Genomic DNA, 144179 nt, shown 5'->3' on the forward strand with positions numbered 1-144179 from the left:
TCCACCCACATAAGTGATAATTTCTCAGGGACAGATTAAGAGACATGCTGAGACCATAAACTATGTCAAGTTTAAGAGACCTCATTGCTTTACCAAAAATGGTACATCTACATGGCACAGTACCGGCATACAAAGAGATGATTTCAGTTTTAGTCTATTTTTACATTTGTCCCAATTTTTAGATAACGTCTTAGGTCTTTGTTCGTCACAATATTTTTTTCAACCAAATCCAACTGCATAATGGACAAAGTAACCCAGTCTGTTCAATTTCCCTTACATTTTTTGTTTGATCTTCTGTAAATCAATAAGACAGTGCAGTAAGGCAAACTGCTTCCTAATACCTTTTTATATTTGGAACTGCCAGACCTCTTCTATTCCATGTTTGTTCCATTACTAGTTGATCTAATCTGAGTCATGGGACTTGTTATCCAAAACAGCAATGATGTCGCAGCTCTGGGTTGGGAAATTCCTGGAGATTGGTGGGCAGAGCCTATGGAGGGAGCTCAAGAGGGTATAATGCCATAGAGTTTATGCTTCAAGGTAGCTTTTTTGCTCCAGAGGAACTAATCTCTGTCATCTGGAGATCAGTTGTAATTCCAGAAGATCTCCAGGTCCCACCTGGGAATTGGCAAACCGAAGTACAGAATACAGTTATATGCTCACTCTCAAGCAGTGTAAGATATCAATTGCTGAAACCAAAGGACCAATTCTACCCATAATAATTGCCTGTGCTGTAGGGATGCCAACCTCCAGGTAATAGCGGGTGATCTCCTGCTATTACAACTAATCTCCAGCCAATAGAGATCAGTTCGCCTGGAGAAAAATGGCCGCTTTGGCCATTGGACTCTAGGGCATTGAAGTCCCTCCCCTCCCCGAACCCCGCCCTCCTCAGGCTCCGCCCCAAAAACCTCCCGCCGGTAGGGACCTGGCAACCCTACTGTGCTGTCAGCTCAACGCAGCGTGTGCTTCTCTGCCCTGGTTCCACATGGTTCAGTGATGTTGAGAAGTGGCGAAAAAATGACACAACATCATACCTCAGGTAAATAAAAGTGCATTACTGAGAGCAGGGCAGACCATTTTCAGTAGCTCTTCCCCCTTACCAAAGGCTGGGTGAACCCTTAACTTCAGAATACACCAAGGAGACATTCTGAGAGCAAAATAAATTCATCTTGACTCTAGCATTCACACAGTATAAAGTTCCCCATTTCCTGGGCTTGGTGGGAAATTCCCTGTCCCCATCCCCAATCCTCAAGAAATTGAGGAGCAGGGGGGGAAATTGCCTCCATAGTCACATTCTAGGAATTTCCCCTAGTATCTATGGTCTTTACCGTACAGATTTAGCGTTGCCAACCTCCAGGTAGGGCCTGAAGATCACCCAGAATTACAACTGAACTCCAGACAAGAGATCAGTTTCCTGGAGAAAACAGCTGTTTTGAATAGGGTTGCCAGGTCCCCCCTCTCCACAGGCGGGAGGCTTTTGGGGCGGAGCCTGAGGAGGGCGGGGTTTGGGGAGGGACTTCAATGCCATAGAGTCCAATTGCCAAAGCGGCCATTTTCTCCAGGTGAACTGATCTCTATCGGCTGGAGATCAGTTGTAATAGCAGGAAATCTCCAGCTACTACCTGGAGGTTGGCAACCCTAATTTTGAAGCATATGGCATTATTCCCTGCTGAAGTCCCTTCCTTTCCCAAACCCTACTCTTCCCAGAATCCATCCCCAAATCTCCCAGCACAGTAGCATATGAGGCAGGGGTATCAGCTGAGTTTTGCATTTCTTGCCTCTTTTATGCTTTTTAACTTCAACTGTGCTAATGTAGAATTTTGTACTTTAAAAAAAAATGGACAGGATTTATATCACCAGGCCCCCATTCCGCCTGCAAGATGCTGCCTTGCCCTTGTATTTCTTTGCACTTTCTCACAGCCCCTCATTTAAATTAATTAAACTGCATTTCCTGTGGCTATTAATCACTCAGTATTTGTTAATCTAATTACTACTGTATTGATCAATGGGCGGAATAATGATTTGAATAACTGGAATTAAAATTAAGCTATCCAATTATTAATAATAAGGATGCTTACTAAGGGGGAGTGAAATGGAAAGACTTGATTAATTCTTCTAAGCCATCTCGGTGTGTTAACGGGAAAAGGCTGTTTCTCAGTGGCGTGTGCTGTGCCTGATTCGGTCTTTGACTGAAAAAGCAAACAGGCCAGTTTTCCTCTTTGTCACAGCAGCCCCTGACCTCATCCGCTGAGGAGATCGGGTTGCCAACCCCCAGATAGTGCCTGGAGACCTCCCAGAATTACTGTTGCTCTCCAAACTACAGAGACCCGTTCCCCTGGAGAAAATGTCAGCTTTGGAGGGTGAACTGTGGCATTATATCCCGCTGAGGTCCCTCCCCACCAAACCCTGCCTTCCCTAGGGTCTAAACCCAAATCTCCAGAAATTTCCTAGCCCAGAGTTGGCAACACCTTTGGACAAGATGTGCCGCTACAAACACTCAAGAATTGACTTGGTGGACCAGATACTTATGGGATATTCACAAGCAGGACATGAGGGCAACAGCCGCCACCCTCACCCCCAGTTTTGGCCCTCAGTCACTATCACAGGCAAAGTTATACCATTCTGAGGCCATTGAAGTAAATGACCTTAGAGGGATCTAACTCTGGTTAGGATGGCATCAGAAGTATGCAGAAAGGCATGGATAGATACTTCCTCCATGAGTTTTTCTTTTTTTAATTCCCTCTTCTTAATTACCTTTGCCACACACACACACCCTTTCCTCACATTTCTCTCTGTCCACAAAAGGCACTGAATTGTTGGGAAAACATCTACATTTTTAATATAGATTAATGCTAAATGTGTCCGTTTTAGCTCAATTGTCATAACAGCAGGGTTTCCATAGTTGCACTAAATGCCGTTACTTTAACCCTTTTCATTCAGACAGCGCACAAGGAGAGATCTTTCTGGCACACATGGTGAGCATTTTGTAAGAATAGGGCAAAGCACATCATTTTCAGCTTCATGATGAGATGGAAGTGTGAGCTCTCAACAAATCTGGGGGTCCAGCTGCACATACGAAACATGGAAAATGGGTGCATTGACCTAGTTACACACAAAAGCAATTGGACATATCAGTAGGATCATGGGTAGTGTGATATCCCCTTTGTGTATGTTTAGAGTGTCAAAATTGTAGTGACTTAAAAGAGCTTTTGGTACGGAACCAAGTTGTCTGGGTCACGCTGGGACCGTGAACTTCTGTACCAGAATCCAGACCTGAGGAGTGTGCTTTCCAAGGCAAGGTCCTGATCACAGTTGATTGAGGTTGGCTGTGGATTGGAGAATGAGGTGCAGCAGGCTAACAAGGCAAGAATACAAGGTGTCTGGTATCCTAGTAGTAGGGTTGCCAGCCAAGCACTGGCAACTGGTGGGATGTTGTGGGGGGGCATGTAAATAGGAATTGCACCAGTGCCACAATGTCCCTTGCAGCATGAACCCAGAAGTGAAACCATTGCTTCAGCAAGATGCTGTAGGATTTCCCCAAAATTCTATTTTTTTAACATAGGGGATTCCTAGAGTAGCACACCAAGGATAAGTGCCAAGTTCTACATCTGGGTAATAAAAATGAGGGGCGTGCATACTGGATGAGAGAAACACTTCTGGGTAGCACTGTGTGTGAACAAGATCTTGGGGTATGGGTGGACTGTAAGTTAAATATGAGCAGCCAGAGTGATGATGCAGCGACAAAAAAAAAGCTAATGCAATCTTGGGGTGCATCAACAGAGGTGTAACACCTAAACTGCGAGATGTCGTAGTTCCACTGTACACAGCATTGGACAGGCCACACCTGGAGTATTGTGTGCAGTTCTGGAGGCCTCACTTCAAGAAGGACAGAATCGAGTGGGTTCAGAGGAGAGTGACGAAGATGATCAGGGGCCTGCAGACCAAGCCCTATGAGGAAAGGCTGAGGGAGTTGGGAATGTTTAGTCTGGAGAAGAGGAGATTGCTGTCTTTAAGTATTTGAAGGGAGGGCAGGGAGGGCAGGGAGCTGTTCCTATTGGTAGCAGAGGATAGGACTTGCAATAATGGGTTTAAATACCGGCTCAATATTAGGGATTTCTTTTTTTTACAGTAAGTGTTGTCAGACAGTGGAATCAGCTGCCTAGGGTGGTGGTGAGCTCCCCCTCACTGTCAGTCTTTAAGCAGAGGCTGGACAAACACTTGTCAGGGATGCTCTAGGCTGATCCTGCATTAAGCAAGATTGCCTGTCTGGCCCCTTACAACTCTATGATTCTGTTTCTATGAATGTGACGACTTCACTGCTGGGTTAGCACCGGAAGTGCCATTGTGGCATCAGTGTGGTGCTTATTTCCCATCTCCACCACTACCACTCTACCGAGCAGCAGCAAACAACCAGGGTTGCAGAGTGGGAGACCTGGCTACCTTCCCTGGTAGCATGAGGCTCCATACTGCCTTTTGTGACACTAGAGCAGTTATGCCCTACATGGTATCCTCCAGTGTGTTTCATGATGTCCACTTCCTCCTTCCCGAAAGGGTCTCTTCCCCAAAGCAAACAGTCTCAGCTTCCCTCCACCTCAGTGGAGTAGGAGGTGCTTCAGAAGAGTCCAGGAGGCATCAGCTTTTCATCATCAGGGAGTACCTATTCAGAAATAGCTGCCCCTCCATCATAGGATAATGCTGGGCTTGGAACTTGCCAAGACTTTGTGATTGGTCCCAGCTCCCTTGGCAGCCCTTTTGTGGTTGGCTGCACCTCCCATGACATCCATTTTGTGGTGGTATCAACTAGCTATTCTCAAAATTCCAGAAGTACCCATAGGCTTAACAAAGTTGGGAGACCTCACTAGGGGGGTTATTTGATGCCATATACGATATTATTTGCACCCTTTCCCCCAAGCGTTGTTCTTTTACGCATGGCTGTTTCTCTCGCTGTCACCCTTCCGATGACTTCAGGTATTTGTTTGGATTATGCATGCCATTTCTGACCATCAGAGGTCGCCTCACTCTCCCCCTGCGTTTGCCCGCGTTTTGCCCGCATTTTCAGGGACCTATTTTATCTCAAATTTCAAAACACGGGAAAAATGCAGGGAGAAAGCGAGGTGACCTTGGACAGTCAGAAATGGTATGCATAATCCAGTCAAAGTCTCGAAGTCATCGAAGGGGTGACGGCGAGTGAAACAGCCATGCATTAAAGACCTTTGACACACTGCAATAGTCATTGTGGTCCGTTAACAAATGAGATTCTGTAAGACTCCCTTTGGGACTTTATGAATTGGAAATTCTATTGCAACACTCCAAAATCCTTTTTAGCTTTATGTTCATCCCTGCATTGTCATCCTGGACCAATAATGCTCTGATTAATATTCAGAGTCTGATTATTAGGCAACAGGGAACAGCTTTCCGATTTCAAGGGAAAGGCATAGCAATATGGCTAGAGTTTATAGATTCATATGTTGTAGCACATTCATATTTGATTATGTTTTCTCTGTTGGGAATATTAAAAGATTATTATGCTCCCATTGTTCTCACTTTCTTCATAAAACCTGCACGTGATGCAGGATGCATTGCTCTGGAAATGATGTCAGGTTTTGCACAAACAGAGGAAGCCATTGTGACTCTCTGCAAAAATTCATTCCTTGAGCAGTAGGGTTGCCAGGTCCCTCTTCGCCATCAATGGGAGGTTTTTTGGGGGCGGAGCCCGAGGAGGGCGAGGTTTGGGGAGGGGAGGGACTTCAATGCCAAAGAGTCCAATTGCCAAAATGGCCATTTTCTCCAGGTGAGTGATAAAGTTTATTGTCTGCAGCCGAAGGCCATCACAATCCACCATATACAAAACATTAAAATAACATGTGTGTGTGTGTGTGTGTAAAGTGCCGTCAAGTTGCAGCCGACTTATGGCGACCCCTTTTTGGGGTTTTCATGGCAAGAGACTAACAGAGGTGGTTTGCCAGTGCCTTCCTCTGCACAGCAACCCTGGTATTCCTTGGTGGTCTCCCATCCAAATACTAACCAGGGCTGACCCTGCTGAGCTTCTGAGATCTGACGAGATCAGGCTAGCCTGGGCCATCCAGGTCAGGGCAAAATAACATAAAATATCATAAAATAACATTAAAATAACTTTAAAACAGTCTGACCCACAAGAAACTAGTATTTAAATATGTTACATTCCCTGATTAGAAACAGCTTTAACTCGGATTTTCTTAGCTGCTAAAGCAAAGAGCTACACTTTGTAGGTAACTTCAGGATTGGCATCTGATAGGAGAAAGAGCAGCTTCTCTGAATCTGGAGAAAGATTTAGGCCCTTTAGAATCGCTCCAAGGAATTTAAGGCTGGGATCTTTGTAAAGAGGACAAAATAAGGTGTAATGAGTTAGGTCCTCTGGAGCAGCTCCACAAATACATAGGTGAGAGGCCCATGGTGTTCGGGAGTAACGTCCCGCTATCCAAGCCGTTGGCATGGTTTGAAACCGGAGGGAGGTAAAAGCTATTCTGAGGTTATGGAAGGGGATACTGACCAGGTATGAAGCTCTGACATGATCCCTTTTAAACTGTTTAAACCATGGTGAGAATTTGGACTGGGAGATTGATTGCCTGTCTGATGCAGGTGAACTGATCATTTGCAACTGGGTAGGCTTCTCCAATTCACTTGTGACTGAATGTTTGCTAGAGTGCAATAAAAGTACACTGGAATTGAATGGTGAGTGGATGCAGCCTCTGATTCTAGAAGAGGCATGGCTAGCTGTGAAAGGCATTATTTCAGCCAGCAGAGAGGACTTACCCCTTCCCTCCACAGCAGATCAGCTCATGGCTAAGCCCCTCAATCTGCTGAGAGCCAATGGCATTTGAAGTGCAGCCTTTCCCAGCAGCTGTTCGGTTGCCCCACTCCATTGCGCACTGATGCAACATGTCCCTTTCCTACCAAAAAAACCCATCAGTGGAGCAGTAAGCAACGACTCCACCCAAGACATGATTTCTTGGACATTTCTGAGATGTGGCCTAAGAACAAAGCTGATGAAAACTCTGCCTTAGAAGGAGATAAAATTAACAATGTCGCACAAAGGCAATTTTTAGTGCCGCATCAAAGGACAGGCCTTGCTCGCAATGGAAGGGAGAAAGAGAAGAAAAAGAATTGAATCTCAGTGCTCTCTCATGCCTGACAGCGTCAAAAGAGAAGGCCTTTATCTGCCTTGAGAGAAAAATGGTGCCCTACTGCCATTAGAGAAAAGGACCATTTTTCTTGGAGCACAATATTTCAAGGAAATCAGCGGTCCCTTAATTATCCCTCGGCATTCTCTCAATAAACGTGTGTCGCTAAAGGGAAAGAAAAGCCCGACAAAAAGGTTACTAGAGAATCATTTTTGTCAGTCATAGTTATTTCTGATAATAGTCCAAAGTTCAACGACATTCATATTGCCGCTCCTGCTTCAATTGATTTTGTTAAAGTTCACCCCAACACTTCAAACCTTGCTGTTTCCACAATTGCCTCTCTGGGACCTTCCCGGGGGGTTCTTGGCATTCTGGACATGTAGGGACAGAGAAGGCAGCTAAGACATAACGACCCATGGCAGACAAAGCGTTGGTTTCCAGATTACCGAGTAAATACCTAGCAGTAATTACAACTTTAAATTCAAAGGGGTGATCTATAGTAGTAATATTACATGTATAGGCAAGAGGGGAGCTCTCGGCCATCAGGGAATGGAGCGTTGGCAGAAGAATTAGATTAGTGGTGAAATGAAGGCAAGGCAGTGGAAATGAAAAATGAACAGCTCCTCAACCAGTGGTGCATGGCTGACTCAACCTGCTGGCACGTCATACCGGGATGTGTCGTTGCCCCATCCAGCTCCCACTTACTAAGTGAAAGATAGAGTTCATCTCCAGTCCTAGCGAGCTGCCGTGACATCCAAATGGACTTCATCATCATAAAAAAATTAATACGTTCCAGTGAGTGCCAGAAGAATATCAAGCTACTGGCAAAAATCCTTCAGGTCCTCAGCAAGAAGACTCCAAGTGCAAGTCACACAGCAAAATGTATTGCTGTGTTCACAAATCACATTTTTGCATGCCCTTTGATACCACGGAGCTTGAACTAGGAGCCTTGTGACCCTCTAAAGACACCCCTCATGCCCCTGGTTGGAAGAGGGCCATGAGGTTGGCAACCCTATGTCCAAGGGATGTCCAGCAGAGCTTCAATCTGTGTGCAACACATCACCCATCTACAAACACACACACAACTTTTGTCAGAGTAATTGTTTCTATTTTATTTATTATTTAATTCATTTGTTTCCTACCTTTCTCCCCAGTGGGGACCCAAAGTGCCTTAACATCATTCTCCTCTCCTCCATTTTAGCCTCACAACAACCCTGCGAGGCGGGTTAGGCTGACAGAGTGACTGGCCCAAGGTGAGCTTCCATCACAGAAGTGGGAAATCAAACCCAAGTCTCTCAGATGCTAGTCCGACACTCCTAACCACTACACCACACTGGCTCTCAGTGGTTCAGAGAGTTGGCTTTCTCTTTTCGACGTACTTTCAATAAATACACTGCTGTATTTTTCCCTCTCCAATAATTAGACAGTTATTTGTAACTAAGATTAAGTGGCCTTCTGGAGCCTGGTGTGAATGGGGTGGCCTACAGGGAATTGTCAATACAAATCACTGCTGGTCGCTCCATCACACTCATGCTCTGTCAAGACTGATCACCCTCCTGGCCTGAAGGTTCTTCCGCCAGGTTCATGAAACCAAATCCCACCTGATAGGGTAGAAACAGGAGTTTACTCATTTAATTCTCTGAATAAAGCTATCAAGTTGGATGCAAACCCCCCGAAGCAATTTATCCCTCCCCCTCCAATCCCCATGGCCCTACTACATTTGAATCAAGGTGTGACGCCCACAGTTTGTTTGGAAAAGAAACAAATAACATCTCCGTTGTGAGAAGGAGACCCCACATTTTAATGTTTTAATAGCATATCTCTTCCAGATTTTGTTTTACTGTCCCAGCTATATCTGAGTTTAGGCAATTCCTCCATTTTTGCTCTTCTACTATAGAACGTGATGAGTTAGTGAGGCCAAAAAAAACAAATACTGGACACTGGAGAAAAGACCAGTCCCCAAAGTACAGTAGTTGGACATCCGTCCATTCAGATAGACAAGGATGCTATCAGGGTTTGAGGGAAAGCATACTATCTTGTTGGGGGAGTCCTCTCTATGCAGAATGTGTGTGTGTTTGACTAAATAGGTTGTTTTTTTTAGGGTGGTTCAAATGGCTGGTTGGTATTTTAATGGGTGGTGAGACATAGTGAGTGTCTATTTTTCTTTGTGCATGGGGGGACTACACATTACACAGAAATACCACTGAAAACAGCATACCTGGGCAATTGCTTTCCTCTTCCCCTTGCAACACAGCATGGGATTTGCTGTGCATTTGACACTCACACAACACAATCACGTTCTAGTATACTGTTTCCAAATTCCCTTTGCCAAAGATGATCAGAAATTAAAGACCCAGTATTTTGTCGCCATCCCCAAAATAGCATACTCCAATGCATAAATACCAAGGCTGGCTAAAGGTAAATGGGGGTTTCATTTTCATCTACTTTTTAAAGCAATTTTTAAATGTTAAAAAATATACGTATCACTAGCATCCTAGAACAGTGGTGATTTTCACACACATTGTTTTTTTCAATGATTTTCTTTCTTTAAAACTAGATTTGTTTTCTCTTTGTCTGCTATGAGACGTTGGTTTTCCATGTTATATTTGTTTCTTATTCCATTGGTTACAACCAAAAACACTTCCAAATGTAATTCCCCCTCCCCATCAAAATTTACATAAAATTATCATGACCTGTACCCCTCACTCAAGGGATCCTCCTTGCCAAATGCCAGGCAGATAGGAGAAATGGTCCCTGTAGGTAATTAACATTCTTACTTGGTAGGGTTGCCAGCTCCTGGTTGGGAAATACCTGGAGATTTTTGAGGTGGAGACTGAGAAGGGCTGGGTTTGGGGAGGGGAGGGACTTCAATGCCATAGAGTCCAATTGCCAAAGCAGCCATTTTCTCCAGGTGAACTGATCTCTGTCACCTGGAGATCAGTTGAAATAGCAGATCTCCAGCTAGTACCTGGAGGCTGGCAACCCTATTACTTAGAGAACAGGCCCAGAGGTAAGACAACATTGGTGTATGAGTTTTTCTCCTTCTGGGGAATCCCTGAGCGGGATAAGAGAGAAGGTCTATTTTTAAACAATAATGGAGCCTGCAGAAGGTGAAAGCTAACCCCCCCCCCATACCTCTCTCTTTTGCTTTAACGGCAAATGTCTGTGGCGTGACAGTTAAATTCCCAAAGATGCAAAAGCTTTGAAGAGCTGCCTTTCCCCTCTTGGCCTATGAATTACTCTTCTTGCTTTTCAACAGTTCTGCTACAAAACCATGAAGACCAACAGCTCCTTGATGGCTGTACATCACTCCCAGAACAGGCACGAGGCAGACATGAAGGCCCGAAGACAGGAAAGGAAAACAGATCCCAGCAACCGTGTGTCACTTTTCAGCCACAATACACAATGCCAACCCCCCCCCCAAAAAAACCAATGAGTCCCCAGTGGCCACATGTCACTTTCCTGTGCTAGAAGGAGCTGAAAGAGACTGAGAACACATTTCTCAGCTATAAAATCACTTGCTCCCCAAACAAATGGAATTCCCATGCTCAAGGTTGGGATACCTTTGAATATTGGGTGCTAGGGACAAGCCACAGAATAGTGATCCCCAGTAATTAGGGTTGCCAACCTCCAGGTGCTATTACAACTGATCTCTAGCCAACAGAGATCAATTCACCTGGAGAAAATGGCCACTTCGGCGATTGGACTCTATGGCATTGAAGTCCCTCCCCTCTCCAAACCTTGCCCTCCTAAGGCCCCAACCCACAAACCTCCCACCAGTGGTGAAGAGGGACATGGCAACCCTACCAGCAATAACACTTCTGGATGTCGTGCTGTTTGTGGATATATTTCCTGGCGCCACTTCCTTCTTCTCCACTGCCTGCCTTCCAGTTCAAATCAGAGAATTTCTTAAATTGATTTTGGAATTGGCACATGCACCGTTTGCTGCAATGGAATATTCAAGTTACAAATGCATATAAGCTCATGAGCACACCAGTTACAACCCCATGGAACTTTTTCTTTGCATTATAACAAGGTCCCTTCTGTGATGTAATCAATGTATTTCTGTGTTTATGCACACAGGGGTAGGAAGATGCAAACTACAGATGTGCAGTGGTGGAAAGGAAACAACAAATTCAGCAATACCACTCGGCAAATTCAAGATTGGTTAATTTTTGCAACCAAAATCCAGAGAAAAATTCAGGGGGGGGGGGGTAAGATTTCTTACATATCCCCACACACAACTTTCCTTACAGAAAGGTCGTCTCTGACACAGGACCCAAGGGGACCATTGGCTGTTTTGTAGCAGCTCCTCCTAAATGTAGGAGAGCCGGATGTTTCCAACAAGGTGCATCTAGTGAGCAGACACACCACTTCTGCCTTGGTGGAAGCAATGAACAGCAGATGTGCCTTACTGCTCCTTTTTGCTTTTAACAAAGAAACAGCTGGCATGAAGACAGTCAAGTTTCTAGGACACAAAAACGATTAGTCTACTTAAAAAAAGGATTTAGTTCATCAATTCCATGCCATTTATTAACAGGTACAGCTTATAGGCTTTTAGACAATATGAAGTTATACAAAATGCAAAATTACATAAAATACAGGATTTAAACAAAAACCAAACCCCAAGCTAAACATCCCTGTGAGTAGCAAGCACTGCAGAAGATAAAGATAGAATTCAACGAGATCTGAGGACACTGGAAAAGTGGGCAGATGTGAATAAGATGCAATTCAACAAGGACAAGTGCAGCGTTCTACATCTGGGTAACAAAACTGAGAAGCACACATACTGGATGGGGGATACACTTCTGAGTGACACTGTGTGTGAACATGATCTAGGGGTACAGGTGGACTGTAAGCTGAATATTAGCAGTCAGTGTGATGCAGCAGCAAAAAAAAGGCATAACATCCCAATTGCAAGTTGTCATAGTCCTGCTGTACACTGCACTGGTCAGGCCAGACCTAGAGTACTGTGTTCAGTTCTGGAGGCCCCACTTTTAAAAGGATGTGGACAGAATGGAGTGGGTGCAGAGGAGAGCAACAACGATGATCAGGGGCCTGGAGACCAAGCCCTACAAGGAAAGTCCGAGCCACTTGGAAATGTTTATTCAGGAAAAGAGGTTGGAGGGGGGGGATTTGATTGCTCCCTTTACATATTTGAAAGGCTGTCACTTAGAGGAGGGCAGAAAGCTGTTCCTGTTAGCAGCAGAGAATAGGACTTGCAATAATGGGTATAAATTACAGGTGGAACGGTACCAGCTGGATATTGGGGGGGGGGGGGAATTTACCGTGAGAGTAGTTCAGCAGTGGATTCCGCTGCCTAGGAAAGTGGTGAGCTCCTCCTCTCTGGCAGTCTTCAAGCAGCGGCTGGACAACACTTGTCAGGGATGCTCTAGGCTGATTCTGCATTGAGCAGGGAGTTGGACTAGATAGCCTGTACTGCCCCTTCCAACTCTATGGCCATTTATGGCCTTTTATGCATGGCTGTTTCCTCGTGGTCACCCCTACTCACTGCTTCAGGGCTTTGCTTTGACTATGCATGCCTTTTCTGATTGTCAGAGGTCGCCTTGCTCTCCTCGCAGCTTTCCACACATTTTGCCCATGTTTACTGGATGCTACTAAGGGCAGGTCATAACTATCTCAAACCCTTAAGGCCACCGGTGACATCTCTGTCATGAGGGCCCGCTGAGGAAGAAATCACTGGCTTAAGGCCCAATCAACACTGCTTTCACAATTTCCTTCAGGCATGCCATGGATATTTCTGTCTTTTCTACTGCATTTTCCAGCATTTGCACCTTTTAGAGTTTTATAGGGGTGGAGGTGGTGGAAAGGTTTCAGTTGTAAAACAAGCAGCAGCCCTCTAGCTGCCATCCTGACAGTGATTTGCTCACATCTGCTGTTTTCAAAAAGGCTGCTGTATGTAAGTGAGCCTTTTTTCCCCCAGTCAGCAAAACACAGACCAGGGTAATAATATAAGATGAGTGACTGGGGCAAGAGGGTTTATAACTGCAAGCATTGGCAGAAAACCTGGTTTGGACCAGAGGCTCTCCGTTCACCTGCCTTCATGTTTTTTTAAGTGCTTTCATAACCATGAGGATAGAAATTCAAAAAGTACTTTCAAAAACTGAAGTCAAGGCTCTCAGGGACACCAATGTAGCCAGATCTGTGGATGCTTCCTCTACACTAACCATTCTGTCTGGAATTTTCATGGTTCATTCTTTACTTTTTAATGGAAATTCGAAACATTTTTGGCAGTTCATTGCATGCCAGTGTTTTCCGTAGGGTTGCCAGGTCCCTCTTCGCCACCGGCGGGAGATTTTTGGGGCGGAGCCTGAGGAGGGCGGGGTTTGGGGAGGGGAGGGGCTTCAGTGCCATAGAGTACAATTGCCAAAGCAGCCATTTTTCTCCAGGTGATCTGATCTCTATCGGCTGGAGATCAGTTGAATTAGCAGGAAATCTCCTGCTACTACCTGGCAGTTGGCAAACCTAGTTTTCCATGTTGTCCTTCCCATTTTCTTTTCAAATCTAATTTGTGGCCATTTTTAAAACATAAAATGCAACTGTGGACAGTCCAAAGCATTACTGAGGTTTCTCAAAGCTATTGCCCCTTTAAATTTTCCTCCATTCATTGTGCTTCCCACTTAATTATTTCCTGTTCTGCCATACATCTACCCACAGTATTCATGTATCAATTCTCAGGTCTTGTTGAGAGATAACAGAATTAAGAGCAGTGTTTCGTTTTGCAGGCAAAGCCTCTCTTTTTCCCCCTTGATTTTATACTGTGACTATGAAATGACAATAATAAACAGTCAAATTTAAACAATGAAAAGTGGCCTTGCCCACAACATGAAAAGCAGTACACTCTGCCTGTCTGTTTACGTCTTTCTCCCTCCCCCAAACACAGACACACTCCCATCTACTCATGCACGAAATGATAATTTACAATTGATTGATGAATTCCACGCTTAGTAAATAACAGGAAATAATGTGCAAAAAGGAAACAAAAGGAAAATATCAGGGAGAAGTGGAACCTTACAGGAATTATTACCAGATAAACCGATAGTAAGATATGCCCAGTCATTTTTAAGGGGAATATAATGCTATATGAAATGCTTGTGTGGCACCCCAGTTTCAAATCTGCTTTGAGCCGGTTGCGGAAGAGTAATCATTCAGAAGCACTGAACAACCCCCACGTGGATAATCCCAAAATCAATAGCTATCCATTGTTCAATTTATTTATTTAGATGTTTAAACCATCCTTTTCTCCCCTACGGGGACTCAAAGTGGCTGACAGCATCATTCTCCTTTTCTCTATTTTAGGAAAAGGTTAGGCTGGAAGACAGTGACGGGCCCAAGGTCACCCAACAAGCTCCCAAGGCAGAGCAGGAATTTAAATGTAGGAATTCTAATCCAGCACTCTTTTTCTTTTTGCCATCAAGTCACATCTGATTTATGGCAACCGCTGGTGGGGTTTCCAAGGCAAGAGACATTCAGAGGTGGTATCCCGTTGCCTGGTTCCGCATCACGACCCTGGTATTCCTTGGAGGTCTCCCATCCAAATACTTTCCAGGGGCGACCCAGCTTAGCTTCTGAGATCCAATGAGATCAGGCTAGCCTGGGCTATCCAGGTCAGGGCCTGGCACTCTTACCAGTATATATAGCTTTAAAAACACACACTAGCAATACTACTATGTGTGTGTAAAGTGCCATCAAGTAGCAGCCGACTTATGGCAACCCCTTTTGGGGTTTTCATGGCAAGAGACTAACAGAGGTGGTTTGCCAGTGCCTTCCCCTGCACAGCAACCCTGGACTTCCTTGGTGGTCTCCCATCCAAATACTAACCAGGGCTGACCCTGCTTAGCTTCTGAGATCTGACAAGATCAGGCTAGCCTGGGCCATCCAGGTCAGGGCTAGCAATACTACTACCCTGGTATAAAATACCACCAAATGGGGTCAATCCAGCTGTGAGCACCAGAAAGCAAGAGGCAACAGGAAATAGCCAAGCCGGGCCCAGAACCATTTCTAGGAACTTAAGGAATTAATCACAAACCTCAAAGACTGAGTTACCCAAAGAAGCTTTTTCAGAGGACCCTGCAAAATCTGCCTGCCGCTCAGCAAGGAAGCATCCCTGCCTATAGAATCAAGGGCCTAAGCTGACAGAAATGTTATCTTCAATAATTCAAAGAGTGAGAGGAAAATCTTGTTGTTGTAAGGGATCCCCCGAGCTGTAAGCAGCACTGAGAGCAAAGCTGGGAGATAACAAGGAATGAAAAGCAAATGGAGCACAAAAGTAGCACATAAATATCAATAGAGAAATGAATGGAGAGGAACTCAAATTTTAAAAAAGTAAAGAGGAAAGAGGGAGCCATCATTAGTGGCTGTGACTCTTTATAGCACCTCCATCGAGGCAGAGGCTGTATGTGAGTCTTCAAGTAAACAAGCGACAAAAGGGGTGTATGAAGCCCACGTTCCCAGTTTTGTTAATGCAACACAGTTCCCAGTACAGCCAAAACATCACCAAGCTTTAAGGAACGATATCCCGAGGGAGTCTGGTATATTAAAACCTTTCAGCCAAACCTTCCCTGGCCAGCTGGCCCAGTTTTGGTTCTCCAGTTTTGTTTTCTGACAGAACTCCACATACACTCCACTTTCTTTATCCATGAGTAGTTGCTAGCTTTTTCCCCCTACTGAGGCAAAAAGGAGGGAAAGGGACGTGGGATTTGGTTCCGGGAAACAGTGAGGGTGCAGTTAACAGATGTTCCCACAAAAGAGGACTGATGATTTACTTCATTATCTCAGCCTTTGGAAGGGCTTTCTGGATCTATATAAACCCATTTGTGGGAGCTATTTTGTTTACCTGGAGTTGCACTTGTTAGGCAGGGACTGCACCTGAGGCTAAACAAACTGGGATGCACAGGGCTGGGAATAGAGAAAGAGACTCTGGCCATTTATACGGGGTCAATTTTGAAGCTCGCTCAAAGCTCTTTCTTTAAATGCGACCTTTAAAATGACTATTCACGGTCCCGATGCAAAAGGAGAAATTCCACCACCACCCCCAGTTGTCTGCTCCTTGTTGGCATAACCATTAGCAATCGCCGGTTGCATAGCTAACACGCAGCTGTGACTTGGCATGTTTCCTTGAGGGGATTCTTTGAGGCGGCGGCAGAGCAAACACGAAAGGTCGTGTTAAAGGGGCTCTTAAGGAATGCGACGCAGGTATGCGCCGGCTTCGCAGTCACTTCCTGAAGGATGGTTCACGGTGAAAAACTAATATATATATATATATATATATATATATATATATATATATGCAGGGCACTTCAGCCTGGGATGCGCTGCTAATTACCAAACATAAATGGCCTCTGGGTTCCCTCCCTGTAACAGGCAGAACAACCGAGGCAAACATTTTGTTTGTATTTGCTGGCATTCAGGTAGGCAAGGCTACACAGACTAGGGGGATAGAGGGAGGGAGAGGTCCAGGCTCCCTTGTCCTTGTGACAGGCAGGCACTGCCTGCTGGCATGGCCATAACTGAGGGTGGGGGCGAGAAGGGCAGCCACCGCCCCGGTGGCATGCAGAGAAGGTGGCAAAACTGCCTCTCCAACCCAGCCCGCTCCCCCTGTAGAAGAGGCAGTTCTGCCGCAACAGAGATCAGGTCACCTGGAGAAAACGGCCATTTTGAAAGGTGGACTCTTTGGTATTATACCCCACTGAAGTCCCTCCCCTCCCCATACCCCACCCTCCTCAGGCTCCACCCCCCAAATCTCCAGGTATTTCCCAACCCGGAGCTGGCAACCCTATTAAAAATCATCTTGCCGCTTCCTGCTTGGGGATTCTGGGAGGGAACAAATCTTTCACGCACAAGTCCAAATTGAGTTGAAAACAAAGAAGTCACTGATGGAAATTTGTTTCTTAGTGGAACCATCTGGGGAGGGAGAATATATTTCAAAAATCAGAACAGTGTAAATCATTATACAAAAGAAAATGAATGCAAATATTGAAGAATGAAACAAACTGAAATGACCTATATAACATTTCTGTGCAAAATTCCCTAGGATTTTCATTGCAGCCCTATTGGAAACAGTCTTGGAAAGCGCATTAGCCTAAACTTTTACTGGCTGCTCTCCTACTTTGCGGCTAAGAAAAAGAAGTCTCAATTTTCCTGGAACCCCTCCCCTCCCACTTTATCCCTTTTCTCTTCTCCATCCTCCTAAACACAATCTGTTTGTTTTTTCACATCGCTTGTCCAAGAGACGCCTCTCCAGGATGCTAATAAATTCCAAGCTTGCTCAGGCACTGTTTATTCCCTGATTCCTGCCCCCACTCCCCATCTATCCCTTTAAAGTCAAGCTAAAGTGTGTATTACATGATAGCTTGGGAACCAGCTAGACCTCTTGGTGTGGAAGACACAGACTGAACATCTTAGAAACCCGGATGGCTGCCAAAACATATTTTAAGACATCAAAAGGAATAAAGGGAACAGGAAAACGGCTGAAAATAACCACCAGCATCAAACCAACACTCTGCAAATCTTATCGGTGCAAAAGGGAAAGTGACTTCTGTTACCAAGAAAAGTTCCCATCAGGTATAGTATGGTGGAATATACACACATACATACACTTTTCTCCCCAATGGGACCAAGTGAGCATTCATGGCAGAATGGAGGTTAGAACCTGGGTCTCCCGGATCCTAGTCCAACACTCTAACCACTACTCTGTCTTGGCAATCCAAGAACAGTTCCATCTTCGCCTAAGTGGCAAGTTGCTCAGCCAAACTAGGAACTCTACAGGACCTAGGGTTGCCAGCCCTGGGTTGGGAAATATCTGGAGATTTTGGGGGAGGAGCCTGAGGAGGACGGGGTTTGGAGAAGGGAGAGACTTCAGTGCCATAGTGTCCAATTGCCAAAGTGGCCATTTTCTCCAGGGGAACTGATCTCTTTTTCCTGGAGATCAGTTGTAATAGTGGGAGATCTCCAGCCACTACCTGGAAACTGGCAACCCTAAACAGGACCAGATGAAACCCTCTTGGCCCCTTGGGTCAGCTGATTCCAGAGGGCATTGATAGCTGTGATCCTTTACTCTGGCCCTGCAGTGCAGCCCAGAACAGGCCAAGGACTCCCTCTTCTAGAAAGCTGCCACATTCATGCAATAAATAAGGGGCCTGGGTCCTAGAGTCCCCCAACTTTGGCCAGTGGGACCTTACAACTAGCATTTGCCTTTTTAGGCACTTGAAGTAATTCTAGTCTTTTTATAATCACTTTTTTTAATGCCGAGAGAAAGAGAGCACAGCAGGGTAAGCCCTGGGAAGGAACAGGCTTTCTCTCTCCGCTCTTATGTTATCCATTAATGTTTAAAAATAGTTCCATTCACCATCTGCTTTAGACATGAATACTGTAATAAAGACACACGGATGTCCCTCCCCCCATCATCTCTAGTTTAGCCTTTAGATGACTCAACCAATAATATTGCCTGTGCATCTGTCTGTCTCTCTGAGTGTGTTACTGGCGGCAGCGCGACAGCATGCATAATTCAGAAAAAGCAGAAATGTCTGGCAATCAAGAGGATGGGCATGCAGGCAGAACATTTGCCTGTCCTCCTGCCTTAGGGTGGGGGAGTATTGCCTGGCATTTGCCTCTTTCCCTTCGCCAGTCTGCTGCACTCCCTATGCTGTAAGAAGTGCGGTCAACATGTTTGCCCTTATTTCTGGCAGCTGCAACAGCAGAGAGAACAACTCAACTCAAGGACAACTCAAGGAAACAGGGGCCATTGCTTCTATAAAACAAGGCCCCACCCTCAGACATTAGGGTTGCCAGGTCCCTGTTCACCACCGATGGGAGGTTTTTGGGGCGGAGCCTGAGGAGGGTGGAGTTTGGGGAGGGACTTCAATGTCATAGAGTCCTATTGCCAAAGCTGCCATTTTCTCCAGGTGAACTGATCTCTATAAGCTGGAGATCAGTTATAATAGCAAGAGATCTCCAGCCACCACCTGGAGGCTGGCAACCCTATCAGACATGGGGCCATCATCGTAACTGGGGTGGGGTATACCTAGGGTTGCCAGACCCCTCTTTGCCACCGGCGGGAGGTTTTTAAGGCAGAGCCTGAGGAGAGCGGGGTTTGGGGAGGGGAGGGACTTTGATGCCATAGAGTCCAATTGCCACAGCGGCAATTGCCAAAGCGGATCTCCAGCCACCACCTGGAGGTTGGCAATCCTAGGTACATCACATAAAAACACACCTATTAAGAATTTGCTCTTTGGTGACAACAACTATGGAATTCTACTGATTGGTAGAAGAAGTCCATATCAGTTATAGATTTCTTTTGCTGGCTACACCTCCAATTGTTTGCGTCTGTCCAGCCGCCATCCAAGAAGATTAGGTATAAAGCCCAGCCAGCAGCAGCAAATGGCCACCAAGCAGCAGGGCTAACCTTTGACCTCGAATTCATCCACACCAATTCTAAAAATCTTTCTCTTTAATTATAGAAATGGCTAGAGAAGACCTCCTGTCCTGACATCATGGTCCGTACTTCAGCAGTGCTGTGCTCTTCTGCTTGGAAGCATTTTGATGGAACTTGCACAGGAGATAAGAGTTGCCAACCTCTAGACATCTCCCAGAATTACAGCTGATCCCCACACTACAGAGATCAGTTTCCCTGGAGGAAATGGCTGCTTTAGAGGGTGGACTCTATAGCGTCAGAATCCACTGAGGTCCTTCTTAGGGTTGCCAACCTCCAGGTACTAGCTGGAGATCTCCTGCTATTACAACTCATCTCCAGCCGATAGAGATCAGTTCACCTGGAGAAAATGGCCACTTTGGCAATTGGACTCTATGGCATCGGAGTCCCTCCCCTCCTCAAACCCCGCCCTCCTCAGGCTCCACCCCAAAACTTCCCATCGGTGGCAACCCTAGTCCTTCTCCCCAAACACCACCCCCAAATCTCCAGGAATTTCCCAATCTGGAGTGGGCAACTCTAGCCAAGAGACTACCTGAGGGATTGCACCTCTTCATCTGTGTGCAAAGTGCTGTCAAGCCACAGCTGACTTGTAGCAACCCCAGGAAGCGGCTTTCAAAGCAAGTGAGAAGTAGAGGTGGTTTGCCATTGCCTTCCTCTGCAGTCTTCTTTGGAAGTTTTCCCTCCAAACACTGACCCTGCTTAGCTTCCAAGATCTGACAACATTGGGCTATACCAGGCTGCCTTCCCTCCCTCCCCCTTCATCTATCCAATTGATTTTGTAAAGCTTCCATTTTGATCCATATCAGCGATAGTGGCCTCATTGCTGACCCTCAGACCTGACATGTCCAGCAAATTACTCGTACATGCGAAAAAGAAATTCAATCAATATACATGCTTCTTGGCAGACAGTCTAATATGTTTACCAGTCCTTTTGCTTCCAAGCACACCCGTAACTTTGTGCCAAACTGAGTGTGAGATATAAGCATTGTAGAATGGAAAGGTTAATATCTTTCTAAAAACCCGCTAATGTTCGGTACTCAAATTAAAATGAAATCAGCAGATTAAAAGGCCCACATTTCAGCATCTGGCGGTATCCCCAGTATTAAAAGTCATGAATCATCAAGCAAATTATTTCTAAAGGAGGAATTGGTGAACGTGTAATTAGATTTAATCTTGCCTAATAAGAACCAAAAATACTTTCAAGGGCTACGCAAGTGTTTTTGGACGAACTGTTTGCATAAAAGCAGGCAGTGGTTTTTAGCTAAGATTAGGTGCAAAATCACACTGATGGTCCGGGCAGATTGGGACACTAAAACTGCCAGGGAAGAAGGTGAATGGTCCCTGCAGCACTGTCAGCGTCAGAGGGGCTACTTGGCTCAGACCAAGGCAGTGGGGACAACAAGACAGAAACCATAGCAGTGCCTCTGAGACTCAGTTTGGCTTTCTTCTTACTGCCGGCAACTCACCAGGAAGCAATCCACCCCCAGTACCATTTATATAGTGTCAGGCAACGCGGTTCTATGGTCCCATTATGTCAGCCCCTGCTAATGCAGTTGGTGTATCATTCTGAACAATCCTAGCCGTAAAGTCAAATGCAAATCAGTGCCAGTAGGAACAAGATATAACATACCTACACCAACAGACACACCATGGGATCCATGGCAACTCTGTCATCACCCAATAACCGTGTTGCAACACTTGCCACATTAACTAAGCATCAAGCAACTCATGGCAAAGTTCAAATGACTCCAAGATGCCACTGCACCCATCACATACACAAGGCACAAGTGAGCAGCTGCAAAGATACCATAGTCACCCTCTCCCTTTGTAGACCACCATAGTCCAACAAGCAGAAGCCAGCAGGTACCCCCACTGGCTATCTGCTTCAGGGTTCCCTGTAAAATTAAAATACTTGTTTTATTCCTCTGGCAGTGGTTGCAGAGGCAGCCTGTAAACAACCGCAGTTCGATCCAGCAAATAAGTGTAAGCTGTTTTAGCTGCAGCACCCAGCCAGTTTCATTCCACTGTGGCTATTAAATATGCATGGAGAATTGGTGGGTTCCCCAGAAGAAGGGCTTGAGTCGCCCTAGAGGAGTTTAGGCTCTCATCAGAGTGGTCCCAGCAACAGAGCTGCATCAGTGCAGCAGCTCCATGGGCAGAAGAGATTTCTACAAGGGAGAGAGACAAGAAGACCCAGGTTCAACTCCCCACTCGGCTATAAAGTTCATTGAGTGACTGTAGGAGAGTCAATATCTCGCAGCCTAACCTATTGTACAAAGTTGTTGCCAGGATAACATTTTTCCTCTGAATTGCTTTAATTGTTGCTTGTCTTGACTGCTGCTAAATTGTATTAATTATTTGTATTGATCGACTGCTGTTTTAATGTGCATTTATGCTGCTATTTCTTTTAATGGATTGATCTTATTGGATTTAATGCATTACATTTTATGACTTGTTTTGTTGTAATCCACTTTGGGCATTTTGGAGAGAAGCAACTAACCAATACTTTAAATAAATTAAATAGAAGTGTACGTGGGTGACTCTTCCCAGCTGTTTCTTCTGAGAGCCCAGGAACAGGTGAGTCTTGCATGGTAAGGCCCATCTTCCTGACTGAACTATAGTTTCCCAGAGGGATGGTTGCCTGCAAGCTCTGTGTACAGACCTTCTTGCCACTGTGCCATGGTGTTGACTGAGTGCTGTAACTAAAATGGTAGCAGTCAGAATGAGGTCTGCCTTCTTGTACTCTACGAAGTGCCACGCAAGTAGATGTACCACATAAATACCTGTACTTTTATGAAGCACAGAATCAGAGAGAACAATTAGATGACACTGTAAACCATTTACTAAGATCAAGTGGAAAGGAAAGCCATACCTAGTGGTCAGCGGCAGCGCTGAATGATGGGCCAAAAGGTTTTGGAGATTTCAGGACAAAGTATTTCATAGAATCATAGAGTTGGAAGGTATCACCAGGGTCATCTAGTCCAACCCCCTGCACAATGCAGGAAATTCACAACTACCTCCCCCCCCACACACACACACAGTGACCCCTACCCCATGCCCAGAAGAGGGCCAAGGTGCCCTCCCTCTCATGATCTGCCTAAGGTCATAGAATCAGCATTGCTGACAGATGGCCATCTAGCCTCTTCTTAAAAACCTCCAGGGAAGAAGAGCTTACCACCTCCCAAGGAAGCCTGTTCCTCTGAGGAACCACTCTAACTGTTAGAAAATTCTTTCTAATGTCTAGATAGAAACTCTTTTGATTTAATTTCAGCCCGTTGGTTCTGGTCCGGCCTTCTGGAGCAACTGAAAACAACTCGGCACCATCCTCTATATGATAGCCCTTCAAGTACTTGAAGATGGTTATCATATCACTTCTCAGTCTTCTCCTCTTCAGACTAAACATACCCAGCTCTTTCAACCTTTCCTCATAGACTTGGTCTCCAGACCCCTCACTATCTTTGTTGTCCTCCTCTGGACACATTCCAGCTTGTCTACATCTTTCTTAAATTTCAAGTGATATTCTTCCAAATATCTGAGGAAATTTAAAATAATAATCATTTTAGAGCAGATCCAGGGTCAGGCCTGAGTATAGCTGATATTATGATTCAAACATTATTTTATTCCCTTTAACCACAAACTTTAATAGATGTAATCCTAATTATTCAAATGATGTTCAAGCAGCCATTATATGGGTAATGTGATTTCCAATTACTCTAAGCCCATTCATTCTTTTATTTGGCGAGAGATTAAGCTAAAATAAAGTTCCTTTTAAAGGTCAGACCTACTTGTCTTACAGTAAATGTTAAAAGGTCAAGTTCTATCCACACCTTCCTAGCTTCTGGTAACCCCTCAGAATGAGTGTAATTTAGACCCTTAGCTTCCAGAATGTGGGCAAAGGTTAATGTCCTTCTTTCTGGACCATAATACTGACTTTGGGATCTTCTCAACCACTAGGGTTGCCAACCTCCAGGTACTACCTGGCGATCTCCTGCTATTACAAGTGATCTCCAGCCGATAGAGACCAGTTCACCTGGAGAAAATGGCCACTTTGGCAACTGGACTCTATGGCATTGAAGCCCCTCTCCTCCCCAAACTCTGCCCTCCTCAGGCTCCGTCCCAAAAACCTCCTGCCAGTGGCGAAGAAGGACCTGCTAACCCTATCAACCACTGTTGGGAAAAGCAATCTTGTCTCTACACTTCTTAGCTTTCTATAGTAAACTGTTATAAGATGGTAGCTGCTGTTCAACAATTTGTTCTGCAAGAAATTGCCTTCTTGTGTGGCACCAATTCCCTACTCTCATCCCCTCTAGGACCACTGGATGGAGGTAGGAACCACAGATAGTTCTGCCCAGGACACAGGCCAGCGTCTTCCATGTCCTGGAAGTCAGGTGATCCAGGGAATCCAATCCAAATGCAACTGCCAGCTACGTAGCTTCAAGATCTGCAGCACTCCCTTACTGGACTTCATTGCTGGACAAAACCTAAGCCACAGGCCAGCCACAGGTGCTGGCTGCCTATTTATTCACTGGGGGGTGGGGGGGGTGGCTGAAACTTGCCAGCACTTGAAAAACTCTGCTCATTATGCATTTTAGGATAAATGATGAATGGAACAGGCCCCCACTATCATGCTCAGACCACCTCCAGACATGTAATTCTGCTTTTTTACTGTGCCAAAAGCACAGAGCCTCCTTGCTCAGAATACGGCCTCTTCAGTGAGCTGCAGCAATTAAAATTACAGTCATGAGCAACACATTGCCTGCAGCTATAGGGCGGCTGTGTTATCCGGGATATTGATATATAGAAATGCATCATCTGAAACATGCCCCAAACACACACAGTCTCTCTGTCTCTCCAGCTTTGAGTTATTCGGCAAGAAGAAGTGCTCCCTTCTAGCAAAGGTCATCCTATTAGATCTTCCCTCCCCTCCACCCCCGCCTGCAGACACAGCCAGAAAGAGATACTATATGGGATTGTATTTTTCCACCCCCCTATGACAGCATTTACTATATATGAACAAAAGAAGTATGTTTTGCTGGGTGGAATGAAGACCCGCAATAACACAAGGTACTCTAACAGCGTTCCCACTTAAAAGGATCTCAAGATGTGAATAAAGGGAAAGAAAATAAACCAACCAATGTTGCTTATCTGCAGATTTTCTCTGCAGTCTTGAAGGAACAGGGAGAAGGGGGGGGGAGATTGCTTGGGCATCCTAGTTTGAAAACTCTGAATTAGCTTTCATGATATTCAAGAACTGAAAAAGTTCGTCCACTTTCCTAGCCTCATGCAATGATTTTTATCTCCAAGCAACGAGCTGCCCAGGAAGGCTGCAAAGTTGAAAGAAATGCCCCACAGTGCCGAGAGAGGCTCTTGTTCTTTCAACGGCAGGTGGAGAGAGATCAAATTACACGATAAGGGGGCAATCAAACCTAATTGAGCAACCAAGCAGTTTTCTTTTAAAGCTCCCCAAAATGATGGCTTCTGAAGAGACAGAGAGAGATTCCCCCTGAGTGGGCCATTAGAGGAGACGTCGCGCCAAGAAACAAACCGCGGGAATTTCTTTTTCCTCCGACACAACTGCCGTGATTGGTCCTGGAGATTTCAGGGGGGTGCCAAATTTGGGGAGGGAGAGCAGAAAGTGCTGAAGCATTTGAAACTCTCCGATTTCATGGTTTCTGAGCGTAATGGTACTTCACACACCAAGCGTTCTCAAAAGAGGCACACACAGAAATGACACAATGGTATCGACGGTGGTTAAGGCTGGAATCAGAGGAGAGATTCTGTTGAGGTGGTATGATCATTATTATGTAAGCATAAGGTTACACACAAGGCCAGAGAGAAGAGTTCCAACAGCAACCACTTTATTCAGCTAACAGGGATGAGAGAACATGCTAACTGCAAAACACCCCAACTTATATACAGTTCCCAACCACCCGGAGCCATCCCCCCTAGTCCGTGGATGGTCGGCCAAAGTCCACAGTCCAAAAGGAAAAACAGATGATGGAGCCTGGAGCAGGGCCTCAAGCTCAACACAGTTCAGCACAGCTGAGTTCAACAGTTCAATAGTTCGATAGTTCAACATAGTCCTTGCACCAACTAAATACATTACAATCATCACCCATGCTGCAGGCCCCCGTCTGGCTATTGTGCTTCAAAAACCTGCAAGACCTGTTGAGCCATTGACAACAGCAGGACAAAGAAGCAAGCAAGCACATAATGCAAAGTGATAGTGGTGACCACATCACTTTACATCCCAATGAACAATGATGGCGGCATCACATCACCTTATATCACAACGGCCAGTGACGGCAGCATTATACCATACTTTGATCACAATGGACAATGATGGTGGCATCACATCACTTTATATCACGATGAACAATGATGGTAGCATGACAGCACCTTAGATCACAATGAGCATCAAAGGCCAAACCACAACCCCGCAAAAGCTGCTTGGCCAGAGTTGCTAGTAGAATGACGATATCCATCACAAAGAATGAGGTCTGTATCGTTCCACTTTCAAATTCCTTTAAACAAACAAACAAAAAACTTTCATCCATCTCCCACAATTTCTGGTTGAAGTGAGGTATGGATCTTCCCAAACCACAGCTGTTCCAGAGAACTGGGCTGGATGGCAATGATATCATATGACATCATGAAGAGCAGTGGTTTGGAGCAGTGGACTCTGATCTGGAGAACCGGGTTTGATTCCCGACTCCTACACTTGAGCGGCGGACTCTAATCTGGTGAACTGGGTTGGTTTCCCCACTCCTACACATGGATCCAGCTGGGTGACCTTGAGCTAGTCACACTCTCTCAGCCCAACCGTCCTCACAGGGTGTCTGTTGTGGGGAGGCGAAGGGAAGGTGACTGTAAGCTGGTTTGAGTCTCCCTTAAGTGGTAGAGAAAGTCGGCATTTAAAAACCAACTCTTCTTCCTCTTCCTCCTCCTCCTCCTCGCAATGGCTTAACTGCATTGTGCGAACAAACTGAAGGTGTATGCACAAAGCCCATTACCCATCCTGGGTCTAGCTCTCAGTGCACTGTAAAAACTGGGTAGAATTTCTCCTGTTTATTTATTTTATTTTTTTAGAATTTATAACCCGTCCTCATCCCCAGCGAACCAGGCTCAGGGCTGCTGTTAAGGCCCACATAGGTGGCTGTGCCTAATGGCAATGGGAATATGGGAGCTGAAAGCGCTTAGGTCTGGCAGTTAGTGGGTTCTATTATTGGCAGCAATGTCCGCCTGGCAGCTAGAAAGCATTAGGCATAGGCAGAAAAACTATTCATTTTTGGTTCATTTCAGTTTTAGTTGGAGCCATTTCCTGGGACTAGATGCCACCCTGAAGGATTTTCTGTCCCGATCGCTGCCTTCCTCACTGCCCTAGGAGACTTCCAGTAGGAACTGAGGTTCAAGACGATAGAATCTGGGCTTTGGTATAAACTCACCTAAGACTGGATCTGTAACTAACTGAGGGTTGAGGCATAATCACATCACCTTAGCTGACAGCTACTGTTTCTTTACAAAAAAAAACCTGAACAAGAGTGAAGTTTATTTGGAAGAAAAAACACTCTGCCTGAGGTGAATATAAACAATGTACATGTGTGTGTGTGTTAAGTGCCGTCAAGTCGCTTCCGACTCATGGCGACCCTATGAATGAAAGTCCTCCAAAATGTCCTATCTTTGACAGCCTTGCTCAGATCTTGCAAATTGAAGGCTGTGGCTTCCTTTATTGAGTCCGTCCATCTCTTGTTGGGTCTTCCTCTTTTCCTGCTGCCCTCAACTTTTCCTAGCATGACTGTCTTTTCCAGTGACTCTTGTCGTCTCATGACGTGTACATAGAGAAATGTATTAAAATGATACATGACCAGAAAAGGGGGGGGGGAACACATTATACACAATCCACAATTCCCTGTTGTAATTCTGTATCTCTCTCTGATTCAGGACAGATCCAATCCCAGGCCTCTGTCCTTCCCACTCCCCTGTTATGCTAACCCGTTTCCAAACTTTCCAGTTGCCAAGCTGTCAGGTCCCAAAATCTAACTCCCAGCTGTCAAAACTCACGCTCCCAAGTCCACAGCTTGTATTGGCTGCTTCAGAGCATCACTCTCATTGCCTCCTGTGTTATCTGGGCCATTTTCACTGCTCCGTATTCCTTTCCTTTGTTTTCTTTATTACCCATCCAGTACCCATTCTCCATATGATAGACTTTGCCATGGAGAATGGGCAGAGGGGTTTTTAGCCTTTCTCCTGCCGGCCACTTTCCCTCTGAAACCTCCCCTTAGCTGCCTTTACTCCTGCTAGTGTTCTAAGTCTTTGCAAACATGGAGAGGGAGAGAAGCTGCTTCTCCTCTCCACTTCTTCACTTCTTCTTTGCCGAGTTGCTTGTCATGGTGGACTGAAATACGGCTAAGTGTGGCCCTCATTCTACTTCGCCACCGAAAGGCCTGAGGTGTGTGCTCCAGAGATGCTCACCGCTCTCATACCACTTTGGGACTGATGTGGTGACATAAAGAAAGATGCTAGGAGTAGAAGGGGTTTCTGGGGAGGCATGGCTGGTATCTGGGGATTTAAGCATGAAGACAGCAAGCACAGTCCTTCAAGGATCTTCTTCCTCACTAGGGTTGCCAGGTCCCTCTTCTCCACTGGTGGGAGGTTTTTGGGGTGGAGCCTGAGGAGGGCAGAGTTTGGGGAGGGGAGGGACTTCAATGCCATAGAGTCCAATTGCCAACGGCCATTTTCTCCAGGTGAACAACTGATCTCTGTTAGCTGGAGATCAGTTGTAATAGGAGGAGATTTCCAGCTAGTATCTGGAGGTTGGCAACTGTATTCCTCGCCCTCTATGGAGGTCTCTGCAGGAGACAATTCCTGAGAGGCTGGTAGCTGAGATGGTCAAAAGAGAAGATCTCCACCTGTCTTGAGGTGTTCCCTGTCTCAGGAGTAGGGTTGCTAGATTTTGGGGGTGGAGCCTGAGGAGGTCAGGGTTTGGGGAGGAACTTCAATGGGGTGTGATGTCATATAATTCCAAAGTGGCCATTTTCTCCAGGGGAACTGATCTCTGTCCATTGTAATCTCAGGAGATCTCCAGCCACCACCTGGAGGTTGGAAACCTTTATAGGGGGTCTTTCTTCAATGCAGAAGTTTCCTGGTTCCAGTCCATTACCAGGAGATAGCATTTCTGCTTGCCAAGGAGGTTGTCTTGTGGAAAGGATCTGACATTTCTGAGCAGGGCTGTGTGGCTGGAATGCAGATAGGGCAGTATTTCTCCCGCAAAGGCCTCCCGAGTCTCTCTGCGCTGAGCTTTCCTCCTGCTGCAGCAAACAGCCGTGGTGGATTATCATTTACACACCTCTTGCCAGATGCAGAGAAGGCCGCTTTGTTCTGCTCCAGACAGATTTTTCCCCCCACCAGGTATTTTCTGTAAAGTTTAAGAAATGATATCGCATCTCAATTGCCGAGCAAAATGGTTTCCCTTTCTGTTGCGGGCCCCGTGGGAATATTCCATTTAAAAGGCCTGACTGTCGATAGCGTGTTAAAGCTGTCACTCATCCTCGCCTGGCATATTCGTCTCCATTATGGGAAATAACCTACATTTATAGGGTGCCTTTCATCTCAAAGGCTCCCAACATGCTACGCAGACTGCCTATAATAAAATAATAATTGCACAGCTTTGATGCCTCCGTGGGTGGATCTCCAAGCACTTCCGACAAATATTAATGAATGAAGAGAGCTAAGACTACATGGAAGAAAGTATTATCTGCAGGAGGCCACCTGGGAGTCTGCCGAGCAGGAAAAGCTTCTTGACACTAATCTACCCTCGTATAACAACCACAACATTATTTACTTCACATATTTATTTCCATCATTTGTATACCATCCATCTATCCAAGAAGTCTTATATACTGTCAGACCACCATCTGACTAGGTACTGTCAAATCTGTAGGGTTACCAAGTGCCAGGTGGTGGCGGGCAAACCCCCACCAATCCCCCTGGCTGCCCGCTGACCAGCTGAGGGTCGACGGGCAATGCATGCACATGCGCCTGCCCACGGAGCCACGTCACTTCCGGTTTACACCCGGAAGTGCCGCATCACAAGGGGCTGTTTACCACTCAAATGAGTGGTAAACGGCCCCTTGCGATGCGTTTACACCTGGAAGGGCCGCATCACAAGGGGGCTTTTACCACTCAAACTCCCAGTTTGAGTGGTAAAAGCCCCCTCGCAATGCAGCATTTCTGGGTGTAAACCGGAAGTGATGCGATCGCGTCAGTGCAGCTGTGCGTGCGGGGTATCTTGTTCACCTCCGCCCCAAAAACCTCCCGCCAGAGGAGGGGAGGGACCTGGTAAGCCTACAAATCTGACAGGCTGCATCTCTCCAAAACCACAAAAATTAATATGTGGTTCAAAACATTGCAAGGTTCAATGATTTCCCATATATTGGATTTAGAATAACAAAGAATTTTAGGGATCTTTTCACCCATTCAGATATTGGTCATATATTTATACAACCAGAACCTACTATAGGCCATTTTAAATGTTGAATATGCACTGTTTGTCCTCTCTTTATTGAAACTTGGTATTTTCTACATCCACAAGATCAACAGAAGTTTCCTTCATATCATTTTTCAAACTGATATTCAGAAATAGGGTTGCCAGCTCTGGGTTGAGAAATACTTAGAGATCCAAGTAGCTTACTATATGATGATAGGAATAATCCCATTAGAACTCTTATAGTAGAACATCATATCAGGACCGATGTTATTGAAGCATCCTTGGTTCCACATTTTGTAGAAAAATGACATGGCTATATAGATTTTAAATTTTTTTGTGATTGAGATTTTACACATGCACCCATATAATAAAGTTTATCACAATATTGTATTATTGCATAAGGGGGCGGAATGGATATTCAGACTTAAATCCTATATGCCATATGGTTTTAACTCCTACTTCGATCTTAACTTGCTTCATGTGAATACATTTTATAAAATGTAAAGTATACGACATATCTGTGTCAAGTTGTTTGATTTTAAAATTGTGATCTGCATTATGTGTTTTGGATTTCTCATTCGGTGGTTGTGCTTCCGATAGCTATTGATATTGGGTGACATGTTTAAATCTTATAATTTCAAGTGTGTGTATTTTTTCAAAGGGAGTAACGTATAAATAACAAGAAAACCTTGCTGAACCAGCTATACTAGGAAGAATGTTCCTTGGAATAACCAAGGTCTTTGCATGGTGGTGGTGAAAAGTGCCGTCAAGTCATAGTCGACTTATGGCGACCCCATGGGGTTTTCAAGGCAAGAAACGTTCGGAGGTCATTTTTTTGCCATTGCCTTCCTCTGCAAGGGCTGAGAGAGTTCAGAGAGAACTGTAACTGGCCCAAAGTCACCCAGCAGGCTTCACGTGGAGGAATGGAGAATAGAACCCGGTTCTCCAGATTAGAGTCTGCCTCTCTTAACTACTATACCATGCTGGCTCTCAAGGTCTTTCAGGAGTCTCTAAAAGGGAAACATTTGTCTGTTACAAATCTCCCATTTAACAGATTTTTTTAGCCTTTTTTAAAAGGGATTTCAGTCACAGTTTTTTACCTATGTTTATTGAAATAAGCAGTGGCGCCTTCTTCAATAGAAATATGGACAGGTGAGGTTTTACTTTTTTAAAAGGTATAAGGACCACACCCTCTATTTTTGCAGGTTTAATAGAAAGGGAACTTTTATGAAGAGTAATCTGCAGGGAGATATGGATGATAAAATAGGAGTAAATACTTACAGTAGCCACATAATTCTGTGCAGCTGCTCCAAATTGAGGCTTCTCTCCATAGTAATGTTTTCAACATGCTTTTTGTAATGAGTAATTAGTGTTAATGCCTCTCATTGTCATTTACACAGAAAATTTATTGACCTTAATCTCTGAATGAATCTGAAGAAGAAATCTATCTCAAAACAGAATGCATAGCGGATTTTTGTAATAATTATACAAGCTATGCGGATTCCTCATTTATGTTGATGAACTGTATTTGAGGGGTTTTTTTGTCATTGCTGGTGTGTAATAAGATATAACCGTTGTGTAATAACATAACCTATTGCACAAAGTATGCTGAAAGAGCACTTTGTATTTCTGTTATATTGAACTGGAGCATTGGTCCATCCATCTCAATATGGTCCACTCTACCTGACGGCAGCTCTCCATAATCTCAAGTACAAAAAGGTCTTTCCCAACATCTACTCCCTGAGAGCCTTTAACCGATGGTCGAAGTAAAGGAAGAGTGGGATAAAAATGAACTAGATAGATGAGTTCTGGAGCTTCCCTTCACTACTATGGCAGATTGGCATATCTCATCACTGGTCAGGCCAGTGAAAACGCCAGAGCACATTCTAAGAGGGCTTGTAGAATATCTCCTGACCTCCTCTGGGCTACCAGTACAAGATATTTTGCGGACCGTTGTGGCAAAGGTTATTTGTAGCCTCCTCTTCCACCCAGGAGTGGTGGAGACTGAAGCTTTGCTAGGCAACCATTTCATCAGCAATTCAATGCCTATGTGATCTCCAGTTATGACACCCTTTCAAAGTAATGACTTTACAAATCCAGCTTCTCTAATGAATAGAACGACCTTTATAGGCTCACGCTGCAGGAAAAATATCTTCATGGCATTCCTTAACCTGGATATTTTGACTTGGCCATCCCAATTTTTTCCACTTGGATTCTTATTTTCTCCAACCCTACCACTCTTCTCCTGCAATAAGTTTGCCACCTTCAGGTTGGGAAATACCTGGAGATTGTAGGGCAGGAGCCTGAGGAGGGCAGGGTTTGGGGAGGGGAGCAACCTCATTGGGTATAATGCCATAGAGTTTACCTTCCAAAGGGGCCATTTTCTCCAGGAGATCAGTAATAATCCCAAGAGATCTCCAGCTACCACCTGGAGGTTGGCAACCTTAACCTGCAGCCTTCTTCTCCATGCTTTCATTCCCTCATCCTTGATCTCTTCACTCCCATTGCTTGTATGCCTCCCCACCCTTTAGCCAGGTGCTCATTCATTTCTTAGTGATCTTTATCTTTGTCAAGTGGGAAAAGGGGGGAGAAAAATAGTTTTGGATTTGCACATCAAAAGGAAGCCATGTACGCTATTGGGAAATTAATAAGAATTAAGGACCTTTCAAAAGGCATGCAGGCCAAGCATCAGAAGAGAACCAATTAAAAAATATTCATGACTAGGAATTACCCTGTGTGATCTTTGGGTCTATGACTGAAAGGAATTTTCTGCCACAAATCTTCTTTTTCGGTTTCAAAAAGTGGAGTCCTTCAAAATGTTACACAGAAAACACTCCTTCCTGAGCGAGGAAATATCGTCTGATAAAGCAAATAATACAAAATAATCTCAAGCATTGGAATATGACTGACAAATTAGGAAAACAATTTGTTTAGACACCATAAAAGCAGAAGCATAAAGGATTTGGTGATAATGGCTTCCGGGAGGAAAATGTGTCATTTCCCCCTCAAAAATGTTCTTTGTTTAAATACTATGAATATGAGTAGGGGGTGTTTTTGACAACCCAACACAGGAAAAATTGAGCTTAGATACATATTTTTTTCTTTCTTTTCCCTCGCCCATTAGTTTCTTATTTGCTCTTTCTCCCCCCAGCCGCCTTTCTTTCAGAGAAGCTGAGCTGGTTATTAAAGTTGCATTTCACCAGCTCTCACTGTTCTGAGCATCTGGGGAAAACCTTTGACAGTATCTCTGCCAACCGTCTTGAGGTTAAAAGAAGAGGGGTGGAAGATAAAGTAATTAGCAGCATGGAGTGTTTTAGGGTTGCTGGCTGCCTTCCATTCCCAATGGTGTCTATGACTCACTGCAGTATCTTAAACAAGTCATGCTGAGCTGTTCTTTTACATCGTTTCCCCCCAGAAATGTAACCGGATTTGCTGGACAACTTGAGGCTACTAGTAAAAATGGCTACTAGTCATGATGCATACCTATTCTCTCCAGGATCAGAGGATCAGAGGAGCATGCTTAATACATTGGGTGCTGCAGAACACAGGCAGGATAATGCTGCTGCAGTCGTCTTGTTTGTGGGCTTCCTAGAGGCATCTAGTTGGCCACTGTGTGAACATACTGCTGGACTTGATGGGCCTTGGTCTGATTCAGCATGGCTATTCTTATGTTCTTAAGTTCTTTGGTTCCCTCGAATCTGGAGAATGTACTACTGAGACTGGGCAGCAACAAGGAACCTTTCTATTTGTCCTTGGTTGTCTAAATATGGCTGGTCTGTGAAGATCCACCAAGGTGGATCCTTCTACTCTACTGAGCAAAGTTTATTTGTTTATTTAAATGTTTATGCCCTACCTTTCCTTTTGCTCAGGTCTGAAGCCTTCCTCCAAACTAAGGAGCCTTCCTACAAATTAAGTAGCTCTTCCATTGGAGGAACAACCACTTAAGTTGAAGGCTTCTTGGAGAATGGTTGGGTCCACCCACTGACTATCATCATACTACTTAATCTGGTTTAAATTCTGAAAGGGGGAAGACAAACTGGAACTCTCTACTAAAACCATTTTAATTTCTCATTGTCGCCCATTTCCGTTCACTTAGTTTTGGTACTGGCATTGACAGTTTCTTTTATGCTTATATTTATATGCCATTTATACACAACTGACATACAAATAACGCAGTAAAATGCACACATTTTTATGGGGAGAAAATATTGCAAGCGAAACAGGAAACTGTGGAAATCAAAAGCCACAGGTTTATTTCTCACAAGGCAGATGCAAAATTGAAATGTGGGTCTTCTAATCCCCCCCGACACAGAAAGGGGGGGGGGAGAAAAAGGCATAAGACTCCAACTTTCCTTCTTCACCTACTTCTGTCACCTGTCATGTTTTCCGGTTCCATTTTGGGTAAAATCCATCTGAACTCAGGTTTGTTTTTTAAAGTTACTTATAAATTATTATTAACACCCCCTAAATTCTAACTATTAGCTTGGAGAAGTTGTTCCACAAAATTAGTGGGTTGTTCTTTTTAAAAAACAAAACATCTAAGCATTTTCTGCAAACCTAGGAGTTCCCAGGTTTATTGTAGCTGCGGCTAACCCACATTGTAGATATGGGTGACCATGATGTGTAGATTTGCGTAGCTGCAGGAGAGCCAGCCATTGGCTATTAGATATAGGATACAACTAATATAGGTTTGTGGTATAGCTGTAACCTGAGTGCAACAAACAAGGTTGCCACAATTTATCATTAGTCCCGCTTTGTACCTTTAACAGCAGCTTCACAAGCATAAATTAGGCATATGGGATTGGCATGTCCAAACTCCAGCCTAGTCTATTTTAACTACTTGACAGTTCCCAAATACCTACGAGCCTTTATATTGGCTCGCCTTAATTCAGTCCCAACGGCCAAACATTTTGGCCGATTTGGGAGGATTCCATTTGCAGATAGACTTTGTAGCTGTGACTCGGGCCAGGGAGCCTTGACACCTTGCTCCATCGTCTATTGGACAAACTATGTTTGTCTCTCCCTTTCTAAAGGATCTATTTAGCATTCCAGCCCATTGTAAACATTTGGCTGGAAGCGATCATAATATCACGCTGGCAGTTGCCAAGTTTTGTCCCCATGTAATCAAGTCTAGAAAGAGCCCCGTGGCGCAGAGTGGTAAGCTGCAGTACTGCAGTCCAAGCTCTGCTCACAACCTGAGTTCGATCCCGCCGGAAGTCGGTTTCAGGTAGCCAGCTCAAGGTGGACTCAGCCTTCCACCCTTCCGAGGTCAGTAAAATGAGTACCCAGCTTGCTGGGGGTAAAGGGAAAATGACTGGGGGAGGCACTGGCAAACCACCCCGCAAACAAAGTCTGCCTAGTAAACGTCGGGATGTGACATCACCCCATGGGTCAGGAATGACCTGGTGCTTGCACAGGGGACCTTTACCTTTACCTTTTTAATCAAATCTAACAGATAGATCTGAGATAGATCTGAGCAACCCAATGCCCTAGTTGTCATAGGCTTATCTATTGTTATTTTTAATGTTTCTCTTTGTTGTTGTTGTTCGGTTGTTAGAACTGTTTGTGCTCAAGACTGTTGTCATAAGAGCAGCAGAGAATAAAAGAAAGGCAGGCATCAATTAGGCATAGGAAGCCTTCACACCAGTCCAAGGAGACTTTGTGTGAGACAGGCTGCCATTAAAGGACCAGGATCGGAAATTCTGCAAGAGATGGACAGACCTTTTTTTTTTCTTTCAGAAATTGCTCTGGGCATCAACCCCAACCCTCTCATCTCATTGATGAGCAAACAGGAGAAGGCTCCTGCCTCCCCTTCACCGCTGAGCAGCCACCGTCCTAGCAAATCTAGCATGGAAGTAACGTTTTCAGGTCAGGAGGGCTTGTGCTCTTGCACTGATCAAGGCAGAGAGGAACAGAGAAATATGGAGGGCAGAAAACAAATATTACAGAGTTCTGGGAAACTCTGCCAAATGTTACAGCACTTGCAGGGAGGGAAAAAACTATGCATGAGTAATTGCATATTCAGGATCTACAGAGTTAACTTAGCCATTGTATTTTTTCGCTCAAGTTACAACATTGAAAGGTTAGAGGAAAAACCGTGAAAGGTCAGAAAATCGATCTATCAAAGCATCCGAAAAGACATCCAGAATGAGTCAGCATAGATCTCAAGGTCTTGTGATCTGGCAGCTGGGAGAGAAGAAAGGACTGTGTTGAATTTACTGGACGCCCACCTCCCCCGGTACTCTCCAAGGTCCTGATAGGCAGTAGACTAGAATCCACTTTCAAGATGAACCATGATATGCTGGGGCGGGGGGGTGGGGAGAGAGACAGGAACATCCACTGTATGATCATATTTCCATTGAGGTGAAATATTGGCACCTTTACTAACTGAGTCCTGGTCCTTTCCCTTTCTTCTCCAAGATACAATCTTTCTCACTATATCCTGCCTAAAATACCTCAATCAATAACTCCCAAGGTGTGCACACATGCGCTAAAAATGTTCACCTACCAATGAGCATGGTTTCCTCCTCTGGCCTTATTGGGCCAATCAATTAGCGGAGAGAGCAAATAATTATGCTGAACCTGGTTGTCTCCTTCAGCAGCAAGTACCCTGACTGAGAGAGAACAGCCAATCTTTGAGTTTTATATCAAGCAGTGGCACAGGATAGGCTCTGGTATCACCTGACTCCCTGGGTCAGGTGAATTTTCAGCCATTGTGTACAGATTCCACCTTGATATGCTGACAGTGGCCCCCTTCTAACTGGCAGCTCTGGCAGGTCAGGGAACAGGTACCTGACCCGCCAGCTTCCTGGATTCATCCTAGTGGTAACTGTTGAGAGGCCCAGCATGTTGTGAAATTTTTGTTCTCCTTCTCTACCAACAAAACACTTCTCTATCAGGAACTAGACTATGAGGTGCAGGAAAGAGAACAAGAGAGACGGAGGGGAAAACCTGATCTTGTTAAGCAAGCTCCATTGTGTTTTAGCCCGTTTCTCTCCTTTAATGATGCTGCCCCAGTACATTGTGGGAACCTGGTCCTACTACATGAAACGGACTGCAGGATCTGAACATAAAAGAATCACCATCCAAGGCTGCCTGGTTGGAGTGTGTCTTTGAGACACTGGGAGCTATAATCAGCAAGAGATGCTGATGGCTAATGGGAAAGCTATGAAACCAGAGGGACTTTTGACCCTGCAATTCTTCCCCGCCTGTTTCTTTGGCTGCATTTTTGCTAGTCTCTACTGTGATTGGCTGGGCTAGAGGAGGTTGCAAGGGGGGGAGGGCTTAGCAAACCTATGTTTTATTCAGAGATAGCTCAGAATGTATGAAAATGCTACAAAGCACTGACCAATCAGCTGCTTTGGCCAGGGCCCCTGGCTTTTGGGGTGTGGAGTGGATTCCTGTAAGTTCTTTATGACAGAGACCTCTCTTTTTCCGCCTGTTGCTCCATAAACCACCCTGTGCATTGATGGCTCTGTATCACTTCTGAATATTCCAACACATACTAGCACGGCCAAGAGATAGAACTCTGGGCACAGCTAGGCAGATGTGGGCCAATTTGGCTCTCGGTAGCTCCCTTTGATCTTTGTGGGCCAAAATACTAGTTTGCTGGAATGTTGCCTCATAACCATGGTTGAGCAATTCACAGCAACAACAAAATGAATACAAATCAGGCTAAAACTCAACAATAGTCAAAACACTAGATTAGATTTAAAAGCCTGCACTCATAATTATCACTTAGTTCATTGGAGAATAAAGAATGTATCCACTTGATGCCTGCCACTTAACAGATTCGGTAGCTGGCAGAGCTCCATAAGCAAGATGCCAACACAGAAAAGGCCCTGATTCTTATGGCCACTCATCTCACTTCAGAAGGTGGAGACACACAAAGGAGGGCTGTGAGGAGGCTCTTAATATCCAGAGATGTTTACACGCAAGAAGGTAGCTCTTCATGTAGACTGGTCACAGACCGTTTAAGGCATCAAAAATAAGCGTGTGTACCTTCAATTGTGCTTAGAAACAAATTGGAAGCCAGTTAAATTCTTTCCAAACTGGTGTGGCATGGTCCTATGTCATTTTACCAGTTAGAAATCCTACGGCTGCTTGCTACAGAAGTTGGAGTCTCAAGTCTTCGAAAGCAACTCCATGTAAAACACATTGTAGTAATCCAGCTATGGACAATTGTGACTGGATCCTACTTTTCAAGCAAAGAATGCAGCTGGCCAGCCAACCAAAGTCGCTTCAAGGTATTATGCATTGCGGACGAGCCCTGAAAGTCCGTCTGAAGAGGGCAGACAGTTAGCGCCCCTGGCTCCATTCACTTGGGGGGAGTGCAACCCCATCTAAGACAGGCTGGCTCTTCATTCCTTGCTTACCTCTATTACCAACCTATAGCTCCTCTCATCTGGAGTGAGCTTCAGTTTATTGCCCCTCCCGTCCACCCCATTACAAATTTCGTATACGTGTTCAGAGCATCTGCTGCCTCGCTTGAGTTTCTTGGATCAATGGGAAAGAAACAGGTTAAGTAGAGGAGATGTCTCATCATTTCCAAAACCATGTAGCTTCACTAGCAATCAAATAAAGAGCGCTGGTCTAGGTGAACCAGTGGGGTCAGACTCCTCCTGCTGCATCTGAAGACATGGGTAACATGTCTGGGCCGCAAGGTACATTAGGTACCAAAACGCCATTCCCAGTTCCAGTAATGATAGATGTTGTGGCAAACTCATAGGCCATTTTTGCAAGGTAGTTAGCAGCACGTACCAGGCTGAATTGCCCTGCATAATTTTTTTTTTTAATTTTTCACGCTGAACCGTCATTCCGGAAGTGACTGCGAAGCCAGCTCATACCTGCTTTGTATTACTAAAGAACCCATTTAACACGACCTTTGGTGTTTGCCGCGAAGAATCCCCCTGAAGGAACCATGCAAAATAACAGCGGCGGGTTAGCTATGCACATGCTAATGGCTTTGCAAACAGGAACAAAGGAGCAGGCAAGTGGGGGGTGGAATTTCTCTTTTTGCATCGGGACAATGAATACGCATTTTTAAAGTCACATTTTAAAAAAGAGCTTCGAGTGAGCATCAAAATTGACCATGCATAAATGCCATAGTCTTTGATGCTGTGCTAATGGTATTCTGTGTGTCTGAGCATGGATTACACTGCCCTCTAGAGGTGATTTGTGTAGAAAAGCAGTCCCCCGCCGGCACCAAAACACGACAATTCAAATTAGCACTTGATTTTTTTTAAAAAAAAATTAAAACAGAGGACACAGACCAACCAGAATTAAGCACTTCTGAGTCCTATTTAGTTCACTGAAAGATAATTTAGTGTTTATTCACTCTTCCTTTGAAGACAGTGGAGTTTCAACAGGGGCTTTAGTGGATCTTGCCCAAGATTAATTTTAAATATATATTTGAACATTACATTTCACGATGAATCATTTAGGAAAGAGAAAAATAGGTTTTTAACCCCCCTTTTCTCTACCTTAAGTAGTCTCAAACCAGTTTACAATCACCTTCCCTTCCCCTCCCTACAACAGACACCTTGTGAAGTAGGTGGGGCTGAGAGAGTTCGGAGAGAACTGTGACTAGCCTAAGGTCACCCAGCAGGTTTCATGTGGAAGAGTAGGGAATCAAACCTGGTTCGTTGCTGCTCTTAACCACTACACCATGCTGGCTCTCAACTTATCAATAAAACTTACAGATAAACCACACAACAAGAATAGATCATGTTTTTATATCAATCGACAGACAGATAGATAACTGTGAGGGATATCCATTTTGACTATGGACTAACTCCTTTTTACATAATTGGCACATCAAAGCATTTCCTTTTGAAGTCATTGATTTTCTGCCTCTTGCTCTTAACTCTATCTCTTAGCTCATGGATACAATATCACCCATGATATCTAAATAGAACCACAATGTCCAGAAGCAGTATATCTCTGAATCCCAGGTGCTAAGCAGAAACATATTATTGCCTCCCCCTTCCTGCTCCGCTTATCTGTTCCTAAAGACCTCTGGTTGGTTATTGCTCTATACAGAACCACGGGCCTAAAGGGGCCCTTGGTGTAATACAGAAAAGCATTTTTTAGCTTCCTGTTGAGCTAAAATGCTCACAGGGCTTGTTTGCCACATGGAGGCGAGGGGCAAAAGCAGCCAGACCGAGCACAACTGCCAGAGATAGAAAAGTCACCGCTTGGTATTGATGCGAATGATTGTCAAGCAGGACGGCTCCTGCATCCCCGTGTCATTGTTCGCACGCTCTGCCCATCTTAGGCTACAGAGATTTAAACAAGATATTTTTGGGCTGCGCAGATGCTGATTCTATCACTCAGATCTTTAAAGCTTATCAAAGACTACTCTCTTCCCTGACATTTGGAGCCCTGTATATTCTTAAGCACCGAGATCCTCTTATGTAGAATAAACACAAAAAGGCCTCTCTTCCCAGCTTTCCCGCTAAAACCAAAGATGATTATAAGCTAAAGCCCCAGCATATGGCTTTGATGGCATCCTTGTAAAAGTTGTAGTTTGGGTTTAGGCAGATTAATCCACCCACCCCCTACACAGTGCACCTTTTGCCGTGCCAGCTTCACCACGGCGTCTGCAAGGAGCATACAGGCCCTCCAGGGCTCAGACTTGGTTCCAGGGCATCGGGTAGTAGCTCCTCGCCAGTACCCAAGGGGGCGCTGTGTGCTGCAGTTTCATGGGCATGCAGAAAATTCAGAACTGGCCACAGAATTCAGATTCATGAAAGTCTCAGGTCTCAAAAGCCTCAAAGAAATGCCTGAGATTGTATAGATGACATCGGTTGAAATCTCTGCTCAACAGGATGGCTAAATAAGACTTCCAAGGTTCAGGATATATATTTTTTTTAATTGCAAGGGAATTTATATACCCTGCCTTTCGCCCAACATTGTCAGGACCCAAAGCAAGTAACAACAACAATTACTATATAGAAATAATCATTTATTCAAATAATTAATCCACACTCTTAAACAGATATGAATAGTCCACATATAACACTTCCAAGGTGCCCCATAAACTCTCAGAAGGCTTCAAGGATGAATGCCTCTCTCACCCCTACTAGGAGGCTTTTCCACAGCTCCTGGGCAGCAACAGAACTCTCAAGTATTCCCCCCCCCTTTCAAATCGCAGACCCACAGGACCCGGATTTGGGTTGAGGCCATGGCATAAAAGGAGGGAAGGCTATGGCATAAGGTTGCCAACCTCCAGGTAATCATGAGCAAAAAACAATATTATGAAATATGCTACTGTATTAAATCACATAACAATGGAACAATAGAACCAAAAAGGGTAACCCAACACCTACAAGAAAGATATATACAAAATATATACACAAGACTGGGAACAGAGGTCCCCTTTGTTCAGAACCTGATGGGATCAGTCCGTGATATATAGCGCAATGTCCTCAATAAACATCCCAAAAGCCAAACAATATCGCTGTGCCGTTGATGCGCTGTTGTGCTATTCCATTGCACTGTCCTTCCAGAATTTGTCCCCCAGGTTCAGAAACAAGAAAAAGATCGGTACATGTCATCTAGATCGTTTTTAAACACGTTTCGCTGTGGGCTTCATCAGCCGCAATGCGACGAGTTCAATGACCCATAATAGGTAAGTACAACTTCGCAAGTTCTCCAACACAAATCTCAGACTCCAATTGCCAAAGCTGCCATTTTCTCCAGGTGAACTGATCTCTATCGGCTGGTGATCAGTTGTAATAGCAGGAGATCTCCAGCTAGTACCTGGAGGTTGGCAACCCTATCAGTTCACCTGGAGAAAATGGCCACTTTGGAAATTGGACTCTATGGCATTGAAGTCCCTCCCCTCCCCAAACCACGCCTCCTCCGGCTCCACCCCAAAAACCTCCCACTGGTGGCGAAGAGGGACCTGGCAACCCTACCCTACTGCCAGGGGGTCCTGAGAATGAGCCCTACAACCTGAGCCTTAAGTCCAAAACCAGTAACCTGGCAAACTTGGCTGATTGCTCTCAAAAGGAGGGGTGGGCCAGAAAAATAGGGGGTGGGAGGAGAAAGCCCATGGGAAGCATAGAGGAGTGGGCAAATGGCTAGGAGTTGCAAAGACCGGGAGGAGCAATATTCCCCTCTCGGGGCTGCAGGCGTCCAATCTCTGCTTCCAGCTGTACACACTGGGAACTCTGTTTCTGCCTTGCGTTCCTGCCCTCCCCTGCTGCCCCCCCTCCAAACTACAGAGCAAGGGCAAGCTGCTCACCCAGTGACATCTGTGACTCCCAGTAATCAAGCTTTCCTGTGTGCACAGTGAGGAAGGTTTGCCGAACGCATCTCTTGTGCTACTGCTTGAATATTCATCGGCAAATATTCGCTGGCTTATTATGCATTCTGTAATTGTAGCTAATGAAAGCAACGAACTTGAACTCTGAACCAAATTGAGCTTAACCCAAGGACATGGTACACATTGCAGGCAATTCTGTGATTCTTCAACTTTTTATTTTAAGGAAAGCAGCCACAGGAGGCTGAAACAGGAGACAGAAGCTGCTTTTAACTCTTTCCCCTTATATAAGGTTGCCAGGTCCCTCTTTGCCACCGGTGGGAGGCTTTTGGGGCGGAGCCTGAGGAGGGCGGGGTTTGGGGAGGGAGGGACTTCACTGCCATAGAGTCCAATTGCCAAAGCGGCCATTTTCTCCAGGTGAACTGATCTCTATCTCTATTGTCATAGCAGATCTCCTGTTAGTACCTGGAGGTTGGCAACCCTATCCTCATTCTGTATCTTTTTCCTCATGCAGAGTATGAGCTTGTGGGGGTCTGATTCTGAGCAACAAAATGGCAGGAAAGGAACAAGCTAAGAAGCTCTTTCCTCTCCACACTAGTGTTCTACTCCCAGTTTTGGCCTCCCAGGATTGCTTTTCATTTTTAAAAAGTCAGGAAAAAGCATCAAGGAACTAATGGGCTGTAGTCTGGTCTTCTTTGAAGTTTGGAAGAGTGTTCTGAAATTGATTCAAGTTCTTTGAAAAGAACAAGAAGTCCAATGGAGAGATCTTCTGACTTTGAAAACCAAAGCCATTTCCATCTGGATAAGGGTTGCCAACCTGGAGTTGGGAAATTCTGGGAGATTTGGGAATGAATCATGGGGAGGGAGGGAGGGGTGGGACCTCAGCAAGGTGTAATTCCGTAGAGTCCACCATCCAAAGCAGCCATTTTCTCCAGGGGAACTGATCGAAATAGTCTGGAGATCAATTGTAATGCCAGGAGATTTCCAGGCCCCACCTGGAATTTGGCAGTCCTAATTCTAAAATATTCCCTTTTTTGTCATTGGGAAGAGAATTGCAAAAGTATCAAAGACCAGCAATGGGAAGGTGGTTTCTTTTGTTTAATGTGCATGTATTTTACTGAATTACTATTTGGAATTAAGATAACATAAAGCCCTAGTCCTGTAGGACCTTAAAGACTAACAACATTTACACTAGCATAATCTTTGGTGAGGCAAAGCTCACTTCATCACATATACTGTACATCCATTAGGATGGTGCCTTTATATTCACAATGGTATGGGACAAGGTGTGGGAGGGACAAGAGACAAAGAGAGGACAGTTTAAAATACAATGAAATAAAAATGGTAATCAGTTCATTCAGAGTTAGGCTGACCATGCCTACCATTTTGAACGGGACAGTCCCGTTTTGGTCACATTTCCGGGCTGTCCTATCTTTTTCATTAAAATGTCCATTTTGTCCCGTTTTGAATAAGCCAAGCCAGTTTTGTTGCCGCCCCCTCCCCACGTAGCTTTATTTTACACTCCGAAGGAAAAGGCACAACTTTCCAGCTTTGGGTCAATCAACACATACCCACCCGCACAGCCCACTGAAGATAATGGGAGCCTGGCCTGCCAATCACCTTGCATGAGCTCCTTTGAAATACATTACAACACACAAAGAGTTGCAAAGAAAATGTGGAATGGATTTTCCAGTAAGGTCTCTCAACCCAGATACACTACTCTGGGACTGGAATGTCAGCCCCCAGAGTGGAAGGACAGCCCTTGGGATGAGCAGCAGTGTTCAGGGACTGGATTACCAGCCCCCAGGGGTGGAATGACAGCCCCCGGGACTAGCAGAAGTGTTCTGGGACTGGAATGACAGCCCCAGGGGTGCAATGATGGCCCTTCTATACGCTTGACAATTCTTTCTTTAATAATGCTTTCCATCAATTTATCTGGAACAGACGTTAAGCTAACTAGCCTGTAATTTCCTGGGTCCCCCCTGGAACCTTTTTTTATAAATGGGTGTTACATTGGCCATTCTCCAGTCCTCTGGTACAGAAGACGGTGAAAGGGAGACAGGAAAGAGGTCTATAAAATTATGCATGGTATGGAGAGAGTGGACAGGGAGAAGCTTTTCTCTCTCTTTCCCATAATACTAGAATGTGGGGGCATCTGCTGAAGCTGGAGAGTAAGATATTCAAGACAGATAAAAGGAAGTATTTTTTCACACAACGCATAGTTAAATTGTGGAACTCCCTGCCCCAGGATGTGGTAATGGCTGCCAACTTGGAAGGTTTTAAGAGGGGAGTGGACATGTTCACGAAGTAGAGGGGTATTCATGGCTTCTAGTTGAAATGGATACTAGTCATGATGCATACCTATTCTCTCCAGGATCAGAGGAGCATGCCTATTATCTTAGGTGCTGTGGAACACAGGCAGGATGGTGCTGCTGCTGTCTTCTTGTTTGGGGGCTTCCTGGGGGCACCTGGTTGGCCACTGTGTGAACAGACTGCTGGACTTGATGGGCCCTGGTCTGATCCAGCAGGGCTTTTCTTATATTCCTATGTCTTCTTTCCAAGCTAAACAGTCCTAAGCGTTTTAACCGCTTCTCATAGGGCAGTTGCTCTGGTCCCCTGATCATTTTGGTTGCTCTTTTCTGCATGAAGCTCTGCAATATCCTTTCTTAGGTGTGGTGACCAGAACTATACACACGATTCCAAGTGTAGTCTCAACATAGATTTGTACAAGGGCAGTATGGTATCAGCAGTGCATTAATATTTTTCATGTTGCTGTACAATTATACAAAATTATTACAATTAAATATTTTTATTTAGTAGTGTGGATATTTCCTATATTTTCCTATTGCGCATTATTTTTTCTGAATATGGCATTCATGTACTCTTGTTACTATTGATGTATAGTTGGAACATATTGAGAAACCATGGCCCCAGGAGTATAAAAATATTTTTTATTTAAGCTCTTGGTTTGAGAAATGTAGTGATTAGCTAAAACAACTAAAATATAGTGGAATGTTGTATGTACTATAAAATAACAGACAATAAGGCAGAAGATGTCATAATGTTCCGTGTGATAGACTATTTTATTAAGAGCCGTTATAATTAAATTCTTTTTTCAGCTGATCAAATTTTAGACATTATTTTAACTATTTATGAATTTTTTAATGTAAGCTGGTCTTTGATCATAATAAATAAAATGCTGATGATAAAATAACAGTATTATTTTTAAATTTCTCAATGTGATTTTAGCCAGTCCCCTTCTACATCTACCTAAAGTTTTGTATGGGTTCTGTCACTGACGAAGCTCAATATGTTTGTGTAATGAAACTTTTTAATATCATATTGCTTTTTCATGATTACAGAATATTACATAACCCCTGTCCTGTTTTTGGCACCCCAATGTCCCATTTTTGTCTCAAGGAAATATGGTCAGCCTATTCAGAGTGGCTAAAGGTCACCCCCAATTGTTGTTAGACAGGCAAAGTAGGATTGACACAAAATCAAATGCAGATACAACAGAAAGTTACAGAAGAATATGCAAGGTAGTAGTACTGACCTGGATGGCCCAGGCTAGCCTGATCTTGTCAGATCTCAGAAGCTAAGCAGGGTCAGCCCTGGTTAGTATTTGGATGGGAGACCACCAAGGAAGTCCAGGGTTGCTATACAGAGGAAGGCACTAACAAACCACCTCTCTTAGTCTCTTGCCTTGAAAACCCCATAAGGAGTCACCATAAGTCGGCTGCGACTTGATGGCACTTTACACACACACACACAGTAGTACCTAAAGTGAGCGAGGCCCCGTTAAATAAGAGTTGGCTATGCACCCAAAGGACTGCTTCCCACATTATAATTTTAGATGTACTCCTGAGACCTTTTAAGTTAACACCTAGCTTTCAAAGTAACTTTGTTATTTCTTTTTCTGAAACGCACTTGTTAAGATATGGTAATTATTGACTTATTCTCTTTTAAAAGAGGGATTTCTCTTCATAGAAAAAAAATCAATGCACCTTTTTGAAATGGAAGCCTTTGCAGTTATTTTATATTACACACTGAGGCGGGGGGGGGGGGGGCTCTAGCAGGAGCACAGGAAAGTTTGGGAAGACCTTGCTTGCCTCTGAGCATCTACAGAGTGAAATGCTGAAATTCTGCAGGACCTCCCTTCCTGCCCCTCCTCTCTTCAAATTTCTTTTTGATCATAACAGAATCGATAAGAAACAGACTCCAAAATCTTAAAAAAGAGGGAAAGAAATGGATAGCTGGATTTCAGGGTAAAGAAGAATTAAGAGAATTTCTTTTGACAATGCTAATTCAAAGTGGTGGCAGCTCACTTGGCAGGACATGGAAAAGAGTCCAACTGCTGCCACTGAGCACATCTGAAAGGGGAAGAGAACCTGGTACCCTTACCAGAGGGCATCAGGAAGAGGGAGTGGCACTTGTAGACATCCCCCAGCAAGAGCACCACCTCCATTTCCTCATTTAATACCGCTCAGGTGGGGAAGCTGCAAGCCTCCCAACTAGGATTGCCAGCTTTAGGTTGGGAGATACCTTGGGGGTACAGCCTGAGGAGGGTGGGGTTTGGGGAGGGCAGAGACTTCAATGCCATAGAGTCCAATTGCCAAAGCGGCCCTTTTCTCCAGGGGAACTGATCTCTGTCACCTGGAGATCGGTTGTAATAGCGGGAGATCTCCAGCCACCACCTGGAGGTTGGCAACCTTACTCCCGACAACTCACCACCTAAAATCATAACTGCAACAAAAACACAGGTCTATTAGCAAGGAACTAACTGCCGCTCTTCCGCATCTCTAAGGCCTCTAGGAATATGGTAGAGGGTGGCTACCTTTTGCTTCCTATCTGCATCCTTTTTTTTATCCCACTCTCTTTAAGAAGCTTGCTTATACAGCTCCCCGTTCCTTGTTTATCCTCACAACAACATCTCTGTGAGGTAGATTAGGCTGAATGAGAGGGGATTCTGATGTTGAAAATCCAAAGTGGCAGTGCTTTTGGATCCGGGGGGGCTGATATTGTGTCTGTGGTGTGTCTCCCCCCACACACAGGCACTCAAGTGCAACCTCTCTATGTTTCTAGCCCCTCTGAGGAGTTCCTCCTCTCTCAGCCACCTGTGGGACTCAGTCCTTTGGTCACTCAGCTGACATCTTGGCAATGATGGATAAGAGTCCCCTCTAGAAAGACGATGCGCTGTGCACAGAGAGGAACTCTCCGATCCTGAAATGAGGAGGAAATGGCTATCGAATTCAAAGCCAAGGGTGCCCCCTGCTGGGTACCAAACCCTGGAATTGTTCTTGTTTTAAAAAAGGGCGATTCAGAGGGGATAGAGCTAGTGTTTCATTTGAAAAGCAAAAAAGGCAGGCCCAAATTCAAGTCAAATATGCTCATGCGTAGGGTTGCCAGGTTCCTCTTCGCCACCGGCGGGAGATTTTTCAGGCAGAGCCTGAGGAGGGTAGGGTTTGGGGAGGGAAGGGACTTCAATGCCACTGAGTCCAGTTGCCAAAGCGGCCATTTCCTTCAGGTGAACCGATCTCTATCGGCTGGGGATCAGTTGTAATAGCAGGAGATCTCCAGCTAGTACCTGGAGGTTGGCAACCCTACTCATGTGTCATTCTGACACTAACTATGGCTGCTACCTTTTTTTTTTCCGGCCCTGCTCCCGCAACTTCCTGACACATCAATAGGAAGCAGAACAGTGCCAGAAAAGCGGCTTCCAGTTTCTGTCACCTAGGTAGGGAGATAAGAAAAACCATGCTGGATCAGACCAAGGCCCATCAAGTCCAGCAGTCATGTGTAGGGTTGCCAGGTCCCTCTTCGCCACTGGAGGGAGGTTTTTGGGATGGAGCCTGAGGAGGGCGGGGTTTGGGGAGGGACTTCAATGCCATAGAGTCCAATTGCCAAAGCGGCCATTTTCTCCAGGTGAACTCATCTGTCGGCTGGAGATCGGTTGTAATAGTGGGAGATCTCCAGCCCAGTACCTGGAGGTTGGCAACCCTAGAGGGGAGGGAACTCAGCAGGGATGTGATGCCACAGAGTCCACCTGCCAGAGCTGCCTTTGCCTCCAGAGGAACTGACCTCCTTAGTCTAGAGATCAGTGGTAATCCTGACAGGACTCCAGGCCTCACTTGGAGGTTAGTAACCCTAATTGCAGCCTCAGCCTTCTGCCTTGGAGCTCTGCCCTTCTAGGGTGGCCATCTTTATTTCTGGATCTGCTCCCTTTTCCTTACTGACAGCCCGATTCAGCAAGGCAAGTAGCAGGTAAGGATCCTTCCGGCATGGAGGCAAAAGTTTCACTTGCTTTCTTTCTGCATATCGGGTTGCTTTTAATAGAACCAGAGCACGACTGGGAGAAAAGATGTCGAAAGTCTGCGGAGGGCAGGGTTTGGGGAGGAGAGGGACTTCAATGCCATAGAGTCCAGTTGCCAAAGCAGCCGTTTTCTCCAGGGGAACGAATCTCTATCAGCTGGAGATCAGTTGTAATAGCAAGAGATCTCCAGCTAGTACCTGGAGGTTGGAGCAACCCAAAACAGCACTATAAAGCAAATAAGTGAAATTTATAAAGTGCAAAGTGAATAAATATATACAGCATATACAAAGGGAGTACAAACAGATACAAAATTTACACTAACAATCCAATAAATATGACTTATCAAGAGGATGCCAAAGATCCTAATTCAACAGGTAAGTTCAAGTATTCTACCAATTAAGGTATCATTTGATATTAGAATTTTTTGAGTCTTTCAAATTCTTTTTAGGTTACAGCTATTGGAACAAAGCCACAGGAAAAAGATGTCAGACGTGTCAGACATCTTTTTCCTGTGGCTTTGTTCCAATAACTGTAACCTAAAAAGAATTTGAAAGACTCAAAAAATTCTAATATCAAATGATACCTTAATTGGTAGAATACTTGAACTTACCTGTTGAATTAGGATCTTTGGCATCCTCTTGATAAGTCATATTTATTGGATTGTTAGTGTAAATTTTGTATCTGTTTGTACTCCCTTTGTATATGCTGTATATATTTATTCACTTTGCACTTTATAAATTTCACTTATTTGCTTTATAGTGTTATAGTACTGTTTTGGGTTGCTCCAATTATCCTTACAGCACTGAGCCTTCTTTTTTTGTGGAGTACCTGGAGGTTGGCAACCCTACCAACAAGCCAGAAGGCGGCAGCAAACAAGGAGAAAATGATTTGAAGCTTCTGGTTTGGGGCAGTATCCATTCCGATACTTACACTAATGCCAGGACTCAGGCTTGGACAGGACTCGCTCCGTTATGGCTTTTCCTTTACTAGTTTTGTAGATGGCTCCGCAGGTGCCGCTTGGCCACGAGGAGCGGCCCCTGCCAGAATCCCCTCTTCTACACAGGCGTTCCAGTCCTCGGGCCACCTTCAGAAGGCTTAGCGGCCCGCCTGCCAAGGCACCATGTGTGCTCGCGACAAAGCCAGGCAGCAAAAGTGTGGAGCTGCAGCCCAAGCAGGAAAAGCCACCAAAATCATGCTGGGGTCGGGCATCCTCCGAAGAGACACCAAATCCCTTCATTGGGTAGCCTGCCATGAGCTCAGGGAGTCTTGGCTCTGAACAGCAATGGGCTCCCTCGGCTGACGCGACTACAATCTTTCGCTAACCGCTCTAATTCAATTATCAGCTCTTCCGATATTCCTGTGCTGCTCCGAACTGTGATGGGGAATTTGTAGCTGGCCCCAAACTGGATTTGCTTTTCCATTACAGCGGCTGCGTTCTTATCATAGCGAGGGGCCTGGCGCATTAGCATTCTCCACATCGAGGGGGATGTGCTAAAGCAGTATTAAAGTCTTTTCCCTCCTTCCTCATCAATCCACCAAAAAAAATAAACAGTCATCCCCCTTTAGCAGCAGAGAATGCCTTTTCCACCTTCACATGGCTAATAGGATGTTGTGTGAGGGGCTAGTTGATCTGAGGAACTGTCAAGCTCTCTTCCAGTTCTATGCAAAGAAGTAATGGGGAGATTTCCAATCTATTTTCTGACACCAGGTAATGCTTCAGTTTGTTGCACAAACAGCAGAAAGAGGCAGTCAGTTTTTCAAGTCCTTCCTCTCACTCATCCTTCCTTCTTTATGCGGCGAAAAACTATTAAGGGCATTTTCTGAAGGCGCTTTTTAGGTGGCAGCACCTGGAACTGGTAGACATAGCAGCAAGGGAGAGACAGCCACCATGTTCCTTTGGGACTCCCTGCAGTGGCATTCAGCTGTTTTAGTTTTTTAAGGTAGTTATACCCCGCTTTTCTCCCCACTAGAGACCCAAAATGACTTACAGCTTCTTTCCCTCTTCCTCTATCTTATCCTCACAACAACCCTGTGAAGTAGGTTTGGCTGAAAAGGAACGATTGGCCCAAGCTCACCCAGCAAGCTTTCATGGCAGAGTGATAGGGTTGCCAACCTCCAGGCGTTAGCTGGAGATCTCCTGCTATTACAACTGATCTCCAGCCGATAGAGATCCGTTCCCCTGGAGAAAACGACTGCTTTGGCAACTGGACTCTATGGCATTGAAGTCCCTCTCTGCCCCAAACCCTGCCCTCCGCAGGCTCCAACCCCCAAAAACCTCCCATTGGTGGCGAAGAGGGACCTGGCAACCGTACAGAGTGAGGATTTGAACCTGGGTCCTAGTCTGACACTCCCAACACAACACCATGCTGGCTTTTTAAAAGTTTTGTCATTGCTTTTCATTGCTTCCTGTGTAACCGATTTGCTACCATTCACTTGTTCATCTGGTCAACAGCCCTGCGGCCATTAACATTCCCAGTCTACGGGTGGGGAACAGAGATGGAGAGAAAAGGAAGGACTTGCTGAAGGCTGCTTTAACGGGAAGAGACTTCAGCCTGCTGTTCCAGGGCACAGAACTCGAAGAAATGACGTATTGCTTGGCCAGCCTGCAGGTGACCAGGTTTGACCCCGACGTCCCCCACTGAGCTGCCTTTAATGGCATCCACAATGAGCCACTCAACAACGACGGCTGCCCCACATGTCTCATGGCGCAGTCACTGTGGTCCATCAGCAGAACTCTGAAAGCTGGGAAAGGTGAAAAGGGCAGCTATCGCCCCACAAAGCAGGACTGGCCATCAATATGGCCACTGGCCACTTTTTCAGAAAGGGCCTTGCTCCTGTGCCTTCAGCAGCAGCAGGATACACCAAAATGTACCTGGCGAAGACTTTCTCTACTAGGAACGCTTCCTGCTGCAATCCTGAATAATTTCCTGAATAATGCACAAGTTTTGCTGGAAAAGCAAGGGTTCCACCTGGTGGTCGATGTTGCTAATAGCGTCCCTTCATTATTGAGTAGCCAAGTGGTGCAGTGGTTAAGAGTGGTGGTTTGGAGCGATGGACTAATCTGGAGGAGCAGGTTTGATTCCCCACTCCTCCACATGAGCGGCGGACGCTAATCTGGTGAACCGGGTTGGTTTTCCCTCTCCTCCGCATGAAGCCAGCCGGATGACCTTGGACTAGTCACACCACCTACCTCACAGGGTGTCTGTTGTGGGGAGGGGAAGGGGAGGTGATTGTAAGCCGGTTTGATTCTTCCTTAAGTGGTAGAGAAAGTCGGCATGTAAAAACCAACTCTTCTTCAAGTCTTAGAAGCCGCAGAAGAATTCCTGAAGAGCATCAGAAACAGCTTCCCCCTTTCACGTGAGTGTGGTTCTGTCCCTCAGCCAACCCTCAGAGCTTGATAGCTGCACCACCCCAATACCCGACCTTGTTGTTTCCACTGAGATGGGTGAACACTTCTCAGCTTACTATGTACAAGCTCTCTTGGGCAGAAGAAGCTTTGTATGTTTTGTGAACAGTCACCCCTGGCTCCTCATTTGGTACATGGGGGTTCTTGGTTAGGGCTCCTGGCAGCATCCAGGTGCCCCCCAAAAAAATTCAACTCAGGGGCCCTCCTCACACCACCCAGACCCAATCCAAACATTGTGTGAGATCAAATGACATGACTTGCCCAGCTCTGCCCCCCGCCCTCCAGAATGTCCAGGGTTCCTGGAAGTGATGTCCCCCTAAGTCCCCTCTTCCTTAACAGTCCTGTTCATGCTCCCTGGGGCCAGAAGCTTGATTTCACCCCACACCACCATTAATTCACTTGTCGTATCCCTCCTTCAAGACACTCAGGGTGCCATACATGGAAGAGGTGCATTTCCTCCCTCACAACAACCCTGCAAGGGAGGTTAACCTGAGGAGGAGTGACAGGCAAAAGCAAACCCACAACGAGTTTCATGGGCTGAGCAAGGATTCAAACCCAGTTCTCCTCCATTTCACAGCAACCCTTTGAGTTAGGCTAGCTTGAGAGAGAGAATGCGTGGCCAAAGGTCACCCAGTAAGCTTCATGGCCAAGAAAGGGTGTGGACCTAGGTCTACTCAGTCCTAATCCAGTACTCTAACCACTATACCAGACAGCAGTTGGCTTTCCTAAACTGAATCAAGACCAAGCTAGTCAAAACAAGCTACAGAAAGCAATACCCTACCCATGAACTCTAAGCTCCAAAGTGAGCTCATGAGTTCCACCCCCAACTCCCTCCCTACCCATTGATTACTAATATCTTCATGATGGATTTTAATGACTGTGAATTCCTGAGGGAATGAACTTTGGCTAAAAAGGTAGTATACATTTAAGAGAGGCACAGCAATGTTCCCATTTTACAGATAGGAGGACTAACCATGCATTCCTAAGGAGAGTTACTCCAGTCTAAGCCCATTCCTCCCCCTGAATCCAGGAGCCAGAGATGAAGGCCCAAACACTCCACGGAGGAATCCTGGCTCCCATTAAGCCCTGCCTTTGGGTCTCCCTCCTCCATATGGATTGATTGATCAACACAAACAGACTCATCGGGGAAGCTCCCAATTTCAAACAGTGCTGTTTTTTAAAAAGGGCTCAGTTAGCTAGTAAGATGCTATCAAAGCCATGAAGCATTACATTCAGCAGGATGATAACAACATGAGATTATTCTCTGGCAGAATCAGAAAGTTAAAGAAAGAAAAACAGTTTAACACAGTACCGCTCAGCTTTCATTATCCGTCAGCATGTGACAACAGCCGTCAAAACATGCTGGAAGTTGGAAGAGAAGCACTGCAAACAACAATCTTGTCTAGAAAGAACAACGCTTGCTTAAAAATGCTTTTCTAGGTTGCAGGACTGATGTTGATGTATTGATTTTACTTCCGGGGATTTTCAACACAGCAAGAAGACTGGAGGTGAACCGAAGACTAGTGTGGTGGAGTGGCAAAATTTTAAACTGGGGAGACCTGGGTTCCAATCCCCACTGAAGTCCCTGGGTGACCCTGAGGCAAGCAATTCCCTTTCGACCTCACCTACCTTGCGGGTGCGCTATGAAGATAAAACAAAGTGCATATGCCCCTCCTGAGTTCCTTCAAGGAAGACTGAGATTTTAAAAATGGTGACCAGAGACCCTAGACCAGCTGACTGCTTGATGCAAGATCTTGCATGAATTAAAATCACGTACAGATACAGATCAACCCTCCTACACCTCCTTCTGATTAGTGCACATTAAAAACAGGGAGGCAGCGGACAGAGGACTTCTGCCCCAAAGAAGCAAGGTCAGTAGCTGGTCTGAACTGGGAGATATTAATTTCCAACCCAACTGAACCTGCATGGACAACTTGGGACAGCTCCATGCTTGGTGCCTCAGATGCAACTGACCCCTTGGGGGAGGGGCCGTGGCTCAGTGGTAGAGCATCTGCTTGGCATGCAGAAGGTCCCAGGTTCAATCCCCAGCATCTCCACTTAAAGGGAGTAGGCAAGTAGGAGATGAGAAAAACCTCTGCCTGAGCCCCTGGAGAGCCACTGCCAGTCTGAGTAGACAATTCTGACTTTGATGGACCAAGGATCTGATTCAGTATAAGGCAGTTTCATCTATTCATCCATGTGTCTGAGAGGCCTCTCTGGTGCTCCCCACTCCTGAGGGGAGGAATCCATACCAGCCATCAGAAAGACCTCCAAGGCAGTCCATTTGAAGAGAGAATTCAGCCAATTCTGGTTTCTGGTGGTGGTTGCAGTTCTATACATCAGAATGGTGGGAGGGGACTTATCTTTGTGATGTTATGTTGGTTCCTCTGTGGGGGACTGGGTTTTCATTGCTAATTGCATATTTATAGTATGTTTGCATGTCTTTGCTTTGTTGTTACCTGCTCTGAACAACCGGAATACAAATGTTCAAAAAGAAATAAATAAAAGACTGCAGCCAGCTCCAACAGTACTGATGTCCTCATTATCACCTTGGCTATGAAGTCCAGTTTTTTCAACAAGTGGTTCAACATCTCTAGCTGTTTAAGGCCCAGGAAAGGGGCCACATGAATCCTGGCATAGACATTATTATGCATGTTTAGTGATAGGGAACTGGGGGCAGAGGGAATACAATTACATAGAATTCCATTCCGGTGCAGAATTTTGCAAAGCCAACCTAAGCAGAATTACACTCTTCTTAGCAAGCTGACTTCAGTGGACTTAGCTAGGTGTAACTCTGCTTAGGATTGCACTGTTAAATCTATTTTAAGAGCTGAGTGCAAACAGCCTTGTTTCTAATTGAATCCTTCACTCGAGGGAAATAAGATACCACGGGCACAAGACGAAATCAGGCACTTTCTTTGCCATTTAAAAGATTTTAAAATTTTTATTTCTTTCTGCTTTTAAAGACCAAAAAAAAAAAAAAAACGGCTTGTGTGGTTTTCCCCAGTCCCAGAACACAGTTTCACCAGTCTTATTAAGCACCATTTTAAAAAAGTGTTATTGCCTGTTGCCTCTGCAAAAACTAGAAACAACATTAAAATAAGTGAAAAAATATTAAAGGCAGAGTTAGGTGTGATTGTTAGGACAATAAGACGGTGGGAATCCCAACTCAAAGTGAGCTTTCCCTTTCACCAAGTTCCAGAAAAGTGTGCAGAGAAAGCAGCAGCTTGGATCACAGGGGGTGGAAATCATCACAGAACTCCTCGAGAGGAGCAGCAGCAACCATTTCTTGCAAGGCAGATCCGCCTTTTCTCCTCCCACCCAGCACAAGGTCGGGTTTCTCCACGGGGAGAACTGCTGAGCCCCAACTCCCACACAGTCACTTCTTGACAGAGGCCAGATAGGCGAACCAGAAGAGGGCCACCAGGTTTCCAAACAGCACTCGGAACTGGTGGGAGAAGAAAACCGAGAACAGAAAAAGGAAAAAACTCAGCTTGTTGCCAAAGTAGTCGATTTCAGGATTATTCCAAATCAACTGCCCCAACTGGTTCAAGCAGGGATGGAGGCCCAGGAGACTCTGGCTGGCTTTTGGGGAGGGGCCGTGGTTCAGTGGTAGAGCCTCTGCTTGGCATGCAGAAGGTCCCACGTTCAATCCCCAGCATCTCCAGTTAAAGGGGCTAGGCAAGGAGGTGATGTGAAAGACCTCTACCTTGAGACCCTCGAGAGCCACTGCCGGTCTGAGTAGACAATACTGACTTTGATGGACCAAGTGTCTGATGCAGTATGAGGCAGCTTCATGTGTTCATGTGTCATAGGAAGGGCCTAGGTTCAAGTCTCCACATGGCTACAACACACCTTTGGCAAATGGTTAGGCCCCATTGGCAATTTATGCATGGGAGGTTTTACCTTGGATTTTTCACTCTTTAGATCACTGGTTCCCAATCGGGGGTCCGTGGACCCCCAGGGGTCCGCGAGAACTAAATTAAGGTCCGCGAAACAAAGTTATAAACCCATAATAAATTAATATTTTCAATTAAAAGTTCTCTATTATTCTAAGTTTAATGTTTAACTAACAGTTATGATTAAAGTTTATTTTCAAATTCTCGGAATTTTTATTTTGAACCTTGGGGTCCCTGCACCGAACAAAAAAGTCCTAGTGGTCCCTGGTCAAAAAAAGGTTGGGAACCACTGCTTTAGATGCACATTTTCCCCATCTAAATTCTCAAAACTCAACAATAAGCCCCCATCTAGAGTTTTGAGAATTCAGATGGGGGAAATGTGCATCTAGAGAGTGGCAAATCCAAGGCAAAACCTCCCATGCACAAATGGCTGAACCATTCACGTACATCAAAGGATCATAGGAAGAACACAGATGAAGACTGGATATCATGGGGGGGGGGGGTTAATAACCAGAACTTGTACACATAGATTTTCCTTAAAAAGACGGGCTAACTCACCTGGTATTTTTTCGATTAGGAAAAATAGAGACTCTGGCATGTATCTTCCAAGGCAGTTCTTCTGAGGGAATGATATTTTTGTTTGCAGAAGAGGCAACAGCAATTCCCTCCTACTGCAGACCCCCCACTTTGCTCCCTACACAGTTCCTGGGGGTCTACTGACCACCAGAAACAAAATTTCAAGGATGGGGGGACTCAGTGGGCTGCAGCAGAAGGGAAAGCAGGAAAGCCCCATCCTGCAAGGTCCGGAGATGGCTGAATACACTTCATGGAAGGGGTGCAGTAATGGGAATTGTGATAGAAGTCTATACAATTTTGAACAGAGTGGACAGATGGCATCTTCTCCTCTCTTTCTTCCTCTCTCAAAAGATCAGAACTCACGTTAACCACACACACAAAAATTTCAGGCTGACCAAATGAAGGATTTCTTCCACAACACAAGGAGCACAGAATATGTCAACGGTGGATAGTTGAGAAGACTTTCACTTCTTGAAGGAGGGGCCCATCAACAGCTCTTAACCATGAAACTGAAATGGAACCTTCGTGTACAGAGGCAGTATACCCCTGAACTGCAGACGCTGACAAGCTATGATAGGGGAAGGGGCTGTTGCATTAGTGATCTGATTCTGAGCACCCAGAGGTCGCCTCTGCTGGAAACAGAATGCTGGACAACAGATATTTGGTCTGATTCAGAAGAGCTTCTGATACTGTAACCTTGGGGTGACTGGGAAAAAAACTATCATGACTTTACAGTCAGAGGAGATCCCCTTGAGCAAACCAGCAGGCCTTGGCCAAGCTGCAGCTCCCCCAGGTTCTGTAGTCCTGTCTTCAAAAGCAGAAATGAGAGGGCTGACTGAAAGGCCAAATTTACACATGCAGTTGGCCAGGGAGCTGCTTCCGTGCCACACCGCTAGAAAGCATGTGAGAATTAAACATGCCGCATGGGGAAACAAGACTTTCCAGCCTGATCTGCACGCTGCAAAGGGGGAGGAAAAGAACGGCACTCACCTGCACAGGAACATATTTGACGTTAATAAACTGGATCGGCGTCCACATTTTCCAGTTCATTTTCAGCGCCGGCCAATAACCAGAATTTATCCTCTTCGTGAAAGCTGATGTGTCTTTCCCCTAAAAAACAAGCATGGCAGCAGCTGACCACACCAAGCTTCCCTCTCCCACTCCTGGAGCCCATTAAGAAGATATCAGAACCTCCCCACAATTTTGCCTCATTTTTTTCTTTTTCAGCACTCGGGCTCCAGCACTGTTTCCTTGCATAACTACTTCCAGAAGGGGGCTTGGCACCTGAACACTCAGCTCACAAACCAGCCTAGTCTACAAGCGCTGTTAAGAGTGCCACTTTCGGCAAATCTCTGCCACCTCCAGCTTGAAAACTAAAGGGGTGGGTACCAGATTACGTTCTGAGGATTCCAGTTGCTGACCCCCCTAAATTAAAGCGGCCATGACAAGGCATACGGATTTTGTACTGGCATTCGAAATCCATACATTCCAATACAGAATGTCTGGGAACCTAGAATTTTGTTGGGTACAAGGAATGGGGAGGCGGGTGGGGAAATCAACTCCAACTTTCTATTTATCTATCACCCAGTCAGTACAGCAAGCCCCCACTTAATTCTAACACCCTAGGAGCTCTCTAATATTGCTTTGCATGGCTCAGACACAGTACTTTTCAGTGGAATTAGCATGTGTGCTCATTGAGGGCTGATCCAAAATGTTTGTCACTCGGTTCCTCAACACCTAGACATAATTCACAAACACCAGCCTATCAACACTCAATGCCAGCAACTTCAGGAAATGTGGGAGCCGGCCATGGAAAAATCAATCACCGAAGAAAGCACTTTTCTTTTATGAAATTGCCTGGCATGATCACAAATACATTACTCTCAGCAGAGCCTGTTCGCAGGCTCAGGAGCGATCACTGAGAGCCAGCGTGGTGTAGTGGTTAAGAGTGGTGGTTTGGAGCGGTGGACTCTGATCTGGAGAACCAGGTTTGATTCCACACTCCTCCACATGAGCGGTGGAGGCTAATCTGGGGAACTGGATTTGTTTCCCCACTCCTACACATGAAGCCAGCTGGGTGACCTTGGGCTAGTCACAGATCTCTCAGCCCCACCTACCTCCCAGGGTGTCTGTTGTGGGGAAGGGAAGGTGATTGTAAGCCAGTTTGAGTCTTCCTTAAGTGGTGGAGAAAGTCGGCATATAAAAACCAACTCTTCTTCTGAGTAGCATGCAGGCACACATTATGAATCAGCCCTCAGAGAGCACACATGATAATTTCACTGAAAAGTACTGTGTCAGGGCCATGCAAAGCAATACTAAAGAGCTCCTAGGGTGTTGGAATCAAGTGGGGGCTTGCATGTGTGAACTATGGGCATCAAGGGATGAATCTGAGCATGTGAACCAGCCCTATCGCCACAAGCTAAAGACCAGGACTTACCTCCAGCAGGTTCATGACAAAGAAAAAGAGCAAAAGGAAGGCTGGGGCAACAACGACCCTATCCAGCAAGAGTCTCTTGACCGTGGAAAAAGGCACATCGGGCGGAAACAGCTGGTCCAAGTACAGGTAGAAGTAGTGACTCAATGGTCCTGTAAACAAGAACCTGGCAAACCAAGGACAGAAAAGGCTGCACATTTTTTCATACTGACCTAGTAGCAAATTGACAAGTTGTAAAGACTCAACTTAGGCCTGGCTGCTGGTGTAACAGAAACACCTACATGTTCCCTGACAGCTATTGGCTGAGCTGCCATGATGTCATGAAATATTTGCCAACATTCTGGCAGCTCAGAGTTAAATGGCCAGGAATGGAGTGTCAGCAGTGCAGATTCTGCGAGGGAAGTGAGAGATCAGTTCAGGTGTGTACGGGGGGATTCACCAGAGAGCCAGAGGCACAGAAGGAACAGCATTCTACTGGCTTGGAAGAGGGAACAGAGGCACCCACAGCAGGTTAAGAGGACAAGGGCTGGAAAGGTGTGAGAGACGATCCACAGGTGGAGAGGCTGAAGAAAAGGCTACAGAATAGGAAGCACGCTGGCAGAACTGGTAAATTACAAATCAGAGATGGGATGAAGGAGGCCACAGCCTGGCGGAACTGCTCAAAACAGACCTCAAGAAAAGAGGATGAGGGAAGAATATCACAAAGAGACAGGAGTGGCTGTATGATTTTAGGAGGAGGAGGAAGAGAAAGAGGAGAAGGAAGAGGAAGAAGAGCTGGGTTTTATAAGCTGACTTTCTCTACCACTTAAGAATCAAACCAGCTTACAATCACCTTCCCTTCCCCACAACAGACACCCTGTGAGGTAGGTGGGGCTGAGAGAGCTCTAAAGGAGCTGTGACTAGCCCAAAGTCACCCAGCTGGCTTCATGTGTAGGAGTGGGGAAACCAACCCAGCTCACCAGATTAGCCTCCGCCGCTCATGTGGAGGAGTGGGGAATCAAACCCGGTTCTCCAGATTAGAATCCACCACTCCAAACCACCACTCTTAACCACCACACCACGCTGGCCCTAAAGGCTGACGCCTGGGGGGGGGGGGCGGGGCCGGATGGATAACCAAAGGGAAGCAAATGACGGAGGGGAAGGTCACACACGGATGTGAACTAGCCAGCCCTAACTCTGCCTGCAGGGAGTAGCAGCAATTGCCTGTTCCCAAAAGGCAGTCACAGATACGCCCTTTAGATCTTGACAGGCTTTCGGCAGAACCCTTTGCAATCAGCAGCCTGCTCGGTTCTTCCAAGTTGCAGCCTCCTCCCCGCCACCCACTTACCCGTAGGTGGCAAATCTCAAAGGCTCAGCCAAGTCAAAACTTTTCGAAGGGCCTTTCTTTTTCCGGCTCTTCTCGATGATCTGAGACAGGAGGCTCCCAAGAGCTGACAGAAGGGCACTATGGGGAGAGGGGGGGGGGAGAGAAGATCAGCATCTGGGGCCAAAACCAAAAAGGTCATGTAAGCATCCTATTCCGGTGGCGCTCAGTCCCAGGCACAGAAAGTGGTGCAAAAGGCATCATAAGAAATCAGAAGAGTATGCATGTCAACTTCCCCATGGTAAATTTGTTTTTCCTGCCCGCTGAGAACAACTGCCCTATGAGGCATCTTGGCCATCTTCTGGTCACTAGGGGTGTGGGTGGGGGGAGGTAGTTGTGAATTTCCTGCATTGTGCAGGGGGTTGGACTTGATGGCCCTGGTGGTCCCTTCCAACTCTATGATTCTAGGAGCGGTTAAAATGCTTAGGGCTGTTTAGCCTGGAAAGGTGGTGGTTAAGGGCAGACATGATAGAGGTCTATAAAATGATGCACGGTTTGGAGAGAGTGTACAGGGAGAAGCTTTTCTCCCTCTCTCATAATACTAAAATGCGGGGTCATTTGCTGAAGCTGGAGGGTGAGAGATTCAAAACAGATAAAAGGAAGTATTTCTTTACACAATGCATGGTTAAATTGTGGAACTCCCTGCCCCAGGATGTGGTGATGGCTGCCAACTTGGAAGGTTTTAAGAGGGGACATGTTCATTGAAGAGAGGAGTATGAATGGCTACTAGTAAAAATGGATACTAGTCATGATGCATACCTATTCTCTCCAGGATCAGAGGAGCAGGCCGAATATATTAGGTGTTGTGCAATACAGGCAGGATGGCGCTGCTGCAGTTGTCTTGTTTGTGAGCTTCCTAGAGGCACCTGGTTGGCCACTATGTGAACAGACTGCTGGACTTGATGGGCCTTGGTCTGATCCAGCAGGGCTTTTCTTATGTTCTTATGTAAGGGAGAAGATTCTCACTTTAGCATCTCAAAGAGAAAATGTTCTTTCCAGGCAGGGAGATTTTCCTTTTTTTTCTTCTGGGTGGGTGATTCATACAAAGGTGCAATCCTCCACCTGCAGCCCAAATATCTATAACATGTGACCTATCTGCATGTGTAGATCAGCTCTGACTAACTTCCCTTGCTGCTCCCCTCTACACACACACACACCCCGCCACACCAATCAGACTGCCCAAAAATATCAGTAAGAATTTGTGCCACTGTGGGTCATTGCAGAGACAATAGCATCCAACAATCTCATCTTGGATTTAAAAGCATCGAATGAGCCCTGCTGGACCATACCAAACGTGTACCAAGCCCAGCATCCTGGTTCTCACCATGGCCTGAGGGTTTACCTTATGATTACATAAAGGTAAAGGTCCCCTGTGCAAGCACCGGGTCATTCCTGACCCATGGGGTGACGTCACATCCCAATGTTTCCTAGGCAGACTTTGTTTACAGGGTGGTTTGCCAGTGCCTTCCCCAGTCATGTTATTAACTCCAGGTAAATGGTTGCGCAAAAACTGGAGTCATTACTCACACAGGGAGGAGCATCACAAAATCAGAACAAATCAAGTACAAGGAAAGCGATTTGGAAATATTCTCATAGGGAGGGGCTGTAGCTCAGAGGTAAAGCAGGTGCTTTGCATCCAGAAGATCCGAGCATTGCTGGCATCTCTAGGATTGCAAGCAGCACAGTCAGGAAAGATCTCCACTCCTGGGGAGCCCCCACCAGTTAGAGAAGATAACACTGGGCTAGATGGAGCCTGTTCTGTGAGGTGCGTTTGTATGTTAAAATATATTGCCAGAGCACCTCCTCCCACAGGTTTGCTCCCACTTCTGTCTTAAGAAAGCAGAAAGTGAAGCAACTTCTTCATGCGCAAGAAGCCAGAGCAGAGCCCCAACTCCCACAGAGGAAAGATTAAGGGATCGTGTGCCAAGGCAGTGGCGCATACACAGGTCCTTGTCATGCATGGGTGTTGCATTTGGCAGCCTCTCCTGGTGACAAGCTTCTGCTTGAGGAAAAAATTAAGGAAGTAACACCTGCTATTACTTAAGACACACTTGCGGCTTGCGATAATCTGAGATATCCCTAACATTTTGCTTCCCAATGCGCATTATGACAAAAGGCCATTGATCCATGCCCCTGGGAGTAAAGTCATGCGATAGAAGAAGATAGAAGAGAGTGACACCAAATCGTCAGAGAGGGCCAGACATCCTTCAGGTTTTTGAGACACTCACAGAGCATGGCGATCGCTTGCTGGCCACTATAGTTTCTTATGGACGCTGAACCCTGATGGGTAAAACATTGCAAGACAATTTGCCCAATCGACCTGAATACTTACAAAGAATCCCAGTTGTTTCGCTTATGTTGCTCAAGTTAATAATTCACCTATCCAAGTATGAAGTCTGGGCAAATATTAATTTCCAAATCCCCACGAGCAATTCTCTAAGCCAAGCATGCTTTGTAACAAATCCTAACTCATGTTTTCAGAGAAACTTACTTTCACCCAAATCGGCTGCTAACCATAAGGCTATCCCCCCCACCCCCGACATGCTTACTTGTAAGTAAATCCCATTCAGCTTGGTGGGACTTATTTGTCAGTAAACATGAACACATGAAGCTGCCTTATACTGAATCAGACCTTTGGTTCATCGAGATCAGTATTGTCAACATAGACTGGCAGCAGCTCTCCAGGGTCTAAGGTAGAGATCTTTCACATCACCTGATCCACTTAACTGGAGATGCGGGGGGATTGAATCTGGGACTTTCGGCATGCCAACATGAATAACAACATGCTTAAGAATCAAGCTGTCAGGATCCAATTCCAAGTATGCCAGCTTTATTAAGTCCCCCTGAATTCAGTGTACCAAATCAGGTGTTGAACTGGTTGAAGGGAAGACCTTAAGACTTCAGTCTTATGCAAACTTTTTCGGGGACTAAGCCCCACCGAATACAGCAGAACTCACTCCTGAGTAAACATACTTAAGTTCAAACTGCAGATTTTACTTAGAGCTGCAGCGTTACTTTTCCAAGAAATTAAATCCTTTGGAATTAAGTGGGTCTTATTGCTGAGTAAACCTGCTTGGGATCAGGCTGTATGTTTTGTATAAATTAAGACTGTTATGTATATTTATCTAGGAGTAAGCCCCATTGAATATAACAGGACTTTTCTCGATTAGACATGCATACAATTGAACTGTGAGAATATTTATTAATAAATTAAGTCCCAGTTGAAAGTAGGGATTGTAAGACTGAGGCTTTCATGACAGTAAGCCTACTACGTAGAGCAATTGTTTTCCATTGATTAAAGCTGCCCAATGGCATGCATGCTTATCTGAATTTAAACCTCACAAAACTTCACTGGACTGAACAATGCGTGAGGTTGATGCTGCAGGTTTGGAGCACGCAGGTTGGTCCTCACTCAGGTTGGGGAGGGGCCGTGGCTCAGTCGTACAGCCTCTGCTTGGCATGCAGAAGGTCCCAGGTTCAAATCCGGCATCTCCAGTTAAAGGAACCGGCAAGTAGGTGATGTGAAAGACCTCTGCCTGAGACCCTGGAGAGCCACTGCCGGTCTGAGTAGACAATACTGAGTTAGAATCATAGAGTTGGAAGGGACCACCAGGGTCATCTAGTCCAACCCCCTGCACAATGCAGGAAATTCTGAATTACCTGCCCCCACCACCCCCAGTAACCCCTACTCCATGCCCAGAAGATGGCCAAGGTGCCCTCCCTCTCACGATCTGCCTAAGGTTATAGAATCAGCATTGCATGATTTGATGGAACAAGGGTCTGAGTCAGTATAAGACAGTTTCATGTGTTCACATTCCATTGCCAGCAAGGGCAGATGCCCATTTTGTGACAGCACACAATAAAAGACAGGAAAGTTGCTATGGGAGCGTGCCAGACACAGCATTCCTCAAGGCAACGAAGCCGGGGGCTCAACAGAAATCTGGCCATTTATTCATGGAAGGTTTTGCCTTCCTCCCCTCTTTTCCCTCTATTCATGGAAGGTTTTGCATTGGAGTTGCCACTCTATAGATGCACATTTTCCCCATCTGAATTCTCAAAACTCTGCATGGCGGCTTATTGTTGAGTTTTGAGAATATGGATGGGGGGAAAAGTGCATCTGAAGAGTGGCAACTCCAATGCAAAACCTTCCGTGAATAGAGGGAAAGGGGGGGGGGGGAAGGAAAGTACTGGTAAGCAGAATTACTCGGAAGTAAGCCCCACAGCGTCCAGCGAGTCCTGCTCCCACCTAAGCGCACCTAACAGACTGCATCTTTGGGATTAAATCAGGACATGGGCTGCATGCTTACTCGGAAGTAAGCCCCACGGAGTTCAATCGGGTCTTACTGCCGGCCAAGTCAACTCGGAGCCCCCCCGCTCCCCCGCCCCCCGGCTAATCTCGACACGCACCTGGACACCGCTTTAGTGAGCACCGGGTAGAGGCGCAGCAGGAGCAAGTAACGCGCGAGCAACTTCTGGGGCAGAGGCCCCGATCCGAGTTTGGAAAGCACGGGAGACATCGCACAGCAACCCAGCGGAGGGAGCGCAGTCACTGAGCATGCGCCCGAGCCTCCTTGTTTCAATAGGCACCCAAGGTCTTTTCTTCTCCGGGTTCCCTTCGGACAGCCCCGCATCACCCCAGAGTGGCAGCTACCCACAATACCAGCCAATCAGGGAAAGGGAGGGCGGGTACGCTGGACAAGGGGGCGGGGCGAGGAAAGGAGGCACACATCCAGGCTGAGAAAAGGCGGGTGCTTTCCTCGGTGAGGGACTAAATGGGCTTGTGGGCGGGGCGGAAAGCAAGGGGCGGACACCTTTCCAGCAAGTCCTGGGTGGGGCTTGAGGCCCGACCCAGGACACTTTCTTCCTTCCATCCTTCCTTCCCCTTCCTTTCGTTCTTTCTTTCTTTCTCCGTCCCTCCCCACTTTTTTCTTCCTTCCTTCGCTTTCCTTTCCCAGTTCCTGCCTTCCTTCCCCTTTCTTTCTTTCCGTCCCTCCCCCCTTTCTTTCATCCTTCCTTCCCCAGTTCCTTCCTTCGCTTTCCTTTCCCAGTTCTTTCCTTCCTTCCCCTTCCTTTCGTTCTTTCTTTCTCCGTCCCTCCCCCTTTTTCTTCCTTCCTTCCCCAGTTCCTTCCTTCGCTTTCCTTTCCCAGTTCCTTCCTTCCCCTTCCTTCCCCTTGCTTTCTTTCTTTTTCTCCGTCCCTCCCCCCTTTCTTTCTTCTTTCCTTCCCCAGTTCCTTCCTTCTCTTTCCTTTCCCAGTTCCTTCCTTTCTCCATCCCTCCCCCTTCCCTTCCTCTACTAGGGCTGCCAACCTCCAGGGGGTGGCTGGAGACCTGGCAACACTAGCAATAATGTCCGGTGGCTGAGCAAAGGACGAGTCCTGGAGAGATGCCCCATAGAGTTGGTCCTAAACAGGGAGAACGAGACGAGATTGACTTTGTCCTTAATATAATCCTACCGACCAATCGGAAAAGTCGCAGGCGTTGATACAAAAAAAGCCTATGGAAGAAAAGAGTGGGTACAAAAAGCAGCCAGGGGGCGTGGCCCAAGCATCTCAGAGGACAAAAGACACGGAAGGGGGCGGCGACCTTTATTCCCATTGGGTGGGAAGCGGGAAGGCGGCCCCAGGAACCGACTCGTGATTGGCGGTAATACGCGAGCGCCGCCTTAGTTGGACACGCCGGGTCCGACGCGATGGTTAATCGCGCGAGAGTTGCGGCGCTGCTCGCGAGGGTTCCCTAAGCGCGCGAAACTCCGAGCGGGGGGGGGGGGGGACTGAGGCAGCCGGCAGATCTCGGCTGCGATGGCTCAGAAGAAGGGCGGCTGGCGGCGCCGCTGGCAGGCCGAGGCCCCCGCGGGAGAGGCCGACGAAGAGACGCCGCGGTGAGAGAAGCGCGGGGGGAGCGTAAAGGGGCGCGGTGGTGCGTTTGCGGAGAGCGAGGGATGGGGAGTCGTCGCCTGCGCCCGAAGCTGTCAAACAGTCTTGATATCAACCAGTATTTTTTGGCCTCTGAGCATCTGCGAAGTGTCTCCCCCCCGCGCGCCTCAGGAAGGAGAGGAACTCAGTTCTGGGGATCTTGCCCTTGCTGGAGTTTTTTTTTATATATATATATATATATATATATATATATATATATATATATATATATATATATATATATATACACACACATACATACACACACACACACATATATATATATATGTCTCCCCCCCACCCCGCGCACCTCAGGAAGGAGGGGAGCTCAGTTCTGGGGATCTTGCCCTTGCTGGAGTTTTTTTTTTAATATATATATATATATACACACACACACACACACACACACATATATATATATACGTATATATGTGTGTATGTGTAAATATATATATGTGTGTGTTTATATAATTTTTATTATTTTTATAATAATAATAAAAAATTATAATATACATAAATCAAAACACAAAAAACAGGAAACATATAAAGTACAAATATATATATATATATAAAAAAGAGCACTTATAAAACCATCACAGTTACATTGTATAATATAAATTGCAAAATAAACAGTGCTCTAATACCCACCCACCCCCTAAAAAGTGTTCCCACCACCACTGGACTTCCGGAGAAGTGTTATGACAGTATTTAAAATTACTATTATTATCTCTATTGTATTAAAAAAGGACATTAATCTATAATTCATTAACTATACTTGTAAAATTGCTGGGGTTCATCATCCTTTATCAGTTAATACCTGAAGTAGTGTCCTTATTAACTTTATTTATAACCGACCTTCTTCAGTCAAGACCAAAGTCAAGACACGTTCTCCTCTCCTCCATTTTGTCCTCACAACAACCCTGCGAGGTAGGTTAGGCTGAGAATGTCCAAGGTCACCCCGCAAATTCCACGTCGGAGTAGAGTTCTGTTCTGAACCTGCGTCTTCTATATTTATGTATGTATTTGTGTCATTTGTACTCTGCTTTTCTCCCCAGTGGTGACCCAACACAGCTTACATCATTCTCCTCTCTTCTATTTTATCCTCACAACAATCCTGTGAAGTAGGTTAGGCTGAGAGACTGTGATTGGCCGAAGGTCAACCAGAGAGCTTCCACAGCACGAATGGGGATTTGAACCCAGGTCTCCCAGAGACTAGTCCAACACTTAACCACTTCCCCCACACTGGCTTTTCTAACCACAACACCACATTTGCTCTTTTGTGCAAAGTGGCATTTTCCTTGCTACTTGATTTACTATTTCGGCACTCAGTATGGGTGAAATAGAGGGTCAGCATAAGCACTGGTGGTTGTGTTGCCATTTCTAGTCTATAAAGACAAGTACCTTTGATCTGTGTTAGTGTAAACACAGCCCACTTTCCAGGCTGAGCTGCATTGAATCCTTTATCAGAAAAAGGTGAGCAAACATATGTAGAAAACCAATGAAGTAAAATCTACACTGTACCTATGCTTACTGCTGCCACTTCTTTTTCTTCATGTGCTAAAGGGGATGCTACACTTGATTTACAGAAATGCACCCAGTGTGGGCAGTAATCTGCCCAAATGGCTATAAGCGATCTGTGACAAAGTGTTTAGGCAGGCACTTCTACAAGTTTGGAAGGACACTGAGAATTCAGATACACTGAAAGGAGAAGAAAAATTTATAGAGAGGAATGATGCAAACTAATGAGCTGGAGAATTAGTGAACTCAAGCAATCAAAATTGTATCAGGCACTGAAAATACCAACACCTAATACTAAAAGTCTGCTTCAATAGCCTATTAGTTCAAGCATCCACACACTGTGCAAGTTAAGGCACTCAAGAGAGGAGGTAGAACTAACTAGCAGCCTACCCATGCAGGTTTAGTTTGACCAAAAATCTAATTCCCAAGACTGTGGGCTAAGTGTCTACACAGCAAATGTACTAAAGTAATCCTGAATGTGGAAGAGCTAGATGGATGTGATGTTGTGACTGATGAGCACTTGAATGGCTGCACCAGTGATTTGGGCAAAGATTCTGGCTTCAGTAATATGACAGGCTGTCAGGTTCAAAAACAAAAAATTATTTTCTTTCGAGGCTTGGAAAGTTGGGGAGGGTGACAGGAGTACCTGACTGATCAGAGGACAAGAGTGTGTGGTCCAGAGTCTTGGAAAAACTTCCAAATACAGTCAAAGAAGGGAGGTATCTAGGCTGGGAAGGAGTGTGTTTGGGGACAGTCTTGGGTGGGGAAGTACATTCAGATATTTCCAGTTCAAATATATATTCAAACATTATGCAGACGAGCTAGCCTGCTATAACAACATCCTGCATTGCTACTCCATATCAGATGACACCCAGGCTGTCCCCATAGCAGCTACCAACATTCGGGATTGGGTGTTCAAATGTGATGCTGCATCAGACAGGCAATCAATCTCCCAGTCCAAATTCTCACCATGGTTTAAACTAAAAGGGATCATGTCAGAGCTTCATACCTGGTCACTATCCCCTTCCATAACCTCAGAATAGCTTTTACATCCCTCCGGTTTCAAACCATGCCAATGGCTTGGATAGTTGGACATTACTCCCAAACACCATGGGCCTCTCACCTATGTATTTGTGGAACCGCTCCAGAGGACCTAACTCATTACTCTTTGTTCTGTCCTTTTTACACAGAGCCCAGACTTAAATTTCTCAGAGCGTTTCTAAAGGGCCTAAATCTTTCTCCAGATCCAGAGAAGCTGCTCTTTCTCCTATCAGATGCCAATCCTGAAGTTTCCCACAAAGTGTCACTCTTTGCTTTAGCAGCTAAGAAAATCCGAGCTAAAGCTGTTTTTAATCGGGGAACTTAACATATTTAAATACTAGTTTCTTGTGGGTCAGACTGTTTTAAAGTTATTTTAATGTTATTTTAATGTTATTTTAATGTTTTGTATGGTGGATTGTGATGGCCTTTGGCCGCAGACAATAAACCTTACTTTATATCCAAAAAATAACTTATTTCTTGATATATTAGGGTGTTCACATGATGTCCTGGATTTTCTGTGATACTGGAAAATAGGTCCTGATAAATCCTAGAAATATTCTTGAGTAACTGGGAATGTTGCTGTGTGACTCCGTTGGTGTCTTCTTGCCAGGGCATATTATCAGCTTGCCAAGGTTGGTTTGGCTTAGATTCCGTGCTTTGAAATTAATGGGTCTTGCAAGGTGAAACATTGTTTTCTTTGTGCAAGTTGGTTTGCATTTGATTCTTGGGTACAATATTTGATTGGATTCTCCAATATGACATTGTTGGGCTTAGAATGGTGTTCCTCCTTAAAAGGGGTTTGCATGGAGGATTCTCTAGTTCTACATTGGTTGTATTAGGCTGCTGCATTGTCCTTTGCTTCTGCTGGGATTCCCTGGTTCTGGATTGGTTGTTTGGGCTTGTTGGTTCTGTTTTCTTTGGGAGGCTTTTGGCCAGTTATTGCTTAGCTTGCTTTTGAGTGTTTGGTTACTGTTTGCCCCAGAGAAAGCTTGGAATTCCCCTCCTATGGGGAACAATGGCAGATGGTTGGGGGCACTTGTTCAGGGGCCATAGAACTGGACCTGTTGGTCCAATTTAGTTGAAATTAAAGGGTTAGTTAGTGGATAGGCACCACCAGCATCGCTGCAATTTTGGTGCCATTAGCTTATTTAAAAGCCCCTCCATGCCCCCAGAAATATTCTTCAGAGGGAATAATGGTGCCGAATAATATCAGAAACCTGGGGGTGGGGTGGGGGAAGGATCCAAATGCCAAACTGGTATTTGGGACCCAAATAACTGAGTCTACCAATGTTTTTTGGCTCCCTGATATCTGAATCTAAAAAATACCAGTCTTTTGCATGATGAACATGCCTAGACTTGTACTGATGAGTGACATATGAGTGTGACTTTAGTGGGCAATTCTTAATAATCCAGTTTCAATCAACCAGAGGGAAGAAGTTCTCTGTGGCTGACAGCGCATGTTTTGCTTTTGGTTTTTTTGTGGCTAAAGGCATAGCACTTAATCACTGAGAGGCATTGGAGTTCAGAGGTATGGACTCTTGCAGAGCCACCCTTATCATACACAAGTTAATGTGAATTAATTAGATTAGGCTGCTCATTTAGCTTTTTTTTGGGTGGGAATGTCCATTTTTTTGTCCCAGTGGGACACGCAGAGAAAAGTGAGCTCTGGCATCAAAAATGGAAGGTGGGTAATGAACCCAAATGGAGGTGTGTTGGCAACAATTGTGTTCATCTGCAGCTGAAGACATGGAAAATGTGGAAGATTGTCAGCAAGTACAACTCTGTGCATTGTCTAGTTAATTTGTACAACCTGCAGACGGCAGAAGATACAAGGATTTCAAATATTGCCTGGCCCATATACCGGTACATAGCATCCAAACAGAGAACATGTGTTATGACAGTCAGTCAACACAATCCTCTTCTTATGCTGTGCACATTGTTATCAGGCGAGCATGCACAAGGTCTGGTGTTCATGCACTTTCTGCAATTGAATGCTCTTCGATCATGCACAAAGAGTAAACACTGGCTTAGGAGACAACTAAGCTCTCAGTGGTCATGCAAGAGAATATCTTTACAACCTTAAGTGCTGGAAGCTTTTTTTTTTTTAATGAAAGAAACAAAGAGAGAGCTGAGGCTCTTGGTGAGCTACCATCTGCAGCCTGTGTTGTTTTCCAGCTTTTCTGATGTCTGTGGGAATTATGGTATACACTAGCTACAGCTGGGGGGGGGGGGCTAGGTGTTTTTACTGGCACCACTGTTGATGTGCTTTTGCCAATGGGGCACTGATGTTTCTTCCATTCTCTTGCCACAGTGATGATGGCTCCTCACTCTCTGCCCTGAGGCGCTTGGAGCGCAGCCAGTGGACAGACAAGATTGATGGACAGTTTGGGTTTGAAAGGATGAAGGAACCTGCCGAGAGAACTGGCTGGTTGATCAACATGCACCCAGTATGAACCTCTATTTTTCCTTTTCCTTTAATGTCGCCTCTTTAAAGATTCGTTGAAACTTTTCCTGCCGAAACCCAAAATGACTTTCTTCATGTGGTTGCTGAAGAGGGGGAGGGAAAGCGTAGTTGCTGTTCCCACAAGTTAAGAGAGCCAGCATCCAGACATTGGACATGATAGGAAAATAAATTAATAAGGGACACTTCACTTCAGTAGAAGTAGTTATGTATAACTGATAAATTTAGGATGCTTCCTTGAAAAAGTGTAATGATTAATTGATTAGATTTCTATCCCGCCCTCCCCCCTACCGAACTAGGACTCAGGGCTGCTCACAACACAAGGTGACACAATATAATAACAACTTTGAGATAATGCTGATTTAAAAAACAAGCAATGGATAAGTTTACAAAAATAAAATGATGTTGTTGTTAAGTTTACAATCTTAATAAACATACACAATAATGGCACAATCAATCCAAACCTATTAATCCCTCAGTAAAATAGAATACAAATAAATAAATAAAACATCACTGTATGTTAATATGCTTGACTGAAGTGGGATCTCACCTATGTGTGATCCCAGTCCAAGAAAACACCTTTGTGAAGAAGGAGGGCTTCCTCAGATCAAGTTTAACTTTTAGCTATGCCCATCTTCACCTGCAAGGCATGCTATGATAACATCACAGCATCCTGAGGCAAAAGACTCTAAAATGACATTACTTAATGTTAATTGAGAGTGTTGGGGGGTGGGCATTGTCCCCTGCCCAAGACTCCCATTTCATAACAGGCGTACTTCGTGGCTGGGGGGGGTGAACCGCCTCTGTGTTACAAGAGTAAGAATCTCTCTGCTCTTATATTAGTTCTCAGAGGAAGATACAGATGGATCTTGGGGAGGGGAGGGTAATAGATCTGTTTCATTGGTTGGATTCAGTGGCATTCTCTGTTCTAGACGGAGGTTTTGGATGAGGATAAACGCTTGGTCAGTGCTGTGGATTATTATTTCATCCAGGAGGATGGGAGTAGGTTTAAGGTGAGTAGCTGTTTAAGAAGAAGGGGAATGAGGTAGGTGAAATTTATGCCTTTTAAAGAACTTGCTGAAAATTTTTCAGAGGGAGCACTGTGTAGAAATGTGTAACTGATGGCATATTCAGTGAATGTCTAATCAAGCAGAGTCAAATTTCTTTCATCTGTCATCATGTGTAAGTCTAGATGGCAGCAGTTTGCAAATTATGTTCTTGGGGAGCCTGCTGTTCCTCAGAAGCCTGTATTGGGCTTGGCATGAAAAAGAGGGAGGCTTGCACTCTGAAAGCGATGTTCAGTGCATCTCTCTTCCCAAGTGTATAGCCAAAAGAGGAAGAGGGATTACGCATTTGCAGGTTAAAGTGATTTTTCTCCCTTAGGGGAGTGCTGGAACAAACTCTCTCACCGTGTTATTTGTTACTATGAAAAGGAGCCATGAAATTTCAGTGCAGCCATAGCCTGTCAATGATTACTAACCTTCCGTGGCAGCGGATAGTTGTCGATAATGTTGTCTGTGTTCTAGGGTGCAACTCCAAGTTCATGTGGACTATAGGCAAGGAGCAAGAGGTCTGAGCAGAGCCCCATATCCCTCCCAAACTGAGAAAGGACACCAGAATTCTGCATAGCTCATCTATGGTGAACAACCTGAAGGGGTCATTGGGAGCCCTTCGTCAGTAAGGGAAAGGCTTCCTGAAGGCAAAATAATGTAGCTTTTCATGAGACTTGAATGATGATATTGAAGGAAAGGAGTATCCAAGATTTGTCCTCTAGGCTTTTATGAATAAGTGTACCTTCTAAATTAGTTACCTGTCATCTGTATGGGATTTATGTGTCCTTCATTAATTAAGTGTTGCTCTCTGCTCAGTAAGATTTTTTTCCTTGTTTCATGAGAAACTGAAGAGAATGCTGAGAAGTGCAGCTCTTTTCATACCTTCCTTTCATTTGTGGAGGAGAAAACAGCATTTTAACAGAACTTTAAAAGATGGACGTTGCACAGCTGATGGAAGAAAAATGCCCCTCTTTTTTTTGTTCTTGCAGTTGAGTGTATGTGTGGCTCACCATCTTTGCTCTTTCCTAGGTGGCATTGCCGTATAGGCCATACTTCTATATTGCAACACGAAAGGTTGGTATGAATTTCTTGGCCCACACCTTATAGGGAGGGTGTTTATGTTTCTCTCTGTGCGTATGCATGTTTCTCTGTGTGTATGCATGCACAACAGGCTCAGAAGCTCTACTCTAATGGGCAGGACCCTGCATGGTCTGTAATAGTTTTCAAACAATGTTCCAGAAGGCCATGGGAGGTACAGCTCCTTGGAACCTTGTCAGGAATTCCTCAGTATGAAGGTCAGTCAGGCTGAACTATGAAAGGCTGCTTACCCACTTCTGCCAGTCTTGCCTTCAGTGTGTTTAAATACAGGAGACATTGAGTGCAATCTAGGGTATACTTGCAGTTCACAAGGAGCAATGCTAAAGTCTACTAGGCTTCACCAGTGATGCACATACTGATGCTGCAACCTAGAAAGTGCACCACAAGCTTTTGCAATACCCACAGGTTCTGCAGCACACTTGTAGAAAGTTTCAGAGTATAAAAAATGTTGAAATATGTTGTTCTCATGGACAAAAATATGCTTAGCCCCTCTAATGGACAGTGGTCTTTCTAGGGTTGTGACCGAGAAGTGTCATCTTTCCTTTCCAAGAAGTTCCAAGGGAAAATAGCAAAGCTTGACACTGTACCCAAAGAGGATCTTGACTTGGTAAGAAACGCTTTCAGTGATGTTGCTGGGAGATTCTGGGGTAGTTGCTGTAAGCTCTTGACCCATCGAACCAGAAATCACCACAGAGACAATCAGATTCCAAGCAGATGGCTTTACTGGTCAAATAGGCAATACAGTGCATTGGGGATAAGATGACAGCTATGAGTTGTCTTGCTCGTTAGTTGGAAATATAAGGCAGAGAAACGGCAGGAGATTACAAAGCATAAACAGAGCATTATTTCCCAGGAGTGGCGTTCCCAGGCTTTGGTATGTGAAGCCGTCCTTGAAGTCTGGACGGTTCAGCAAAGAAACGAAAGGAAACATCTAAACCGAGATAACAGCCTGACAGTTGCCCAATTTGGGAGTCAGAGTGATGATTTAGGTAGCCAGTGGCCTGTAGCATCCCAGTATCTTAAAGCACATGGAACTCCCCCAGGAATTGTGACAGTTTTGTTACTTCCTAATCTGCATCAGTTATTTCTTATGGTTAGAGTCCATAGTGCATTGGAAGATCGCATACTTTACATGCAGAAGCTCACAGGATCAATCACTGGCCTCTTGAGCTAAAAAGGGCTTGATTGGCAAGGCTTCTCCTTTCCACTGTGCACGCTTTTGGTTGTTTTTTCCTCTCTTCTGGCTCAATTGGTATAAGGCAACTTTATGAAAATGCTTCTGTTCTGCTTTTTTGCTTCAGAGCAAAACTTAAAACACTCTGTCCAAAGATAGCTGACAGCTGAAAATACATTCACAACTATATAATTACAACTAAAATAGGATCATCATCTCAAATTAAATCTGCAAGAAGGTCTGTGCCTCCATAAAGGTATCAGCCAGATTCCTTCAGAAGAAGAATTGTCTTATATTTCTTTCAAAAACTTGGCAAAGTCAGAGCCTTCTTCGCTTCTATGGGGAGGCCATTCTACAAGGAGGGTTGGTACAGAGAGACCCCAAGTATGGGTAGCAAGGAGAGCAAACAGCCTCTGGAGCACCAAACTAGCTATTCAGAGGAGTGCAGTTGGTGCACAGGTTCATATAAAGAGGAGGGGTCCTTCAGATACATGGATCCAAGGCCTCTACTTCCTTATACTGCAACTCCGACATTGCCTTTTCTCTTACTATCCCTCTTGCTTCCTATTGATTATTGTATTGTTTCATTTTTTCCTCCATCTCAGTGAATTTCTCTTCATACTTAACAGCTTCTTTCTCTTGTAGCCAAATCATCTGGTTGGCCTGAAGCGAAACTACATCAAGCTCTCCTTCAATTCAGTGGACGACCTAATAAAAGTGCGCAGGGAGATCTCACCTGCTGTGAAGAAGAACAGAGAACAGGACCTAGCAACAGACACCTACACCACCATGCTAGCCAGGTAGAGTAGCCTCAGGTCAGGTCCTAGATCCTGGTGGAGTTCGGTTTGGACTGAGTTGCACTAAGTCTTCAATATGCCAGACAGTGTTCTGTTGCCTGCTCTTGGAGAGGCTACTAAGGTCGCTGCTGAGTTTTGAGTTTGTCATAAATAAGTTATCTATGTTGGGAAGGATTTTCCTATTATATTTGCTGATATTGTCAGCTTTTTTTCCTCTCAATGCAACTGGCTGATAAATTGATAATGCTTGCTCCTTTTTATGTCTGTGCTGCTGTCTCGGCTGATGTATCCTGTTAAGAGGCAATGCTGCTTATGCCATGTTCTTGTGATGGATGACTGCTGCCATCCCCTTTGAGTTGAAGAGGCTTTTTCTGCTGGGAAGAGGACCTTCTCAGCTTTTGTCCTGCTTGCACTGTCGTCCTCCCCTGAGCAAAGTGAACTTTCACAATGAATCCAATATTCTTTCTCTTGAGCCTCAAAGCCTGAGGTCTCAGTTTATATGTTACCATGGCAGCCTAAAAGCCATTTTCATTTGGCTGCTTCTCATGATGTTCTTGTACAGGTTGGATACAAGAATCACACAGATAAGACAAATTGTATGGCTTCCTTCCCACCCCCATCTTGCCTCGGTGGGAAAAGGCAGCCTCTCATAGACTTTGCCCATAAAATTCTTGCATCCAGATTCTCTGGAGGGTTACATTTAAGTAAGAGGAACCACAGCATTGTGGCCCATCATCCAAAATCACTGGAATGGCATGGGAAGAAACCTCAAAAAAGTAGCTCTGATGCTGTGGCAAAAACTTGTGAACTGGCCTCCAGGCATGATTGTAAACGCTTTTTAAGCTGAACTAGCCACTTCTTTGTGCAGTGCTCTGACAGGGAGCAAGCTGGCCAGTGAAGAGGAGAGACCCTCTAAGAAGACTACAGACCAGATGGACAATATTCTCGACATGCGGGAGTATGACGTCCCGTACCATATCCGTCTGTCCATCGATCTGAAGATCCATGTGGTGAGTGAAAACTGGGGAAGATCTGCTTCTCCTCCTTGATTGCTAGTGACACGATGTTAAGAAGTAGCTACTAGACATGAAATGTTCTGCCAATATAATATTCCACTTCTAAATCTCTTGGAAAAAAGCAGGCAGTTACTTGACCTTCAGGTACTAGGAACTGAATCTGAGACCTTGTGCATGCAAAACATGTACACTGCCTTATGTGGGGTGTGTGCGCGCAGTTTTGCTCGATTCACAGCTGACTCATGGCAACCCCATAGGGTTTTTTAAGGCAAGAGGTTTTCGGAGGTGGTTTGCCATTTCCTGCCTCCGTGTCACTACCTTGGTAGTACTTGGTGGTCGCCCATCCAAAGTCTAACCAGGGCCTACCTTGCTTGGCTTCTGAGATCTGACAAGATCAGGCTAGCCTGGGGCTATCCAGGTCAGGGCACACTACCCGTTAGCTATGGGCTTTCCCATAATATTCCTGCCTGTGAGAAGAACTACCATGATCACTGGGGGAAATGCCCTGCTTGGAGACCATGGACTTTCTTTCTTCCACACATTAATCCTTGGCAGCAACACAATGCTTCTGATACTTCCTTCCTCTAAGGAAGCCTCACTCCCAGATTTTCTTTTCCCAAGAGTAAGAAGCAGAAGCCACTTTCTCTGTCCACAAGCATTCCTGCCTTTGGGTTATAGTTTGTTCCACTCAAAGTGGAACTCACCCACCTTTTCTCCTTTTTTCGTTGTAGAAGTTAATTTGACTGAGAATCCTCCCTTTTGCTTCTTTTGTGTCTCTTATTCCATGTTTGTCTTAAAATAAGTAAAATGTATTTGTATGTGGCCATAGGCCTTCACAAAACATCATCCACAGAGTAGCACAATGTAAAAAAGAAGAGACATGTACAGGAAAGTAAAATTTAGTAGAATTAACATTGATATGAACCACCAAAAACAACATCATTTATGGGATTCTGCTCTAGAGCTATATACCTTAGCCCTTATTTTTCTTGCTACCAGAGCAAACAGTGATGTTTTATGAGAAATATACTTGATGTTCTGTGAGAAATATACTTGTTGGAGTCAGACAACAAAAATATTATTTTCTCCTTTTTAGAGTTTGTACCCACCAGTAGCCCATCAAGAAACTTAATTCCTGGGCTGTACAAATCCCGTTTGTTATGTGTTTTTATTGAATTAATTTATAATTTAAAAATACTTTTAATTGTTCAAATATTTTAATTTTTTAAAATGTTTGCCACCTTGGGGACCCTGATTGGGTGGGAAAGCAGCATAAAAATGTTTAAATAAATAAATGTGAATGTGCCAGTCAGGTTTCACAATACTTAGCACATGATTACTGTATGGAAGGGTGCATAGCAAAACCCGTCTCTCTGCAGCTTCCCTGGTTCTCTCCTCCTCTGGCAGGCTCACTGGTACAACATCCGCTATCGGGGCAGCAGCTTTCCTCCTGAAATCACCCGCCAAGATGACCTGGTAGAGCGGCCAGTGAGTATTTATGTTTTTACTTAATTTTTGTTTCCCTCTTAATTTTTCATATTCGCTCATAGGTTCAAACAAGCCGCACATTAAAATAATACATCCAAAATTAAATTACAGATTATTGGGAAAGTATTGAGTACTAAATAATAGCAGACAAATGAATACAAATCCAAATAGCTAAAGACAGCAACTGGCAAATCGATAAAACAGTGGGAGCCACATTCCACCCTTAAAAGCCTTGGTGAACAGAAGAATCTAATCTGGTGCCTGAATGCTAGAAGTGGTGGCACCTCACAAATGCGTCTGGCCAGAATATTTTGCAAGTGGGGCACCACCGCTGAAAGGCCTTTTTGCAATTGCCGCCCATCTTAACCCTGAAGGTGCCCAGACGAGGGACCTGAAGCCATTTGTAAAGAGGGCTGTTTCCAGACTGATATTGATGTGAACATTTTGATTCCGACCAGGATCCTGTTGTTCTAGCTTTTGACATTGAGACCACTAAACTCCCTTTAAAGTTTCCTGATGCTGAAACGGACCAGATAATGATGGTCTCCTACATGATTGATGGCCAGGTATGTAAACTTGTTCACTGGTCTAACCCTATATGTTTACAAGTCTGTATATTTGGTTTTTCTGCAGTGCCCTAATTCCCCTGCTATATGGTGATGGAACATTCCCCCACCACAAACTTGATTTATTTACTAACACCGTATCTAATAGTGAAGCAGCTGGCCCTTGTCTTGGGCATGCATTAATACAAAAGGGAAAAGGGGTGGAGGGGGAAGAGGAAAATAAGCAGATTCGGATGCCTAACTTCTTCAGTCTATAAATTTGTAGGACAATAAAAATAGAAAAACTACTTGATTCAGGATCATTTGTACTGCCTTATGTATCTAGTTGCTCATTGTTTTGTATCAGCAGCAATCCATGTCTGTAGGAGGGGGTATGTGTATATCTGCACATGTAGGCTCCAGAGTTCCTACTGCTGCACAGAATGAACCTGTTCCTTAAAATACTATAATGTTTGAATTTAACTTGCTTATTCTCATTTGATATTGCTAGAGTTCAGTTTGCTTGTTTCATGGGACATCCATTCAGATTCTTACTTGAAGCTGATGTTAAGAATGTTAACTTCCACCAAAGGAATTGTGCTTTTCAGGTGCCTGCAGCCCTACTGGAAGGGAACCCAAACCACAGTTCATCTTTGAGTTGTCTGGGTCACAAATTGCTTCCAAGAGTGTCTCTCATAAGCAGACCAACCCAGTTCCTTTCTTGTATTTCCTCCCCAGGGTTACCTGATCACAAACAGGGAGATTGTTTCAGAGGACATTGAAGACTTTGAGTTTACTCCCAAACCGGAGTATGAGGGTCCCTTCTGCGTCTTTAATGAACCAGATGAGGTAAGTAGGTTTCTTTTGGAAGCTGCTTGAGTACCTCCAATTTTTTTTTCCTCCCTGTGAGCCCCAAGCCAATCAAATTGGTGGGAGTGGGGGGGTGATTACACTGTAGTCAGTGTTGACTGGGTCATCGATGGCCTTGATTGCCTGCAGGGCTGTGATGGTAAAGTATACATCTGACACTATGGTTCCCTAGCAGGAATGTTCCAGGTGTGAGAGAAGTAGAACAGGCATGTCATTCCCTCACAACAGTGACCTCTAAATGTATTTGGCTGCTCTTCTTTTTAAAACCAGGCCCATCTTATCCAACGGTGGTTTGAGCATGTTCAGGAGACCAAGCCCACCATCATGGTGACTTACAACGGAGACTTCTTTGACTGGTGAGAACAGGCTGGAGCCAGGTCTTGAACCTCATAAGCATTCAGCATTTGGAAAGTTTAAAGTTACATTTGATTTCGCTTTAACCAGTGGTTTTCAAACAAACTTCTTAAAAAACTCTGGAATATAATTGGGGTGTTCCTCAATGAGAAGGTTAATAATAATGATGAAGAAGAAGAGTTGGTTTTTTATACCTTGCTTTTCTTTTACCAAAAGGAGTCTCAAAGTGGCTTATAATCTCCTTCTCTCTCCTTCCCCCACCACAAGTACCTTGTGAGGTAGGTGAGGCTGAGAGAGTTCAGAGAGAACTGTGACTAGCCCAAGGTCACCCAGCAGGCTGCATGTAGAGGAGTGGGAAATCAAACCCAGTTCTCCAGATTAGAGTCTGCCGCTCTAAAACACTACACCATGCTGGCTTCGAACTGCACGCCTCCCGGAAGAATCACTTGGCCACCCTGCATTGTGTAGTTTCAGGAGGCTGTTGGGTGTGTTCAAAGTCACACTTTTAATTCAAGCATGATCAAAGCCCAGCAGGCCTGGCTAGTGTCCCACATGAACTGAGTGTACAACTTCAAATATAATCCTGCATGATGCACAGGAGCTCCGTCATGGATGTCTGACCGTTCCTTGCTAGAGCAGTAAATGAAGAATAGATTCCCTTAAGACAGGAAGTTTAAAAGGTACTGCTTTAGCTAGCTGAAGTTAATGTTACAATATCTTTCAGTGGTACAGAATTAAGCCATTGCATTAGGATCAGATATGCCTCAGAAGACTTAAGTATAATGAGTTGTCTGAGACAGCTCCGTGTACAGAAACAAAAACTGCATTCTGTAAATCAGACAATATTGATACTTCATTACTGGGTTTTGCATTAAGATTATTGTGGTAATGCAAAAGAGCAAGATCCTCAATACCCTGACCTGGATGGCCCAGGCTAGCCTGATCTCGTCAGATCTCAGAAGCTAAGCAGGGTCAGCCCTGGTTAGTATTTGGATGGGAGGCCACCAAGGAAGTCCAGGGTTGCTATACAGAGAAAGGCACTGGCAAACCAGCTCTCTTAGTCTCTTGCCTTGAAAACCCCATAAGGGGTCACCATAATTCGGCTGCCACTTGACGGCACTTTACACACACACACACACAAGATCCTCAATAACTCCCTGGTTAGTCCAATAATTATTTTGGAGAGAGGCTGAATTGTCCATCATCCCCAGGCCCTTTGTGGAAGCCAGAGCGGCGGTTCACGGAATGAACATGAAGCAGGAGATCGGGTTCCAAAAGGACAGCCAAGGGGAATACAAAGCTTCTCAGTGCATCCACATGGATTGTCTGAGGTACTGAGTGGTCTCTGCTTTATCCTGTTGCATCCTCTCCATTTGGGGCTTACAGCGCAGTCCTAGACAGAGTTAGTCCCTTCTAAGCCCATTGAAGGCAGTAGCTTAGAAGGGTGTAACTGGTTAGGATTGCACTCTTTTTCTGCTAAACAGGGAAACGTTTTCTGTGCTTTGTGCCTCTCGTTAGCCTTTGTGCCTTTGGACTGAGATTTGTTCTGCAGTGGGCTGGTTAGTATCTGGGTGTTCTCCTAGCCCAGCACTTTTCAAACCGTTTTCCAGGGAATCCTGGGATTGCTTATCATGGGGTCCTTAGTCAGAAGAGTGTTAATAGTGGAGGAGCATCCTTGTGAGACTCTTGGCCTAGCACTGACCCAATTGATCCTAGCAGCACAGATCTTCATCAGAGAGCTGGATGTATTCTAAGGCACACTTTCAGTTGTTGAGGCTCGTTGGGCCTGACCAGAACTCTGGTTGGGCTCCAGAAACTTTTACAATAGTCAGCAAAGGTTTGGGCCTCCTTGGCAGTGGGGAAATATGATCCTTGAAGGAAGAAAGACTGGAAGCTACTGCCTTTGGTCTTCGACTCCAAATCACACTTCATGTAGCTTTGTTCCATTCCTTTTTGGTTGGTGCTTCTCGTATACAGGCCGTTCTGCCACCTTTTGCTTTTGTGCTTCTGTCCATAGGTGGGTCAAGAGAGACAGTTACCTGCCAGTGGGAAGCCACAACTTGAAAGCAGCAGCCAAAGCAAAGCTGGGCTATGACCCTGTGGAGCTGGATCCTGAAGAGATGTGCCGGATGGCTACTGAAGAACCTCAGGTGCTTCCATCCCTTCTGTGTGTTGACCAGGGTGACACCACCAACTCTGCCAATTCATGCCATGGTTGAGGGGACGGGTGCTGAAATCGTCTCCCAGAACTGCATACCTGTCATCCCAACCCCACCCGGCACTCTTGAAGAATCTTGATAGGTTTTGTTTTTAGTTAAAGCCAGCAAGTTGCTTCAGTAGCTTCTGCTAAAGACTAAATAATACTTAAATTTAAGTGGTACTTTCAATTTTCAGAGTGCCTTATATACATTATCTTGCTGTAATGATTCCAACGAACTACGCTGTAACATAAGCCAGTTTTATTGCAGAATTGGCAGGGTTGTCTGAGCAAGAATGGCTTGCCAAAAGCTACCTAGTGAATTCATGGCAGAGATGAAATTTGAACTCAGGACCTTGCCAAATTGCAGTCCATTACTACATGATACCAACTGGCCTAGAAATCAGTTTCAGGTAGCCAGGAGGTATGCTCTGCTCTGCCTCGGTATATATTCACTACTCTCTGGGCTTTGGCAGAATTCTTTTATTTACTCCAACTGCTGGATGCAGGTTTCTGAATTCACAGTATAAGATCCCCTGAATGTAAGGAGCTTTTCTTCTTTATGAGGATCACTCTTTCTCCACTCCTCTTCCCCTTGTGTTGAACTACACTGGGTGACCAACCCGCTACAGGTATTTGGATGGGAGAATGAAGAAATATGGGTCTGGCTGTGGCATGCTGAGATCCATGCTCTTGCCTGTCACCTGCTTTTCAGGTCAGTAAACTAGAGGCAAGAGCATACCAAAGCACAGGACAGCTATGTATAAATGGGTGCACTAGCTCTTATTTTGAGACTCCCTAGTGGCACATGCATTCAAAAGGCTGGCCATCACTGGATTCAGCTTACATTTTTAACTATTAAATCAGCATTTAGCACAGAGAACTTTCATTGCCACAAAAAGCCTCCACTGACTGACGTGTAGCAGAATATAGCCAAGGATCCTCCATTCATTGTCAGTGCTGCAGATAAACGGGATGTCTTGACATGTTGCTTGTGCAGAATCCTTATGTGGTCTTTGGGGCAGAAAAACTAAAAGTGCTCCAGTTGTCCTGCTTGCCACCACATATTCAGGGCAGGGTACAGGAGTTTCGTATATTGTAAAAATGACCAGATGGTGTGCCGTCTCTTCTCCAGACTCTAGCCACCTACTCAGTGTCTGATGCTGTTGCTACCTATTACATGTACATGAAGTACGTTCACCCTTTCATCTTCGCCTTGTGCACCATCATCCCAATGGAGCCTGATGAGGTGAGTGTGCTGGAGCCTCATTCTTGTTCTGGTAGGGACAACAAACCGTCATGCTGAGAATGCAATAAAGGAGGATCCCAGCCAGACAGGCGGAGGGCTTTGCTGAAATCTAATCACCTGAAAGTGTCTCTGTGTGAAATCTGCTTGTTACGCCAGCATTCATTCCATTCTCAGCATTGGTGCCCTCTAAGTAGCAAGGCACAGCAGCCTTGTACGTGTGTACTATTAATACACAGGCAGCTTACATCAAAGATCTTGAGTAGACTGAATCTTTGATAACTAAACATAAAATCCAGAAAGCACAGCCAGTGGGGACCAATCAGTAGACCAGCCACTTTGGCAGAATTTAGAGAGAAAAGATAGTCTCAGAGCTCATAGATGTTTTGTTTAGCATAGTTTGGGTTATTCTTCTGTAGAATCCTCTGAGACTGAGAGAGGGACTCTTCCTCAAAGAGATTCCAGAAGCTTCTAGAGGTCCTGCCTCCTTGAGGGGGCTGGGAAGAGCCTCCCACCTCACAGAATGCCAGAAAGTAAGAGATTTCTGGTTAATGTCATGTTGCTTTCTCCTCCTCCTCCAGGTGCTGCGAAAGGGCTCCGGGACACTGTGCGAAGCACTGCTCATGGTTCAGGCCTACCATGCCAACATCATCTTCCCCAACAAGCAAGAGCAGGAGTTCAACAAGCTCACCAACGATGGGCATGTGCTGGACTCAGAGACGTATGTTGGGGGCCACGTGGAGGCACTGGAATCCGGGGTCTTCCGCAGTGACATCCCCTGCCGCTTTAAGATGGTATGAGCTTTGGAGCAGCATTTTGTGGGGTTGGGGTCAGTGGGAGGGGGCAGATAGGAAAGTTCCATTCTGCCATTGGGTAGTTTAGTTTGGATCCAACCCGGTGGCTGTAATTAAACCTTGATGCTGAATGGGGAGGGGCTGTGACTCAGTGGTAGAGCATCTGCTTGACATGCAGAAGGTCCTAGGTTCAATCCCCGCATCTCCAGTTAAAGGGACTAGGCAAGTAGGTGATGTGAATAGACCTCTGCCTGAGACTCTGGGGAGCTGCTGCCTGTCTGAGTAGACAATACTGACTTTGATGGACCAAGGGTCTAATTCAGTATAAGGCAGCGTAATGTGTTCAACCGTGCATAGAGTCCTAACCACTGGTACAGAGGTCAGGGCTAAGGAATGCCCAGTATTGGGCTGACTCTCCAGTTCTTGGGGGAGATGACCCTGCCTCTTTTTCACCAGAGAGAGTACACATTGCTGCTACTTCCTCAAATTCTGAGCAGGTAATGTAGCAAGGATCTTCTTTGCTTCTGCTGCTCTCTCGGTTGTCCATTTAAGCAGACGGATAGACTGTGAAGTTCGAGCTAACATACAATCATGTTTATCTAATAAAACTATCATACCAGGAAGGGACCAAACAGTACATATTGGGAGGTGGTCACTTCTCCCTTAAACAATCCTATTTCAAAACCAAGACAATATTTAATAAGCACTGGCGAGACAATTACATAATCTATAACACTAGCTCCTTTTAAACCAGGGGTGGGGAATCTTATTTCCGCCAAGGGCCATTTGGATATTTATAACATCATTTGCGAGCCATACAAAATTATCAGCTTAAAAATTATCCGAGCAAACCCCAAGCAGGCAGCTGCCCCAGATGACACCCTCCGGCGCAGGCAAGCATCCAACTGGTGGTGCACTCCCCCACCTGGTGGCACAGGATGGTCTGTTGCACCAGCCGGGCATAGCCGTCCAGCCGCATGCTGGAGTTGCTCCTGCTCTGCATGGTCAGGGCCGTATTCTTCAACCAGCTCCTGCTACCTCCACCCTGCCCCCTTTAACCCCTCCATTGTCACCACTTCCGCCCCCAGCCCTCTTGTAGTACAGAGGGAATATGTTTCTCCACAGCCCGGGTGGGAAAGGGTTAACACAGTTTCTTGGGCGGTCCTAGCAGCTCCATAGCTAGCGACTCTTCTGCAAGGGGGGGAAAAGGTTCCTTTTCTCAGCAAACTCATATCCACCTTGAATAGAGGGTATTCCTGTCCGCAGGAGGGGGCGGATCGCCAGACTTGGATCCTTCTGAGCTAGAGATCTGCCAGGACCCATAAAGGGCCAGACCAAATGATTTCGCGGGCCTTAAACGGCCCCCGGGCCTGACGTTCCCCACCCCTGCTTTAAACCATAATAAGTATACATTCCCATCCTATCAATTTGTCTTCCATTTAAAACAACTAAATTCTTTTCAATAAAGAGTAACAATAATTGTCTCCCTGCCGTATTCACCTTTTGGTCTCTAGTCTCTCTCCCAAATAAAAAGGGAAGTGATGTTTATTCTCTCACCTGGACTGTTTATAGTCATCCTGTGTAGTGGTCAAGACTTACTGGAAGGATTGATATCCCTTCAGGGCAGTGAGTCAATTTCTGCTTTCCCATGATGTGCAGTGTTCTAGCACAGGTCTGTACTGGGTTGACAATTCTCAACACAGACATAATGCCCTTGTGTTTTCTAGAATCCTGCTGCCTTTGACTTCCTGCTGCAGCGTGTAGAAAAGACGATGCACCATGCCATTGAGGAAGAGGAAGGCATACCCCTAGATCAGGTTACCAACTTTCAGGAGGTAATTTTGACTTTGTTTTATGCAGGTAGACTAACATTACATGACCCTGGATAGAAGAAGGAGATGGCAGTGGTTGGGTTCTTGGCCTGTACATCATCCCTTTGTTACCATTGTGCAGAATGCCTTTCCTTCTAGTTACTGGTTACTTTAGCCTCCATTCTGTTTTCTCACCACTTTATTGGGGGGTGGTATGGTTCAGCGTTGTTTAAAGAGGTTTGGTGCTTTGGAGCCAGACAGTGGTTCTGAGAGCCAGTGTGGTATAGTGGTGGTTTGAAGCTGTGGACTCTGATCTGGAGAACCGGGTTTGATTCCCCTCTCCTCCACATGAGCGGTGGAGGCTAATCTGGCGAACTGGATTTGTTTCCCCACTCCTACACATGAAGCTAGCTGGGTGACCTTGGGCTAGTCACAGTTCTCTCTGAACTCTCTCAGCTCCACCTACCTCACAGGGTGTCTGTTGTGGGGAGGGGAAGGGAAGGTGATTGTAAGCCTGTTTGATTCTGCCTTAAGTGGTAGAGAAAGTCGGCATATAAAAACCAACTCTTCTTCTTCTTCATTCTGATAGAAGACTTGTCACTGTGTTCAGAGGGCAACACCAACTGCATATGCAGGGCCTGGTGAGATATCCTTGTCTGTGCCAAACTGCTTTTATCTGTCTCGTCTGCCTTTACACCATTTCCTCTTGTAACAGGTTTGTGATGAAATCAAAGCCAAGCTGAATTCCCTGAAGGACGTTCCCAACAGGATCGAGTGTCCTCTCATCTACCACCTGGACGTGGGGGCCATGTATCCCAACATCATCCTGACCAACAGACTGCAGGTGAGCACAACGGCTTAGCAGAGAAATGAGGAGTTCCTCCTCTGGTTTGCATCTTATTCTGCCAGACGTTCTGCCATAGGAAAGGAAATGTCACAACATTTAATAAAATACTTGGTGCTGGCTATTTCTCCGAGTCACGGGAAAGAAGGCCGCTTCTCAGGAAGTGGGTTTCTGTTTAGTGGTTCAACGACTCGGGGTGCAAGTTCAGGGCAGGGCTCTTCTTCCTATTCTCTCATTCGAAAGAACCAGGTTCTTAACCTGCAGCTTGTGCTATAGAATCATAGAATTGAAACCCTGTGACCTAGACTCTCAGGTAGGGCTGTCAATTCGGTTCGGTCCGAACTGAAAATCAACCGAATTTCCCCTGATTCGGTGATTTTCTGTTCGGACGGATCCGAACTCAAAACTGGCGGGCAACCGGGGGGGCCGAATTCAGCGAGTTCGGGAGTTCGCGAATAAATTCGGCAAATTCGGCCCCCCCTCCAGCGGAGCCCGCTGAAAGGTGCGGGCTGCCCTTTAAACTGATCTGCGCCTCCCAGCTGGGAGGCTCAGATCAGTTTAAAGGGCCCCCGTGCGCCTTCAGGGGAGCCCGCTGAAGGGGGGCGGGCTGTCCTTTAAACTGATCTGTGCCTCCCGGCTGGGAGGCGCAAGTCAGTTTAAAGGGCAGCCCGCGCCTCTCCAGCGGAGCCCGCTGAAAGGTGCGGGCTGCCCTTTAAACTGATCTGCGCCTCCCGGCCGGGAGGCACAGATCAGTTTAAAGGACAGCCCGCCCCCCTTCAGGGGAGCCCGCTGAAGGGGGGCGGGCTGTCCTTTAAACTGATCTGCGCCTCCCGGCCGGGAGGCGCAGGTCAGTTTAAAGGGCAGACCGCCCCCCTTCAGGGGAGCCCGCTGAAGGGGGGCGGGCTGTCCTTTAAACTGATTTGCGCCTCCCGGCCGGGAGGCACAGATCAGTTTAAAGGACAGCCCGCCCCCCTTCAGGGGAGCCCGCTGAAGGGGGGCGGGCTGTCCTTTAAACTGATCTGCGCCTCCCAGCTGGGAGGCTCAGATCAGTTTAAAGGGCCCCCGCGCGCCTTCAGGGAATCCCTCTGAAGGCGCGCGGGGGCCGAATTTTCCCCCGAACTCCGGATCCCCCCGAATTACCGGGGATCCGAAGCGGGGGAGTTCGGACTTCAGCACGTACCGAACCCACAAGGGTCAAATTCGGCCGAATCCGAACTGTACCGAATTTTTTTTTTTTTGACAGCCCTACTCTCAGGGGCCACTTCATGTATCACCTTGTTAGCAATATGTACTGCGCTTTTAGTGGCCTCTCAGTTCACACTGCCATTGCACGCGGCCTCTTCCTTGCTCTTCCCCTTCATGCAACAGTTGCTGCCACCAGGAGGAAGGGAAATAGTCCACACTGCAGGACACTTGCTCTTTCTAGTGAGAGGCCTTTGAGAGCTCAAACGGAGAAATCTTACTTAATTTTGAAGAGCGAAGCAGCAGTGGCCTTATGCAGCGTGTCTTTCTTCCTCCCTTGATCTCACTCCAGTTCTCAATTCTGTTGGAAGTGTGCCAATAGGTGACTGCCATTTAACTAGCAGGGAAATTTCCCAGTAGGCTGCCGTCCTGGAGGGCCACTGGCAACCGGGAGAATGCAGAGCCAAGCACCAGTGGCTTTCCTAGCACAGCAGGGGCTGCTCGGCTGGTGGGCAGTAGTGCAGGAGGAACTGATGGGTGATTTGACCCCCATTGTTGGTCAGGTCTGAGCTAAGTGGCCCCTACAGCACTGGCTCTTTGTGCTACAGGGGCCGCTCAGCCTGGCTTGTTCCTAGGTCATTTTAACTTCCCCATCCACCCCTGGCTGGAAGGGAGCTCTTCAGCCCCCGCTGCCTTCATGTCGCTGTCTGAACTACAGATCTAGGCAGGCTTTGATGCAGACAGCTCCTCATTGGGAGAGTAACATGAATTGGTAATTTAGTCAGTTCAGAAATTGGTAAATGACTTCTTACTTGTCCACCCTTTGGTGCTGGGCCTAATGTAAAGATCCTGGCTAAGCTGCCCTTAGAGCTTCTGTGGCCTCCTCTGCCACACCCTGTTTAGCCGGTCTCTGCTTTCTTTTCAGCCATCAGCAATGGTGGATGAGGCCACGTGTGCTGCCTGTGACTTCAACAAGCCAGGTGCTAATTGTCAGCGGAGGATGACCTGGCAGTGGAGAGGAGAATTCAGTGAGTGTCGATCTCTGCTGCCCACTTGGCTAAGCAAAATTCTGTTGCTGCATCGGAATTCTCCCAACTCTGCAGATTTATTCGTGGTTGTCTTTCTCCACCCTACTCCCCAATGCAGTGCCAGCAAGTCGCAGTGAGTACCACCGCATCCAGCAACAACTGGAGTCGGAGAAGTTCCCTTCTCTCTTCCCTGATGGACCACCCCGGGCATTCCATGAGCTGTCTCGAGAGGAGCAAGCCAAATATGAGAAGAAACGCTTAGCGGGTGAGAGCAAATTTTAAATGCTATATGATATGTATGTGGATATGTATGTGGGATTGGCTTGGCTGAGGGTGCTAGAGCTTTTTTTCTCAAGCTGTCCCCTTGAAAGTTGGGACCCAACACGCACCAGGCTGCCTCATGCGTAGTCTCTCACTCCTCAATCGGTGATGGTGAGAAGCGATTGCCCCTGTTTGCAGTTTGGGAGTTTTCAGACTAAACTCTTTGTGCCCAACTCTTGAACAGATTACTGCCGCAAGGCCTACAAGAAAATCCACGTGACCAAAGTGGAGGAGCGTGTCACCACCATCTGCCAGCGGGAAAACTCCTTCTATGTAGACACTGTGCGAGCTTTCAGGGACCGTCGCTATGAGTTTAAGGGACTGCACAAGGTACTCCTTGTTTTCAGTAGTGCTCACGGTGACCTTGTAAAGCCCTTTGTGTCCTGAGACCTGTCGGGGGATGCCCTGTCCTTGTAAAGATTTGTTGAATGGACCCTGTTGAGTGTCTCAGCAGCTAGGGAATTTAGGTCTGCCGTGCAACAAATTGCTCATGACCAATTCCACTGAAACTTCAGAGTAATCCTTCAGAGGAAGTACTTCACTACATGAAGGGCCACATGCACACACCGTGAATTTTTTTAAAGCAAGGCACAACCTAAAAAAGGATGGGGTTTGAGCTGACATTCTGTTGCAGATTTAAGAGTAGCAGTTCTCTTACAAAAGAATTGCAAAGGGAGATTGGAAAGAGAAACTGCTGAATTACAGTTGATATTCAAACTAAAGACAATGCATTTACCTGGGCTGAATAAAGACCTTGCATTCATGGCTCATTACCAATGCTGATTTCTCCACACCCATCTCTCCCCTGGACATCACAGACTCTTCTGCATACCACACCTAATCCCATCACGCCTCCTATTCACATTTACATACTGTAAACATTTACATACTAATGCTTGTCTGAATTCACTCTCCTCTACTTAAAGACAGATGGATTCACATTCTAGCTGTATCTGAAGAAGTGAGCTGTGGCTCACGAAAGCTCACACCCTGCCAGAAAATATTTTTGTTAGTCTTTAAGGTGCTACTGGACTCTTGCTCTTTTCTACTACTGCAGACAGACTAACATGGCTACCCACTGTGAATTACCAACAAGAGATGGATTGACTTAATAGAGGAAGCCACAGCCTTCAATTTGCAAGATCTCAGCAAGGCTGTCAAAGATAGGTCATTTGGGGGGACTTTCATTCACAGGGTCACCATGAATCGGAAGCGACTTGACGGCACTTAACACACACACAACATTATAGCAGAACTTCTACACTTACAGTACATTCCTAGGCAGAGTTGTGCCTTTCTAAGTCCTTTGGCAATGAGCATAGGAGTGTGTGACTGTGCTTAGGCTTGCATTGTGATTGTAATTTTTTTTTCCATTGGAGAAGGAGCACTTTCAGAAAAACAATTATCATGGAGTTGCATTGACTGGGTTCTGAATCCTGGGCAGTGATTATGCCAATAAACTGCAGCTTTGTACCCGGCCATATGATAAATCACCAAGTTTATTGCTGAGGGTGGTTGGAGGTAGCCTGTGGCTCAGATAGATTTCATGTCCTTTACATCTGCCTGTCCCAGGTGTGGAAGAAGAAACTGGCCGCAGCCGTAGAGATGGGTGATGCCTCTGAAGTGAAGCGCTGCAAGAATATGGAGATCTTGTATGACTCCTTGCAGCTGGCACACAAGTGCATTCTCAACTCCTTTTATGGCTACGTCATGCGCAAAGGGTGAGTGGGAGTAGAAATACATGAATGCTGTAATCTTTTAATGGGGAGAAATAGCCATCATCTTCCTCACAATTACTTGCTGTCCTCTTGAAAGAGCAGAAACTTATTTCCAAGCACCCTGTCAAATGCACGCCTAGTCTCCTGTTCCATAGGATCTCTTTCTTTGGGGCTTTCCCTTGCTGCTGCGGCTTCCAATTCAGCACAGCAGCATCAGAGCTGCCACATGGCACATTGCCCCATGGTTTCCCTGCATCAGTCCTCTGGCAACAGCCACTACTGCCAGGCAACAAGGATTTCCCCAGGTTGGTTTACATTTGCAATTTAATATCATTATGAAAAACTGTGTATCACATTTGCTAAATTTATGACTTCTGTTTTTTTTTAAATCTGCCTCTAGCCCATTTTCTTGCAGAGATATGCCTTTCCCCTTATATCTATGCAACAAAAGGGGTGAGAAACTAAACTTTAAAAAAATGAAAGCTGGCAATCCAGAGAACCTGATATACAGATATTCAGTTGCTGAATATCTCCATGTTAGAAGGGGAGGATGATGAAATGACCGTTGCAGGGACATAACCAGGGAAAATGGCTGCTGTGTCGGTAGGACCAGGAAAATCTGCAGTCTCCCACCCATACAACAGCCAACCCGGAGATAACATTGGGGAGACCTTGGCCTCTCTGTCCTGTTTGTTGTCCCTTCAGGACATCTGATTGGCCACTGTGTGAGATGGGATGCTGGACTAGATGGACCACTTGCCTGATACATCTGTGCTCTTACGTTCTCTCACAGGGCTCGGTGGTACTCCATGGAAATGGCTGGAATTGTCTGCTTCACTGGTGCAAACATCATCACGCAAGCCAGAGAGCTGATTGAGCAAATTGGGTGAGTACTTGACTTGATTTGCATTCAGGAGCTATCAGGGTTCAGCTCTCTTTTGGAGCAAGTTAATACAGTGTGTGTGTTTTTATATTCCCCTATTTTATTTAGAAAATGTCCAGGCCACCTTTCCAGAATAACAAAAATTGTAAAAAAACAACTAATTACTGGCAAAGAATCCTAATGAAGAGCTAACTGTTCCGAAGGTGTGATGATACTTTATTCCAATGTGAGAATGTCTCTTCAGCACTGGATCTTGTGTGTTTTTTCTCCTGTTGCCTGGTGCTGTGCTATGTTCCATCCACAATAGGAAGGTTTTGTTTTGTTTTCTGTTTTATACAAAAGAAAGAAGCAAGCTTCTTATGTGGATCAGACATGAGGAGAATCCAGTACCCATCTCTGGAAGATGCTGCCTCTCCATCTCTTAGAGACTTCTGGCAGCATTTTAAGTTCCGTCAGGAGTAAATTCTTGTAATCACCCTCTGTCAATGCTCTCCTTTTTATCCTTCCAAGGAGGCCGCTGGAGCTGGACACTGATGGGATCTGGTGCGTCCTTCCAAACAGCTTCCCCGAAAACTTTGTTATCAAGTCAGCCAATGCCAAGAAGCCCAAAGTGACAATCTCATATCCAGGTGCCATGTTGAACATTATGGTGAAGGTGAGGAGGGGTATGCCTCAGTAGGTGACATGAAAGCCGCACCAAACCTGTGAGGCCAATTCAGCTGACCTTAAAGCATGCACCTGGCCATTTTTGGAAGCCTTCAGAAAATGATCAAGGGGGAAGTGGAGTTTACCTGCCTGGCCCAGGTCTTTAGACCTTTATGAGTTCACCTCTGAAGCTTCTTTCTAGCACCCTCCCAACAGAAATAAGAAGCTTCTTAGTGCTGCCACCGCAAGAAACTTTTAGAGAGATGCCAGTTTAGTTCTTTCTTTACCTCTTTAAAGACTCTTCCTCGAGTTTAAAAAACCCAGATTTTTCCTGGCCACCTACTCCCAATTACCCTGTCTGTAGGGGAAGCCTTGGGAATCTTGGATTTTGTGGCAATTCAAATCCACTTTGTACCTTAGATCACGATGTGACAACTTATTTAAGATGCAGTACTGGAACTGCAAGAGCATGAGTCTGTGCTCTGTACTTACAGGAAGGGTTTACAAATGATCAGTATCAGGAGTTGGTGGACCCAGCCTCGCTCACGTACGTTACTCGTTCAGAGAACAGCATTTTCTTCGAAGTGGACGGGCCGTATCTGGCAATGATTCTGCCCGCCTCCAAGGAAGAGGGCAAGAAGCTGAAGAAAAGGTAAGAAGCCAAGGAATGCTTGCTGATAGCAGGGCAGGCATATCACTGGCACAGAGCAGGAACTGGAAAATGATGGGACTCATTGGCCATTTATGCACGGGAGGTTTTGCCTTGGATTTGCTGTTCTCTAGATGCACATTTTCCCCCATCTGAATTCTCAAAACTCTGCATGGGGGCTTATTTTTGAGTTTTGAGAATTCAGATTGGAAAAATGTGCGCCTAGAGTGTGGTAAATCCAAGGCAAAACTTCCAGTGCATAAATGGCCATTGTCGAACCATCACTGCTAAATAGTAAATAAGCGTGGACTTGGAGAGGACTCTTTTCCAGTCCTAAGAACATTGGAATCTAATATAGGTCCCAACCAAAGTACAAGCAGGTGGGGGTAAGTGTTGGGGATAGATTCCAGGCTTGTGAAAGGTGATGTGTACAATCTGGCCCCCTAGATATGCCGTGTTTAACGAAGACGGCTCCCTTGCTGAGCTGAAAGGGTTTGAGGTGAAGCGGCGTGGGGAGCTGCAGCTGGTTAAGATCTTCCAGTCATCCGTGTTTGAGGCTTTCTTGAAGGGCACCACCTTGGAGGAGGTCTATGCATCGGTTGCCAAAGTGGCTGACTATTGGCTTGATGTCCTTTACAGTAAGGTGAGTTATGCCATAGGAGAATTGCAGGGTTGATGGCATTAAAGAATCAGAATCGTAGAGGCAATCTAGTCCAACCCCCTGCTTAATGCCGGATCAGCCTAGAGCATCCTTGACGAGTGTTTGTCCCGCCTCTGCTTAAAGACTGCCAGTGAGGGTGAGCTCCAGAGGATATTTGTATAGCGGGTGGATGTAATTGAAATAAGAGGCTCTGGGCATACAAAGCAACACTACACATAATATCTGAGCGGTGAAATTAGCAGAGCTTCCCCGCCCCTTGCTTTGATCACCTTACCCTATACCCTGATCTCACGACAATGTGCAGTTCCCCCGTTATCAATATATATCTGTGATCACCGCTTGCAAAAAGGTGAAAATCTACATCATAAGATATTGAATGACTTGAACAACACGTTGTGGGAGCGGGAATGGACACAAAGCTGCTGTTTTCAGTGGTTGCCCTGTATAATTTTTAACAAGCAGTTGTAGCTAAGAGCAGGGTTGGGTTGGTATAGTAATAGCTGTAGAGCTTGGCCATATCAAATGCTGTCCAATTAGGGCTAGACTACTGCTAGTCAAACGCTTCCCCAGCTCTGTATAAGCCCATTAAACCTGCAGATGTGCAGAAGGCACATTATGTGTCCTTTTTCCATAGCCAGATCTCACATAAGTTCTGTTGTGGCAGGAGCCAGCATGGTGTAGTGGTTAAGAGCGGTGGTTTGGAGCGGTGGATTCTGATCTGGAGAACCGGGTTTAATTTCCCGCTCCTCCACATGAGCGGTGGATGCTAATCTGGTGAACCGGTTTGGTTTCTCCACTCCTACACATGAAGCCAGCTGGGTGACCTTGGGCTAGTCACAGTTCTCTTAGAGCTCTCTCAGCCCCATGTACCTCACAGGGTGTCTGTTGTGGGGAGGGGAAGGGAAGGTGATTATACGCTGGTTTGATTCTTCCTTAAGTGGTAGAGAAAGTCGGCATATAAAAACCAACTCTTCATCATCTTCTTGTTTTGCTTTTTTCCCCTTTGAGTTAGTCTCAGAGTTTGACTGAAACATCTCTTCTCACAAAATTCCCAGCCTTGGGTAGCAGCAGTATCTTACAGGCAGGGGTTCAAAGTGCAGGGGAAGAATCTGTGGGGTGCCCTGTGTGTTCCAGGGGCGGCTTGCTGTCAGTGGGCAACATCTGCAGGTCTCAGAGCTGAAGCTGGCAATTGCTGACAACTGTTTACTGCAATTCTCTTCGCAGGCTGCCAGCATGCCTGACTCAGAGCTGTTTGAACTGATCTCTGAAAACCGATCCATGTCACGCAAACTGGAGGATTACGGAGAGCAAAAATCTACCTCTATCAGCACAGCTAAGCGCCTGGCCGAGTTCCTGGGGGACCAGATGGTGAAGGATGCAGGCCTGAGCTGTCGGTTTATTATCTCTAAGAAACCAGAAGGCTCCCCCGTCACTGAGAGGTATATCAAGGAAAGGGGCAAAGCTTTCATTTTTGGGGAAGGGGTGTGAAACACAGGCCAAAATAAAGGGCTGAGGCCAACCTCCCTGATGATTGACAGGATGAAAAAACCTGGAGGGGCTCTCTGCTGGTCTTCAAGACCACCTTTGAGCAAGTAGTAGTTACACGCTCTTTGTTTTTCCCAGGGCCATCCCACTGGCCATCTTCCAGGCAGAGCTCTCAGTCCGAAGGCACTATCTCCGGAAATGGCTCAAGAGTCCTTCGCTGCAGGATTTCGACATCCGAACGGTAAGTAGATAGGGGACATCCATCCGTGGCTGCCGTTTCCTAGGGTTTTCAGGGTTGCCCGCACTCGTGCACCAAGTAATTTTCCTACACAAGTCTGTTTCTTCTCTCTCCTTGGGCTTAACCACAGTTCTCTGTATCTGACTGCAGATCCTAGATTGGGACTATTACATTGAGAGACTGGGCAGCACCATCCAGAAAATTATCACCATCCCAGCAGCACTGCAACAGGTGACTGGGGAGCAAGGGGGGATGATGAGTGGGAGACTGGGCGTTCAGAAAGGCCTGATACGATAAGCTGTTCCATTAAACTCTGTTGCTCTGATCCCATCATTCACTGCGAACATGAGAACTCTAATGCATAGACTGAGCTCTCCCAACCAGAAGTGCTTTCTGACTTGTTTCAGAATGGTTGGGATGCCCTGCCTGCAGCTGACCTCTGCACAGTACTGAATGACACAGCCCACATTCACAAAAATTCCATGTGTTCATGGGAGCCCCCATGGGGGCTCTGGATTGGGGCATATTCATACAATATCCTTTGTTCATGCTGCCTTAATGGTATGGCCAGGATTGTTTATAGTCAGCATCCATTCACTGTGCAGCACAAATCTCAGTTGCTGCAGAATTTGCCATCCAGGTTTCTAACCACTTGGTTGTTGGGGCCACCTCAAGAGAAACATAAATTGTGGGTCCCAACCATGAGGGAATGCCTTTTATACCTAATTAACTCCATGTGCCTCTGCTTCTGCCAAAGCCCAAGTGAGCTTGTAGTGTTCTCTATCATGGAGAAACAAATTCTATACAAAGAAAAATCATGCTCATTAAATCATATTTAGCAAATTGCATACCGTATATACTCGGGTATAAGCCGACCCGAGTATAAGCCGACCCCCCAAATTTGAGGCCAGAAAAGGGAATTTCTTATTGACCCGCATATAAGCCGAGGGTCAATAAGAAATTCCCTTTACCGGCAATGCTGCGCTCTAAAATGGCGGCCGCCATTTTAGAGCGCAAGGCCCCTGCCCCAGGTCGCCCTCCCGCCGGCCTCCGGGCCCTCCCAACCCACCCCGACCCCAGTGCCATCCAAGGGGGGGAGGGGGAAGAGCCCCTGAACCCCCTACTTACCTGAAGAGGCGGCGAATCGGTGGCGGCGGCGGCGCGGCCTTCCTGGGCTGGCAGGAGGCCCCTGCCGGCCGGAGGAAGGCGCCCAGGCGCGTGGTCGGCGGCGGCTCGGCCGGCGGGGGCCTCCTGCCTGTGCAGAAAGGCCCCTCCCGGCCAGAAAAAGGCGGCCAGGTGCGCGGCCGGCGGCGGCGCGGCCGGCGGGGGCCTCCTGCCTGTGCAGGAAGGCCCCTCCCGGCCAGAAAAAGGCGGCCAGGCGCGCGGCCAGCAGCGGCACAGCCGGCGGGGACCTCCGCAAGGCCCCTCCCTGCCAGAGGAAGGCGGCCAGGCACGCGGCCGGCGGCGACGCGGCCGGCGGGGGCCTCCTGCCTGCGCAGGAAGGCCCCTCCCGGCCAGAGGAAGGCGGCCAGGCGCACGGCCGGCGGCGGCGCGGCAGGCGGGGGCCTCCTGCCTGTGCAGGAAGGCCCCTCCCGGCCAGAGGAAGGCGGCCAGGCGCGCGGCCAGGTGCGTGGCCAGGCGCGCGGCCAGCGGCGGCGCAGCCGGCGGGGGCCTCCGCAAGGCCCCTCCCGGCCAGAGGAAGGCGCCTGGGCCCGGCGGCGGCGGTGATGGAGGTAAGTTCCCCCCTCCCTCCTCCCTCCTCCCCCCTCCACCGTATTGACCCGCGTATAAGCCGAGTTCGGCTTTTTCAGCCCTTTTTTTGGGCTGAAAAACTCGGCTTATACGCGAGTATATACGGTACTTGCCCTCCTTGTTCTGGACCTTGTTTAGCACTTTCAAAATATCCAGTTAAAGAATGTGGACACCTCATGTTGTTTTGCTTGGGGGAGCAGACTATAAAAGTCTTATATAACTGGCAACAACTGCAAGAAGAACCAAGGTACAGGTTCCAACTTTTTAAAAGCCGAACTATTTGCTGCGTCTGTCTGGTTTTATAAATGAAAGCAGAGATCCTCCACATACTGTACCAATTTCCACATGTGTGAAAGCATCATATATTCCCTTCCCTGTCTACACCTTCGTAAAATAGTTCTGTAGGATTTGGGTAAAGAACCTAAGATTGGCATGTGTGACTTGACTAGCACATGATTACCTGAAAACACTGGAAGACTAGAAAGTGGTTGTATGCATTCTTAGTGGCATTTACTTCCTTCTGCTCATGAATAAGTGGAAGGGTCCTGGCAGGGTCAGAAAAAGCAAAGGATGACTGACAGAACCTGCCAGAAAAGTGACCCACAGTTTCCCGGCAGGTGAAGAACCCAGTTCCTCGGGTCCGCCATCCTGACTGGCTGCACAAGAAACTCTTGGAGAAGAATGATGTCTACAAACAGAAGAAAATCAGTGAGCTATTCACAAGTGAGGGCAAGAGACAGGTAAACAGAAGATGGCTGAAGTCTCTGAAAAGCAAACTGTGCATTGCGTGTATGTATGTGTAACAGCTGTGCTCCTTTTTTATTCTTTAAATGAAAAGCAGCCTCAACAGTATGTAGTTTTGAGTGAGAGGGTTGGGGCGGTCCTTTATATAGCATTTTTATCTGACCTCCAAGGAGCTGAGTGCAGTATATGTTTCTCTCCTCTTCCGTTTTATCCTCACTACAACTCTGAGGCAGGTTAGCCCGAGAGAGAGATCAATTAGCCCAAGGTCACTGGGCAGGTTTCATGGCTGAGTAGGATTTTGAACCCAAACTCCCTGGTCTTTGTCCCAACACCAGAACCACTACGCCTGCAGGCTCTCCAAACCCTTTCTGCTTCTGTGATGGCTATTCTGAAATGGATTACTCCTCCCAGGCTCTGTGAATGATCTCCTGCTTGGTCAGTTCCAGCAAGAGAAGGTCCCTCCCTGTTGTTCTTTCAACCCTTTCCTGCCTCTGTCTTCTTTACAGCAATAGGGGTCTCATGGAACCGTGATGAGGAATGCTCCTACCTTCATATCCACCACGTGCCCACAACGAGAAAATCAGATTTATCCAAAATGGGGTTTCTCTACCAGATGGATCAGAGTTGCTGTTGTTTTTTTTCCCATCCAGGTCACTGCCAACGTGCCACAGGATGGCACCCAATGCTCACAGGCTGCTGACATGGAAGATTTTGGGATCGCCAAGTCTTTGCAACCAAGGGTTCCCCTGTCAAGCAAACGCAAGCGCATCCCTACAGCTGAGGAGAGCCAGTTGCAATCCCAGAATCTTGAATTAACCCAGTCCTGGAGGGAGATTCTGGGCCCACCCCCACCCACTGGCACCACAAAGGCAAGTAACATCGTTGCCACAATTCTGGGGTAGCAACCAGATGGGAAAAGGCTCTTCTTGTCCCTGGGGCATTTTCTTGAAATAAGGGAATAACGATCATTGATATTGGGTAAGGGAAGGACAAACTGCCAGTTCTGTCTCTGGGCTGTCTCTGTCCCATGGGCTTGCGTAAATACCAGTTTATCCCCTCTTCACTATGTGATTACACTGTAATTTGCAGAATCTGCCATTCAGTGTATTCTATCTGATACATTCTCCATATTTCCAGCTTCCACATTAGGATTGTTAGAGTTTGGCCAACAGCTGTGTCTCTCTGCCTCTCTCCCTGCAGGAAGAGCGCCTGGTCTGGCTGCGGTACCACAAGAAGAAGTGGGAGCTTCAGGCTCGGCAGCGCCTTGAACGCCGGAAAAGGCGGCGATTGGCAGACGGCAAGGCAATCCTGGGTGGGGGGCTGATCCGGGATGGCCCCTCCAGAGGGCTAAGCAGCTACTTGCACAGGACGGCACGCAGCATCTTGGACATGCCGTGGCAGCTTGTGCAGGTAAGACACGTAGGGGGAATCATTTGGGTTGGGGCACTGGTTGTGCTAGAATTTAATTATCTGGTTCTCCCAGCAGGTCTTTGTGGCTTTAGGCACAGAGAAGCGGGTTGGCCCTGTTTTGTTCTCCTTTCTTTCTCTTCAGGATAGAGCTGAAGGAGATTCCTCCACAGCCTCTCCATTACTTTTCTTTTATCAGCAGCTCCCAAACTGTGCGCACTCCCTTTCCCTACTTGCGAATAGCCGTCGCTTCTCAGGAAAATGTTCAGACAAACGTGAGGGGGGCTTCTTGTCCCCTTCTGCTCATGCATCCCAGCAGCACGTACAACCACCTTCCACCCCCACACTCCAATCAATCAATTGACCTTTATTGGCATATACTCGGAAACATGACGTAAGCAGTACACAAAATTCACTGTCCATACATTTTCGGTTTAAACTTGAGTCCTAATACTGACAACTTCCATCAAATATTCTGCCACCTTTAAGGTGACTTCAGGAATAGTATCATTCAACAAAAACACTCCAGACAGAGCCTGTTGTGAATGAGAAAATCCCTGGTTTGAGCCTCACTCTGGTCATGAACTCAGTAGATAATCTTAGGCAAGTCATGGTCTCAGCCCCCCGTCTGCAATATGAAGATACTCTGGAGGAGGACAGGAAACAGCCAGCTGAGAATTCCTTCTCCAAGGAACTTTCCCCCCCCAAACTCTCATGTATGGGATTGTCTTCTGTGGGCTGCCCTCGGAGTCAATTTTTGGCTGAAAAGTAGGATAAAAATATAAAGATACAAGGCCTACTTTACTGAGCTTGCTGTAAGGGGGCATTGATGATAAAGTTTATGAAAGTGCTTCGAACTTCCAAGAATTGCTATATAAGGCTAGCGGTCATAATAAAAATAATACTGATAAAACTAAATTTGTCTTCCCAATTCTAGTAGATAATATTAATGGTAATAATATTCTTCCTGAGTAAGCAGACAAAGCCAGATAATAATCTGCAGGGATACTGTGTATCAATGGACCACCACCACCCCAGAAATCCTCCATCTCTATGCCCCAGTCTTCCCCGTACTTTTAAAGTCACACCTCCCACAGAAAATGTGCATTTATTTATTTAGTACATTTGTATCTGACCATTCTTCTTCCTGTGTTATCCTCACAACAGCCCTGTAAGGCAGGATAAGATGAGTGAGTGTGTAACTGGTCCAAAGTCACCCAGTGAGTTTTCTTGGCAAAGTAGGGATTTGAACCCAGATCTCCCAAATCCTAATGCAACTAGCTGGCCTCTACCCCACAGTGCACAGAAGCTTCTGTAGGCAAACAATGGTTCAGTGCCACTGCTCAGTTATCTGCCGAGGGCTGGCTGCTCAGCTCTTGGAGGGTGTTCCCTGGAGGCCGCGCTGGCTGCCTTGCAGCTCGCACTATAGCTTCCGTCTCTGTTTGTATTTGGAAACTGGTCGTTGCTTTAAAAGGTATCTGAGCAAACAGCTTAGTTGGGCAAGGCAATTTGTCGGTGCCTGAACTGTCTGGGGGCATTGCATCCGCTTAGTTAACAATGAAGTGGTACAGTGGTGTGTGTGGTATATTATTTGTCAGTCCTGAACCAATGGCCTTGTAGGATTGGGGATCCCAAAAAGTTTGCGGTTTCCATTTGTAACTAAGATGTCTACTGTCGGACAGCAGTCTTCAACCTTTGCGCATGACAGGATAGAGTTAAGACCTCATAGGTGTAAAGGGCTGGACTATGGGCAGCAGAGCAAGAAAACTGGGGAACTCAGGCTGAGAACCAGGAAGAAGAAGAAGAAGAAAGAGTTGGTTTTTATATGCTGACTTTCTCTACCAATTAAAGAAGAATCAAACTGGCTTACAATCACCTTCCTTTACCCTCCTCACAACAGACACCCTGTGAGGTAGGTGGGGCTAAGAGATCTCTAAGAGACCTGTGACTAGCCCAAGATCTCACCCAGCTGGCTTCATGTGTAGGAGTGGGGAAACCAATCCGGTTCTCCCAATTAGCATCCACCGCTCATGTGGAGGAGTGGGGAATCAAATCCAGTTCTTCAGATCAGAGTCCACCACTCCAAACCACTGCTCTTAACCACTACACCACGTTTGCTCTCATAGTGCAGAATGAGCCAAGGGGCAGAGCCATGAAGAAACCCTCTTCACCATGGAGTGTGATCTTCTTGCCTTCCTAGTGCTTGTCTCAGTAAGCATGCAAAAAGAAGCAGGAGCCGATGGGTCCCAACCTATGGGCGGAAGGCCACTTTTATAGGGATACGTGTTTTCAGAATTTCAGTAATGGGGTATTAATAGATAGCTAGAAACTATAGTTATGATGGCCTAGGTTCATTTTGTGCAGAGCTGTTTAATTTGTAGGATTCAAGGTATGGGCTAATCTCTCCCTATGTTTCACAAATTGTGCTTATTTGTGTTCTCAGTTTATCACTGCCACCCCTACCCCTTGGATGTGGACCAGACTCATATGATGAATCTTTCAGGCAAAACAATACTCAGTATTGAGGACTGTGAACAGTCTTTTAAAAAAGTATTAACTATTAAAAAGAAAATATACTAGAGGTTATCTTACTATTGCTTATTCAAATATAGTATATAAGTACAGCTGTTTTCACGTCGGCCCCATAAAATAAGAAATAAGAATGGTAGGTAATGCCTAATGAGGGCTTCTGTGTGAATCAAAGAGCTGCACATTCCTATCAGTTATGTTTCCTAAAATGTACAAAATTGATAACAGCAACTGCTCTTCAGTGTGTGTGTTTAGGGTATATAAGTCTCTTATTCCTTTTCCATTTGCAAGTTTCTGTAAGTGAAGAGGTCAAAAATCGCCCCTTCAAAGTGAGCCTTGCCTCTCCAGGTCTCAGAAGAGCCCTTCTTTCTCCAACCCGCTGTCTCTCCTAGGTTGCTGAGACCAGCCAGCCAGGCCTGTTCAAGCTGTGGGCTTTGATTGGGAGTGACTTGCACTGCCTGAAGCTGAACATCCCACGTATGTTCTATGTCAACCAGCGCATCCCTAAACCAGAAGAGGGCCCTGTTTATCGGAAGGTGTGTTGGTCGCTTTGCTTTGCTCACAGGTTGTAGGCTGAAGATGGACAGAGTGGAATCAGGCCTTCAAGGCTCTCTGTCAAAGGCCGGATCCAGAATTCGATGATAATCTTAGTCCCTACAGTTGTGTAACGTAATCTGTTATAGGCACTTGAATGCATCTGTTCTGCAGAGCTTCTGCAGGTGTTTGGTTAGGAAGGACAGGAGGGCCATTGACTAAAGGACATGTTAAATGGTGATCTTGATGGAGCAAGAAATGCATCTGCTGTTTTTGTTTGCCATTGTGCATTTACTATAACATCAGCTGTTAATCTTAATTACGGCCCCTCTAGTAGAACTTGACTCATGTCGTAGCATCGCGGAGTTCTGTGTATCCTTCATCCACACTCAAGATCTTTGTGCTGCTCATTATGTGTAGGCAGGTCTGTGAGCAGCGTCATGACATGAGGGGAGCTCTACAAGATGGGGGGGGCAAGCACACGTCTGCCACTTTTCAATGACAGTTATGCATTTACCATAATGTGTAGTAGGTTGGCCCTGGAGCTCATACAGCAAGATGCAAATCAGGATTATATCTTATTCTCTGATGGCCACAAAGGCTAACCCAGCCTCTGTCTGCTTTGGGCTTCCTTAGAATCCAGTTTAGAATAGAACTGCAAGATACCCAATAGGTAGCCCAGTTGTAACTGAGGGCAGGTTTTCAGTGCCTCACACTTTTCCAGGATTCTGAAAGACTGTGCATCTAGTGTGCTGACTGCAAAGTAGATTTCTAGAACCACCCCCTTCTCCATCTCCCCACCCAACTCTGCCCCAGTTCTGTACCTCTGCCCCATTGCTGTTCTCATCCCATGTGGCAAAGGATAAGGCCCCAAGTCAGAAGGAAAGATTTAATCTTGTGACTATAGGAGGTGAAGTAGACTCCCTTTCCTGTATTTTCCTCCCTCCTTGCTAGTCCAGTGTGGGCTTCTACACTTCCTGCAGGTCCATAATTCAGCCCGCACATCTTTCCCCTTCCGTAAGCTGTTCAGCAAAGCCCCAGAAACCTGAAGTTTTGTATCCTTAATACTGGGGAGCTTTTTGGGAATCCCTCCCTCTGCTGCCACAGGATGGCAGGGAAGAGCACGGTAGAGTTCCCCTTTGCCCTTGAAACATACAAGCTAGCCTGTAAAACATGTCCTGATTCCTTTTGTTCTCTTGGCAGGTGAACAGAACGCTCCCTCGCTTGAACCTTGTCTGCAACTTGTACGAGTACTCTGTGCCTGAGGATATGTATCAGGAGCACATCAATGAAATAAATGCCAGTCTCTCTGCCCCAGACATTGAGGGTGTCTATGAGACCCAGGTAACCCACTGGCTTATCTGATACAGAAGGGTGGTGGAGGTAGGCAATCGGGCAATAGTTTTGCTTGTTTCTTCCAGAGAAGGACCATAGTTTGAATGAAGAACTACAGCTTGTGTGTGTATATACACCAAAGAAAGAGAGCCTCCTCAGATTACGTTCAGCTGTTCAACAAAACTATCATATGTCTTCGCCTGTATTTTCGAATGTCTCATGTGTTCTCCTGGGCAGTTGGAGTCACACTCCTAACGTGAAGGGTTAGTAGTAACTGAGGCCCATGCTGTGAATTGCATATGCTTAGCCGCTGGTTCCTCTTTCTCAGGTGCCATTAATGATGCGAGCCTTGATCCGCCTGGGCTGCGTGTGCATGGTGAACCGGCATCTAGTTAGGCATCTCACCGGCCGGGAGACCGAGACCTTTGACCTGGAGCACCTGGAGATGCGCTCTCTGGCCCAATTCAGCTACCTTGAGCCAGGTAAGAAGGCAACCCAGAGACCAGAAGGCTGATGTTCCTGCCAAGTGGGGTGCCTCTTCTGCTCTGATATGGGGCTCTGCTCTACTTTTCCAGGGACAATCAAGCACATCTACCTATATCACAACTCCCAAGGCAAGAAGGCACTCTTCGGCCTCTTCATCCCCTCTCAACGCAAAGCGTCTGTCTTTGTGGTGGACACGGTAAGATCCCGGAGGAAAGGGTGGGGATGTTCTTGTAGCCGGTTCTTCTTAGAACCGAGGATGAAGCCTGCTCTGAAATTTTTAGGCTTCCCCGGAAAAGCCCTCATTGTGTTCAGGGCAAACGTTCCTTTCCTCTTTAGGGCTGAACTCAGGGAGGGGGGTGACTCTGTAGGTTTCGCAGAAAATGCTGAATGACTGCCTCCTCCAGATACCACCACCAAGGCTTTCTCTTCCGCTGTACGCCTCCCCCCTCCCCCAAATCTCTGGAGCCATTTTGATTTGCTTTTAAAAATGAATGAGGTGACGCATTAATGGATAAATGCTTGAACATTCATGCCAGTTCTCCCCCCACCCCACCCCCCGGTATGTTTTTAATGTCAGACAGCCCACCTAAAGCAAGGGGGAGAAAAGCAAGACTGGCTGAAGCAGCATTTGATTTTCTGGAACATGTGCTTGTCAGTTCAGTTCAAAGCAAGGAGGAAGCCAGCCTCAGCTCATGATGGAGAGATGCACTGTGAACTCTCTTAAGCTTGCCTCTCTCATCACCCTTGGAGCTGCTACAGGCAGGCAGTTGTGAGCTCCTCTGCTTTCCTCTGTGGCATTGGCATTCCAAAGATCTCCAAGCCTCTCTTTGGGTATTGGTGAGGAAGCTCTGGTTCCTTGTCTGTTTGAGAGGCACACAGGCAGTCCCCCTCACCCTTTTTTTCTTTAAATCTGAAATGGGGTTCATTATGGGAGTGAGAACTACGGTCCAAGGTATTCAAGAGTCATAACGGTAGTCATAACGAGGTAGCAGATGTAGTCATAACGAGGAGCAGATGTCTACGACTGAGTGGGAGATAAACCTGAGCAGCACAATCCACCTGAATGTTATCCTACACAAACCTCACTAATAAGAACACAAGAAAGGCCATTCTGGATCAGACCAAGTCCCATCAAGTCCAGCAGTCTGTTTTTTAAAAAATAGTTTTATTGAAGCATACAAAATACTACAGAATATGTCAAGATATACAAAAAAACATAGTATACAAAACAGAAAAAAGTGAAGGAAAAAAAGAAAAGAAAAAATATTTTAAAAATAAACAAAAGTCCAGCAGTCTGTTCACACAGTGGCCAACCAGGTGTCTCTAGGAAGCCCACAAACAAGACAACTGCAGCAGCATTATCCTGCATGTGTTTCACAGCACCTAATATAATAGGCATGCTCCTCTGATACCAGAGAGAATAGGTATGCATCATGACTAGTATCCATTTTAACTAGTAGCCACAAATACCCCTCTCCTCCATGAACATGTCCACTCCCCTCTTAAAGCCTTCTGAGCTGGCATAATAAATTAGAAATAGAAACTAACAGAAATACGATTTGCACAAGAGCAGACTCCCGTTCCTTTAAGTAATGCTTGTGCAGAACGTTCCCGTGAATTTTGCCCCGCTGGGAATGGGATGATATCTGGATTTTCTACTCCAGGGCACTGAAGTGTTCTGGGCTCATCTTGCACAGGGCAGTATGAATAGTCAGCAGCGGGTGCCAGGGAGCCATGCAAAGTGGGGGTGTTTGGCCTGTATGTCCCTCTCTGTTCTTTGTAGACTCGTGCTTTTTTAGAACTTTTGTTACATCCTATCCTAAAGGAATTTCAGTGGCGGGGGTGGGGCACCAAGGTTTATCATTTTTAAGCCAGATAAAGGAATTGTCGCATAGGCCTTGCACATTTCTAGAGATCCTGTTTAAACCTCCTCTACACTGATGGCTGTACTCTGCCATCCCGTGGGACCTGCAGGTCAGATCTTTTACCTGCAAGTAATTCCGTCATGTCATTCCTTCCCTCCACTAACATGGCATGATTAAATTAGGTACGGAGTAACCAGATGCCAAACCTCACCAGTATGTACTCAGCGGACCACCACGTTATGGCAGAGAAGGTGGGCCAAGAGCTGCTTCCGCCAGAGAAGCACACTTTTGAAGTGCGGGCAGAGACGGAGCTCAAGACAGTCTACAGGGCGATTCAGCGTCTTCTGCTGGGCTACAAGGTAAAACTGAGACTTCAGCACTGCAAAGCAATCGTCATTTGGTCCAAAGCCTCAGAGGAGGGTCTCACAAAAAGGCTGAGCTGTTCAAGTTGAGCTTTCCTTGTGCCATCCGAAGGCACTTCTTGGCAGAGCTGCTTGTGTGCTGCCACTTGGCAGGGGAGACTATACCCTCAGGGGCTGAGTTCCTCCAGCTTTTCAACCCCAGCTCCTGGCTGCTGTTTTTGCTTTTTTATGGCATTGTGATTTTTAGATTCTTGTTTGTTTTTTGTTGCTGTTCGGTTTTGTAAGCCACTTTGAGTCTTGCTTTGGAGGAGAAAAGTGGGATAAAAATATCCAAATGAATAAATACGGTGTGAAGATTCCCCTGTTCCTGATCTACAGGGCCTTGCTCTTGCTCCGTGAGCATGCTGGGAAGAATGTCAAAAGCGCCCTGTGTTTTTCTGGGGCATAGGGGTATAAGCCAGGCGTGACAAGCTCCACAAGACTGTTGAAGGGCAAGGAAAGCAGCCATCAGTTCAGAAGGTTGATTCCCTGCCTTACCTTTCCTCCCTTTGGGGGAAAAAATCCTTATTTGCCCCTTTTGCCTCTGAGTGTTCCTTTCACTTCCACTCCCTCCAACCAAATGTTTCTTCTCTCTGTGGGTCAGGATGAGCGGAGGGGCCCCACCCTGATTGCAGTGCAATCAAACTGGGACTTGAAGAGGTTGGTGAATGGGATGCCTGTCTTTGAGGAGTTCCCGCTGGTTCCTGTCCAGGTAATTGATGACATCAACTACGGAGTCCTGGACTGGCAGCGCCACGCTGCCAGACGCATGATCCGGCACTACCTCAACCTGGACACATGCCTATCTCAGGCCTTTGAAATGAGCAGGTAGGCACTGGGAGCTCTGGAAGGGGTGGTGGGGCCAGTGCCAGGTAGATAGAGGCAGGTTTTGCATGTAGGATGGTCCCATGTTCAGTCCCTGGAAACTCCAATGACAAAGGATCAAGTAGAATCATAGATTCATAGAGTTGGAAGTGACTACCAGGGTCATCTAGTCCAACCTCATGCACAGTGCAGGAAGTTCACAACCACCTTCCCCCCACACCCCCAGTGCCCCCTTCTCCACACCCAGAAGATGGAGGAAAAACCCCTCCAGGATCCCTGGCCAATCTGGCGTAGAGGAAAATTGCTTCCTGACCCCAAAGTGGCGATCAGCATTACCCTGGCCGTGTAAGAAAGGACCATGAAAGCCAAACACTGTAGGTGTTATAAATTGCTTAAGCCGAGGTCGTGAGTAGACAGTACTGATCTTGCTAGACCAGTGGTCTGATTCAGTATAAGGCTGAGCTTTCCTTCAGTATAAGGCAGCTTCATGTGCTCATCTAGACCTGGAGGCTGTGTTTGCCACCTTTGGGTCCTTGAGATTAGGGGTTGAAGAGCACCAGGCAAAGGGTCTAGGCCCTCTGTGTTTAATCCAGAGGGGTAGCCGTGTTGGTCTGTTGTAACAAATTAAAACAGAAGTCCGTGGCTCCTCTACCTAAGAGCCTGGAGACCACTGCCAGCCACAGCAGACAACAGCGACCAAGCTTGATGGACCAGTGGTCTGGTTCCGTATATGGCAGGTTCATGAGTTCAAAGACATTTATTCCAGCGTGAACTGCCATGAGCCAGAGCTCACTTCTTCAGATGCATCTTTCTTTCCACTGCGAAGAATTGTTTTATTCACACCCAGTGTAGAGGTCCACATCTTGGAGAGTTAAAAGCATCATTGGCTGAATGCCTCACAAAACATGCTCATGAGGTCTGTTTAAGGCAAACCGTCAGAGACAGACTTATCTCTGACAGCACAATGAAACGTTATCGGTCAGATCTCTGACAGCAGAACAATGAGAGAACTTCTTTGAGTTAATGATTTTATGTAAAATAAAACATTTATTAGGCATGAACTGGGGAAATAGATGCAAATTAAGCCAATATTTCCAAAGCAAACACATGTGATTAAAATCAAATCTCCTGTCATTCTAAATTTGAGCTAAATGCACAACCCTACAATTTCTTTTAAGAATAAGGCAAATGAGGTTTTAAGCTGATAGGCAAGAATGCTCTGTAAAATGGGAAGCCCTGCACATAAGAGAGACTCATCAAAATATAAAGTCTCTTTTGACTGGAAGCCACTGACCAGACCCTTACCTGGCACATTCTATAGAGAAAGTAATAGCTAGGAACATGAAATAAATTCTTCTAACTTTCCACACCTGTGTATCTTCTAAGTAAAATCTTTGGAACCTAAAGCTAATTAATTCATATGAGTAATAACAGGTAAACTAGGATACATCTTGATAATCATTCATTAAAACTCTCAAACCAGATTTTAATGCTAAATGTTAGAACTGATTGTGATGAAAAATAAATAAATTGCTATTATTTCAGCTGCATTGATGAAATATCCTGTTAAGCATCAGTCCTGAACCTTTGGTGCAATATCTGACCAGCAGTTGAGCCTCGCATAGGTTATGGAACTGCATAAGAATACATAGACTAACATGCATACAAGTCCGTAAAAGAATGAATACATGACACTATAGCATCTGAAGAAAGTAATCTCTGACTGACAAAAGCTCATACTGGAATAAATGTTGTTAGGCTTCAAAGTGTCACTAGACCTTTTTTGTTTTGTATTTCTACCAGATCTGGCCAATCCATGGGCTTCTTGTTGCCTGCCAATCATAGGAGCTGATGTTGCACACCTGTTCTTTTGTGTATGTGAGCACAGACAGTCCCAGTTAACTCACTGTGCCATATGGGTTCCCAGGGCTTGAATGAGGAACCCAACAATGAAGCCTAGACAAAAGCTGGCAAACGCTTAAGTTAGGTTTATTTCTGTAGTTCCATTCCTGCTTTCAGCTGATGTTTGTGTGTTCTCCCCTCCGTACACACCTCTGTCTAGGTACTATCACATTCCTATTGGGAACCTTCCTGATGACATCTCCACCTTTGGGACAGACCTGTTCTTCTCCCGCCACCTCCACCGCCACAACCATCTTCTGTGGCTTTCTCCCACCTCCCGCCCAGATCTGGGGGGCAAAGAGGCGGATGACAGCCGCCTGGTCATGGAGTTTGATGAGAGGGTCTCCGTGGAGATCAATCACCCTGGCTGCTATTCCACAGGTGAGTTATGGGAGGGAAGTCCTTGCATGTAGTGGAACTTCCAACTCAGACTGTGATGGAAACCGTTTCTCCCACAGAAAAGTGTCCAAATATTGTGCACCTTCTAAGCATCAAAACTCTGGCCCATTTCACTATATCTGACAGAGTGTACAGGCTATCTGTCTTGCTTGGTGTCCTATCCCACACTGCATCATGCTTCAGAGGAAAATCCATCTGATTCAGAAGTAACTTTAAAATGAGCCTGAAACCCACCTTCTCATTTTCACGGCAACTCGGTAGAACTCATGAATTATTGCTGGCTGGTAGAAGGGAGCTGTACTTGAACAGAGAATTGTCTAAAATGTACAGTCTGGAGGTTGAAACCAACATGCCATGTGGTCACCGTCTAGGCCTCACTAGATAATACAGAGATATTTTCTGACCTGGATGAACCAAGCTAGCCCAATCTCGTCAGATCATAGAAGCTAAGCAGCATCGGCCCTGGTTAGGATTTGGAAGGGAGACCACCAAAGATGTCATTATGTAGAGGGAGGAAATGGCAACCCCCCTCTGAATATCTCTTGCCTGGAAAACCCTACAGGGTCGCCATAAGTCAACTGCGACTTGACGGCACTTTCCACCCCCACCATTTTCTGAAGTTAGTAGAAAGATGTCTTGTTCTGCATGGCACAGTGCATCAAAGAAAAATCTGTTTCAGAGTGAGCCTAAAACCCTGGCCAGATTTCAAAGGAGGTTGTGACTCGTGTTTGGTGCAATGCAATCCACCGCAGTTAACACCGCATAAGAGAACACCGCATAACACCGCATAAGAGAACTCCTGAGCACCTACCAGTCTTCATGAATTTGTGTGTGGGTGGACGGTTGATAGGTTAGGTATTCACTTGTCCTTGGTAGCATCCAAAAATTGTGAAGTTCACAAGTTATGGTAGTCTGGTTTGCAGGAAAATAACATACCAGCTTTTAGCTATCAGAGTTAACAAGAAATAGAGAAGCCGATTTGAAGGTGGCACACCATCTTGGCAGCATTGCATTTTGGCATCAGTTTACCTAGCAAAAGGTAAACCTAGCATTTACCTAGCTCATTTGACTAGCTAGAGATGATGCAAACTTTTTTTCCCCTTTGCTGCAGCTGTGGGGAGAGGGGGAGACAGCTTCAGCCCTTCTCCCACCTCTGCCTCCTTAGAATGAAGGCGAGAGGCACATTTTGACAGCCAGGGTGGTGTAGAGTTGGCCCCGTGCCCTCCTGCCCCTGAGCCCAGACTTCTTTTCTTTGCACTTCTGCAGTGTGTGTGGAACTGGATATCCAGAGCCTCGCTGTCAACACCATCTTGCAGTCCCACCACATCAACGACATGGAGGGGGCGTCCAGCATGTGCATCAGCTTTGATGTGATTCAGCAGGCATCACTGGAGGACATGGTCACGAGGAACCAGGCCAGCATCCCAGCCAGCTATGATGAGACGGCTCTCTGTTCCCACACTTTCAGGTACGGCCCATGGCTTAATTGTTTTGCAGGGGACCATCTCCGTTATCAATGGCAGAAGTGAACACATGAAGCTGCCTTATACTGAATCAGACCCTCTGTCCATGAAGGTCAGTATTGTCTACTCAGAGCGGCAGCGGCTCTCCAGGGTCTCAGGCTGAGGTCTTTCACATCACCTACTTGCCTAGTTCCTTTAACTGGAGATGGCAGGGATTGAACCTGGGACCTTCTGCATGCCAAGCAGATGCTCTACCACTGAACCACAGCCTCTCCCTTAATGAATTAGTGGGACACCCGACTGTCTCAAGCTCGAGGCAGCTTGAAAGCCAGAAAGATGCGATGGCAGTTTCTGGTTTGCTCTGTGTCATACAAAGAAGATTTTGTGCTCTTTCACAGGATCCTGAAGAGCATGGTGGTAGGCTGGGTGAAGGAGATCACACAGTACCACAACGTCTATGCTGATAACCAGGTGATCCACTTCTACCGCTGGCTGCGCTCACCAATGTCATTCCTGTATGACCCTGCATTGCACCGCACACTGCACAACATGATGAAGAAGCTGTTCTTACAGTGAGTCCGCTCATCTTCCAAAGAGTTGTACTTAAGGGTGTAAAGGGGTCAAATACAGCTAGGTGCTATTTAGCCAAATCTCCTTTTGCACCACAAGGGCTAGCTGGTAGCATCTAGGCTTTCCAGACTAGTGTTCTCTCAGGCTATCATCTTCCAAATAAGGCTAGCTGGTTGGATGAGACTAAAGATCCATCTACTACAGCATTCAGACTTCAACAGAAATCAGCTGGACACCTCTGGAGCATCACAAGTCAGGTATAAAGCTGGAGGCTTTCTCCTATTATTATTTGGTGTTCCTCTTCTATACAAAAGTGTTCCATTTATCTGCGTACGTTCCTTGCAGCAGTGAATTCTGTACGTTAGTTTAAGCATTTGTGGGGAAAGTGCTTATGATTGTCTGTCCCAAGCCCACTTCAGATCTGTTTGTTTGGTTACTGTGAGTTTTAGTATTGTGAGGGTTGTGGGAGATTTCAGCCGGCAAACACGTCGGACAACAGCAAGACCTTCTCTATGCCTCTTTTGTAGTTCACTAGATGGCATCTCTGTGCTCAAGAAGAAAGTGATCTCAGCTACAATCCTGTCTTGTTGCGGTCACCTTTAAAACTTGAGCTGGAAGATGCAGACTACTTTGGTCAAGTCCATGAAGAGACGTTGGAGGAGGAGCCAAGCCACGAATTTTAGAAATACACGAGCGTGTTCATCCTTGACTGCTGTTTTCATCTCCTGCTCTCTCCCCCAGATTGGTGGCAGAGTTCAAGCGCCTGGGCTCCTCTGTGGTTTATGCCAACTTCAACCGCATCATCCTGTGCACCAAGAAACGCCGCATTGAGGATGCCCTTGCCTATGTAGAGTACATCACCAACAGGTGTGGCTTGTTAGGAGCAGTATCATGGGAAGGAATGGCTGCAGACCTAGGGCCTTTTGAACCAGCCCAGGAATACTAAATTCCAGCTGCTTTCTTCCACACCAAGCTCTTGAAAGGAAGGCGCTCTGGGAATTCAGCACAGCCTGGAAGGTGTAGTGCTTCTTGAGCCTGAATAGCCCGGCACCCACTTTCCTACTCCCCCCTCCCATGGTATCCTAGATAGACATAGAAGAGTAGACTGTGGTTCAGGTTATGTACTGTACACCTCCTCAACCCCCATGTCATGGTATCCAGAATAAATCATGCCAAATGGACAGTTTTATTATTATTGGTATTCTGGTTAAAGGCATTATTTCAGTAATCCTTACAATAGCCCTTTAAAGTAGATCAATATTGCAGATTGAAGGGGAGAGAACGCTGAGGTTGAGAGAATAGTGGCCTCTTAGACTGGTGATATTTTTTTAAAAAATGATCCATTTAGCCATTTTAGCCATTTAGCTCTTACATAATTAACTTTTGATTTCTTGAATAAGGGACAGGATATTGGTTGATGTACTTCGAGATCCAGTAAAGTGGTTGCTTCTTAGGGGTGTCGGTCATTGGGTTTTGCTCAGTTTATGTTCTCCTGATGACATATTTAGGGTTGGGAGAAGACCCTCTTTGTCCTGGCAGACTTATCCTCTGTCTTCCCTGGTAACTGCTGTCCCTTCTTCTTCCAGCATCCATTCGAAGGAAATCTTCCACTCCTTGACCATTTCCTTCTCGCGCTGCTGGGAGTTCTTGCTCTGGATGGACCCAGCCAACTATGGTGGGATCAAGGGCAAAGTGGCTTCCAGTGTCCACTGTGGGGAGGTAAGAGGCCAGCAGAGAAGGGGGTCTGGGAGGTTTTGAGCTCGTGGGATTTATAGATCTACATGCAGGCCTTTCTGCCTGACACTGCAGGGACTGGAGGAGTTAATCCTTCCAGAGATCAGGAAGAGGAGTCGATTGCCCGAGGCTTCAGCATGAAAGAGACAAACATGGATTGCATGTACTGATTTTAAACCCTTTGTTGCAGAAGGAGACGGGCAATAAGGAGGCAGCAGACGAGGAAAGCAGTGAAGGGGAGGAGGGGGAGGATGAAGAAGGAGGAGCAGAAGAAGACGGTGTGGAAGAACAGCTAGAAAACAACTGGAACATCATGCAGTACTTGCCCCAGGCAGCCTCTTGTCAGAATTACTTCCTCATGATTGTGTCTGGTAAGTCATTTCAAAGTCTCTTGTGAGGGAGGCTCAAGGCTTCCCATCTTCATGGGAGAATAATGCCCGGTCCAAATGCTAAGAATCCTTATCCCCACCTCAGTCCTGCTGCCTGCTCAGTCAGTACTTGGAGAAGTCGTTCAGATTGCATTGGTCTTTCCATGTGGCTAGTCAAATCCAAGAGGGCTGGGATGAAGCAATTGCTTCTTCCCCTGGCGAAGACTATGTTTGCATCTTCAGGAGCCTACTGTACTTGCACTCCCTTGGAAGTGGGGCTGTGGTCCCATTGCTTGTCCTCTTACCATCCTTGTGTCTCTCTCCCAGCCTATATCGTTGCTGTGTACCATAACATGAAGGAGGAAATGCGCCATAATGCCCCTGGGAACACTCCCATCAAGAGACGGGCAAGCAGCCAGATCTCCCAGGAGCCCATGGGAGAGGCGGGTGCTATGCCTGGTGAGTGCCAGACTGCTTCTCTCCCCACACTTTGCATAAGTTGCTGTGCAGGATAGCAAGTGAGACCCCACCCCCCACCCCCGAGCTAGAGAGCCCCTGGCTTAGATCACAACTTACCCACAAACTCATAGAAATGCTTAAGGAGACCTCTCTTCCCCAGCTGCCTAATCTGCTGTGTGCAAATAAGTAACAGCACCTACCTTTCAAGATCATTGTGTGTGCAGTAAATGCTAAGTGTCTTTATCTGGCAAGTCCCCTTTACAGTATGGTGTAGTGGTTTGGAGTGGTGGAGTCTGATCTGGAGAACCGGGTTTATTTCCCCACTCCTGCACATGAGGCTTGCTGGGTGACCTTATGCTAGTCACAGCTCTCTTAGAGCTCTCTCAGCCCCACCTACCTCACAGGGTGTCTGTTGTGGGGGAGGAGAAGGGAAGGTGATTGTAAGCCAGTTTGATTCTTCCTTAAGTGGTAGAGAAAGTTGGCATATAAAAACCAACTCTTCTTCTTTCCCCTTTTTAAAAAAAAAAAAAAGTTTTTTAGACGTGTTGTTCTTTCCCATCTGTTAAATGGGGTGCTTATTAGCCTACCTCACAAGGAAGATGTAAAGTGGAAGGATGGCCTTTGTACCCTAGAAATAGGCACAGAAAAAAAGAATTGGCAATTGGAGGAGGCTTGGGTCTGCCCGCCAAGTCACATCCCATATCTGTGACCTGTCTGTGATGTACGTACTGTCTCTGTCCCCTCTCAGGCATGATCACCTTCTCACAGGAATATGTTGCCAATGAACTCACCCAGAGCTTCTTCACCATCACCCAGAAAATCCAGAAGAAAGTGAGTGGTTCTCGCCGCACCACGGAACCTTCTGAGATGTTTCCAGCCCTGCCTGGCTCGTACCTGATGTTCAACAACCCAGCGCTGGAGTTCATTAAATGTGTCTGTCAGGTGAGGGGAGTTGCCGAGGTGTGTTGGTCAATCAATCAAGTCTTTATTCGGTACATAACCAGCAAAGTTGCAAAAAGTCTAATACACAGGTATATCTAACCTGCCATCCAAATACAATGGATGGGATACAACACCCCACAATAAAATTTAAAGTTGACTATAAATATAAAATACATATATAAAGCCCAACAAATCACCTAAATAAAGTTAACTTTACTAGGTAGCCCTTCATTTAGGTCACCATTTTATCTTTGCGAATTTTAAGGGCTATAGCTAAAAATCTAGCACAATTCAATATAAACTCCGGGTTTGTATCAAATAGTAGTTTCTGGCTTATTTCGGCATCGGTAGGTGTGTTGGTCCACAGCCCCCTCTGGCCTGAGCCCTGACCCAGGAGAAATGCTGGTAGAGGAGGATGCAGGTGAGGTGCCTGTAAGAGCAGACAGATGATAAAATACCAATGGAGAAGAGAGGCTAAAGTGTTTCCCCCACACACAAGCCGTGCTGCTAGGTGGCTCATATCTCTTCTTTCTCACACGCCCCCCCAGGTATTGTCTCTGGACACTAACATCACCAACCAGGTGAGCAAGCTGAAGCGGGACCTCCTTCGCTTAATTGAAGTGGGCGAATTCTCGGAAGAGGCCCAGTTTCGGGACCCCTGCCGCTCCTACGTTCTTTCAGAGGTGATCTGCAGGAACTGCAACTTCTGCAGGGACTTGGACCTCTGCAAGGACCCAGCTCTCTCCCAGGTACCAGATGCTCTGTGTACCGCAAGGTTACCACTATGCCGTCTAATCCTTGCCACTGAGATCCCCAAAATCTTCCATGCTTTGTGTGTCTCTTTTCAAACCCACTTCCTCAGTGGCTGGATGATATTCGCTGTCAGTGAGAATATGTAATTCATCCCCTCCAGTGCCAGGGACAAAAAATACTTCAAATCTTGAATCCCTCTGTGAGCATAGCCAGAGTGGCTGCCCCAGTCTGCAAGCCTTGATGCATGGCTACCTGAAGAGCGGCCACTGGGTAGGACAGGAAGAGTTGATGTTAGCTGCCTAAACGGCTCCTGCAGGAGCTGCTTAAATCAACTCCTGTTTGTGGGGGGCATGCTTTTGGGTTATCAGAAGTGTCCCCTGCTAGGCTCCAAGGACCCATAGCCACATATCAGCTGTTGCCTCAGAACCTTGCCAGGGGGCCGTCAAAGGGTCTGTTGGTTTGCTTATTGACATTATTTAGAGTCTGCCTTTCTCAAGGCGGATTACACAGTTAGTCAATGCAGACAATAAAATGACACATCTAATAAGCAATGTAATAGGACTAGAATTACAAAAATCAGAAACAAAGCATCCTAAGTATTAAGATATGTTACACAATGCTAAAAATGGTATTATGTAATGAGGAAGCAATGCAGTGAGAGCATGTCATTTATACCCTGCCTTTCTCCCCAAGGAGCTTACATTATTCTCCTCTCCTCCATTTTATTCTCACAACAACCCTGTGAGGCAGGTCAGGCCAGGAATGTGTGGCTGGCCCAAGGTCACCACTTGACACCTGAGAATCAAATGCCGGCCACCTGCAACAGTTCGATTCTAAACTCCGTTACTTAAGAATTTAATTTATCTCAATATTTATATCCCATTTTTCTCCTCAAAGGAGACCCAAAGCAGTTTACGGCAGCATTTTTCCCTATTCCATTTTATCCTCACATCAGCACCCCCACCCCCGTGAGTTAGGCTAGGCTTGAAAGTGACTGTTCCAGTGACCCTCGGATGGGCTTCCAGGGCAGAGCAGGGATTCAAACCTGGGTCTCCCAGATCCCAGTCCTCTCAACCGTGGGCTGGGAAGAAACAGTCCAGCCAAAGAAAAAGAGCAGAAGGTGCCATGAAACAAGCAGGTCAAGAATGGGATGAGGGAGAGAGACACCAGAAGGGATTAACACTCTGATCACAAATCACAATGGGTAGCCGTGTTAGTCTGTCTGTAGCAGCAGAAAAGAGCAGGAGTCCAGTAGGACCTTAAAGCCTTATAAAATTTCTGGCAGGGGATGAGCTTTCGTGAGCCACAGCTCACTTCAGAATTTTTTCTCCCTCTCCCATAATACTAGAACACGAGATCATCTGCTAAAGCCGGAGGGTGAGAGATTCAAAACAGATAAAAGGAAGTATTTTTTCACACAACGCATAGTTAAATTGTGGAACTCTCTGCCCCAGGATGTGGTGATGGCTGCCAGCTTGGAGGGCTTTAAGAGGGGAGTGGACATATTAATGGAGGAGAGGGGTATTCATGGCTGTTAGAATGGATACTAGTCATGCTTCATACCTATTCTCTCTAGTATCAGAGGAGCATGCCTATTATTTTGGGTGCGGTGGAACACAGGCAGGATGGTGCTGCTGCACTCATCTTGTTAATGGCTTCCTAGAGGCACCTGGTTGGCCACTGTGTGAACAGACTGCTGGACTTGATGGGCCTTGGTCTGATCCAGCAGGGCCTTTCTTATGTTCTTATGTACCTGCCAGAAATTTTGTTACTCTGATCACAGGTGGGGCTTTGCAACTTGGAGGAAGTGAGAGGAGTCAGGTTCACCAGGGCCCCCTCCTCCACTGGTGGAGTGTTTGTTTTCCATGCCCTTTGCCGTAAAAATGAGCGGTCTCACGTGGGCTCCCTGGATCAAGCCTAATGCCTTCAGTAACTTCCTACTTGACTTGCTTTGTTCGGAGACCGCTCACCGTCATCACTCTGTGCCTTCCAGGATGGCTCTGTTCTGCCCAACTGGGTGTGTTCCAACTGCCAAGCCCACTACGACTCTGACGCCATAGAGATGGCTCTGGTGGAAGCCTTGCAGAAGAAGCTGATGGCCTTCACCCTTCAGGATCTGGTGAGTAGGGATAACCCAGGTCACAGTAGATCATAGAGCCTCTCGACTCCTCCAGCCAGGCTTGGGATTGACGGCTTAGTCTTGGCCCTCGAGTCCTCAGCACCTAGTACCAAATCACTAATTATCCCAGCTTTGGTGTGTTGAACAGCAGTGGTCCTCTTGGAGGGCTTTTAGACCCAACAGCTCACCGTGAGGTTAAAACTGTTCCTGGGTGATATCACTTCAGATTGTGCATAGAAAACTAGCACATTGAGAAGAACGCTAAGCGAGCGTGCTTCGCCCTGAAATATGTCTTCTGTGTGCAGGGAGTTCTCTCCCTCTCTCTTTTTTTTAAAAAAGGGGGCATTCAGTCATGCAGTTTTGCATCTGCAGCCTGAAGTCCATTAATGTCAAGCAGTTCTACCAGGCAATGAAGTATTTCACTGTGCTAGGATCTTAGAGTCTTGCACCATCGGACAGGAAGGACCTGGTGATACAAAGTAGGTTCTCCCCTCACTCTGCCTCCCTTTTATGTAAAATGTGGCCTGGCTTTCTTGTTTGAGACATCTGCAGATATTTGCTCTATGGGCTCGTGTAGTAGCTCATCATGTTTACTCCTGCTGTCTGTCACTGAGGGTATAGGGGGGAGAAGGGAGGGGTAGCAGCTTTCCAGTCCTTGGACTATGTGGCTCTGTCCTGGGGATAGCGGTTGAGCTTGCTCCACAAAAGTGGGGCAGATGCATTATTGGGTGTCTCCAGGCAAGCTAAGGTCCTGCTTCCAAGTGCCATTTTTGTTCCAGGTGTGCCAAAAGTGCAAAGGCATCAAGGACACCCACATGCCCGTGTACTGCAGCTGCGCTGGGGATTTCGACCTCCTCTTGCCTACCAAGGTACATTTTGGCCACCTCCTTCCGTTTCCTTATGGGTAGCAGTCACGTAGGTGTGAGCACCCTTCTTTTCATGCTTAGCTCAAGGCCCTTCTCTAATTCCATGCTTGGAAATGACCCATCTTCCCTTTATTTCCTCCCTTCTCCTTCCAACGTAGACCTTTGTGGAGCACCTGAAGATCTTCCAGAATATTGCCCAGCACTACAACATGGCCTACTTGCTGGAAACCATTAAATGGCTACTACAAATGAACCCTCAGTTTCTCTAAGAACCCTCTCATGCCAAGTTGCAGCTGCGAAGAAACTGGGCTCACATTTTCATCCCTAACTGGATGGCCTGGGGAACCTGAGCTGCTGGTTCGGCTTTGCCCCAGACCAGAAGATGGCCAGACTCTCGAAATTCCTTCCCTGCTCCAAGGAAACAGAAGGAGCCAATGACCCAAATGGGTCAGGAAGAAACAGAACCAGACTGTGCTGGAACCAGTCCAGAATCTGCACGCACACCCCTCTTTCTGCTTCCAAGCTGTGGGAAAGGTTATGCCAGGACTGGGAAGGGGGGTCTTTGGCCTGCCCTAATTTTATTGTATTTCTGTTTGGGGTTTTTTTAAAAAAAAATCATAAATAAACTTTTTTTTCTAATAATTGCCAATATTTTTTTCTGATAAGGTGACTGCGGCCAGCCTTTCCTCTCGCCTTCTCTTAGGCTGAGGATTGAAGGCAGCTCTGTAGAATCATAGAATCGGAAGGGATCACCAGGGTCATCTAGTCCAACCCCCTGCACAACGTAGGAAATTCACAACTTACCTCCACCACACAGACCCAGTGACCCCTACTCCATGCCCAGAAGATGGCCAAGGTGCCCTCCCTCTCATCATCTGCCTGAGGTCATAGAATCAGCATTGCTGACAGATGGCCATCTAGCCTCTGCTTAAAAACCTCCAGGGAAGGAGCGCTTACCACTTCCAGAGGAAGCCTGTTCCACTGAGGAACCGCTCTAACTGTAGTCAGTCACCTTCCTAGGGAGAATAAATGCAACCTGATTTGGTGTGATGAGATTGCTGCTCCTGTCAGTTATTGAACCCTGGAAGCACTATAGTGTCTTAGCAGTGTGGAGGCTTCCCTCCCCCCACACCCCACACACACGGCCAGTAACACACATTTCCACATTGTGCAGAGAAAGTCCACACCACACAGCCTTTCTTTGCAACTCATGTCAATCTCCCTTTCCTGCCACAGAGCCCTTGGGGGAACAGCTGTGTGATGATTGGGTTTCTGTAAGATCAGAAGGTCTCTGGGTGTCGGTAATAGCTTCCCTCTGTTGAGAACGCAAGAGCAACTGAAGACTTCTTTCACAGTCAGCTTGTCTGTGCTCATCCACATGTAGAGAAACCTCCCAGGGAAAGGCGATGAGTGAAGCTTGGGGGAAAGCGTTGATCCACCTCTAATGGTGTCAAGGGCCTTCATGGTTATCCGGAAGCTCTGCTTCGGAGGCTCATTTAGTGCATTTCTTACTCCCCGCTCGCATCACAACACTCCATCCCCCGGTCTACAATGCCCGCATCATCCCATCAATCGGGAGGAGGGGGCGGCAACATCCCCCCTCGACCCTCACTGAGTGTTGGGAACAGCGAGGCAGTTTCTCTGCTCATGCATTAGTAAAGAAGTCATTAGTGCTCCTAATGGATCCCTGCAAAGTCTGGGCAGATCGGGTCGAAGAGAGGGGAAAAGCAAAGCCCCCCACTCTCCTTTTCCAGCACTACCGTTGCCCTCCCAGCACACACTCTCCTCGCTCCTGGGCTTTGACCCTACGGTTGCATCATGTCTTGATATTAAGTGGATTACACCCATTACTCGATCGCTGTTCCTTGAAGAGGAAGAAGAAGGGAAAGCAGCAGCAGGAAGAAAACGGTCTAGCTCGTGCATTAGAGCAGACCTGTACAATTTGTTGCTTCAGCCCCCTCACGTCAGGAGTTTGACACACCTCTCATTTTGCTGTTTGTCTAGGAGGTCCACTCAAGCAAGTGGGACTAGTGGACAGTGGGGACAGTGGAGCCTGTAAAAATAAGTTTACAAGTGGATCTGATTTTTGCAGACTGGGACCTGAGTCTGAAAAGGCTGCAAACTATTACAGGCATGTTGACAAAGTGACCAAGCTTATCTTTGAGTCCTCTCCCACATTTATATTCCTTGTTCCTCAAGGCAGCCTACAAATCATGATTAAAAACATCATAGTTTAAAACCAAGCAAATAGAACCCTGAATAACACCCCCAAGATACCTGCAGTTTCATCTTCGTGGCTTCTGTGCAGGCACACATGGGGGGGGACTGCGCATGCGCAGGCCAGCCACGGAGATTAAAAAGCTTATAGAAGAGTTTGCTCCCTAGGAGCGCCCCCCCCTCCCCGTCAACGACCAAGTGTCAACGGCCGTTCCCTGTCCAACTGCCATTTGACGGGGGGGGGGGCACTCTTCCCTCAGTTCTCTTTCTGCCGCCGCGGAGAGAACAAAGCTTTCTAGTCATTCCCTTTAGTATCTGAGGTAAAATAGAGTTACTACATTACCTTATTAAACTGAGGGAAGAAGACTTAATAAAGAAGAGTATAAACAAAGAAAATGGCGCTGTTTAAAAAATGCAGCTCATGCGGCACAAAAATGGCCTCAAGTGACGAACATCAAGACTGCCTTCTATGTCTTGGAGAAGGCCATATAGTAGCATCATGTAGACCATGCTCCCTACTAACTGATAAGTGCCGCCGAGACCGCGCAAAGAAATTGAAAGCAGCATTATATGAAAAAGCCTTCCAGCCCGATACCGGGAAAACTGCTAGCAACCAGCCGATTAAGAGAGCTAAAGAGGTTGCAAAAAACCCTGAAAGAGCCTCATCCGAACCTCCGGCGAAGAAACATAAACAAAAGACAAAACATTTATCAAAGAACTCAGACGCGGTAAGAGGAGGCTCTATTCGTTCGGCACCGGTAGGGCCGGCAAAAAACACTATAATGGACGAAGGTTTAGGAGACAACTCAAGATCACCTTCCCCATTGGCACGCTCACCGAGGCGTCGGGAGCCATCCAGAAAAAACTCTAAGTCCCCGAGGGACAGATCCATTTCACCACAGAATGGCTCCCCTAAACAACGGGGACGTAGCCCACATAAGAGCCTGCAGACTGCGGCAGCTACTGCATTAAGGCTCCCTCCTACCCCATCACCTTCGAGGGTGGAGATGATCGATTCATCCTCGACTGACGAGGAATTAGAAGCACCCGACATAATAACAGCCGACTCAGAAGACCTACCTGAAGTGGGAACTCAGAGATGGGATCCCCAAACCCAATTCCAAAGCTGGAATCCATGGGGGTTCTGCCCCCCACCATGGTACGCACCTTTTCCATACGGGGGCTATCCATACGTCGGTAATTACGGTCGCCATGACGACGACGACCTCCGACGTCATGCCGGAGACGACGCTTATCGACGTCGTAATGGAGGCGAGGGCTACCGACGTCAGAGCGTCGGCGACGTTTGTCTGAGGCTGGGAAACGCACTACAACGATCGGCATCGAGAGTAAGAGGCCCAACAAAGCAGCGGCACCGAGAGTCGCAGCCCATGCCCGAATTGGGACGGGAAGTCCCTATACCATCGACGTCGACGGCAGCCGACGTCGGAGAAACGCAGGCGTCAACCACACGGCCCAGGCAAGCCATGGAAGACACAGACTCCTATGATGACAACGATTATGCATCAGAACTGGGGTCAGAGGACATGTACCTTAATGCTCCTACAGATACAGGGGAGGACTCTGTCTCAATATCCCCTGCAGATGACATAAAATTATTTTCGGAGCTTCTCCTCCGTATGATAAAAGCGTTGGGATTACTGACCTTACAATCAGGTCCAAAACCATCGGACCCCATTATGGGGGTACTGTTCAAATCTGAATCAGGCCCAGCTAGACTGCCACTGATTCAGGGAATAAAACAGACAGCTATGGCCACGTGGGTAAAACCAGCTTCAGCAATAGCATCCATTAAAAAAATAGAAAATTTATATGGAGTGGAGGAGGAGGAAGGTCAATTTTTATATAAACATCCTCCACCAAATTCAATTATTACAGATGTTTTAGCAGCTAGGTACAAATCTGGATTACACTCAACTCCCCTAGATAAAGAAGGACGTAAACTGGATAGCCTGGGACGGAAGTTTTATTCCTCAGCCACCCTGGGTATTAGAATAGCTAACTTTAGCGCGCTGTCTGGCCGATACCAAATGTCCTTATGGGATAGAGTATCAGAAATAATGGAGGATTTACCTGAAGAGAAAAGGGCCCTATTGATCTCTATACAAATAGAGGGAAAGAAATTGGGAAAAACCCAAATTGCTGCTGCAAGACACATGGCAGATTGTTCAGGTAGAGCAATTGCCTCAAGTGTAGTACTTAGACGCCACTCTTGGTTAAGGGCATCTTCTTTAACACCTGATGTCAGAGCTAGAGTCGAAGACATGCCGTTCGACACAAAAGCACTATTCTGTGAAAACACTGATGAAGTTCTGCACAACCTCCGAAAACAAAAGGCTACTGCCAAATCTTTGGGGGTTACCCAACACACTGGCCCATCATATAGGCCTCGACCTTACAGTAGGCAATTTCAATCCTACTATAATAGCAGGTTTAATAGAAACCAGCCCTGGGGATACCAAAGACAACAACAAATCCAACCACACTACCAATCCAACCCTCAGCAGGGTAAAAGATATAACCCTAGAGGGAAGGGCAGAAAGGGGGGATACCCCCCCGCAGAGCAAACTAATAAGAAAGGTTCAGCATGACTAACTGACAATTCTTCAGTTTATGATTGTTCTACAGTTCAAATGTTTGGTAACCGTCTTTCAAAATTTTACAGTAAATGGTTACAGATTTCAAAAGACTCATGGGTGTTAAATATAATACAGCAAGGGTACTTCATTGAATTTTCCTCTCTTCCTGAAAATATGTCTCAACCCAGTGTAACAGGGAAACCACAACAGGAGTTGTTAGAGGAGGTCGACTCCCTCTTAAGAAAGGGAGCAATTCGAACCCTCACACACACAGAGAATCAGATGGGATTCTATTCACGATATTTCTTAATCAACAAGAAAGGAGGAGGGAAGAGACCCATCTTAGACTTGAGGTCCCTGAATAAATTTGTAAAAATACGTAGGTTTAGAATGTTGTCCTTACAACAAATCTTACCCTTACTGTCACCAGATATGTGGTTTGCGGTTTTGGACTTGAAAGACGCATACTTCCACATTGCAATTCATGCAGCGTGTAGGAAATACTTGAGATTCTCATGCGGGGAAAATAATTACGAGTATGCAGTATTACCTTTTGGATTATCTCCAGCTCCTAGAGTGTTTACTAAAGTCATGGCGGAGGTGATAGGTTACCTAACACTACAAGGTTGCTGCATATTTCCATACCTGGATGACTGGTTAATGGTAGCTAGTTCACAAGAAGAACTATCTCGGTCAGTCAGAACCACAACTAGCACTCTAACTGAATTGGGGTTGATCATCAATTTCCAGAAATCGAGACTCAACCCAACACGAGTCACAGAATTCATAGGTGCAGTGCTAAATGCAGATCTACACGCTGCCTTCCTCCCTCTACCCAGGGTTAGATCTATACAAAAGCTGGTGAGATATTTCACACAACAGAGATTTCAGAAGGCGGTGACAATCCAGAAACTCTTAGGTCTGATGTCTTCGACCACGGCTGTGGTCCCTCATGCGAGGCTCCACATGAGACCACTTCAGAACTGGTTTGTACGAGCCTTTACAATGAATGTAGATCCTCAAGGGAAGAAATTATCCATCCCCAGAGTAGTTATTAAAGCACTCAGCTGGTGGTCAAAGGAGAACAACCTCCTTAAAGGTGTGGAATTTGGGGTCAGTTCCCACGATGTCCAGATGTTTACTGACGCATCACTAGGAGGTTGGGGTGCCCATATTGAGTCCCTTACAGCTAAAGGACGATGGAACCCAAGGGAGGCTAATCTGCATATTAACATATTAGAGATGAGAGCGATTAGATATGGCCTTTCTTCTTTTTCAGAATTCCTTACAAACAAGGCCGTTCTCATCGCAACCGACAACACAACGTCAAAATTTTATGTGAACAAACAAGGAGGCACAAACTCATTAGCTCTCTGCAGAGAAGCCACCCTCATATGGGAGTGGGCAATCAAACACAATGTATCCCTGTCAGCAATTCATATTGCGGGCCATTCCAATGGCATGGCAGATGCCCTAAGCAGGGACAAGTCCGAGGAACACGAATGGTCCATTCCAATGCAATTTTTGCACCCTATCTTCCACCAATGGGGTTGGCCAGAAATAGACCTCTTTGCATCAAGCGAAAACACAAGATGCAAGCTGTTCTGCTCGAGGGCAGCAACAGAGAAAGGGTCCCTAGGGGACGCTTTCCAAATGCCCTGGTCAGGGAGACTACTGTACGCTTTCCCTCCCATCCCCTTAATACACAGGGTACTAGGAAAAGCCCTTCAGGACAAATCACATATGATACTGATAACACCTTTTTGGCCAAAGAGGCCCTGGTTCGCCATCCTCTGGAAGGTGACAGGACAGAATTATATCAGATTTCCGAGCTCCCCACACCTCCTAACCAGAGGAGGAGTACTCCACCACAATCCAGCCTCCCTACACCTAGTGGCCTGGGAAATCAAAGGATAGATGGTTGGTCAGATAGGGTAGCTCAGATATTAATCTCAGCACGTAAGCCATCTACCAGAAAGGCATACGCTCACAAATGGTCGAGATTCTCCAACTGGGCGAGAGGACGAGGACTAGAACCGCAAAGTTGCACTTTGCAGGCAGTATTTGATTACCTTTTGTCCCTAAAGGACTCCGGCCTCTCGAATTCTTCGATCAAATGTCATTTGGCTGCGGTATCATCATGCCATGAAGGTGTAAATGGGGCCTCTTTATTTTCCAATAAACTATGTAAAAAGTTTTTAAAAGGATTGGAAAACTTATTCCCACAGGTGCAGATTCCCATTCATCAATGGAGTTTATCCTTGGTGTTATCGCACCTGACAACAAAACCTTTTGAACCCATGGTTTCTACTGACATACGCATAGTGTCTTACAAGACGGCTTTTTTAGTAGCCATCACATCAGCCAGGAGGGTCAGCGACCTTAGAGCCCTGAGAGTAGACCCACCTTTTACAAAGTTTTTTCCCAACAGAGTAGTCCTAAGACCTAGTTTGACTTACCTGCCTAAAGTGGTGTCCAAATTCCATCTTTTCCAAGATATTACCTTACCTGTATTTTTCCCTAACCCGGTTTCACCATCAGAGAAACAACTCCATTCACTAGACGTACGTAGAGCATTGCTTTTTTACTTAGAGAGGACCAGGACATTCAGGAAGGATAACAACCTTTTTATTTGTTTTAGTGGCCCAAACAAGGGTAAGGTGGTGTCTACACAAACACTATCACGGTGGGTAGTGTCGGCCATTAAATTGGCATACCAGACAGCAAAGGTAGATTGCCCACTGCAACTACACGCACATTCAACAAGGGCTCAAGCAGCATCAGCAGCCTTCGTGTCTTCAAGAGACGTCGTGGAGATCTGCAAAGCTGCGACGTGGTCCACACCGATGACCTTCATCCAACATTATGCGGTAGATGTGGATTCCAGAGCCGACGCAGCTGTGGGGAAAGCAGTATTGAATACATTATTTCGTTGAACATCACACACCCACCTCCAAAGTAAGTGAGCTTGCTATTCTCCCATGTGGGACTGCACAGAAGCCACGAAGATAAAAAACAAAGTTGCACTTACCTGTAACTGTTGTTCATCGAGTGGTCTTCTGTGCAGGCACACATCCCTCCCTCCTTCCCCGCTGTGGGATGCCACCGAAAAGAGGTATTCCCGCGGCGGCAGATGGAGAACTGAGGGAAGAGTGCCCCCCCCCCGTCAAATGGCAGTTGGACAGGGAACGGCCGTTGACACTTGGTCGTTGACGGGGAGGGGGGGGCGCTCCTAGGGAGCAAACTCTTCCATAAGCTTTTTAATCTCCGTGGCTGGCCTGCGCATGCGCAGTCCCCCCCCATGTGTGCCTGCACAGAAGACCACTCGATGAACAACAGTTACAGGTAAGTGCAACTTTGTTTTTATACCCCATTAAAAGCCCTGGCCAATAAAATGGCCCTGCAGCATCTCCTAAAAATTCCTAAGAAAGGCATCCCCTCACCTCCTCAAGGAGCCCATTCTACAAAGTGGGTGCTACAAAGGTGAAGGCAAGGGCCCTGACTGGTGCCTAGCAGTCTATGTTGAGCAGGATAATAGCCAGTAGGTGGCAACATGAGGGCCATAGTTGGCAAACGGAGATATTTGAGAGGAGATGGTTGTTTAGATATGTGGGTCCTAAGCCATGAAGGACCTTAAAGGTCATACCCAGCACCTTGAATCAGATTTGGGAACAAACTGACAGCCAGTGTAGCTGCTTTAAGATAGGTGAGAAGTGTTCTCGTCAGCAAGCTCCTGGCAGTAATCCAGGGGCCACAATCTAGATCAGCTGAAGGTTCAGGGGTATCTTCAAGGGCAGCCCAATGTAGAGTGCATTACAGTAGTCAAACTACAAGGGTACCAAAGCATGGATCAGCGTGGCCATATCAGTTGACTCTAAGGATAAGAATTGCCTAACCAGATGCAGCTGATAGAAGACATTCTTGGCCACTATGCCAACCTGCTTATTAAGCATTGAGGTTGGGTCCATAAGCACCCCCAAGTTCTTAACCTTCTCTGCAAATGCCCAACTGTACTCCATTCGGAACAAGTGGGACCAAACTCTCTAAAACATCAGCTTTTCTGACCAGCGTCACATCTGGATTTCATTTCAGCTTGTTCTGCCTTAGCCACCTGACCATGGCTTCAAAGCACCAGTTCAGACAGATGCATCTGGAGGCCTGGATAACATAAAGTAGGGTGGCCATCATCTGCACACTGATGATGCTCAACCCCAAAGCTCCCAACAATCATTCAGCAACTTCATATATAAAAGGGTTTCGGGAACAGGACCTTGTGGGTTCTACTCCACACCACAAATCCCACCCAGTTGGTTGGTTCTCGTAGGTTATCCGGGCTGTGTAACCATGGTCTTGGTATTTTCAACCCACCCAGTTGGTTCTGCTCTTCCGGTGGAAACTGTATTCAGTCAGACAGAAGAGACCAAAACCACTGAAGGGCTATTCACTTAACACCAACTCCATATCCCAACAGATGGATAAGAATGGAGTGGTCAACTGTACAAAAGGCCACAGACAGGTCTAACAACCTCAACAGGGACGACTGTCTCCATTCCACCTTTGAATGAAGAGCCTTCATCAGTGGAACTAAAACCATCTCAGTTCTGAATCCAGATTTAAATGGGTCAAGGACAGATGTGTCATCCAAGAACCCCCAAAGCTGCTGAACCCCCCACATGATTTCTCACGTTCCCCAGAAAAGGTAAATTAGAGGCTGGCCTATAATCGCCCACCTCATCCTCAGCCAGTGAAGGTTTTTTTCCAAGCAGAAGTCTAATGGCTTCCTTCAAAAGTCTAGGGAGGGGGCCCTCAGTCAGCAAGACATTAATGATTTTAACTAACGGCTCCAATACCTTTTTCCCGGCATTCTCCCAAGGTACTCCCTTCCCAGCTTGTATCAGGTTTTGCCTCCGGACTACAGCAGCGGCAGCCTCAACGCTCTGTCCAGGCGGGGATCTGCTCTTCCATCCCCACTGACTATATTAGGACAGCGGTGACGCTCAACTGACCAGCACTCACTTTGATGAAGAGTGAGAAACCAAATCTTTCCCAGAGGTGCAGAGCAATCTGAATGTAATTGGATTGTGGAAGCAACGTGATCCAGTTAATGCTTGGCTTTTTTTCTTTTGTCAGCCTGGCTTTTTTGTTTTTGTTTTCTGAGACTGCAGGAGGAGATGCCAGCAAGGCTGTGCGAAGTACTCTACATGGAGGGAGAAGTCCTCCTTCACAGGATAGGTAATTGTCCAGAAAATAAGATGAGGGTGCCTTTTTTTCTGTCTTTGGGTATCTGCGTAGACTGCTGCCTGCGCTGTTGCTCTTCAGCTGCTGAGTTGAGGCCTACAAGAAGGCTGGGCCCCAACCCAGGCTGGCAGCAGTGACGTCACCACTATTTATTTTATTATAGTTTTTTTTTAAGACAAAATCAGAGTAACCAGAACCAAACCCTTGCCTCTGAGGAAGGTGTAGAAAGGGAAATTTCAGTAGGCACAGCTTTTCTTACCTCTCCATAACAAGTTTGCATTTACCCAGAATTCCCTCTACAGGAGTCAAGCTTCCCTTTCACCTGGTTGCCAAAAGCCTGTCTGGTGACGCAGACTAAGAGCAAGACCCTGGTGCTGAAATTAGGGTTGCCAACCTCCAGGTGGTAGCTGGAGATCTCCTGCTATGACAATTGATCTCCAGGCGACAGAGATCAGTTCCCCTGGAGAAAATCACCACTTTGGCAATTGGACTCTATGGCATTGAAGTCCCTCCCCTCTCCAAACCCTGCCCTCTCTGGCTCCATCCAAAAAATCTCCAACCTGGAGCTGGCAACCCTAGCTGAAATGGTCGAGGGCTCTTGGTCTACTCTGCCGTCACATTCTGTTTTCTTATCCAAACAAGTTGCACTCCCCTGTGGCCCAGAGGCCCTCCTCTCCTTTCATCTCTCAGCCCAGTGGCTTGCAGACTTCTGCATGGCCCTGGCAGGCACAGCTCTTGCAACTCCAGGAAACGATGGTCCCCTCTCCCCACAAAGACCTTGGAGTTTGGTTGGGTTTGGTAGGGGTCCTCTTGCTGCATATCCTACGGTGTCATTTGCTCCCCCTCCCTTTAATAGCAGCACCCTACCCGCCCCCCCCTTCACCTGTCAGGCTCAGATGGAGACCTCTCCTAGTCAGTGATGCACCAGGTGGGGGAAAGAACAAACAAATTCTGTCTGAGGCACAATCCATTGGTGAGTAGTGGGAGCTGGAAATGTGCTGGGATTTACTCTAGAGGGGGGAAGCGCTGGGCAATCAGATTAGGAACATCAACCTGCCTGCTCGGCTTCCTCAATTACCTCTAAATGCTTTTCTAATTGACTTAGCCTGCCCTGCAAGCACTTACCAGCAGCAAGGCTGTGCAACCATCCACGGGACATGCAAGCAAGCATGGCGAAGGGGGCAGGGGATTAGGAAGGCGATACGGGGGGGGGGGGCAGCTAGCAAATGCTCTCCATAGCCCAAATGCAAATAGGAGACTTCTGGCCCATGAATCATTGTGAAGAAGGGAATTTTGGCAGGTGTAAGAGAGAGAGAGCCTTCATCAGCCGAAGGTTGGTGAAACAGTGTAAAGTACCTGAGTCTTGCCTGCTTCTACATCATATTGCCCTGCCTGGTCCTTTAGTCTAGGAATGCCCGAAGGCCAGCCTATGCATTACACTACCTGCCAGGTGTATTCAGTGCAATTTCCCCACCCCTCCTGGCAATTGCCGTTGAGGAGGAGCAGAAGCAGAGACACTTGCTAAGTGATGGCCCTCATTCATTGGATTGCACTAGTCCATTGAACAGCTAGGACCTGGACCACATTTTTTTCCTGAACTAAAGCTAGGGCCATATGTTCACCTGAAAATGACCTACCTCCTGTGAAAAGGGTTAGGCCAGGCTGATGATCTGCTGTGACTTTGCTTTAGGGTGGTGACAAAATGCATCACCCTGGATGGAAAGAGACTGACGGGGATCATGCTGAGACACACCAGGCAGCCTGTCTGCATGCCAGCCTATGCGCTACTGGACCTTGGTAGTGCTGCATGGCTGAGCTGCCTGCTGCAGCCTGCATAGGAAGGGATGACCAGCCTCTGCTTGCTAGCTGGCTTTGTTTCTCAGAATCTGCCTGTAAAAAAGGGGCAGGATAGAGCCAGGATGAGAAGGTAGCGAGTGTGGCTAACTAGAAAACCAGGTCTGAAGGCTGATCCATTAAACTCTCATGGCTAAGCACCCGGTATGCTGCAAAAAAAACACAACAAATTCCACAAGTGCTGCTGTTTTTGTCCGTTACAGTGAAGATGACAGAGGCCCATGACACCACAAAGGTTTATAAATTTATTACAGCAGGAGCAGTCACGGGGAAAGAGATAGTCCATCAGATGCACGAGCAGGCCTGGAAACTCAGGAGGAGGCGGGGCCCGTGGCTCAGAGATGGATGGGAGCCTTGGAATCTGCAAGCGAGGAATCCGGGGTACAGGAAATGCTAGTGCTGAATTCCGTGGTCGGGGTCATCTTTGGGCACTTCGACATCTGGCCAGAGTTGGGAAAAAGGAGGGGCAGTTAGAGGCTGGACTTTGCAGATGGATGGGGTCCCAAACTGGCAACAGGGGAAGGCTCGGTGAGAAAGGAAGACCAGGTGAGCTAAAACTGGATTATGCCCCCTGCTCCTTCCATCCCTCAAGACCTAGGGTATGGTCTGCGCCCATCCCAGAGTGAGTTGTTGGGCATCTTGTGGTGGACAGAAAGGACTATTCTATGGAAGAGGACTGCTGTAGAATCATAAAAACAAAAGCAAAAACTTCCTGAAAACAGAAAAGTAATAAGTAGAGATTGGGCTAAACTAGACCATTCTTCTTAGTGAGGTGGGGATGCAGGGAATCATTACCATGCTAAAATGGTACTCTCCACCGTGAGAGAGAATTGATTGTGCCGTTGCACTCTCCTGATCAGGTCTAAAGCAGAGATTTTTCGAACTATTTGGGGTAACCTTCAGATTCCTTGCAAGGCCATCACAGAGCCCTCAATACTAGATAATGAGGGTTGCCAACCTCCAGCGGGTGGCTGGAGATCTGGGATTACAACTGATCTCCAGGCGACAGAGATCAGTTCACCTGGAGAAAATGGCTGCTTTGTAAGGTGGATGCTATGGCATTATACCCCACTGAAGTCCCCCCCAAACCCTGCCCTCCTCAGGCTCCACCCCCAAAATATCCAGGTATTTCCCAACCCAGAGCCGGCAACTTCACAGATAACTCTTGTGCTTTCTCTGCTTTTCCTGAAATGTGTATCTATGGAATGCCTTCCCAACAGAGTTGACAAGAGCCCCTAAACACATATGTGTTCTGTCCACACACACACAGACACCACCCAGATCCAGCATCATACAAAAACAAATTTAATGACTGGCCCAGTTCGGGGGGGGGCAGAGTGACCAGCACCCCTAATCCCCTACCCCACTGGTGGCCCCGCTTCCAGGCAGGTTCAAGCAGAGCAAAGAGACCCCCAGTGGCCTGGCCAGTACCCCATGAGAACTGTGTATGTAAACTAGACTCTTCTGCCATGTAGTGGGGTTCAATGGCTAGGGCTGCCAGCTCCGGGTTGGGAAATACTGGAGATTTTGGGGGCAGGGTCTGAGGAGGGTGGGGTTTGGAGAGGGGAGGGACTTCAATGTCATGGAATCCAATTGCCAAAGTGGCCATTTTCTCCAAGTGAACTAGTCTCTATCGGCTGGAGATCAATTGTAATAGCCAGAGATCTCCAGATACCACCTGGAGGTTGGCAACCCTATCAACAGCCAATATTTTGATGTGTAAAATGGTTCCCTGTTTGAAAGCCACTGGATTAAGGTTGCCAACCTCCAGATGCTAGCAGGAGATCTCCTGCTATTACAACTGATCTCCAGCCGATAGAGATCAATTCACCTGGAGAAAATGGCTGCATTGGAAATTAGACTCAATGGCATTGAAGTCCCTCCCCTCCCCAAACTCCACCCTCCTCAGGCTCTGCCTCAAAAACCTCCCACCAGTGGTGAAGAGGGACCTGGCAACCCTACACTGGATGCCAGGGGAACAGTGATGTTCTTGCACAGCTCTTGGAATCTGTGCAGAAGAAGTTCTCCATGGATGAAGATCCATGATAAATAGTGTGAGGTGGAGTGTTTGTTTTGGCCCCAAGGTGGGAAATCTAAAATATCTTGAGCCAGATTTCCTGGCATGCAAACAGCAGGTCTGTACCTGGTCAAACTTTCGAGCACTGTACACCTCATTCTTGTTCATGAAGGTCAATAAAATCCAGTCACAGAGGAAGGAGCCCTGGAGAGGAGGTACAAGAGGGCTAAATCAGCTCCTAGAAGGAAAAGCCTCCATCCCAGAACAAAGCAGCAACAGGGGCACCGATACTCACCACTCCCACTGATGTCAGGGCCGTGGCCAAGTTAATGATGGTGGGGATAAGGCTAAACTTGCCTGCCTGTTGAAAAGAGCAAGAGATCCCCATCAGCCTCAGCTAGGGTTGTCAACCTCCAAGTACTAGCTGGAGATCTCCTGCTATTACAACTGATCTCCAGCTGATATAGGTTAGTTCACCTCTATGGCATTGAAGCCCCTCCCTTCCCCAAACTCCGCCCTCCTCAGGCTCTGCCCCAAAAACCTCCCGCGGGTGGCAAAGAGAGACCTGGCAACCCTATGCCATCAGCACAGTGTAAACCCTGAGTCAAATGTTACCTCTGCAACCAGGGAGCCCTTGGAGCATAGGCCAGTCTCATAGAGGGTTTCCAGCTCTGGGATGGGAAATACCTGAAGATTTTGGAGGTGGAGCCTGAGGAGGGCAGGGTTTGGGGAGGGACTTCAATGGGGTATGATGCCATAGAGTCCAAAGTGGACATTTTCTCCAGGTGAACTGATCTCTGTCGCTTGGAGATCAGTTGTAATCCCAGGAAGTCTCCAGCTACCATCTGGAGGTTGGCAACCCTAGTCTCATACCACCCCAGAGCTGGGGAAATGGCAAGCCATTGAGGAAGGGGGATAGGAAAGGCCCATGCACCACTCACTTGCCCGTGCACAATCACATCGATGCGGATCCCATAGGCTTTGATCAAGGTGCGAGTGCTCTTCCCGCTGCACTGATAGTACTTGGCAAACCTGGATGCCAGAAGTGGGGTTAGGGGCAGATTGAAATAATTTCATTCTTACTGGCACCAAACAGCCTCCCCTGCACAGTCCTCGGTTCATGTTTGGCAGACAACAGACAGCTGACTTAGAAAATATTAATTCTTCCAACCAAGTATGTGCCTTAGGCTTTAAGAAATGACAGACCAAAGAAGACTGCTAACTGGGAAGGGAAGCTTTCATGGATCATTATTGATTATTAGAGGTTCCATGTTTTTCTTCCGCCGTCAGCCTGTTAAGGGACCTGTTTTGCATTAGATGTTTGATTACCTTTGGTCTTTATATTTGCAGCTGGAGGCAGCCATTATGCAGTCTTCTTTACAGAAGGGTCAAGGGTGCAACCCAATACCTGATGGGCAAGGCATCCATTTAGTATACGGGACCTTTTACTCAGGATGCAGATGAAGGCCCCCAAGTCCATGACCCAAAATCTCCCCTCTCCCCTTTTTAACAGCCAGCCTAATGAATTCTGGAGAACTCAAAAGCCTGCACAGTGTTTTGTGTCACTCTGACTGATCTTAAATGAAAGGTATTCCATATATTTGGTCTTCATATTAGCACAACTACCTGGAACCTCCCCTGCTACAGAGGCAGTAGAATTTCCTGCCTCTAGAGGAGGCTCCTGCTGCATCTTTACCCAAATCTTAATCAAGATTCTATGACTTTAGGCAGATCATGAGAGGGAGGGCATCTTCTGGGCATGGAGTAGGGGTCACTGGGAGTGCAAGGGGGAGGTAGTTGTGAATTCCCTGCATTGTGCAGGGGGCTGGACTAGATGACCCTGGTGGTCCCTTCCAATTCTATGATTCTAGGCATACGCAGAACAGTGACTCATGCAGAAGCATATAATCACATGCATGCACCAACAATAATAAAACACAGAGGAAGACATTGCAATATCATTTTCCCCCAGGGCAACAAAATGTCTTGAGCAGACCCTACCGGAGAGGATGTTGTTACCTGTAATTGTAGCCAGAGGATGCCTGAGCCCACTTGGGGTCAAGCCTACGGAAGGAGTACCGAGGATTACATGCTGAATCCGGCAGGTCCAGGTTACAATTCCAGTTGATGATAACTCCAATCACACCACCCTATGAAAAGAAAGTGGGCGAAGGATCAGCCACGACAAAGCTGTCTTCCAAATACCAGGCCCCTGTGGAGCAATGAGTTTTCAGCACCCTAACCAAGGAAGAAAGAGCCCCATGGTGTAGCGTGGTAAGCTGCAGTACTGTAGTCAAAAGCTCTGCTCACGACCTGAGTTCAAGGTTGACTCAGCCTTCCATCCTTCCGAGGTCAGTAAAATGAGTACCCAGTTTTCTGGGGGTAAAGCGTAGACAACTGGGGAAGACAACTGCAAACCACCCTGTAAACAGTCTGCCTCATAAACGTCGGGATGGGACGTCACCTCATGGGTCAGTACTGACCCAGAGCTTGCACAGGGGACTACCTTTACCTTTTTAACCAAAAAAAAGATAGCACAGTCATGGTTGGAAGAAAATGGAATGTCATTATTCTAGGGTCTGTAATCGATACGACCCACCAAGAACATGTTGCAATATTCATTTCCTTATCAGCCTTTCTGAAAAAAACACATCTGCATTCAGGTGCCATTTATGCATGGATGCCTATTGCCTCACAATGGTTCCATGAATCCTGGGGCGTGGAGCAGGAAGCAGAGCCCAGGGCACAAGGAGAACATGTGGCTAAAGAGAAATGCCTCTACCAAGAAACAAATGAAGAACTGGACCAGAACGTTGCTGTAGTTGGTGACGTTATCCTTTGCAGCTGAGCACAGGAATTCCGATAATGTTTAGTGCACCTGCAGCCCCAGAGGGCAAATAATGGCTCCCTTCTGCTTTTGGCTTGAGGAAACAGCACAGGGGGAGGCTGAAGCCCCTCCATCACTTGTCCCATGGTCCCATTCCAAACTGGGTCCTGTAGAGCTTGGGGAAATAAGTCCCCCATTGCTGCAGTCTGGCTGCAAGGAAGGCGAGTCAGATCAAGAGAGCCCTACCCCAATTTGTTGACCGGCATCTCATGAAATTCAGGTGGGCTTTCCCTTTTCTAAGTTTTTGGCAGAAAGAGCCAACATTTTATAAGCTTCTGCTCAACCATAAGGACTGCTTTAAACAAAGGCTTTACACAAGCCACTGAATATGTCCTGGTTAAGCAGAACTGACCATGATAATTGTTAGGCGTCTGTTCCCTGGTCCTTTCTGTAAAGCCACTGACAATTGTAAAACCAGGTAGTAGAAAGCTGGGCCAATCCATGCCACATTAGTGCCTCAGCTGAGAAACTCAAACAGAACTCACGTTCGTTAGCACAAGCCAGCAAATGGGGTTCTCCTGCACATCTGATTATATTAATCTGTATATTATTAATAATATTATTAATATATATTATGGTTTTAATAGTTTGTGTATAGATGTGTAACGTCATTTTTGGTCATGTCATGAGACGACAAGAGTCACTGGAAAAGACAGTCATGCTAGGAAAAGTTGAGGGCAGCAGGAAAAGAGGAAGACCCAACAAGAGATGGATTGACTAAATAAAGGAAGCCACAGCCTTCAATTTGCAAGATCTGAGCAAGGCTGTCAAAGATAGGACCTCTTAGAGGACTTTCATTCATAGGGTCGCCATGAGTCGGAAGCGACTTGACGGCACTTAACACACACACATAGATGTGTTTGGTTTTATTGTATCATTTGTTGTAACCCATCCTGAGCCTGGCTTGCCAAGGATTGAGGGTGGGCTAGAAGTCTAAAACAATAAAAAATAAACCTTGTGGAAATAATGGGACCAGCAGATACCGTATTTTTCGCTCCATAGGACGCACCGCTCCATAAGACGCACCTAGTTTTTAGAGGAGGAAAACAAGAAAAAATCTTGTTTTCCTCCTCTAAAAACACGGGCAGGGAGCGGGCGCGCGGGCGCGCCAAGTGCTCAGAGCGGGCGGGGAGGAGGCGGGCGGGCGGGCGCTCCAAGAGCTCAGAGCGAGCTGGGAGGAGCCGGGCGGGAGGCGCGCCAAGTGCTCAGAGCGGGCGGGGAGGAGGCGGGCGGGCGCTCCAAGAGCTCAGAGCGAGCTGGGAGGAGCCGGGCGGGAGAGGCGCGCCAAGCGCTCAGAGCGGGCGGGGAGGAGGTGGGCGGGCGCCCCAAGCCGCCCCCCCCTCCGCTTCCCAGCTGGGAGGCGAGCAAGCGCACAGAGCGGGCTGGGCGGGCGCACAGAGCCGGCTGGGCGCGCTGGAACGGCGCGAGGCAGCTTTCCCTGGCTGCCTCCCAGTGCGCCCAGCCGGCTCTGTGTGCACATTCGCTCTATAAGATGCACCCACATTTCCCCTCACTTTTGAGAAGGAAAAAAGTGAGTCTTATGGAGCGAAAAATACGGTACCTGGTCCAGGCCCCACAGAAACCCAAGCCATGATGGAAAACTGAGGTTTGCACTATGGAGTGTGGAAAACTGAGGTTTGCATCAGTCGCTGGTGAGGCAGGCTAGTGGAAGCAGCTAACGTGCCCAAGCCTGTTACATTTGGGGGTTGGGAACTTAACAGTGCATTCCTAAGGAGAGATACTCCAGTTTAAGCCCATACATTTCAGTGGCCTTAGAATGGAGTAACTCTCCTTAGGAATGCACAGTTAGTCAACTTGATGCTGTTATGGAATTCACATTACATAAGACGAGCCGTTGTCCCCTTATAATCCTCTCTCTACCTGCAAATCTGAAAACAAACCAATTGTTATAAAGATGTGTTTCCGGCACATACGCTCTGTGCCTCACTCACCTTCTCTTCCAAAGATCTTGCAAAGACTTCTCACATACATGCTGGAAGAAAGCATCTGAACCTCACTGGGTTAAGTAATAGCTTCGAGCCCAGCTGCTAGGCCCATAAGAGCTAATCCCGAAACCCCTTGACCGGCTTCTTCTGTCAATTACAAAGCTTGGAGCTGCCAGTATGGCTGAGAGATCGGCTTTACTGAAGCAACTGATAATATACTCATTCCCCAGGGAGCTATTAGGGCTGATTGATGTGCAAAGAAAGGCAATTAAAGGCCAGCCAGCTACCCGGAATTGGCAGATGCAACCGCCTTGGCTGGCAGAGGCCATGGCTTAGAAGCTGTATCCCTGGCTGGGAATTGAACGGAGACCAGTGTCAACAGGAGTGGGCTATTCTGCAGGGAAGGCGACAGCCTCAAACCAATCCACAAAGCTTGGGACAAAATTCTAAGTAGGGTTGCCAGGTCCCTCTTTGCCACCAGCAGGAGGTTTGGGGGTTGGAGCCTGAGGAGGGCAGGGTTTGGGGAAGGGCAGGACTTCAATGCCATAGAGTCCAATTGCCAAAGCAGCCATTTTCTCCAGATCATTTGATCTCTATCGGCTGGAGATCAGTTGTAATGGCAAGAGATCGCCAGCTGGTACCTGGAGTTGGCAACCCTAATTCTAAATTTGGGGGTGGGGGGAAATGTTCAGTGCTCTGGGATGGATCCTGATGGTAGCCCCTGAACCATGATCACCATCATTTACTTATTGATCATGCCAACTTTCCTGCAAGGAGCTCAGCAGAGTGAATATGCCCCTCCTCCTCTGTTCTACCTTCACAACAACCCTGTAAGATAGGTTAGGCTGAAACAGTGAAAGTGACTTGTCCCAAGGTAATTCAGTTGCCTGGGAGACCGACAGGTGGGCTTATAAGTATAATCAACAAAGTTAGGTAATTTCTGCCCCCTACACCTCTCCAAAAACTGAAATCTATGTAGAATGAGAGGGAGAGTGATAAAACAAAAGTCTGGTAGCATCATAAAGACTAACTACGTTTATTTCAACATGAGCTTTCGGGCGTGAGTTTTCGCCTCCTCCTTCAGATAGATTTGTGAAAGGGAAAGAGAGGACGAGTGGTGTAGTGTTAAAGAGCAGTGAACTCCAATCTGGAGAACCGGATTTGATTCCCCACTCCTCCACATGGGTGGCAGACTCTAATCTGGCAAACAGGGTGGGTTTCCCCACTCCTCCACATAAAGCCTGCTGGGTTACCTTGGGCCAGTCACAGTTCTCTCCGAACTCTCTCAGCCTCACCTACCGGACAAGGTGTCTGTTGTGGGGAGAGGAAGGGAAGGCGATTGTAAATGGTTTGATTCTCCTTAAAAGGAAGAGAAAGTCAGCATATAAAAACCAACTCTTCTTCTTCTTATGGGGAAAGGGTGAGGAGCCACGGCTTGGTGTGAATTACACCAAGAGTCTTTCAAGTGCAAATCTCAATGTAAGGGGGGAAGCGAGGAGTTGATGTAGAAAGGCTAGGCATGAGTCCCATAATAAATTAACAGAATCAGCAGTTACACATACTAGATGGTGAGAGAGGTCAAAAGTTTGAACAGCGAAGCTAATAGTTTATGTGACATTAACTGATATTGGTACAAGGTTATAGTCCGATAAGCATGTTCTACCGGGTGTTTGGGGCTGGACCGTTGGAGGAATATTTTAGCTGCCAAAAGCAGCCACAGGGGGAGGGAATATGGATTGGGGCTGCAACACAGATGAAAGGGGAATTAATCCTTCCTCCCTCCCTCCTCCAGCACAATCACCTCTCTTGGAAATCCTCTCTCTGAGTTACTTCAACCTCCACGATGGGAAAAAAGGCACAATGCAGCTACCTGTCTTTTTCCTCTCCAAGGAATAAAGCTACCAGGGAGGAGTTGGATTGGGAAACAGTGCAGGGTCACATCAAAGACCATTGCTCTAATCTGTAACCCCTCCCCCAGAGCTGCTCCTTCAACCATTGTGCCATTGCCTTCCTCTGCATAGCGACCCTGATATTCCTTGGTGGTCTTCCATCCAAGTACTAACCTGGGCTGACCCTGCTTAGCTTCTGAGATCTGACAAGATCAGGCTAGCCTGGGCCATCCAGGTCAGGGTGGAGGGAGTATGTACTGGAGTGTGTTTTTTTAAAGGCATTTGTTATGAAAAACCAGTCATCTCCCAGACTTTCTTTAGCACCTTTTGCAAGCAATGTGCCTCAAGGATTTAAAGGAACTGATCCTACAAATGTGTCCCCCAGCTTAAGGAGGCATGTAACGTATCCTCCAGAAGGAGTGGTGAAGCTTGGTTGCAGCTCAAACAATAGAACCGGTTCTGATATTCAGAGGTACACCGCCTCAGCAAATGGAGGTGCCACACTATACTTATCCTCCTGCATAAATTTGTTTAATTTTTATCCTAAACTGTCTAAAATTAGCAGCCACCTTGGGGTAGTGCGAGTGAACTCGGCCAGAAAGAGGGGCAACTCCAATGAGCAACGAATACCGTTTCTGCTAGCTCGGTGAAGTTCTCGCCTGCCTGCTCCACAATGAAGCCCAGCTTGAAGATGGGGCAGTAGAGATCTGTGGTCTCGTTGAAGGTGCAGTTCCTCAGGTAGCCATCTTTGTTTTCCTTGATGTTGCCTCTTGGGGGGAGACGGAGTGAGGATTAGAAAACTCGATACTGATCCGAAGGGCCCATTCACACAAACATTTTGGCACTGTTAATGAGGACTGAAGGAAGCCAATTTACCACTCCACAGTCAATCTGTCAACATTTGTCCAAGACACCACCCACCTCTAGTTTTCAAACCAGCCTCCTTCACATTGGGTAACCTTGACCAGGCACCCTACCCCTAGACCTGTTGTGATTGAGAAACCACATTCAGACATGCAGGCTACACGCATACCCACAGAAGCAGCTTCCCAATGGCCCCTCCTTTCCTGCCTCTTGCATAGCACCAAACATGCACATAGATTCCATTGTCTGCTAACGGAAGGCTCCGATAGCCTTCACACACACCCCATCCCCTTCCTTTAAGTTTTGTTTCTCCTCACTGCTAGGGAACAATAGAGTTCTGTTCGGAAATGTAGCAATGCCCACCCACTCTGTAGAAAGTAATGACGTTGCAGTGACAAGCTGCATCGTATGTTATTGGAATGTGAAATGTCTATATAACCTCTTGCATTGCCCCTCCCTTGGTGTGACCGGACTGCAGAGCTCATCGTCTGCTTTCTGGGATCACCCGGTTTCTGACATATTGGCCAATAAAGCAAGCCGTGACAGCTCAACCCAACCTCCTGTCCTCATTTACTATTGGACTCTATGTTAATGGGGATTCCCATCACATCAGACCTCTCCCACAGGAAGCAGCCCCAGTCCCCAGACACTTGGAAGTTCTTACTTGGAAAAGCGGAAGCGAGGGAAATGAATGTTATTCTTGATGAGGATGGTGAACTCTGGTGCCATCTTCCCCAGCTCCTCACTAGCAAACGAAAAACAACAGATATTAAGTAAGCAGCAGAGCTAGAAAGGGCCACACGGACTTCCTTCCTGGCCCTAAAAGCTTGGCTCCTTGCTGCTATTGAGAATATTTGCAAACCTGGCTCTTCATTTTGCTTGGATGGGTATGGGAGATAGAACCCAAGAGACGCTAAAACTGAATTCAGATGTCACCCCCAGGTCACAGAGTTGGAGCTGCAAAGTGGCACTGAAAAAAACCTCGATGCTCCTATTGCAGTTGACTCTCACGGGAGCGCCCAGACCAGATTTCCAAGCAGACTCCATTTGCTGCACTATCTGTGGTTGTATCAATTAACTGTGGATTAAATTAACTGTGGTTATTTTTGACATCTGCATGGACCTAAGCAACCAGCTCTCACCGGGCAAACTGACATTCGAAATGGCTGTCTCCCTTCAGGGGATCCCTAGCCTCCACCAACACCCCCAACACCCCTTCATACTAAATCCCCCAGTAGACACTTACCGCTCAGAAAGCCCCAATAAAGTGAACAGGGGTTTCACAGAAGCTTGGTAGTCAAGCTACTCTAGAGCAGTGCTTCCCAAACTTTTCGAGCCACCGCCCCATTGGTTCCATAAACTCAACCCCAGCGCCCCCTACCCTACCCTATAAAAAGCATCATTCAAAGTACAGATTTGCATGACTCACTAAAGAAGATAATAACAATAAAATTTCAAAACAGTAACAATTAACTTCACATCTATTCAAAATCAAATTAAAAACCTTTTAGTTGAAATTTATTCAACAAAACTGATGAACTTGATCCAGTGGTACCAGCTCTTCAAAGTCTGGAAAAAAATTCTGATAGTTTCCACCAAACTATGGCTCCATTGTAAATTAGTGAACAACACAGTTGAAGGGGCCCACCTCTAGAGCATCCCCCCCCCCGCTGCCCTCTTGCCTCTTAGTGTCCCCCTAGGTAATCCCACTGCCCCCAGGGGGTAGTACCGCCCACTTTGGGAACCACTGCACTAGAGAAAGGAGCCCAAACAGACCCCTGTCTTCTAAATACAGTTCTGCCCCAGTCATGTCTAAAGTGGGTGAGCTTCAATTCAAAGCACCAAAGAGGCATCCCGCTGTTGATTCCACGCCATCAGCCTCTCCACCCTAATGTTTTTCTCGTGTATGTGCTCACTTCTGTTATCGGAGACCCGTGGAGGGGAGGCTGGCTAGGAGAGCCCTTTAGTGCTCTCAACTGCACAGTGGGAGTAAGAACAGGGTGGTAGAGGAAGGGGCCAGCATCCTCTACCTGAGTGCTCTTTTGTCCCTTCAAATCACATGATTGGGGCAGATCCACACTGGAAGACACAAGTCTGCCAATGTCATGTGTAATTTGGGCTCAAGAGCCAAAGGTGATGAGCTAGAGGCACTGCTGTCCATAAGGTACGCACACGTTTATTTTGTCCTGCTGTTGCCCACGGTCAAGCAGGTTTTTGAAATGAAAACCTGCCTGCTGGAGGTAACAGTGAACTAAGTCTATACATCACAGGCTACCAAGTTTCTCTCATGACAATCTCAACTTTCTTTCAAAGTCCCGTCTGCCTCCAGTGGAACAAACTTTTCAATGCACTTCTCATAAGAACATAAGAATATAAGAAAGGCCCTACTGGATCAGACCAAGGCCCATCAAGTCCAGCAGTCTGTTCACACAGTGGCCAACCAGGTGCCTCTAGGAAGCCCCCAAACAAGACGACTGCAGCAGCACCATCCTGCCTGTGTTCCACAGCACCTAAGATAATAGGCATGTTCCTCTGGTACTAGAGAGAATAGGCATGCAGCATGACTAGTATCCATTTTAACTAATAGCCATGAATACCCCTTCTCATTGGCAGAGTGGCTCAGAATCAAGTATCAGTTGGAAAGGAACTTCTGCTCCCATTTAGTCCACCCAGAATTCCCTGCTCCTCCTCTCATTACCTGGCAGCTGCTCCATTCTCCACTGGACACCAGGCCATAATCTCACAGGTCTTATTAGCAGGGACACAGCGGCCCGTCTTCTCTCCTACAGGGAAGGAAAGACAGGTACACAGATGGAAGCGGACTGTCCCACAGCCTTCTTAGCCCAGAAGGCGTTGTTGTGCCTTTCTTGCAAACAGGGGTTGAGTCTGAAGGGACCGTGACGTCCCCAAATCCACCTAGTGAATCTGTAGAAGAGGCATCAGGGTTGAACCCAGGATTTCCCAGCCGTCCCTCTTAGCTGCTATGTTACGGCAGATCTTGAGGTGGTCGTGCCGTTACTCACCATTCCCCAGCATGTCCATCTCACCCATGACACAGTCACTATCGGAGTGGCACGTGGCACTGCGCACCTTCATGCTCTGTGGAGGGCAGGTGTGAGAGAACAGTAAGAAGCGAGCGAAGAACTGTTGTGTTTCAGGCAGGGCTGGATTTAGGTTTGATGAGGCCCTAAGCTCATTGAAGGTAATGGGGCCCTTTATATGTCCAGCTGTCCTTTGTCAACAACAAATTGTCGTTGTTTTTTGTGTTGAATATATGCTATATGGTAATTTATGGACCCAATAGGTATCTAAAGCCATTTGCACGTAACAAAATATGTATTTTATCAAAGTAATTGTTGAACTGAAATACAATTAAGAAGACGGGGCCCATTACTTACATCATAGGAGCCTACACAACACAAAACACTGTTGCTGTATGTAGGTTTTATTTTATTTGTTTTTTATCTTACATTTTGGAAATGCACATCCAGGTTTTTTTTTTCTTTCAATTTTTTTTGGGGGGCCAAGAGAGTGGGGCTCTAAACTATAGCTTGTTTAGGTTATACGTAAATCTGGCACTGGTTTCAGGAGCAGGAATAGGCATTCCACCATGGCCTCTGGTTTGTACATCTACTCCAGTTACAAAATTTCTCTGATAAACAGCTGGGCTTTTTCTTAGCTCCCATTGATTTCAACGGGATTTGTGAAGGCAAAACTTCATGGTGGATGAAGCATACAGCTGATGTGCCTTTTGACATAGTTCTGCCTGAAATGACTAAAAGAAGCCGCTTCTTTATTCTTTTCCCCACCTAAATTATATTGAATACAA

At 46.4% G+C, this 144179-nt stretch overlaps 3 protein-coding genes across 3 annotated transcripts in view; 1 reads left to right on the forward strand and 2 right to left on the reverse strand.

Annotated features, from left to right (window-relative positions):
- Positions 1-55412: 55412 nt before the first annotated feature.
- PXMP2 (peroxisomal membrane protein 2) lies at positions 55413-64913 on the reverse strand. The gene is given in 6 exon segments (XM_056859239.1): positions 55413-55532; positions 57550-57669; positions 58997-59159; positions 60321-60437; positions 64764-64879; positions 64881-64913. Coding segments are annotated over 6 exon segments (618 nt in total). The 3' UTR covers positions 55413-55463.
- A 1242-nt stretch (positions 64914-66155) lies between these two features.
- Positions 66156-119107, forward strand: POLE (DNA polymerase epsilon, catalytic subunit). The gene is made up of 49 exons (XM_056859237.1): positions 66156-66235; positions 71140-71275; positions 72222-72302; positions 73371-73415; positions 73954-74046; positions 75259-75413; positions 76279-76420; positions 77834-77914; positions 78373-78480; positions 79198-79308; positions 79600-79685; positions 80895-81014; positions 81701-81833; positions 83016-83129; positions 83708-83920; positions 85648-85755; positions 86447-86575; positions 88683-88785; positions 88904-89050; positions 89291-89436; positions 90679-90827; positions 91618-91710; positions 92218-92362; positions 92847-93004; positions 93449-93644; positions 94887-95101; positions 95286-95388; positions 95536-95616; positions 97755-97877; positions 98532-98754; positions 99086-99291; positions 102210-102353; positions 103555-103695; positions 104015-104168; positions 104262-104368; positions 106220-106396; positions 107043-107266; positions 109326-109546; positions 110831-111032; positions 111426-111599; positions 112339-112464; positions 113184-113316; positions 113522-113702; positions 114027-114158; positions 114907-115100; positions 115649-115849; positions 117847-117972; positions 118752-118841; positions 118997-119107. The coding sequence occupies exons 1-49, from the start codon at positions 66156-66158 to the stop codon at positions 119105-119107; spliced, it is 6861 nt and encodes a 2286-aa protein (XP_056715215.1).
- An 11929-nt stretch (positions 119108-131036) lies between these two features.
- The window catches only part of P2RX2 (purinergic receptor P2X 2), a 16876-nt gene continuing 3733 nt past the window's right edge, over positions 131037-144179 (reverse strand). The window contains exons 4-12 of the mRNA XM_056859585.1: positions 143374-143449; positions 143049-143133; positions 141015-141095; positions 140117-140255; positions 134784-134914; positions 133706-133796; positions 133060-133125; positions 132891-132968; positions 131037-131187 (exon numbers count right to left, since the gene is read on the reverse strand). Coding sequence (XP_056715563.1) covers positions 131083-131187; positions 132891-132968; positions 133060-133125; positions 133706-133796; positions 134784-134914; positions 140117-140255; positions 141015-141095; positions 143049-143133; positions 143374-143449 — 852 coding nt within the window. The 3' untranslated portion in view covers positions 131037-131082. The remainder of the gene's footprint in view (positions 131188-132890; positions 132969-133059; positions 133126-133705; positions 133797-134783; positions 134915-140116; positions 140256-141014; positions 141096-143048; positions 143134-143373; positions 143450-144179) is intronic.

This window comes from Euleptes europaea, chromosome 13 (genome assembly GCF_029931775.1).
Source record: "Euleptes europaea isolate rEulEur1 chromosome 13, rEulEur1.hap1, whole genome shotgun sequence".
Classification (NCBI taxonomy): Eukaryota; Metazoa; Chordata; class Lepidosauria; order Squamata; family Sphaerodactylidae; genus Euleptes; species Euleptes europaea.

Coding starts and splice junctions, on each gene's coding strand:
- POLE (XM_056859237.1), top strand. CDS start 66,156: ATGGCTCAGAAGAAGGGCGGCTGGCGGCGCCGCTGGCAGGCCGAGGCC. Junction 89,051..89,290: donor TGAGAAGAAACGCTTAGCGG/GTGAGAGCAAAT, acceptor ACTCTTGAACAG/ATTACTGCCGCAAGGCCTAC. Junction 106,397..107,042: donor GTCTTCTGCTGGGCTACAAG/GTAAAACTGAGA, acceptor TCTGTGGGTCAG/GATGAGCGGAGGGGCCCCAC.